A 144,179-nucleotide genomic window follows, 5' to 3' on the forward strand; every position below is an offset into this window, starting at 1 on the left:
CAAAAGCAAAGTGAGAAGTACTTTCTCCGTGCCTTATAGATACGCAAGCTTACCTATTTGAGGACAAGTGGGAAACTATGAGCAAACTTGAAATCAGAAAACACAGGAAACTACCCATAAAATTAGCAGATGTTTTCAGGTAATTCTCAGTGATAAGGAGGGAAATTAAAGAAACAGGATTGCCTCGTGGTGGCAGAACTGAAAATTGGCAGAACCTTTCAGGAGGGTGGTTTGGCAGGATGTCTTGGTACCCTTATAACTGCTCTTCCTCTGCAGTGAGTCATGTCTGTTTGAAGAAATAATCTAGATAAATAATCCTGGATGTAGGGAAAGGCTTTAGACACAATAGTGCTCATCTCAGCATTCTTTATCCTAAGGGGAATATTAGAAATGACTGAGCAGGTATGGTAGACAGACATCATCAAAATGGTGGAATGGGTATTTTCTAAAAATCTTCTCCACAAAGGATACCAATTAAAAAAAAACACACACACTTTTTATTTTGTATTGGGGTATAGCTGATTAACAATGCTGTGATAGTTTCAGGTGAACAGCAAAAGGACTAGCCATACATGTGTATGTATCCACTCTCCCCAAACTCCCCTCCCCTCCAGACTGCCACATAACATTGAGCAGAATTCCATGTGCTATACAGTAGGTCCTTGTTGGTTACCCATTTTAAATATAAAGTATTGAACACCAATTTTAATAATTACCCACCAGTGAGAGAACCTTTGTGGAAGTGCAGAAGGGTTCCAACATGTCACTGGCACAAACATTGAGCCTTGGGCACACTAGTAAGAGGAACAGTACCACTTTACCAAGTCACCTCTTCCCCGAGGGTCACAGTTCACGGCCAGGACTGAGGTCCACGATCTTTCTCAGGAGAAAAGCGAAAGGAGATGAGTGAATGCCTTTCTTCCAGGTCAGTGCACAGCACTGCCAGGGAGGCCCGTTTCATCCGCATCCCTTGCAGAACACCGCAGCGTGTGGCATGATGGGGGTGAGGAGCGGTTGGGAGGACAGCAGCCAGAGCTCTCAGAGAGCGACAGAGGGAAGCAGACCCTGCTCTTCACCTCATCATCTCCAACAGGAAGACTCCCATGAGCCACAAGGGACACCCTGCCTGCAACCTCCCCCCACCCCCGCTGGTCCACAAGCACCTCCACGTGCCACACCCTGTGCCTGGCTCCCTGGGCGTGCCTCCAGGGGAGGAAAGTGTGAGCTTCTGCAGATGGCTGGTGAGCACATGTAGAAAGCCAGTCAGACTCTGCAAGACTGGGAGAAACACACACACGCTTGAGCAGTTGGCACCACCAGAGGGGAAGCATGAAGTTCAGTTTTGCAGGATCTAAAGATACAGGTGTGCTAAATCGTTCAGTGATGTCCAACTCTTTGCAACTCCATGGACTATAGCCCACCAGGTTCCTCTGTCCATGGGATTTCCCAGGCAAGAATCCTGGATTGGGTCGCCATTTCCTTCTCCAAGGGATCTTCCCCACCCAGAGATTGAACCCAGGTCTCCTGCATTGGCAGGCAGCTTCTTTACCACTGTGTCACCTGGAAAGCCCAAAGAACACAATTCTAAGAATTCCCTCCAAAAGGAAACAAGAAGTGTGAAGCAAGGATATCCATAGAAAAGACTGAGAAGTCTCAGAATCCTGAGCAAAACCGATGGAAGGTGTTAGTCTTCTGAAGCCAGTGAGTAAAGACTGGAGGAGGTGACTCTTCAAATGCAAAGACAGCAACGCAAGACTTTAAGGAGCATGGAAAAACAAGGAAACATGACACCACCAAAGAAACGGAGATCTGTGATTTGCCAGATAAATAATTCAAAACAGTTGTTTTAAGAAAGCTCAGGGTGCTGCAAGAAAACACAAAAAGACAGTCCAAAATCAAGGAACTGATACACACACAAAATGAGAAACTTAACTGAAAGATAGAAATTATAAAAAAGAAGTAAACAAATTCTGGAGCTTGGAAACTACAGGGAATAAAGTGAAAAATGCCCTAGGGAGCAACAGCAGACTTGACCGAGTAGAAGAAAAAGACCTTGAGAAGTCAAAAACAGGTCACTGGAAGTTTGACCTGTTTTCAGGAGAAAACAAAGGAAATAAAAGAATGGACAGAGGGGGAGAAAGTATACATGAACCATGGGAGACAATTAAAGGAAACATCTACAGTAACTGAAGTCCCAGAAAGAGAAGAGAGGAAGCGCATTTAAAATATTAATTCTTGAGAACTTCCCAAAGCTGTGGAGAGATTTGGACATTCAAGTTCATGAAATTCATAGTTCCCAAAAAAGTCTATTCCAAGATAGCACTGGATTCCCAGATGACTCAGTCGTAAAAGAATCCACCTGCCAATGCAGGAGACTCAGGTTCAATCCCTGGGTTGGGAAGATCCCTTGGAGAAGGAAATGGTAATCCACTCTAGTATTCTTGTCTGGGAAATCCCATGGACAGAGGAGCCTTGTGGGCTGTAGTTCATGGAGTCACAAAGAGTCAGACACAACTGAGCATGCATGTCGGGGGGAAGAGAGCATTAATAAAAATCAAAGAAAGAATTTTAGAAGCAGCAAAAGAAAAATTCCTCATATGTAAGGAAAATGTGATAAGGCTCCAATTAGATTTCTCAGCTGAAACTCTGCAATCTGGAGACGGCAAAATAACATACTCAAAATGAAGAAAGGGAAGACAGTCCAACCAAGAATACTTTACCCAGAAGATGTGTACTTCAGAAAAAAAGGAGAAAGAAAGACTTTCCCAGACAAACAAAAGCTGAGGGAGTTCATCACCACTGGTCCTGCTTCACAAGAAGCGTTGAAAGAGTTCTTCAAGCTGAAGTGAACGGAGGCTAATTACTAACATGAAAATGCAAAGTAAAGGTAAAGGTGAGTATACAATTAAATTCTAAAACTGCAATACCGAGTATGAAAACACAGCTGGATTAAAGGTAAAGGAATAGGCAGTGACAACGGCTGGACTAAGCAGTTCACCTGCAGATGTAGAGATGGGCTGGCAAGGAGGGATATCATGTGAAGACTGAGAGACAAAAGGCATGACAAACAAACCAGAAACCCTGATGGTATTTCAGGCATGGGGTTTGTAAGGAAGGAGACAACTGTCGCTACTCACACGACCTCTCTGACAGTCCATATGGTATAGTGTGCAAGCATTTTCAGTGAGGGTACTGTATTTACAGAGACCACTCCAGATATGAACATAGCAAGCCACTGAAACAGGAAGAAGCAACTGCTACAGATCTAACTGCAAAGTCATCCCTTGCTGCTTCCTGGAGTCTCTCATCAGTTGGACCAACCGTTGAAATGAATACGGGCAAGGCTGAGTCAAGAAATTCAAATTTTGCAACTGTAGGAACTGGTTCAGAAGACTGAGTGAACACCATCGAGTTTGTTCCAGGGCAGCCCTACTGTGACCAGACTGCCCCTTCCTCCACTGAAGCCCCCCTGCAGGGCTCAGTGACCAAGGAAGACTTGGAGAAGGAGCAAAGTGCAGTGGAGACCAAGAAGCAGCTCTCGCCCTATGCCGCAGTGGGGGGGTGGCCACTATGGGGAGAACTCTGCGTATCTGCATGGAGACACGTGTGATATGTGTGAGCTGCAGGTCCTCCATCCTATGGATGCTGCCCAGAGGTCACAGCATATAAAATCCTGCATCGAGGCCAATGAGAAGGACATGGAGATTTTGTTCACGGTGCAGAGCAGCAAGGACATGGTGTGTGGCATCTGCATGGAGGTAGTCTACAAGAAAGCCAACCCCAGCGAGTGCCACTTCGGGATTCTCTCCAACTGCAACCACACCTACTGTCTCAAGTGTATTTGCAAGTGGGGGAGTGCTAAGCAATTTGAGAGCAAGATCGTAAAGTCCTGCCCAGAAAGCTGGATCACATCTAACTTTGTCATTTCAAGTGAGTACTGGGTGGAGGAGAAAGAAGAGAAGCAGAAACTCATTCAGAAATGCAAGGAGCAACAAGGCAATGAGCAACAAGGTGGGCAGGTATTTTGATGAAGGCCCTGGGAGCTGCCCATTTGGAGCAAACTGTTTTTACAAGCATGTGTACCCTGATGTGGAGAAGGAAATGGCAACCCACTCCAGTATTCTTGCCTGGAGAATCCCAGGGACAGAGGAGCCTGGTGGGCTGCCGTCTATGGGTTCGCACAGAGTCGGACACGACTGACGCGACTTAGCAGCAGCAGCAGTACCCTGATGGCCCTAGAGAGAAGTCACAGAGACAGAAAGTAGCAACAGCAAGCAGATACCGGGCCCAGTGAAGGAACCACTTCTGGGAGCTCATCCAGGAATGAGAGAACGGCAACCCTTTTAACAATGAAGAGGAGGTTGTCACCTTTGAGCTGGGCAAGATGCTGCTTATGCTTTTAGCTGCAGGTGGGGATGATAACCTGACAGACTCTGAAGATGAGTGGGACTTGTTTCACAATGAGCTGGAGGATTTTTATGACTTGGATCTATAGCAGCTCAGCGGGGTGCATGAACCGATCTGCCGAACCTCAGATGGTAGTGGGCCTCCAGGGTGGTGGTCGAGCCCAGGGCCGCTTTCCTAGGCAGGCCTCTCAACTCCAGGTGCTGTAGTAGTCATCTTTACCCAAGGCCTGTCTTCTCAACCCCTCACCTTTCCCCCAGGAGTATGTTGTTTTCTCTGTTTAAAAAAGTTACAAAAATAAATCTGCAAGTTAGTTTTTTTGTAACATGAATTTAACTGTCTAGACAGTTAGTGTAGGTTTGTCCCGTCATATTTTCCACCAGGGCTACACAGTTCGAGGGGAGCGTTTCTGGATTTCCAGGACTCGTTGTTGAGGACCCTGGGTTCAGAAGTAACAGCACTGGCTCCTGCTTTGGGGGTCCAGGAATCGGGTTGATGGGTAAAGGATCTGAACTGTAGCAAGGAACTGCCTTCTGCTCTAAACTTGGGAGGTGGGTACTTGGTTTCCGATGAAATCTGCACATCTGTGTTTTCTATCTGGTCCCTGTCCTGCCTTCCACCCCCTACCCGCTCCCCCACCCCCGCCCCCGTGCACTCACCCTGTGGTTTTGGTCTCTTGTTTCATTGCACACAAGTAATACTACTGGGTAACCAGAACCAGGTGTGAATGTATTTGAGATTTCTACCATGTCTAGGGTGAAAGGAAAATTGTAAAAGAACACGTATGAAAGACGGGAGTGGAAGAAAATAATGCAGAGTTGGAAACTGACTCCCAAGGCTGATGGACTTGGGATGTGAGAGTGTGACTACGTGACAAGCTTCACATTCGCATAGGTGCAGTGTTTGCAGCCTTAGCGAGAAATCTCAGTTTAGTGGTTTCAGCCTCACGGGGCAAATAGATCTTAAAAAACAAAGCAGTTTATTGTTAGCTGTTAATAGAGCAGAGCTAGCTCTGTCTGTATAAACAGAGGAACGGGCTTAGCCATAGAAGTGAACACTATCTGGTATCCCATGTATTAATACAATCTAGGGCTTGGGTCCGCAGTTGTGTTTAATGTTGTATGATCTCCAAGACTTCCCAGTCCAAGCACTTTTTGACAAGCCTTTGTCCTCATTTGAGGGTTTTTGTGTTCCTTTTTTTGCGGATATTTGCCTCATTGCATCCCCAACCTTTTCTGCTAGACAGTGTGATTCAAATCTATGTTCTAAGGTGTTTCCTGTAGTGGAGTCATTGGTTGGCAGTATAGTAAGTCAGGCTTGTCCACTAAAAGGGAAAACAGAGGGTGGTAATCCACAAGATAAGCTAATGTTAGATTGTTAGGAGAATCCCTTGATCAGAAATTTTAGCTTTGCATTTTGTTGCTCTCTTTCCCAAAAATAACTTGGAGGTGCCCTGGATGTGTCCATCTACTGCTCTGATGCCTCGGATATCACTCATTCTTTTCATGTTAAGACAAAAAAAAAAAACTGTAATTGTTGCAGAGGTCTTTGTATTTTGCAGCTACCCTTTTGTAAGGGGCACTTTTCCCAAATAAAACAATTTCTAACCCTCCCCCCGCCCCTGCCCCAAAAAGCAAAGGAACAGAGTAAAACATGCTACACTAAGTGAAAGAAAGAGGAGTGGGTAATTCAGTTTAGGACAGAGTGGACCTCAGAGCAAAGAAAGAAGATTATTAGCTTAGACAGAGGGATTACAATGGCAAAAGGGGTCAATTCTTCCAGAAAATATGACAGTATTTCAGTTCAGTTCAGTCGCTCAGTCGTGTCCGACTCTGTGACCCCAGGCTTCCCTGTCCACCACCAACACACAGAGCTTGCTCAAACTCATGTCCATCGAGTCGGTGATGCCATCCAACCATCTCATCCTCTATCGTATTCTCCTCTTCCTGCCTTTAATCTTTCTCAGCATCAGAGTCTTTTCCAATGAGTCAGTTCTTCGCATCAGGTGGCCAAAATATTGGAGTTTCAGCTTCAGCATCAGTCTTTTCAAAGAATATTCAGGACAGATTTCCTTTAGGATTGACTGGCTTGATCTCCTCCTTGCAGTCCAAGGGACTCTCAAGACTCTTCTCCAACACCACAGTTCAAAAGCAGCAATTCTTCAGCACTCAGCTTTCTTTATAGTCCAACTCTCACATCCATACATGTCTACTGGAAAAACCATGGCTTTGACTAGACGGACCTTCGTTGGCAAAGTAATGTCTCTGCTTTTTAACATGCTGTCTAGGTTGGTCATAGCTTTTCTTCCAAGGAGTAAGCATCTTTTAATTTCATGCCTGCAGTCACCATCTGCAGTGATTTTGGAGTCCAAGAAAATAAAATCTGTCTCTGTTTCCATTGTTTTCCCATCTATTTGCCATGAAGTGATGGGACCGATGCCACGATCTTTGTTTTTTGAATGTTGAGTTTTAAGCCAACTTTTTCACTCTCCTCTTTCACTTTCATCAAGAGACTCTTTAGTTCCTATTCACTTTCTGCCATAAGGGTGGTGTTATCTGCGTATCCAAGGTTACTGATATTTCTCCCAGCAATCTTGATTCCAGCTTGGGCTTCATCCAGTCCAGCATTTCACATGATGTACTCTACCCATAAGTTAAATAAGCAGGGTGACAATACACAGCCTTGACATACTCCTTTCCCAATTTGGAACCAGTCTTTTGTTCCACATCTGATTCTAACTTTTGCTTCTTGACCTGCATACAGATTTCTCAGGAGGCAGTTAAGGTGGTCTGGTATTCCCATCTCTTTCAGAATTTTCCAGTTTGTTGTGATCCACACAGTCAAAGGCTTTGGCATAGTCAATAAAGCAGAAGTAGATGTTTTTCTGGAATTCTCTTGCTTTTTCTATGATCCAAGGGATGTTGGCAATTTGATCTCTGGTTCCTCTGCCTTTTCTAAATCCAGCTCAAACATCTGGAATTTCATAGTTCACATACTGTTGAAGCCTGTCTTGGGGAATTTTGAGCATTACTTTACTAGTGTGTGAGATGAGTGCAATTGTGAGGTAGTTTGAACATTCTTAGGCATTGCTCTTCTTTAAGATTGGAATGAAAACTGACCTTTTCCAGTCCTGTGGCCACTGCTGAGTTTTCCAAATTTGCTGGCATATTGAGTGCAGCACTTTCACAGCATTATCTTTTAGGATTTGAAATAGCTCAGCTGGAATTCCATCACCTCCGCCAGCTTTGTTCAGAGTGATGCTTCCTAAGGCCCACTTGATTTCACATTCCAGGATGTCTGGCTCTGAGTGAGTGATCACACTACCATCGTTATCTGGGTCATGAAGATCTTTTTTGTACAGTTCTTCTGTGTATTCTTGCTACCTCTTTTTAATATCTTCTGCTTCTGTTAGGTCTACACCATTGCTGTCCTTTATTGAGCCCATCTTTGCATGAAATGTTCCCTTGGTATCTCTAATTTTCTTGAAGAGATCTCTAGTCTTTCCCATTCTATTGTTTTCCTCTATTTCTTTGCACTGATCACTGAGGAAGACTTTCTTATCTCTCCTTGCTATTCTTTGGAACTCTGCATTCAAATGGGTGTATCTTTCCTTTTTTCCTTTACATTTAGCTTCTCTTCTTTTCTCAGCTATTCGTAAGGCCTCCTCAGACAACCATTTTGCCATCCTGCATTTCTTTTAGGGGGGGGTGGTTTTGATCACTGCCTCCTGTACAGTGTATGAACATCCGTCCATAGTTCTTCAAGAACTCTGTCTATCAGATCTAATCCCTTGATCTATTTGTCACTTCCACTGTATAATCATAAGGGATTTGATTTAGGTCATACCTGAATGGTCTAGTGGTTTTCCCTACTTTCTTCAATTTAAGTCTGAATTTGGCAATAAGGAGTTCATGATCTGAGCCACAGTCAGCTCCCCGTCTTGTTTTTGCTGACTGTGTGGAGCTTCTCCATCTTTGGCTGCAAAGAATATAATCCATCTGATTATATTTAATCAATCTGGTGATGTCCATGTGTAGAATCTTCTCTTGTGCTGTTGGACGAGGGTGTTTGCTATCACCAGTGTATTCTCTTGGCAAAACTCTTAGCCTTTTCCCTGCTTCATTTTGTACTCCAAGGCCAAATTTGCCTGTTACTCCAGGTATCTCTTGACTTCCTACTTTTGCATTGCAGTCCCCTATAATGAAAAAGACATCTTTTGGGGGTGTTAGCTCTAGAAGGTCTTGTAGGTCTTCATAGAACTGTTCAGTTTCAGCTTCTTCAGCATTAGTGGTTGGGGCATAGACTTGGATTACTATGATATTGAATGGTTTGCCTTGGACACAAGCAGAGATCATTCTGTTATTTTTGAAATTGCACCCAAGTACTACATTTCAGACTCTTGTTGACTATGAGGGCTACTCCATTTCTTCTAAGGGATTCTCTTCACCATGACCCATCCATCTTTGCTGGTCCTACATGGCATGGCTCATAGTTTCATTGAGTTAGACAAGGCTGTGGTCCATGTGATCAGTTTGATTAGTCTTTTGTGACTGTGGTTTTCATTCTGCTCACCCAATGACAGACAAGGATAAGAGGCTTGTGGAAGCTTCCTGATGGGGAAGACTGACTGTGGGGGAAACTGGGTCTTGTTCTGATGGGTGGAGCCATGCTCAGTAAACCTTTAATACAATTTTCTGTTGACAGGCAGGGCTCTGTTCCCTCCCTGTTGTTTGACCTGAAGCCAAATTATGGTGGAGGTAATGAGAATAGTGGTGACCTCCTTCAAAGGTTCTGTGTGTACACTGTCACCCTTAATGCCCCTAACCCTGCAGCAGGCCACCACCAACCCACACCTCTGCCAAAGACTCCTGGACACTCACAGGCAAGTCTGAGTCAGTCTCTTGTGGGATTACTGCTCCGTTCTTCTGGGACCTGGTGCACACAGGGTTTTTTTGTGCCCTCCAAGAGTCTGTTTCCCCTGTCCTGTGTAAGTTCTATAAGTTCTGTAATCAAATTCCACCAGCCTCCAGAGTCAAATTCTCGGGAGTTTTCAGTCCCTTTGCCAGATCCCCAGGTTGGGAAATCTGTTGTGGCTCCTAGAACTTTCTTAACAGTGAGAGAATTTCTTTGGTATAATTGTTCTGCAGTTTGTGGGCCGTCTGCTCGGCGACTCTATGATGGGGTTAATAGCAACCTCATCCCAAGGGCTTATGCCACAGGCTGTGTGACCCAGGTAGCTGCACCCAGAGCCCCTGCCTCTATGGCAGGCCACTGCTGACCCATACCTCCACAGAAGACTCAAACACAGATCTGCCTCAGTCTCTGTGGGGTCTCTGGGTCCTGGGATGCACAAGGGTTTGTTTGAAGCCAAACACGGCACCTTTGTGTCTGACTCTTTGCCATCCCTTGGACTGTAGCCCATCAGGTTCCTCTGCCCATGGGATTTTCCAGGCAAGAATACTGGAGTAGGTTACCATTCCCTTCTCCAGGGGATATTCCTGACCCAGGGATCAAACCCAGGTCCCCTGTATTGCAGGCAGATTCTTTACCATCTGAGCCACTAGGGAAGCCCTTGACAATATTTAATATGTGTGTATCCAAAAGAAAGCACCCAAATCCATGAGGCTAGAACTGCAAGAAGAAACAGGTGAATCCACTGTTACAGGCCAGAGAATTTAACTCCCTGCTAGCAGGCAGAAAATCAGGAAGGATCTGCACAGCACCATATATAATCTGGACCAAACTGACATTTATAAAATACCTCATCCAACAGCAGCATCATGAACATTCTTCTCAAGTTCACATGGAACATTCACCAATGCATACCACGTTCTGGGCCATAAAACCGACCTTAACAGATCTAAAAGAATATATATCATACAAAGTGTGCTCTCGGACCATAATGGAACTAAAAGTCAATGACAGAATGAAAATCCCAAAATATTTGGAAATTAAACAACACACTCCTAAATAACAGAAGAATTTCAACAGAAATTCAAATACATTTTGAACTAAATGAGACTGAAACCACAGTCTATCAAAATTTGTGGGCTGTAATGACAGAAGTGCTTAGAGGAAAACTTATAACATTGAATGCGTACATCAGCAGAGAAGGAAAATCTAAACTCAGTAATTGAAGCTTTCACCTTAGGAAACTATTCAAATCAGAAGAGATTCGATGCAAATTTATGTGGAAGAAAATAAATTTTTAAAATCAGAGCAGAAATCAATGATATTGAAAAGAAGAAAATAATGAAGATATCAATAAAAACAGAAGGTGTCTCTTTGTAAAGGTGAATAAGCTGAATAGACCTCTAGCCAAGTTAACCAAGGAAAAAGAGAAGACATAAGTTACTGGTATCAAAAATGAAAGAGATGTCATTTCTACCAATTTGATGGACATTAAAATGATAATATTATACATAACTCTGTATCCACAAATTTGGTAACTTAAATGACATAGACTGAGTTCTTAAAAGATATAATCTACCAAACTCACACAGTAAAAATAGATAATCCAAACATTTAATAAATTTTCAGCATAGAAAGCTCCAGGTCCAGATGGGTTCACTGGTAAATTCTACCAAATATTTAAGAATTTATACAAACTACTATGCGGAAAATACTGCTGCTGCTGCTGCTGCTGCCGCTACTAAGTCGCTTCAGTCGCGTCCGACTCTGTGCAACCCCATAGACAGCAGCCCACCAGGCTCCCCCGTCCCTGGGATTCTCCAATCAAGAACACTGGAGTGGGGTGCCATTACCTTCTCCATGTGGGAAATAGTACCAGGATATATTCTACAACACAGGGAATAGGGGAATACAGCCAGCATTATAAGAACTATCAATAGAACATAAACTTTAAGAACTGTGAACCACTTACTGCACACCTGTGATTTAAATAATATTGAACATCAACCATGCATCAATTTTTTAATAAATGAAACTTAAAAATCATTCCAATGGGGCGGGGGCTGTATGATACTATAACGGTCGATACATGACATTATGCACTTGTCACAAATCTATAGAATGTACAACACAGAGAGTGAACCCTGATGTAAACTCTGGACTTACGTTAATAATGTGTCAGTGCTGGGCCATCCACTTTAACAAACACACCGCACCCGTGCCCGGTGTTAACTGGGGCTCCTGAGGGACTGTGCATGGCACCTATGGGAAATAGCTCTACTTTCTGCCCGATTGTCCATAAACTTAAAACCACTCTTAAAAATAGTCTATTAATTTTTCCTTTTAAAACTGGAAAGGTGACCAAGTCCCATCTGAACAGTAACCAGATGGCCAAATACAGTATTTATTCCATAGGGCAAGGCCCACCAGGTGACACCAGCTCTCTGCAGGGTAACCAGGTAGCTTGGGCTCCAAGTGGTTTCCAGCCCCTCCCCCCACCAGGTGACAGCCCAAGAACATCCCTGCCCCCTGAAGGAGCCCCAAGTCAGCAGCATCTGCAAGCCTGGCAGCTGATGGAATTTCAGGTTCGGCTTCCTTCTAGGTAGGGGCTGGGAGGCAGTCAGTGCCAAGCCCACAGGCGGCCATGCAGGGGTTGGGATCCGAGGGGAGACCTTCCTGTGGTCCTCAGTGCCCACCGGCCTACTGGCTTCCTCCCAGCAGCTTCTCCTCCCACCCGTCTCAGCGTACCTGGCTGCTCCACTTTCTCTAAAAGGAGGAGAATGACTCATCTTCTCCTGCTCCAGTGCCTTTCACGCTCAACAGTGATGCATCCATCCTTTCGTCTTACAGAGAAAATGGCACTCAGGCATGGCAGCATCATCCCCTGACTCCTCACAGAGGAACACAGCAGCACCTCACACACCCCGGCTTTGTCCCCTGAGCTGACAGTGAGGATACTGTCCATCTTCCTACCTGCGATCAGTGACCCCCCCGGCCATTCACCCCATCAGCCAGTCTCCAGGGCCTTGTCCTCTACAGGACGATCATGTGTGGGTATATGTAATAACTGTCTCTGCTGCAATTCACCCTCTTTAATCAGACACATCTATTGGCTTTAAATTAACCACCTCCTACTTTTCTGAGATCCTTTCTACTGCTTTTGAGTAAGTTTCTGCTTCTTGTATTTTAAAGCACACTGGGATGACTGGGTGGTGCTACTGGAAAAGAATCTGTCTCCATCAATGCAAGAGATGCAGGAGATAAGGATTCGATCCTTGGGTCAGGAAGATCCCCTGGAGGACGAAATGGCAACCCACTCCAGTATTCTTGCCTGGGAAATCCCATGGACAGAGGAACCTGGCGGGCTATAGTCCATGGGATTGCAAAGAGTCAGACATCACTGAGTATTTGAGCATAGCACAGGGATGACATTCACTTGACCTTAGCTGCTACCGTATGTCCTTTTGGACCCTCATAAGTCTCTTTAAAAGTTATTTAGAGGGTCTAGATGGAGTAATAAATTCATGTTCTTGTCCACTCCCTCTGCTACCAGCCATGATACTTGAAATAGAGAGGAAATCAAAGTGAAATGACTTGTCTCAAACAACAAAACCAAAAAGGATAAACCATAAAGGAAGACATTTATAAGTCTAAGGACATTGAAATTAAAAACATCTGTTCAAAGAAAGACACCAAAACAAACTGAAGGGTAAGGCACAGATTGAAAAAATATTTTTGTAATGCACATTCCTGAGAAAAGATTTGGGTACAGAAAACATAAGAAATTCCCAGATGTTAATAAGGAAAAATAGAAATCTCCAGAGAGTAATGGGCCAAAAGATGAGGTGACACAGAAGAGGAAGCCAAACTTCCCATAAATGAAATAAACACATTCACCTCCATTCAGGCTCACGACGTTACATCCCAGGATCCCACTTCTAACAGTCCTCTGACATATATACAAAGAGACAGATGATGGTGAGTTCAGGACAACAGTATAGCAGTAAAAACCTGAAACAGTTTAAATGTCCATTACACATGAGCATCACATATATACACACGTTCATGCATGCATGCATTATACACATATGTCACAAACACACGTGTTTATGTTACATGCATGCACACATGTGCACTCACGTTACATGCATATGGACAACACATACATGAATGCACGAACACATACATACACATTCCGTTACATGTGTGTGCACCTAGTGCACACATATACATACTGCATGCACACATGCACATGTGCACACGTATGCATGCACGCATGTGCCCAGAAGCCTGTACTCTGTTCCACTCCACAATGCCCCCCTCTCGCAGCTACCAATAACTCCCTTAAAGGCAGTGGCTCATGAGCTATATTAAATGACATCCTCCCGTGTTTTTAATTGACTCAAACACTAAAAGGTAAATTAAAAATCTAAAACAATCAATATGTAACAGTGGAATGACAAGTAAATGCTCTTGTTTTATGTGAGAGCATCATGTCCTTCCTCTTTCATCCTCAGTTTAAACCCCATCTGCTCCTAAACCTGGCCAAATTGCATGACAAGTCAGGAAATAAAGCAAGTATGTTGGAACCAAAAAAGCCTCCAGCCATTTCTGTGGACAAAGTGCCAGCTTATTAGCGTTCATTTTATTTCCTGAAGTTTAATTTACTAGACTTAAAAACCTTTAGTGATAGAAAAGAGGAAATTTCGGAGGTTCTTGAAGCTTTAAAGCATGCATGTGATATTCTAGGAGATATCTGTGAAGAGAAAATTAGAAAATTAGATTGCAAAATAGAAACATTTAACCCCATCTGAGTCACCTGAGCCTCAACTGAGCCATCCCTGGTGGCTCAGATGGTAAAGAATCTGGTGTGTCAGGTGTAACTGTTGAATATAATAACCTGTGAAGTGCTAGTGAAATAACTAATTTTGGGCCAGCCAAAATAAACATTGCCATCACAGGCATTAGTTTCTGGGGGGAAAAAAAAAGCCGGCATTTTAAATGCACCTAACCAATGACCCAGTAATTATCCTTCTTAAATTCTATTTCACAGAGAAATTCATCCCTTTATAGTCATTAATTTGATGGGTCTCCATAGGTCACAGTTTAATCGACATAAGAATATTTATTCCCTATTTGCATTTAGAGAATTTCTGGAAGGGGAAGGTCACACGCAGGGCAGAGGTGTAAATAAATATCAACCAGAGGGCTGAGGACAGAGGTCCTCTGGGATCCTTTGATCCGCTCCTGCGGTTCCTGCCAGGGCAGTGCAGATTACAAGGTGAGTGATGAGTGAGAAGGGAAGCAAATTCTCAGATCTCGGTGGTTGGATTTGGCTGTCTTACCTCGTGTGGACGCCAGATGGCAGCACAACCCGCCTCTTTCTCTGTTCGGGCCACGGAGCCTACGCAGCAGTTGTGCGGGTGCAAATGAGGGGTTCCGCGCCGTCCTCGTAGGCGTGTGTGCAGCCGGCCAGGGTGAGAGGGGGTCTCCTCATTGCACACAGCTGGCCCATTCCCTCAATACCTGCAAACTCAAGTCACAACGCACTTTCAAGGTCAGAGAGGGAGCTGCGGTCTCTTTGATTTGGGGGTTTGCACCAACCCAACGGGCATCCCTGGTGGCTCTATTTGTAAAGAATTCGCCTGCAATGACGGAGACTGGGTTCAATCCCTGGGTTGGGAAGTTCCCCTGGAGGAGGAAATGGCAACCCACTCCAGTATTCCTGCCTGGAGAGTCCCATGGTCCATGGGGTCACAGAGAGTTGGACATGACTGAGCGACTAACATTTTCACTTCAGTGGGCACCCCAACCTTTCATGAGGTGACCCCAAAGCTGCTCCACTGTGCCTGGCCCAGCTGGGTCCCAGGACTGCACAGCCTGTGTGGTGTTCACAGGCCCCTTGGGACCACCCGGGCTAAGGCCCATTAGGTCTCCTTCCAGCTGTTCTGTGCAGGAGGAACAGAGGACCAGAGGCCACACCTGCAGTGCTGGGCCCTCCGCTCTTTCTGTTCACCCAGAGGGACAGCCTAAAAAACACAATTATACACGAAAAGGGAAGGAAAGCAGTGATGAGAGAGAGGGCCAAGCAGGCCAGGAGTCAGGGAATGGAAACAGAAGAGATAAACAAGCAGCACAGCGTTATCCTGAGGCACGGATGCTGTGGTTCTGAAATGAGGTGGTGAGGGGACGTGCTCTCTCTGGGTCTCTCTGTCCTTGTCTGTCTCTGTCTTTGACACACACTTCATGTAAAATGTGGGAAAGGAGAGTTGGATAAGATGAGTGCACAGATGTGAGATGGGAGTGGGGCAGATTGACAGGCAGGAACGGCTGAAGAGAAGCCCTGCCAGCCTGTCTCACCAGCAAATATGTCACTCGAGTCTCTCATCTCGTTAGGGAAGTGGAACGAACAGAAGGCCCGGCTTCTGCTGGCGGGGAAGGCGGGTGAGGGGATTGTGAGCGAGTAGTTCCACTTGATAGAACAGGTGGGGCGGGGGGGTGGGTAGGGGGTGAAGAAGAGACGCTGCAGGAGTCCACAGCCCACAGCTGGCAGACACGTGGCAGACAGGACAGGGTGTCCCGAGCAGGTCGACCTGAAGGTGGCAACGGTGAAGCATCTGAAAAGGCCAGGGACCCAGACTGAGGTTGAAGCTGCAGTTGAAACTGGGTTTCCCTGGTGGTCCAGTGGTTAAGAATGCAGCCTGCATTGCAGTTCCATCCCCGTCCAGGAAGATCCCACATCCCTCAGTGCAAATAAGCCCCTGTGCCACAATTACTGAAGCTCACATGCTCGAGAGCCTCTGCTTCATAAGAGAAGCCACTGCAATGAGAAATCCACACACCACAGCTAGAGTGTAGCCCCCTTTCATGGCAACCAGAGAGAAGCTCAAGCAGCAAGCAAGACCAGCACAGACAAATAAATAAGCCAATTTTGTTAAAAGTTGCAGAACAGAGAACATTTGGGGGAAAAAAAGGATGCAAAACAAAAGAGAAAAAACCCAGCAGCTTTGTTGACATAAATCAGTGCAGAGATCTAAAGAGCCCTGGTGATGACAGCAACCTCCAGGCCACTCACCAAGGAAATTAGATGAAGATCCAAAACATTCCCTCCCTGGAGTGAAGTGTTGACAGAAGCAGGGAAGCATGAGTTTAGCAGCCAACTCGGGAGGGGTGAGCATTGGCCTTGAAAATCTCAGTTCTGTTCCATTCTTTCCTCCCTCCCCCATTGTGGCCCTGGAGCAGGGCAGTGAGTTTCTGCCAGCCTCGCTCCTCGGGCTTAAGTGACAACACCCATCGGGTCAGAATCCACAAGGTGAACAACAGAGAGAAGGGGCGGGAAGTCCCTGCGGTGATGGGAGAGCTGAAAGGACATCACCCTCAGATGAGCAGTGGCAGAGGGGTGGGGGGTCCTGGAAAAGCTGGTTATTTGGGGAAATCAGGAGCTAGGATTACGAATATTTACGTTTAAATATAACCTGTATGCTCAGCAGAGTGAGGATGAGATAACGCCATTTGCAGCAACATGGATGGGCCTAGAGATCATCGTACTGAGTGAAGTAAGTCAGACAGGGAGAGAGAAATATGTGATGTCGTTTATATGCAGAACCTTTGAAAAGATGACACAGATGAACTTATCTATAAAATAGAAACAGACTCACAGACTTAGAGAATGAAATTATGGTTGCCGGGGGGAAGGGAGGGAAGGACGGGGGGAAGGGATAGTTAGGGAGTCTGGGATGGACACGTACACACTGCTATATTTAAAATGGATAAACCACAAGGACCTACTGTAATGCACAGGGAACTCTGCTCAATGTTATATAACAACCTAATTGGGGAAAGAATTTTAAAAAGAATAGATACATGTATATGTGTAAATATACATATATTTACCGGATATGGATACTGGATAAGAATACTGGAGTGGGTTGCCATTCCCTTCTCCAGGGGATCTTCCTGACCCAGGGATTGAACCCGGGTCTCCTGCATTGCAGGCTCAGATGGTAGCCATCTGAGCCACCAGGGAAACTCCACACATATGTGTAAATATATATGTATATATATATATGCATGATATATAGTAAATTAAAAAATAAGCATATACATACCATACTGGTATATATAAAATATGTATATTATATACATGTATAAAACTTATATGGGATAAATTAAACTTGATATTACAGGTACCGTATTTTTAAGGGAAAAAATGAATATATGGCTGGACAAAAAAAAAAGTTTCTGATTTGTGAATTCTTATGTGAAAATCTATAAACATATCTGAAAATGAAGCCCATTTGAAGCAGTCCATAGAATGTGTGCTCAAGAGCAGGCCCCTCGATGGGGCCTGGTGCGCCCCCTGATGCGCTCCTACCAGCCCAGGGGGACAGCCTCCTTCCTCCTGAGGGGCCGGGGAACCAACATTTCAGCCTCAGTTCTCATCAGCATGGCTGAAGGCTAGTCCTGCTGGTGTCGTCTCCTAGGTGCTTCTGGAATGTTCTGAGCAAGCCGGGCCTGGCAAAGAAACCTCTCAGTGGAGAACCCCAGGTGCTTGCAATAGAAGCTTACAGAACAGCTGGGGAGGGCCACACCTGAGGGGCCTCTGGCACCATCAGCATCCTCTGCATGCAGGTGGGAGGCAGCCGGCAGACCGCGATACAGCCTGTAGACGTGGCCCCTGGGGCTGCTGCCCCGGAAGACACAGACCACTGCCCGGCCTCCCCTGGCTCCTAGGGAGCAGCTGTTCAGTCTCAGGAACAGCCAGTCAGGTCTGTTCACACAGTTCCTCCCTGCTCGTGGGGCAGCAGACATCCTCCAGGGCAGTTCTGACCCCGAGTCACCAAGTTCACCAGGCCCCGAGGTGAAGACGAGAAAGTGTCCTCTGGGAGCCACCCTGGCCAGCTGTGCCTGTCAGCGAGGGCTTTGACCCTGGGCACTGGGCAGGAGGTGACCCCTGGGATGTGAAGGGGTGCCTTCTTTATTTTGCTGGCTGCCTGGGAGTTTTCATACATCCAAGCTGACAGGAAACCCTGGACATGATGTGAAGAATGGAAAAAAAAAAAAGACCATCGACAACTTAGTTTGTGGTTTCTGCAGACATTTCACTTTCCTGATTTAGTCTGAATTCAGATCTGCCCCAATGTTCGTGTCCCCGTCGAGCTAACAATATTTAAACGTCTAAATTGGCCAATAGTGTAACTGGATGAATTTTTGTCGTGTGCTCCAACCTGAGTCAGTTTCTTACCCACCTTTGAAGGTACAAGACTCATTTCTCTGATTGTTTGCCTTCTGAAGTTTGAATAGAGCATCTCTAAACAGAGTTTATGACATAATCAGCTTGAGATTAAAATGAAATAAAAATATCCATCTCATTTTTTTTTTTTTTTGGTTTCACAGCCACTGCTGCTTCAAAACCCCATCGCTTTGCTGTGTTTATTGTCGTATCATTTATAATATGTCCATAAATCCAGAGCCAATTATTCCAGTTTCTCATTTGCTGCCAATAAAAAGTCCTCCACCATCTCAGCTTCTCCACTGATGGATCCTTTCCATAAGAAAATTAGAAAGCTTCCAACAATGCGTCTGATGTACAACTTCTGATTTTTTCTCCTTTCCAAATGACACAGGGGCTTCCCAGAAGGTGCTAGTGGTGAAGAACCTGCCCGCCAATGCAGGAGGTTGAGCAACTAAAAACAAACACACACCATGGACCCAGGGAAAGAGGGTTGAAGATGATGCCTGCACCCACCTGTGGGGCAGGGAAGAGCAGGGCAGGGGAGTGGTCAGAATGTACCAGTGAGGCGGAAAGCCTGTGCCCATCATCCAGCCTCACCCCTCCTCCGGAAGGGATCAATCCGAGTACCGCAGCTTGGCCGCTGTCTCTCCTGGATTCCCTGGACACAAATCCCTGGCTTCGCGAAGTGCTTTGTCCCTAAACATCTGCATGTACAGCTGCCAAGGAGGAGGTATTGTGGCCTCTGAAATGATGGTTTTTTTCCTCCTACTGTCCATTTCTTACAGCAATGTTGGGAGGTTTAACCATGATTCATCTTGGTTTCTTGTACTAGTATTATTATTGTCATTGTTGTTATCTTAGCAGAGAGTCTCCGCGCGTTTGGGCAGGAACAGGGAGCCAGTCTCTCCTGCTTCTGTGATTTGCAGAGACAGAGGGGCCAATGCTTTTCCCACTCTGCGTCCCTCCCCCGACTTCAGTCTGCCCTTCTTCCTCCTTTGTCACTATGACCCCTTCTCCCTCTAGAGAGAGTCTACTGGCAATTTTCCCTGTGGGAATCTCTGTTTGGGAGAAAGTTTCCTTTCTGGGTTTGGGGCCTTCCTGTGCCTGACCCCAACCTCTCAGCACCTCACACAGCCCTGCTGACACCCCAGGGCCCCCTCCAGCTCAGCCTGCCCCACCGGTGCCCGCCCTCCCCCCAGGGTTGTCCTGCCTTCTCTCTGCTCCCTCCGGAGGAGGACCAAGGCCCCCCCGGTCCTAGGCACAGGCGCTGGGGTGAGTAGGGATCCCTCGGCACCCAGTTCTCCTGGAGATGCTGGATGCAGGTCTCTGCCTGAGCTGTCCGGTGCCACAGGCTGCCCCACCACCCAGAGCTCTGTCTAGAACAGAATCTGCAGAAGAGAGGGGACATGCTGAGAGAATCTGGCAAGACCAGCACTGACATGAGCTCTTTCTTTGCAGCTAAGATGTGTTTATTGTTGAATATCTATGACCCGCCCCTCACATCTGTCTATGAACTTGTTGAGGAAAGCTATCCTGTTTATCCATCTTCCTACCCCCAGGGCCTGCAATGGTGTCCATTATGGAAGAGACACAATCAATCATGGTTGCACTGAATTAAAGTCATGTTTCTTGCTGGAAACTGGTTCCTACCAGGGCTAGACAACTGCTGGGAAGTAAGAGATGTGTGCAGTCCATACAGTTTTGAAGACCCAAACACATTTTCTTTTCTTGAAGGGACAGCAGGAGAATAAATAAACCAAGGAGACCTGAGGTCAAAGTGCTAAAATCTGAGCCCCTCGTTGATAAACTTCACAGATGGACACTCCCTTGTTTAGAAAAATAATTGGTGTAAAATTTTCAAAATTGCATTCTTAAAAAGTCAATGTGGGACATCCATGGTGGCACGGTGGATAAGAATCCACCTGCCAATGCAGAGGACACAGGTTCCATCCCTAGTCTGGAGGATCCCTCATGCTGTGGGGCAACTAAGTCCATGTGCCACAACTACTGGGCCTGTGCCCGGGAGCTGCAACGGCTGAGCCGACACACTGCAGCTACCAAAACCCCTGCCCCTAGAGCCCGTGCTCCACAGCAAGAGAAGCCACTTCAATGCGAAGCCCGAGCACCACAGCTGGAGAGTAGCCCCCGCTTGCCACAACCAGAAAAACACCCACACAGCAACTAACACCCAGTGCAGCCAAAATAAATGAATAAATAAAATTATTTTTTTAAAGGTCAATGTAAAAACGGTAGCAGTTGTAATCATGCATTTTGTTGATTTGCTGCCTTGTAAGATACATCCCCGTTCAGGCAATTTTCAGAGAAATTTTGCAAAGGAAATAACTTTTATTTCCCTCTTCAAATGTCAATAACACCTCCATATCCCCTGCTCACTACAAAATTGGAGTCTTATTAGCAGAGGAGGACAGGAAAGACTAGTGTGCAAAGGACAATATTTGCCATCTTTGTTATCAGAAAAAAAAAAGTGGGTGCAGTTTCCTCAAGGAGCAGCAGAGGGCAGCACTGGGCCCACATCTCACAACAGTAGGACCCTAAACAAACCTTGAGCATCTGCCTCTGACTTTGCTATTTGAGCATCACTGAATGGGCTGCCTAAGTAGACAGCAGTGACACATGTGTGATGTACCCAATAGCAACACTTCCAGAATTTAAATGTCTTGATGCCAAAATGATAAAAAAAAATCTTAGTACTACTCTCGCCTGGAAAATCCCATGGACGGAGGAGCCTGGTAGGCTGCAGTCCATGGGGTCGCTAAGAGTCGGACACGACTGAGCGACTTCACTCTCACTTTTCCTTTCATGTACTGGAGAAGGAAATTGCAACCCACTCCAGTGTTCTTGCCTAGAGTATCCCAGGGACGGAAGAGCCTGGTGGGCTGCCGTCTATGGGGTCGCACAGAGTCGGACACGACTGAAGCGACTTAGCAGCAGCAGCAGAGTATAATAACATAAAGTGTAAGGTATGTAAGAAATCAATAAGTCAAATTGTATTTAATATAAATGTTACATGATTCCAAATGAAAGTGTAAATGATGAAAGTTTAGCATTTTCTGAAAACCAAACATATCCACTGGGACTTAGAAAACAAAATCTTGGTTACCAAAAAGGAATGTGTTAGTCACTCAGTGGTGTTTGACTCTTCTGCGACCCCATGGACTGTAGCCCGCCAGGCTTTTCTGTCCATGGAATTCTTCAGGCAAGAATACTGGAGTGGGTTGCCATTCTCTTCTCCAGGGGATTGTCCAGATCCAGGGATCAAACCCAGGTCTCCTGCATTTCAGGCAGATTCTTTACCCTCTGAGCCACTGCTCATTTTATGATGGATAAGAGGTGGCCAAAATGACCTCACGGGATTTCAGAAATGAGGTCATGAAAAGCAATAGGGCTTCCTCCTACCTGCCCACCCTCCTCATCCTGAGAGCCTTAGGCCACAAGGAGAGGCCCCAAGGTCCGGCAGCAGCCCCAGCTGGGGTCTCAGCCCCCACACTGCCCAGCTGCTAACCGGAAAGGAGTCAGAACCCGCCACCCCACCCCAGTCCCTTCTCAAACTGCAGATTCATGAGCAAAATACATATTGTGTGTTGTTTGAATCCACTCAGCATTGGGGTGGGTTGTTTTACAGCAAAAACCTAAAACAGATATCAAAAGAGAAGAGCATTGTTATCTTGAAAAGAAAATGTTTGGTAAAGAGTTTTTTTCTACAACAGATGGGTCTATGGAGTTAAGCATGTTTATATTTAAATGTTAAAACATTTAGATACAACTAAAAGTGTGCTGTTCTAATTTTACAGGCATTCTCCTTAATAATTCAGATATCCATTTTACGGCAAATGGTCAGAAAGTCACAGAATTTAGAGCTGAAGTGACACTGATGGTCCCCAGCCTTTCTTACGCAGCACAGAAGCCAGGAGCCAGCGTTGTTCCTGTTTATTCTGCAGAAACTGAAACATAGAGATGGACTTTCCTGCTTGGCATGACTTCTCCATTGAGGATGAAGTATACTAAATTTGATAAGGAAATATTCTTTCTTTCCTGATACAAAAACAAAAACAACAACAACAAAAAACCACTTCTGTTTAAGAAGTTAAATTTGTCTCCAGTGTTATTAAAATTCCAATTTGTTCACCCTCCAGCAAAAGTCCTACAGGCCCCACAGATATAATTTAGGGTTCCCCAAAACCCAGATGGTAATTGCAGCCATGAAATTAAAAGACGCTTACTCCTTGGAAGGAAAGTTATGACCAACCTATACAGCACATTAAAAAGCAGAGACATTACTTTGCCAACAAAGGTCTGTCTAGTCAAGGCTATGGTTTTTCCAGTAGTCATGTATGGATGTGAGAGTTGGACTATAAAGAAAGCTGAGCGCCAAAGAATTGATGCTTTTGAACTGTGGTGTTGGAGAAGACTCTTGAGAGTCCCTTGGACTGCAAGGAGATCCAACCAGTCCGTCCTAAAGGAGATCAGTCCTTGGTGTTCATTGGAAGGACTGATGTTGAAGCTGAAACACCAGTACTTTGGCCACCTCATGCGAAGAGCTGACTCACTTGAAAAGACCCTGATGCTGGGAAAGATTGAGGGCAGGAGGAGAAGGGGATGACAGAGGATGAGATGGTTGGATGGCATCACTGACTTGATGGACATGGGTTTGGGTGGACTCCGGGAGTTGGTGATGGACAGGGAGGCCTGGCATGCTGCGGTTCATTGGGTCGCAAAGAATCAGACACAACTGAGCGACTGAACTGAACTGAAAACCCAGATGTCCCCCAAAGGCAAGAGGGCAAAGGTCCAGATGAACTGAACATTTACTTTCTGTTACCCCAAAGAAGTGTTGCCAGATGAAACACACATCACTCAGTTCAATAGAAATTTCAGGTAAACAGTTTTTTCTTTTCCGTTTTTAACTGTAGGTATGTTCCTTTTTTTTTTTTTTGCTACATTGAGAGGTTTGCAGGATCTTAATTCCCTGCTCAGAGATTGAAATAGGGCCTCTGGCAGCAAACACACCTAGTCCTAACCACTGGACCACCAGGGAACACATGTCTTGCATTTTATTGGCTGAATCTGGCAATAATACCCCACAGAGACTCTTTCAAATTCAATCAGTCCAAGGCACCCTGAATGGATATGTTTAAAATTCTTCTGGAAGAATGGGGTCAGAATATCATGCTCTGGAAGTTTTATTTTATTAGTATCATTTTTATTACTGAATAGAAATAGAGACCCCAGAATAAAAGGAGCTCAGTATTTAAGATGAAGCAACGTTTGCTACGTATCAGACTGTCACATTTTACCTAACTCTGGTGATCTGTGCACAGTGGACAGCATGCGTGAGGAAGGCTAAAGGCAAAACGTTCTCATTTTCATCAGAGACGGCTGTGGAGCTGCCATCTGACTGAGTCAGATGCAGAGATCTCAGTGTGTCCAAAAGCAGGGAGTAATCACAGCCCTACACGCACAGGACAAAACTTTAACTCACCTGCACGCGGAAAACGAAACACAGGTGTCCCGAATCCCACAGTGAGTTATCCTGTTAGGGGCTCACCTTTGGAGAAGTCAACTACTGACATTGTTATTTTCTGCTGCTTTCACCAGAGGGCTGTCCTAAGTAGCACACAGTGGTCTGAGAGGTGTGACTCACACCCCAAAGTGCGGTTGCTTCTCCTCTGTGGAACTCAAGTCCCCTGCAGAACCCTGGTGACCGGAGCATGAAAATGTGGCTCTCAGCCTCTTACTGTCTGCAGGAAACGAGCTACGAGGGAGCAAGGGTGGTTTGGCCATCTCCATTGTCTGCCTGTCAACAGACTTAAACGTCTAAAATGTACGTAGCAGAACTCTAGTGAGTAACACTGAGAGCCTGAATGAATGGAAATACACACCTATTTCCTTAGTGGAAATAATTAATAGTGCAAAGATGCCAGCTGTCCCTAAGTCACTGCCAATCAAATTTCAGAGCAAGATTTTTTGAGGTGAAATATTCTAGAAACTCTGAATTTCCTATAACCCAGTGACAGCTCCACTCCAGCAGTCAGAGCACACACCAGGTGAGGAGAGGGCGGTGGTGGAGCCAGGGGCGGGACCCAGCTCTCAGTCTGGTCTCAGGGAAATCTCAATCATTCCCAGACTGTCTCCCCCAGCATGGACTATATCTCTGTATCACATTTGCTCACAAGCTCTAGGGAAAGGCAGTTTGAGAAGCCCTACATTAAAGTCACCGTTTGACCCTTCTTGCTTTTCATCTGGCAACAACCACACCCTAACCTGCTAACCCCATCTTCAAAGTCTGCAAAGTGTCCTAAACTGCAGAGTCACCAAATCACCCCGATGGCGTCATAGGTTCAGATACAGGGAAAAGCACAATATTTTGTTCAGTCTTTTCAAAATAGCAGCACAGTCACTCCCCCATATAACTGCCTTTCATAATGCCTTAAAGGGACCACGGGGTTTAACGTGAGTTGCTACCCTCTGGGCAAACCCTGAAAACAGCACAACATGCGTAATGTGCAGGATTTCTTTTCCTCCCAGGTCCCCAGGTCTCACTCGATCCCACTCCAGGCATCCAGTGAGTGATGTCAGGTGGATGGAGAGTTCCTAGCAGTTAAGGGCTGGAGCGATGAGTGAGGCTGGAACAGTGCACAGCATTTGAGGTCTTCCAAGAAAATCAGCATAAAAGACCAGTTAGTGACTTGCTTGGCAACCAGAGAAGCTCACAGGACGCCTGGCAGCTCCTCCCGCTCAGAAGTCACTGGGCAGCTGGTGTGACTGGCGCTCAGCCCCTCGGGGACTCTCCTGGGCTCACTCTTCCCTCCCCACCCCATCCGGGGAGCTTTTCCCAAGTTCAGCGTGTACAGCAGTTTAGAACCAGCGCCAACAACTAGAGGGATATAAGAGACCCTGAAATCAGTAAAGGAAAGCAGCATTTCTCATAAATGGAGTGACTTACCTAAGCCCCACATCATCAAAGCGAGACTTCACTACTATTCCCCTCTCCCAGAAACAGAATCTGAACCTGGTTCATCAGGCATCCCCTGACCCGCACTGGTGAGGACACCCGCCTGGCAGACACCCCCTGTCCATCCCCCACAGGAAAGTGACCTTAATAACCAACCCGTTCTGTCCAGCGTAACCTCCTGCTCCCCACTCCCTTTCGCCCATAAAGTCCTCATTCTGTCCAGCTCCTGGGCCTCCTCTCTGTCTGCTGATGGGATGCTGCCTGATGCATGAATAGTTGAATAAAGCCAATAAGATCACTAACAGTTGAATTTTATTTTTTACCATTCAATATAGACAGATATCTAGACAGGTAAAGGATGGATGGATCGATCGATTGATGGATGTAGAGATGATAGATAAATAGATAGGTAGATAGACAAGCAGGATATACTTGTGAATCTTCAGATCACCACAGGCTGGGGAGGAGTAAGGAAGGGAGTGGAAGGCACTGGAGAAATGTGGGGAGGAGGTGGAAAACCACTGGGTGTGAGGCAGGTCCTGTGAACTGTTGAGCTGCCAGATTCAGCAAAAACACTGAGGTCAACTTCAATCATCAGAGGTTAAATTTTTCTTAACAACACAGCTTTCTTTAGTTAATATTAAATATCTCTCTTCTACACAATGTACAAACACAAAGGACCAATAGAATAAACCTGCAACTTGAGTTTATGAAATGAAACAGCACAAACACAGCTGGCTCTGGACCATCCATGCTGCCTTCGCCTCCTGCCCCGGCCCCTTGCAGCTCCCACTCTTGCTGCCTGGGATCTGGTGTTTATAACAGAATGTTCTCACTCTGCGGCACTTTCCTATGAGTCCGTGGACAATGTAGATTATCTTTCTGCATGTTTTCAGTCTTTGACATGAATGATGTACTTCATGTCTTCTTCTGCAACTTTTCTTCTTACTTCAACACATAACTGGGACTTATTGATGCTTCTTCTGTCTGTTGTTTGTTATTTTCAGTGATATGTAGCATCACAAATATGAATGAACCATAGTTATTTATTCTCCTGCTGACGGCCACTTAGGTCATTTCTGCGTGTTAAGCTCTTGTAAACAGTGTCGAAATAAACATTCTTCCATACACTTCTGTTAGCACATGTGTGAACATTTCTCCAGGGTATAAAAGCAGGATTGGAATTTCTAGATCTAATAACAACATAATTTTTCAATTATCTTCTTATGACAGTTCTCTTGATTGATCTCTATATCAATGAAAAGAAGATTTTTATGGAACAGAGATAAAAAAATGTCTGATTCGACATTTCATTCATTCATTACAGTGACTGTCCATCCTTGTTTTCAAGAATGAGATTGAAAATCTTGTGACTTATATAAAGTCTTCTCAGACTTGAACTATATTGAGTTTCTTAGATACAGAGTAAAACACGAAATCCTGCTACCCCTTCTTATTGTCTGACACACCCAAGCTAATCATTGTATTTCCAGCCAAGCTGTCATTCAAATATCAAGTTTACAAGGCACACTCAGAATTTATGCACCATCCTTGGTGCCCTGAGGCTGGAACTCAGACCTTGTAGTTCACTACTGGGTGACCGTGAGCTCAACTTACATTAACTTTCAAGTCACTCTGTCTATAAAAGTAAGAAATACTTAATTTAGTGATGAAAGGTCAGAGATTTGACATGCAATAGGTTTCCTGACAGAAAAGAAAAAAGAAATATGAGAATTGCATCCGATGATGAGAATAAGTAACTTTCCGTCTGGAAGGAAACTTCACCCCTCAACACACACACACTGCCTGTGGTCACAAACAGTCTCTGTTGATGGATTAGTAACTGGTCCATGCCCCTTTCTTGACCACGTGATAAATACCCAGTTTCTTTTTTTTTAATTTTACTGAAGTTTAGTTGATTTACAATGTTGTGTTAATTTCTATTGTACAGCAAAGTGATTCAGTTATACATATATATTCTTTTTCATATTCTTTTCTATTATGGCTTATCACAGGATAACATAGCTCCCTGAGTTATGCAGTGGGACTGTTCTATTAATAGATATAATAGATTGGATCTGCTAATCCCAAACTCCCGATCTACCTCCCCACACCCCTCTCCCTTGGCAACCACAGATCTGTTCTCTGTGTCTGTGAATCTGTTTCTGTTCTGAAGATAAGTTCATTTGTATCATTTTTTTTTAGATTCCACATCTAAGTGACATTATATATTTGCCTTTCTCTGTCTTAGTATGATAATATAAATATACATACATTTTCTTAGTATGATAATCTCTAGGTCCATCTGTGTTCCAGCAAATGGAATTATTTTATTCCCTTTATGGCTGAGTAATATCCCACTGGATATATGTGCTGCATCTTCTTTATCCACTCATCTGTCAGTGGATACAGGTTGCTTCCATGTCTTGGCTGTTGTAAGTAGTGTGCTGCTGTGAACATAGGGGTGCATGTGTCTTTTAAAATAATAGTTTCGTCTGAATACCCCCAGTTTCTTGAGGAAGACAGTGACTTGCAGTGGTCTCCCTTGACTTTCTTGGCTCACATAACTCGTAAAGCAGCTAGCTGAGGCACCTGTGAGACCCTCTGCCCCGCAAAAGCCATCTAGACCAGCACCTGACCTCGACTGACCTCCAGCCGGGCTCCTGCCAGTTGGCAGTTACTCTGCTGCTGCCGTCCTGACCAAAGCCCCAGTGTCCTTTTGAGGCATCTGCAAGTATGTGTCTTTTCCACACAGAAGTCATTTTTATTCAAGGAGACTTCCCCCAGCACAATCACTGGACTGCAAACAATCAAATGCCTTCCTAGCTCTAACACTCCTCCATGTGATCAGCAGCACTTCTCTATTCTATCTCTGTGTACTTCCCTTGTCTTTTTTGGGTTTAATGTATGTTTTGAATCTTACAGCCTGTTTTGATTTCTTCTATACAAAAGAAAGTATTTCATAAATTCCTAATAACTAATACATTGTCAAATAAGATTAGATGTTAAATGATTTCTGAGGCAAACTGTACCATTCTAGGTTTATATCTGCCTTTTGTATTCTGACGCCTTTTTACAACCAGTGACATCTGTGCTAAGACAAAACAAACCCTGAACAAACCCTGAACCCTGTGTTACCGATGAAACGAATGCTGAACACTGAGCAAAGTGTATCAAGCTGAAAATTTGCCTGGCATTTACTGGAGGCTCATGCCTTGCCTTTTAAAAATTTATTTGCCTGTCTTTTCTGTTGGAGCCTCACAAAGAGGGGCCCAGACAAAGCATCAGGCTGGTAATATGAGCTACGTGACAAGCGTTCCATATGGACCTATATGAGCTGCTAATAAGCTCTGAAAAAGATGAGGTCAGTACAGAGCACTTGGGTCAGTCCATCCCTCTGGTTTATGGCTGTGCTGACCCTCATGCAGATAATGGTACAGCTTCTGCCTCTAGGCTTCCTCCAAGGAGCCCAAAGTGCTTTGCAAATGTCTTCTTATTGATTTTCACGTCTCTGATGCAGAGTTTTAAAGGCAGCAGACAGAAGAGGTGAGTAGGCAAGCCAACCTGTTCAAAGTCAATAAGAGACACAGCTCTGCATCCCACAGCCCAGCCTTGGTGGGCTCCTCCCTGGTGGTGGGTCTGCCCCTCTTCACATCTTCCTCTAAACAAGCGAGGAGCTTGCACGGGCGGGGTTGGGGGGGGGGGTGTTTCTCTGTGCCTGCAGTTTGCTCATTTAGATAGCTATTACTTCCTTTGGAGGCTTATCCCAGTGAAGTGTTTCTCTACTGGAAAAAAGACTTCCCACTGTCCCAACCTGTTTTCTTTTATCTATAACACAATGGACAATGGCAGACACTAAGAAATTTGTTTAAAAAGAAAAAGAAGGAAAAAAGGACAGGAAATTTCTTAAAACTCCCAAAGGAAATACTTCCTTGACTTTAAATCAGCTTAAATATATATTTATATATAACATTTACATCTATTTATTATTTAAAATTTAATATACAAATTAATTTTACATATTTTAATAAAATTATACATGTATACATACATATTTGACCTTTCAGAACTAATTAAAAGCAAACAACCCTAAAGCATTTAACTTTCTGACCTGGTTTCCTGGAGACTGGAACACAGCCCAGTAAGGATGTCCAGGTGGGGCCGCGTGGAGGAGCAAAGCAGATGCCAGTGGGAACTGCCGTTTCCACACACCAGCTGCTGTGCTGTATTCACCTGGCTTCTGGGAGGCTGGGCAGTGTGGGCCTGAGAGGCCCGTGCAGCCTCCAGGAAAGCAAAAAGCACTGCATCCAACTCAGTTCCCAGCATCAGGACCAGAAATTCTCTGTTGTGTTGGGATGGGAGGGGGGTATGCTGGGCTCTGTAGAGGACTCAGTGGCATCTCTGGTGTCTGCTCACAGATGCCAGCTGACCCCTCCTGACTCTGCCAGGGAAAGATGTCTCCAGAACCAGTGTCCTTGATCAGGCACCCTGAAGGGTCAAAAACTAAACGCCCCCGAAGCTGGCTGTTGTCAAATGTCACCAAGAACACTGTCATTCCATGGAGGCTGACCCAGCAGCACCTCAGCACATGTGTGCTAAGTCACTTCAGTCATGTCTGACTTCTTGGGACCCCATGGACTGTAGCATGCCAGGCTCCGCTGTTCATGGCATTCTCCAGGCAAGAAGACTGGAGCAGGTTGCCATGCCCTCCTCCAGGGAATCTTCCCCCATCCAGGTATCAAACCCACATTTCCTGCAGCTCTTGCATTACAGGCATATTCTTTACCATCTGAGCCACCAGGGAAACCGAAAGATGAAACACATGGTCCCCTAATCACAGGCAGAGGGAAGAAAAACTTTGCCCTCTTCCCTTCTTGGTTCATTGGCTGGTCTAATAATGAAATTGACAGAAGACAGACTAACAGAACAAAAAACAAATTTAATTTTGTCCATACGTGCATGCTGAGTTGCTCAGCCATGTCTGACTCTTATGTGACCCCCATGGACTATAGTCCCTTAGGCTCTTCCGTCCCTGGAATTCTCCAGGCAAGAATAGTGGAATGGGTTGCCATTTCTTACTCCAGGGGATCTCATAAAATAGGGGATTCAAAGAAGTGACCAAAGCAGGCAGCTTTGATACTTTTCAGACAAAGAAACTGCACATTTTTGAAGAACTGACCCGACAAAAGGGGTTTGGGCTGGGTTAGTGAATTAGAGAGGAAGTAACAAGGTCTGTTTGTACAACCTTCTCGGCCCTTAAAGTCTGGTCTCCGGGAGTAAGGAGGCTTCTTCCTCCTGTCCAAGGAGGGCACCTTCACCCGAGAGATTTATCTTCTGTGTTCAGGGGGACAGAGGGAGATCAGAATGTATCAGCTGTTTCTTAAGTAACTTTAATTCAAAATAATCAATATGCCAAAATGGCATATTTGGGGTGGCATAGTCTGTTCCCTTTCACAGGTGTTAAGAATTCACTGAGGGCTTCTCTGGTGGCTCAGTGGTAAAGAATCATCTGCCAATCCAGGAGACAGGGGTTTGATCCCTGGTCTGGGAAGATCCCACGTGCTGCCAAGCAACTAAGCCTGGGCACTGCAACCACAGAAGCCTGCCCACACTAGAACCATGCTTTTCAACAAGAGAAGCCACCACAATGAGAAGCCTGCACACCAACCACATAGTCCCCTCTCACCTCAACTAGAGAAAAGCCCACGCAGCAGTAAAGACCTAGCACAGCCAAAAATAAACTTAAAAATGAAAAAAAAAAAGAATTCACTGAAAGATTACAGTTAGCAATCAACTTTAAGATGAACTGCTTTGCCCTTAAAAATGCATTCTGATTGTAGGAAAACTTAGTAATTAGCCAAGCAAATTGACACACGTTATAATCATGCTATCACACTGAATTTTTACCTGTTGATGACTAAATTATAGATTTCCACAAGAGTAAACAAATTCCCTTGCATTATAATATCTTTGACTGTTGGGAGTTTTTAGAAAGATAAGTAATCAATCATTAAGAGTTTTTTCAAAGGGACTTATTTACTGGTTTACAAGCAGTACTATTACCACTAATTTGACTGTTAACAAGTATTAATTAAGTTATCTACCATTTCCTTTTCTTTGAAATGTTCAGCTTGGACAAAGTGCAACCCCAATGAATTGAGTCCAGTGGCTGCAGACAGATCTCATTTATAGCAAAAACAACAAAGGCAGTATTTTCCAAGGGAAGCCCCCCAGCAGGACCCTGCTGGTACAAGCATTTCGATGCTGCATCAGTAAGAATACGCCACCATGCACAGTGGATCAAACATAGCCAAGCAGGAAACAATGGGACTGCAGGAAACATTTTTTAAATGGGATCAAAGAAAAGCTAGATGAGGCCAGGAGCTGAAGCCCAGAGCCTTAAAAGGAAGCCCACAGCGAGTGAAGTAGCAGTTATATGGCATCAGCAGGGAGAAATCAGGAATTAACCAACAGAGAGGGCTGCGGTGTGTGCTTCTAATGAACTACAAGGAGAGACTCAGAGACCAGACAGGACGGCTTTATGCTACCTGACAATTATGGATTGGGTTGTAGCATTTGTTCTGAGAGTTGCCGCCCTGTAGCAAAAACAGGGTAGTAAGGTAGACATGCCAGAGCCCTCACTTGCCTTTTAACTAATAAATGCTACAGCGGCTACTTTCCAAAAAGAGACAGAGCATGCTCGGGGGCTGGAAGCATCAGTACCGTTCGAATGAAAATTCTTCCCAAATTGATCTAGAGACTCAGTATCATCCCAACCCATCTCCCGGCAGGCTTTTCCTGGATGTATTAGACGTGTATGTGTATGGTGTGTTTATGTGTGTTTACCTGTGTATATATATGTAGATGTATGTATATTGTGTTTATGTGTGTGTTTAAGTGTATATGTATATTTGTATATACCGAAGACTCTTGAGAGTCCCTTGGACTGCAAGGAAATCCAACCAGTCCATTCTGAAGGAGATCAGCCCTGGGATTTCTTTGGAAGGAATGATGCTAAAGCTGAAACTCCAGTCCTTTGGCCGCCTCATGCGAAGAGTTGACTCATTGGAAAAGACTCTGATGCTGGGAGGGATTGGGGGCAGGAGGAGAAGGGGACGACAGAGAATGAGATGGCTGGATGGCATCACTGACTCGATGGATGTGAGTCTGAGTGAACTCCAGGAGTTGGTGACGGACAGGGAGGCCTGGCGTGCTGCGATTCATGGGGTCGCAAAGAGTCGGACACGACTGAGCTACTGAACTGAAGTGATAGACCTGTATGTATATTGTGTGTTTATGTGTGTATGTATATTTGTGTAGATCTGTGTGTATGTACTTTGTATGTGTGTGTACATACATGTGTAGGTGTATGTGTATAGTGTTTGTGTGTGAATATGAGTGTTTATGTGTGTGTGTGTTTACATGTGTACGCACATATGTGCTTGTGTGTGTGTGTGTGTGTGTGTGTGTGTGTGTGTAGAGGTGGATTTGGGAAGAGAAATGTCAGAGGACCTGACCTGTCCGGGTCTGATGAGGAAACAGTCTCCACTCTCTACATTCTGTGTTCACAGCATTAGCGGGGCTTCCTGACTCTGGGAAGAGCAGGAGAAGAGCATGTCAGGAGGCTGCCAGTGAAGGTCAGAGAAGCTGAAGGTGGAAACATCAGTGAAAGTGTCAGGGGCAGGTGTCAGGGGGAGAACCAGAATTCTACTGCCTCCATCAGGCGGGAGCTTCTGCAGGGCTGTGTGCCCACCACGTCAGCACCCAGGGAGAGACCCACAAACAGTCCCGTCCTACCAGCAGCCCTCCTCGAGTGGGGTCTTCCCCTCCCACACCTCACACATACCCTCATTCTCTGACTGTGACCCAGAGTCACACAGGTAGGGCAGCATCCCAACCTCAGGTGGGTGGATGACAGTGCCAGTGGCCGCCCACAGCCCCACCAGGCACCTGTCCGGATTCACCCAGTACCTTCATAAGGTCAGAATCTGAACGTGTGGCCCCTACTTACAAATGCTGTCACCACCTGGATCACTCCTGGGGTTCATCCAATCCCCCACACGGCACATCCACTGGGGAAGACATTGCCTTTAACACAACCACTGAGAATATGACCACAGTTCCTGTTAATTAGCCTCTCTTTATTTTCATTTGAACAGAAATAGATTCTAGCAAAGTGATGGGCATCTATTCAAATGAGTCATTAAAAGCCCACTGACAGCTGCTCACAGGCGATGATAAGTGCCTCTTGTAGAGATTTATGATGGAGAAAAGCAATGCACTTCATTTGCCATTTTCTCTCCAAGAAAGATGCACAGGGGCTCACCTTCAGGTTACCATATGTCTCACTCTTCTATCTCTTGCTTCTGAATCCAGAACATGGAGGCAGGCAGATTTACTGCCTGTAATGCCACTTCCCGGTCCTAGGATAGCAGAGACCAGTTTGTTCTTGTTGTTGTTGTTTACATTATTTGTTTATTGGCCACAAGAGCAGCATGTGGGGCCTCAGTCCCCCAACCAGGGATTGAACATTGGAAGTCAGGAACTTTAACCAGTGGACCACCAGGGAAGTCTCATAGCAGAGCCCAGCTTTGCTCTAAGACTTGGGTGAATTTGACTGAGCTAAGGTATTCTCTCTTCAGGAATCATTCCAGGCGGCCCAAGGAACCTTGAGGGACTTGAAGGAGGTTGTGGGTTCCTCTCAAAAAGGTTTCCCTCAGTCATCCAAGGAGCCAGGCAGGACAGCATCTCACCTCTCAGCAGATCTCGTCCTACCTGGATGTGGCACCCAGACAGCCATCTTCATGGTGAAGCAGTGTGGGAAGAAGCCAGGCTGAGGGCATCGCAGGGGGGACAAGGCTCCTGGTGCCTAAAGTTAGAATGGAGTGCCGCGCTTGCCCTTCTCTGCAGGACAGTGGACATTTGATGTCTGCTGCTTTCCATTAATGGACCTGGGATTACTGGCATCCCAAACTGTCTTACTTGATAGCAGCTGCTCTTATTAGAATCCTTAATTATGACCCTGGGCATCCTCGCATGCTCAGTTGCTTCAGTCGTGTCCAACTCTTTGCGACCCCATGAATGTAGGCTGCCAGGCTCCTCTGTCCATGGGATTCTTCAGGCAAGAATACTGGAGTGCATTGCCATTCCCTCCTCCAGGGGATCTTCCCCACCCAAGGACTGAATCCGAGCCACTTGCATCTCCTGCATTGCAGGTGGACTCTTTATTGCTGATCACCAGGGAAGCCCCTTCCTCTCCTCAGAAGTGAAATTTAATGGGAGCATGAGGTCACATTAAAATCTAGACTTGCCGCCTTCTTAAGCTCATCTCTGTTCCTCAGTTAAATCATCATGATAACCGATATTTCCATTCTGTCATATTAGGACTAGTCGCTAACTTTAATCCATCCTCAATGGATTTGAAAAGAAGCCGGTAATGAAATCAGGAAATCAGCCACGTTGGGTCCATAAGGAATTTCATGACTGGCGGGGCACATTTTCAAGGCTTGGGTCACTAGGATCTTCCCAGAGCAAGCTGGAAAAGCGGCTACTCTTTGAACAGATGGACATATTTTATTAGTTTTTATTGATCTTATTGATTTTTTTTTTTTTTTGCTTTTATGCTTCCACAATTATAGGCTGCTTCAGCAATAAATATGTGAGAGTTTTGTTTGAAAAGGTTAGACCAATTTATTAACAGCCATGCTTTCTTTTATATTTTGGGCAGTGAATCTGATGGAATTTGTCACAAAATGTTTCAAGCTGAAATAGATGTTACCAATCACATTACTGTTTTCTTTCACTCTTTATACTGTTAATAGGGGCCTTACCTGATGGCTCAGCAGTAAAGAATCTGACTGCAATGTGGGAGACACTGGTTCAGTCCCTGGGTTGGAAAGATCCTCTGGAGAAGGAAATGGCAACCCACTCCTGTATTCTTGCCTGAAAAATTGCATGGACAGAAGGGTCTGGGGGGCCACAGTCCATGGAGTCACAAAAGAGTTGGACATGACTGAGCAACTAAGCATGAGCACTGTTAACACTGCTGGTTGATTGGTTGTTGGTTAATTCTAAGAAATCTTCAAAAGTGGATGAAAACTCTGCAAAGCATTCTATCAACACATTTAATCACACAATACTTTTCCTTGAGCAGAGAGAAATAACTTAGATTTATGATGATATAAAGAGATTCATGTTAATATGGTAAGCATAATAATAACGGGGCTTCCCTGGCGGTTCTAGTGATAAAGAACTCATCTGTCAATGCAGGAGACAAAAGAAATGCGGGTTCAATCCCTGGATTGGGAGGATCTCTTGGAGGAGGGCATGGCACCCCACTCTAGTATTCTTGCCTGGAGAATCCCATAGACAGAGCAGCCTGGTGGGCTACAGTCCATGGGATCACAAAGTCAGATATGACTGAACTGACTTAGCATGCATGCAATAATAATATTGTAGTGATTTAAGACCTTTATATTTGAAGATAATTTCTGAAATATTTATAAGTGAAATGCTAGTGTCTGAAATTTGTTCAAAAATTCAGGGTGGAAACAGTGGGTGGAATAAAAATGAAATCAGATCAGCTGTGACTTGATAATTAATGAAGCTGATAGCAATGAACTTTTGCATATGTTTGAAATTTTCAATAACAAAAAGTACTTTTGAAAACTTTCAGGACAATCCAAAAATAAAATTTTACAATACACTTTCATCTGCAATAACATCAAAAAGAATAACAGAAAGAAAACATAGGAGTAAATTTTTTAAAAGAAGTACAATCTTAAACCTCAAAACTATGAAACAAATAATTTCATCTACATAACTGGGGAAGGATCACATGATCATGGATCTAAAGATTTACTGCTATGATGGCAATATTCCCCAGACTGATTTACAGATTAAATCAATTCCTATTGGTTGGATGGCATCACTGACTCAATGGACATGAGGCTGCTACTGCTGCTAAGTCACTTCAGTCGTGTCCGACTCTGTGCGACCCCATAGACGGCAGCCCACTAGGCTCCCCCATCCCTGGGATTCTCCAGGCAAGAACACTGGAGTGGGTTGCCATTTCCTTCTCCAATGCATGAAATGGAAAAGTGAAAGTGAAGTTGCTCAGTCGTGTCCGACTCTTAGGGACCCCATGGACTGCAGCCTACCAGGCTCCTCCGTCCATGGGATTTTCCAGGCAAGAGTACTGAGTGGGTCAATGGACATCAGTTAGAGCTAACCCCAGGAGAAAGTGAAGGACAGGGAAGGCTGGCATGCTGCAGTCCATGGGGTCACAAAGAGTCAGAGATGACTGAGCAACAGAACAACAACAATCAGAATCTTGGCCAACTTCTTTGTAGAAATTGATAAACTGATTCTAAAATTCTTATGAAATTGCAATTGATCCAGAATAGTCAAAATAATCTTTTAAAAGAAGAGCAAAGTAGGAGGACTTACATTTCTCAGTACAAAGCAAGTATTACCGACGTGGGTTCTTGGACCCTTTAATCCATAAGAATTGAGGCCAGATGGAAATTCATGCTTTATTGGGACTTGTGCTGGAGCAGGAGGAGGGAGCAAAAACAAGTAACAAGTTAACAACTAACCCTAACCCTACCTACTCCCTTAAATGGAGTATGGGTGCAGTGGTGTGCTGATCCCTTAAGTGAAGGGAGGGTGGGGGAAGATCAGTGGTGCTCAGACACAGAACAACTAGACAGCAAAATGAGAAACCCTCAGAAAACATTTACAACAAAACTAGGAGACAAGGTACCTCTGCGTGCCCCAAGATACAAACATCCGCACAGGAGAACTGAGAAAGAAGCTGACAGAACAAGTAAAGGGGTCCTCCTGGAAGTTGATGGATGACTCCTGAGCAGAATTGTTTCAAAGGATTTGGTTTAAAGGTCTAACATTATCTGCAAATTTTCTTTAACAGAGGTCCTAGGCAAACAAAAGCCAGCCTGCATTCCAGCTCTGTGTAGCTTTGTATTGGGCTAGTGGTATAGAACCCTCTTGTCAATGCTGGAGATGAAAGAGGCATGGGTTCGATCCCTGGGTCAGGAAGATCCTCTGAAGGAGGGCAACCCACTCCAGTATTCTTGCCTGGAGAATCCCATGGACAGAGGAGCCTGGGGGGCTACATGGGGTCGCAAAGAGACACAACTGAAGCGACTTAATGTGCGTGCATACATAGCATGCATTGTATCCCTAAAGTCCCCATGGAACTTCCTAGTGGTCCAGTGGTTAGGACTCCACGCTTTCACCGCTGAGTGTCCAGGTTCAAACGCTGGTTGGGGAACTGGGATCCTGAAAGCAGCACCGCTCAGCCAAAATAACTAACCAACCAAACAAAAAGACTCTGATGCTGGGAGGGATTGGGGGCAGAAGGAGAAGAGGACGACAGAGGATGAGATGGCTGGATGGCATCACTGACTCGATGGACAAGAGTTTGAGTGAACTCCGGGAGTTGGTGATGGACAGGGAGGCCTGGTGTGCTGCAATTCATGGGGTCGCAAAGAGTTGGACACGACTGAGTGACTGAACTGAACTGAACTGAACTGAACCAAACAAAAAAGTTAAAGTGGCTCTTCTTTCCTCCCCTTGTTCTTTCAGTCAGACTGTGTCCTGTAATTTTTTTAAAAATTCCAACTCAAAATTCATCTCCTAAAGAAACCTTATAGGATTGGTCCTTCCAGGTTAATCCCTACTTGAGGATGACCCCCTCCAGTTCTCAGATGCCTAGTTTACAGGATACATTTCCTTGTGTTGAGGTTTTGTGCTTTTTCCAGGTGGGCCTGCCCAGTGAGTGCAGGTTTTCCTGGATAGGAGGCTGCTTTCCCTGCATCACCCCAGGGTGACCAAGATGGGTTAAGTAGGACACAACAGGAAAGCCATTCTGATGCCAGTTCCTGCACAATCATGGGCAAGTGGGGACCATTCATATTCCACTTTAAGCAGTCTGCTTACGGATGTGTGATCTCTGATGGCTCATCAAAGTGCTCTGTCTTGTTTTAAAATGCTGAGAGGATCATTAAAGAAAACCACAGTGTCCTTTTTACCTACTCCTGAGGGAAGTATTGAAAGTATTGCACTAGTAAACTTCCCAACTGCATTTCTGTTTGAAAACTTGTTTATAATTTAGAGAGCAAACTTACGTCTAGGTGAGCCAAAGTGACGTCCTGTGGTACATTTTCAGCAGCCCACTCAGAACATCATTGGTATTCCGCCAAAGGAATGAAGAGAGTTGGATATTACGCAAACCCACTTGACCAAGCATATTTTACAAGGCTGTCCTCCCCCGTAAAGGGTGATATAGGATACTAATTTGCGATTTAGATACTAATTAAGCAGTTGGGAATGGATCATCTTTTCCAAACAGTTAGGAGATCTCCTTTCCATTTCAAACAGGTTTCACCTCTTCTGGGAAAGAAAAAAACAAAGATGGGTTTTTAAACCCCACCCTTTTTTTGCAAGGCTTTTGAATTTTCACTCAAAATCATCTGGTATCACTATATAACCATGTAGTTAGAGTGCTTAAAAATTAATTGGACTTCTAATAGTGAACAGATTCACAGTAGATAAGGTGCCTGTTGAAAAGGCAAGGTATCTGCCTCTCAACGGCACATAATTATCGTCAAAAGCGGACTTTGTGAATTGTGATGTATGTTTGATGACTGCTTTTTATCTTCGCTGATGGGAAGTTAATTACTTAACACACCCCAGAGAAATCATCTTCTTTAATAGCCAATGCAAACTTCAGAAAATAACAAGTAAAAAATGTAATTTGCCTGTATCTGGCACTTCCCCCAAGTCCATTGGTTGGTAAGTATTCACTGGGCATTCACACTACAGCTGGCACGCACATTAACAACCAGAATTTATTACTTGCTCATCAGAAACCTGGCTCTAGTGGAGAGACGATATTACCAGTCAGATATACAAATCACAGTTTATGTTTCCCAAAGGACGCAGAGGGAGAACCTTAAGGAGACCCCAAAGGCAGTGTCTTTCTTCCCTCCCCTCAGCAACAAGAGCTCAGTAGTTCCTTCAGCAGATCCTTCACGTTCTACAGAAGTTTACAATTAAGCACTTTAAAAATGACTAGTCCCAGCAGCATTATCTACTTCTCAACCTGATCTTGGCTGATTGTCGGCAAAACCCTCTGCTCAGATGCTCTGGGGCACATAAGCCAGATGGAGAAGGGAGGTGCAGAGGGGAAAAGCTGTCACATTGTAACAGGAAGAACACATCTGACTCCCTTTCAGATCTGTTTCTTTTACCTTAACCTTTGTATCCTTTTACCTTAACCTTTGTATCTGTTTGCAACAACCAATCTTTTGGATATAAAAAGAAAAAAAAAGTGTTACTCGCTCAGTTGTGTCTGACTCTGTGACCCCATGGACTGTAGCCTACCAGGCTCCTTTGTCCATGGAATTTCCCAGGTAAGTGGAAAACCGACTGGAGTGGGTTTCCATTTCCTACTCTAGGGGATCTTCCCAACCCAGGGATGGAACCCACATCTCCTGCATTGGCAGGCGGGTTCTTCACCACTCATTGAGCCATCAGGGAAGCATTGGCTTAATAAGAAAAGTAGCAGGAAGAAAAAGCAGGTGAAGTGCACAAGGGTTGGAGGCCTGGCTTCTGCACTCTCAGATACATTGCTAGAGGCTTTCTTATCCAACATTATCTGCACCTTTTTTTCCTGTTCCTCCGGCCAAACAGGTTCCACTATGTCCTATAGAGTCCTTTCCCTCCCCAACGCCCCTGCCTGATGTGTGTGAGCAAAAACCTTACATGTGATTTCAAATTCAGCCCATGTAGCCCTGGCTCTGCACAGCCTCCCTCTTGCTGTTCTCACCTGGAAGGGGAGGTGCGCTGGTCAAAAAACAGGAAAAGCCCTGATCTGTAGCAATTGCTCATTCACATGGGAATGAGCACACCACAGAAGAGTTGTGAACACTCAGCTTTTGGAGCCGGGAAGCTGTTCAGCCAATTAACTGGGCAAACCACACTCCCAGGGAGTGATGTCTCTTTCTTGTGAATGCCTTGGCCATTCATCTGCATTGTCCTGGTCCTCACCACTTTCTACCATGAAGTATGATGGATTCTGCATGCCTTCGCTCTCCTCCCCAAAAGCATCCCCCTGCCCCCCTCCCACCCCAGCTGTGTGGACACTGACAACTTTCAGAGCCTGTTTTCTGTCTATTAAGCACAGTCCCATCAGCAACCCTGTGTCTTGGGGCTGTTACAGAACTCGGGTGAGGTGACACGTGTGAGCATCTCACATCACAGTCCCTGCCTGGCTCCTGGTGGACACAGAATAGACGGAGGTTTTCTACTCTTCTTGAAAAGTGTTGGTTGCTCAGTCATGTCCGACTTTGCGATCCCATGAGCTATAGCCTGCCAGGTTCCTCTGTCCATGGATTTCCCAGGCAAGAATACTAGAGTGGGTAGCCATTCCCTTCTCCACGGTTTCTTCCCGACTCAGGGATCAAACCTGGGTCTCCTGCATTACAGGCAGATTCTTTACCATCTGAGCCAGCAGGGAAGCCCTACTCTTCTTAGTGTTTTTTTTTTTTTTTTTTTTTTGCTGCACTGAATCTTCCTTGCTTTGTACAGGCTTTCTCTGGTTGCAGTGAGCAAGGGTTACTCTCTAGTTCCAGTGTGCAGGCTTCTCATTTTGAGCATCACCAGCTCTAGGTACATAGGCTCAGGAGTTGTGGTGCATGGGCTGAGTTGCTCTGAGGCATGTTTAATCTTCCTGCAAAAGGAATCAAATGCATGCCCCTCACCTTTACCACTGAGCCACCAGGGAAGTCCCCTCTTCTTAGGCCCTTAACACTCTAGGACAGGAGTCCTATTATGATTCATTTTTTAATCATCCCAAGCGTTAAGAACACTGCCTTGTAACTAAGTAGTCACCGTCAAAATATTCTTGTTGATGTATCCACTGAAAAAAAGGAGTAGCTGATAGCAAGGTTGAGGCAGGAAGGGGACCTGAGCACAGAACTCACTGGGGCAGAGGGCGTGGGCAGCCAGAAGAGGGAAGAGAAGCTCAGGGAAGTGACCTGCCCAAGCCCACAGTTTCCCTGAAGAGTCCGAGGTGGCACCTCCTTCCCTGGAGCCTTCTCATATCTGCTGGGCAAGCACTTACTGCTGCTTACTCCCAAATTCTGGCTTTGGTTGAGCTGAAAATCAGGGTCAGGGCCACCCACAACCTCCTGAGGGGTCATAAGGACAGCGGTGGCTCATCTACATGTAGTTGTTGATGGTGTTCCCATACACTTCATCCCTTGGGGCAGGAGACCTTGGCAGCAGTGTCTGGTGGTAGAAAGGAGGCTTAGGTAAGAAAGCTGGATTTAGGGACTTTTGTGCATAGGTAGCATGTGTTTCACAATTTCTGGCCTGCTTGAACAGATAAATATATATCAGTGAAATACCACCTACACCCAAAAAGCTTGGAATCCACCTACAGCTTCTATCTAATCTTGCCTTAGGGCAAATGTTAATCTTTTCTCATATATCTGCTGCTCATCTTTTATCTAAAAATCATGGAATTCCTACTGCTTAGGACAGGGAACTCTACTCAATATTCTTAATAATCTAAATGGGAAAAGAATCTGAAAAAGAATGGATATATGTCTGGTGGTGGTTTAGTTACTTAGTTGTGTCTGACTCTTTACGACCTCATGGACTGTACCCTGCCAGGCTTCTCTGTCTATGGGCTTTTCCAGACAAGAATACTGGAGTGGGTTGCCATTTCCTCCTCCAGGAGATCCTCCTGACTCAGGGATTGAACCCATGTCTCCTGCATTGCAAGTGGATTCTTCACCACTGAGCCACCAGGAAGCCCTAGATACATGTCTATGTATAGCTAAATCTTGGCTGTACACCTGAAACTAAAACAGCATTGTAAGTCAACTATACTCCAATATAAAATAAAAAATTAGAAGAATAAAGTGATCATGGTAAATAAAAAAAGTAAAATAAAAATCATGAAATCATAGGATCAGAGGAGCTCAGGGCACTACATGTTCTAGATACATCTTTTCAAAAATTAGAGGTTTAACCCAAACTTAAAATGTTGACGATGAGGAAATAAAGTTGCTACTGTTGTTGTTTAGGCACTAAGTTGCATTGTACTCTTTTGACCCCATGGACTGGAGCCTGCCAGGCTCCTCAGTCCATGGGATTTCCCAGGCAAGAACACTGGAGTGGGTTGCCATTTCCTTCTCCAGGGGATCTTCCCCACTCAGGGACGGAATTGGGGTTTTCTACTTGGCAGGTGGATTCATTATTATGGAGTCAACAAGGAAAAAAGACTCCCAGACAAAGAGAAATTTGTCCTTGGCTGGTGTGCTTACCTGGAAGCCCACCCAGGGGGGGTCTCTGTCTGGCTCCAAAGAAAGTGTCACCTGGCAGCCTTCTTGGATACTGGAATGGGTTGCGAGCGTGTTGAGGAGTGGGCGTCCTGACAGGAGGCCGCTTCAGATGTGAGAATCCTCCTCTGGGAAAGGGCTTAACGATTTTCCTCTTGTTCCACATTTCTCAAGGTTAATGGGGAGGCCTGGAACGGGGAAGGTTGTCTTACAATCACAGAGTCATGGCATTTGTGCTGAGTAGCTAGAAAGATGTAACCAATTACTGCTTTGATTTATTGCTAATTGTGATGGTTATTTTTCTCGGAGGTTTATAACAAAGTCGAAGAAGGGCATTCGACTGTTTAGCAAAACAGCCCGGCGTTCACAGAGGTTAGAAGCGCTGCGGGCCGCTCTGAAAGGTCTATAAGGTCAGCCTGCAGCCCCCGCACTTTGGGTCTCCCTCCGGGTCGCTCCAGTCCAGGTTTGGCTAAGGTCCGAGCGCACCTGTCTTCCCCCGCCAGGGGCCCAGCTCCCCGCGGGTCCAGGACTCCTTCGGCATCTGTGCTTCCTTGGGCACAGCTCCTCGCCGGGAGCAGACATGCAATACCCGCTTATGGAAGAATTGAGCCGGGACAGCGCGTGCAACCGTGTGCTCTCGGCGCATAGCTATGGCTAGTGCACTCACTCTCCTGTAATGAGGCATCCGTTTTTCTGCAGGCAGACAGCGCGGTCCACCCTTTCCTTCCTAGTCTGTCCTCACTGTACAACACTAGCACTACTTTTTAAAATAATAATAAACGCCTTATTTTTAAAAAAAAGACGTCCTAGCTGATCAGAGGGTAAAACGCACGGAGTCTGGACATCAGTGATATGTAGGGCACTAATCGTTGCCGCTGTTTCAGCTAAACAAGCCGGGAAAACAGGTAACTTTCAGAGTGAGCTGGTAAAGAACTCCAAACACCTGCCCAAATATAGCACAAATCAGCCCGGCAACCTCCTGGCGCTCTGGTACCCAGGTCTGAGGCGCACCGCCCACCGCGGCGTCCACGCTTTCGCTTGCGCATGCGCACGCGCCGCCAGCTGGGGCCACCTCACTGCGCCTGCGGAGTGGGGCGGGGCGAACGCTGAGCATGCGCGCGGACCCCGCCGGCAGGAAGCGCGCGTGGGGCGGGGCGGGGCCTCCGGGCCGCCCCCGCCGCCGCGCTCGGAGTCGGGCGGCCGCAGCGCGCGGCCCGGGATGCTGAGCCAGCCGCTGCTTCGTCTAGTGTCCGCCGTCAGCCGCAGGAGGATGAAGCTGCTGCTGGGCATCGCGCTGCTCGCCTACGTGGCCTGTGAGTGCTTCGGCCATTCATTCCCGCCCGCGGCCTTCTCCCTCCCGCTCCGCGCGCGGCCGCCAGCCGAACAGCGGACCCTCGGCCCTCGGCCCCGCCGCACACCGGGCTGCGGTCCACGGCTCCCGAGCGTGCGGCGCCGCCGGGCGGGACGCGGGGCTGTGAGGACTGTCTGCTGGCAGAGCCCCCATCGCGGCTGTCTGCTCCCAGGAAAATTACTGAGCGTTTGGCTTCTGGGAGCCCAGTGTGTCGCCCGACCCCGCCGGCCCGCGGCCGAGCCCAGGGGTCCTGGAGCCCACGGGTCTGATGCCCCGGGGTCCTGGCGCCCAAGTGTCTGTACGCCCGGGGGGGTCTCTTGGCGGGGGGGGTGTCCTGGCGCCAAGGGGGGGGTCCCCGCGCCGAGTTGTCCGCTCCAGGGCTACTGGCGTCAAGTGGGGGGGTCCCGGAGCCCAGGTCTCCGCACGCCCCAGGGGTTCCCCGCGCCTGTGTTTTGAGGGTGCGGGTCGACCCAGTGCCGAGGCGCACCGCGGGGGGTGGGGGTGTCTCGGCGCCGCTCCATTTTGTGTGGTTCCCCTGTCATCATTCCCGGAGGCTGCGGGACAGAGGGCAGGAGGGGACACTTTGTTGGCAGGTGGTACACCCTGTGTCTTAGAGGCAGAAGCCGTCCCTTTAAAAAAAAAAAAAAAAACCTATTGGATGGGAATGTGTTTTCCTTGATGCTATTAATATTTCCCCAAGTACCAAAATTGGACCAAGTGTGAGCTCGTTTGAATCCTAGCCACGAGGCCGATCCACGCTGAGACGAAACACCTGCTCACCGGTTAAGTTACTGAGGTCTGACTTCCTAGTTGAGGGGGACCTCCAGACATGGCTTCAGTTGAGCTCTAGGCAGATGCGCAGTCACTGAGACCTGGCCTGTCTGCAGCCCAGCTGGGGGCTGTTAGATGCAAGTATGCGGAGGAGGAAGATGGCTTCTGAAGTGTATGCCAGTCTTGAGTTAGGAAGCGGAGACCCCCAGGGGGAAGACTGCTTCAAGTTGTGTAATTCCTGTTAGGACTATAGTAACAATGTTCAAACTTGTTTCCAGTTTCCCCATGTGTGGTGAGTCTGTTTCCTTGTCTCATTTAAGTATCTCAGCAGTCCTAGGAAATAGTTCCCATCATTATTCCCATTCTAGAGGTGAGTCTGTTAAGACCAAGAGAAATTAGGCAAATGATGAACACACAGGTGAGAAGCTACAAAGACCAAAATTTTGAGCCCAGAAGGGCTGGGGACCTGGGACTGGAACCCAGGTCTGCCCGCAGGCTCCATGTGGATTTTGAGGCTTCTGCAGGTCAGAGGTCGTGGAATGTCATTCACCATTCTGCAGATAAGGAAATCCTCCTGCGTCCTTACTTTTGTCTGCCAAGCCCTTGTCTTTGTCCCTGTGCTAGGTCCCAGGGATCCCCAAGGCTTGCAGAACACCTGGGCAGTGGTTCTCAACCTGCTGTGTGCATCGGAATCACCTGGAGGGCTTTCCAAACACAGGCTGCTGCCTCCCATCTCAAGCTTCTGATTCAGTAGGTCTGGGCTGTGGCCCAACTAATAGTTTCACCTCACATACTGTTGGTGTGTTCTGGGGACCCCCCACTTGAGAACCACTGGCTTAGATTGTGAGTTGGCCACAAATTAGGTTCTCACCTAAATGAGGGTGAAACTACAAACTGGTAGGAAGGAAGGGAAGGAATGCATGAGGGCTCCTGACAGGGGCAACCAGCATGTTTTCTCGAGGAAGTGAGGCTTGAGCTGAGAAGTGAGGCATGTGTGGGAGTTAATGGGCTTCCGAGGTCGCGCTAGTGGTAAAGAACCCACCTGCCAGTGCTGGAGACTTGGCTTCCATCCCTGGGTCAGGAAGATTCCCTGGAGGAGGCCATGGCAACCCACACCAGTATTCTTGCCTGGAGAATCCCATGGACAGAGGAGCCTGGCGGGCTACAGTCCATGGGGTCGCAAAGAGTGGGACGCCCTGTGGCATCCCGAGCAGGGCGTGTTCTAGGAATGCAGAGAATGGTGGTGGGGGGGGGGTGGCGCGGGGGTTGGAGCGTAAACATGAAGCGGTGATCTGGCTGACGGGCTGCAGCAGGCGGGCCTTGTGCCAGCTCACTCTTTGGGTGAATTTAGCTGTGAGGTTTAAGATAGGTGTGCAGGCAGTGTCACTAATGGGCATGGATGGTAACTCCAAGACGCTTTACAGGAAAAGCAAGATGGCGACTCCTGACTGTCCGAGAGCGGTGATTTCTAGCCTTGGCTCTCCTTGTTAATGTAATAATCTTGTCTCCTTGTTTGAGAAAACTGTCCTGGCTGCCAAATGACACACAGCCCCTTTTGGAAAGTCTCTCCCTGGTCCTCTCAGGCGCTCTCCCATCTTCCTCTGTTTCTTGAGCTCATGAGGGCCTATCCTCCTCCCTCCTGGAGTGTAACTCTTCGGTCCAGGGCCCAGGGCCTGAGCACGGCCAGCTTGTGCTGCCCTGGGTTCTTTGCCTACACATGTTTTCTCCTATGGGGTTCCAGTCCTTGTAGCCCTCAGGTCAGTGCTGGTCACTGGTCGGAGGAGCTCAGAGGCCTGATTGTCTGAGAGTCACACCAACCTGCTCCTAGGAATCCCTAGGCAGAGACTCAGCTGGAATTACCTGTAGTGTTTTTGACATGAGTACAGTTTAGAAAGTCAGATTGCCTTTGCCTGGTTTCTTGGTGTCCCCAGGCATCTCTTCCCTGCCCAGGGGCAGGCGCTTCTCTTCTCTGAACTGATGATCTTGGTGTTTGTGCCATAGCATCCTATGCTTCCTAGTTTTTCGTTTGTAGATACTGTTGTATACCTCGTGACTTTCCCCTTTAGAAGGTGACTATTCTCTTTACTTTCCCCCCACCCGTGCTCACCCCCACATAGACTTAGTGTGGTTTTGAGGAGGTCAGCATTTCATGTTTATACATATGACTAAATGTTGGAGGAGGAAATGACAGTACTCTTGCCTGGAGAATCCTGTGGACGGAGGAGCCTGGCAGGCTACATCCATGGGTTCACAAAGAGTCGGGCACGACTGAGGGACTGAGTACAGCATGATGTTCACAGTACGACTAAATGTAATCAACATGAGCCAGGTTGTATGTCCATCACCTTTTATTCTTCCTGGAGCTGATGACTCTGCTCTGTTAACTCATTGGACTCCAGCGCTTGTCACCTGTGTCATCTCCCCCAAGATTTCCCCAAGGAGAGGCCCCTGGCCTCAGCTGCCCGGCTCTGTTGGCCTGGAGATCACCTGTTCCCTGACTTACCTCACCTGATGTCAGGGAGGAGGATTGGCAGGTGTTGGCCGTGCCTTCTCCGTCTTCACATTTAAGTGATGGGCGAGTGGTGCAGAATTCTAGAAAAGGCCCCTCAAAGCCTCTCAGGCAAGTCTCCGTCCCTCCTGGGTCCAGGCTCCAGCCGGCACCCCTCTCTCTATGCGACTTGATTTCTCCTGGGAGATCCTAGGTGCTGCTTCTGCCCTGGTGCCATCCTCCCACCACACACCTCAGCTTGGGCTTGGTCCCTCCTCACTCCGGTGGCCTCTCTTGGCCCGTGTGCCCAGAGTGTGTCCTTGTGGACGGTATCCCTGTGGTGGATCACTGGCCTCCTTCAGGACCGCGGTGCTCACATGCAGAGCTCCTCCCAGAGTGAGGCCTCAGTGCTGGGGCCGGGGTGGGGGGTGGCAGGGAACCAGGGGCACCTGCCAGTCCACGGATGCTGGTGACATGTGCCAGGCACCTCCAAGCCCTGGCCACCAAGGTCCTTGCTTTGCAGTTCTGAAAACTTGTGAACTGCCCTTTGGCGACCCCCCTCCCTGGAACATTCTCCCACAGGTGTGGGGTTGCCAGGTGTCATCCATTTTGTTTCTTCACGTCTATCATTTTAGACTTTTGCTCAACTTTTTGGGAACTTTGTCATCTTTATAACCGAACTCTTTCAGTGATGTAAAACATTTGTTTTTGCTGTTATTTTTTGCTCATGAGACTTTTTTTTTTTTCTCTTAATTTAAAAAACTAAAGCATGTGGTCTTTCTTTCAGAGTCTTCTGCCTGGTGGTCCTTTGCTCCCTTTTCTTCCCATGGAGGGTCTCTTCCCTTTGGGGCGTTCTTTTTTCCTGGGAGGGACCCTGGGCCATCTGCTCCATTTAAGCGGATCCTAGATGAGTGGAGGGCCGCCCACTGCCCCAGACCCTCAGCTGCCTCCCTTGTTGGTGGATCACTCAGCATACCCTAGGGGCAGTGCCAGCTTGCCTGGACATCTCAGGGGCCCCAAGGGAGAGCTGTGGGGCTGAGTGGTACCCTAGTCATCTCCCCAGCTGACAGGGGCTCACCTGCTGCAGATCCTCCATCCTACCCTCTGCAGAGATGGGACTGGGCAGGGCTGCAGCTGGCAGGTGCCCCATCTCCAGGTGTACCAGGCAGGATCCTTCCGCACCCTCCACAGGCTGCAGGTGCTCCACTCTTCTGTGCTGGTCCCAGGGCTCCTCCCCTTCTCCCTGTCTTGTCTCCCCTGTCCCTTATAAGGACACTGATCAGGGGATGGAGGGCCCAACAGGATAATTTAGGGTTATCTTTTGGTCTCAAGATGCTTAATTACGCCTGCTGCTGCCGCTAAGTCACTTCAGTCGTGTCTGACTCTGTGAGACCCCATAGATGGCAGCCCACTAGGCTCTCCCGTCCCTAGGATTCTCCAGGCAAGAACACTGGAGTGGGTTGCCATTTCCTTCTCCAATGCATGAAAGTGAAAAGTGAAAGTGAAGTCGGTCAGTCATGTCCAACCCTCAGCGACCCCATGGACTGCAGCCTTCCAGGCTCCTCCATAGGATTTTCCAGGCAAGAGTACTGGAGTGGGGTGCATTGCCTTCTCTGTAATTACACCTGCTAAGACCCTTTTTCCAAATCAAATCCCCAGGTTCTAGGAATTAGGTTGTGGACATGTTTTGAGGACATCATCAATTTACACCCGTCTTTTTTTTTTTTTTAATCACGGAGGACTCAGAGGTTCTCCCAGTCTTTGAGCACTCCCTTGATCTGCAGATGCTCTGTGCTCCTCCTGTGTTTTCCGTGCCCAGACCTGCAATCAGCCACTCCTCCAAGGTGCCCTGCTTCCTTCCAGTGGAGAGTGTGGACTCAAACTCAGAGTCTCAGCGCTGACTGAAGTGCCCTTAGTGGATGGAGCAGCCACTCTTCCAAGGCATTCTGCTTCCTTCCAGTGGAGAGTGTGGAGCAGAACTTGGGGTCTCAGCACTGGCTGAGGTGCCCTTAGTGGACGGAGCCAGGTACAGATTTTTTCCCACCATGAGTTTATGCTGCTACCCCCAATTTAAGTCATGACGAGGTTATTCCTCCTCATCCTCATCTTGCTAGTTCCTTCTTCCCACAGTAAAAATTGTTTCTGACATCAGTCCAAACTCATTTGATGCGTACCACCAGGCAAAACAGTTTCAGAATTACTGCATCATTACCAGTACCAAGAAAATTCAGAATTCCTCTGTCATTCCTTTTGTCCTTAGACTCTGTCTTGCTCGGGGTGTGCTGTTACTGTGTCGAAAAAGCTCCGTGAAATGTGTTTTTCTGTGCCTGATACAAGTCATGTTCCTTTTTTTGGTTTGTGTTCCGTTCGGTTTATTTTAGGATTTGCTTTTTTCTTTCCAATTGTTAAAATGTATAAGCCATTTACATGGTTCAAAAGTCAAACTGAATGAAAAGTTATGTGCAGATGTGTCTTGCTGCAATTGCTGGCCCCACCCTCTTTCCCATTGTTACTAGTCCGTTTCATGCATCTTAGGTTTCTCTTTGCAAATGCAGGCATTCATCTGCGTGTGTAGAAGCACATGCTATTCATCATTCCCGGAAGGTATCAACCCACCTGGACCATTTTGTTCTCTTTTTTTCCTGCATTGTGTTTCCTGGAAAGCTCTGGCATCAGTAAATGGAACGCACCCTTGCTCTGTCTGTCACTCGCACGTACGTGCCCTGAACTGTCCACGACCACCTCCTGTGCAGGACACTTTGCTTATTTCAGATGCCCTGCTCTTAGAAATAACCACCGCAGTGAGCAAGCTTGTGCCTGCTGTCCCCTAGCCATGTCCCAGAGCAGCTGTGCCCACCCCCCCACACACATACCATCAGAGCTTGTGGATGGCATACCAGGCAGAAATGGTCCCTCCTAAAAAAAAAAAAGAAATGGTCCCTCCTGCTTCAAGGGGCCTCTTTCTTCAGGAGTGATGTTGAGCATCTTTGCAAGCGTTAAAGGACTGTTAACAACCTCTTCTTCTGAAAACTGTTCCGTTTTTACCCACTTTTCTGTTGAACTTTGGGTCGCCTTTCGCCTCGTTTTTAAGAACTCTTCATCTAGTGGGGATGTCAGCTGGCCTCTGTGAAGTGAATCGCAACTGTTTTCTCACGCCTTGGGTGGAACAGAGGAAAAATGTCTGTGGTCTCGGTCCCTTTGTGGCACAGATCTCCCAGAACCTCAGGGTTTCCCAAACCATAGGGTTATCTTCTATTGTTCCTAAGAAGCCCCCTTTGATCACTCTGAATTTTTGCCCAGGGGGTGACTCAGGGTGGGCCCTAGGTTGGCCTGGGATGGAGGCAGGTCACTGTTAGCCTTACCCACCCACCTCCAGGAAGGGGTTGGAGCTGGAGGTGGAGCTTTGTGGAAAATAAAAGAAACTCCTCAACATTGACATCTGATGGCTTCCCAGTAGGTGAGGCTTGGGTTCGCCCCCCGAGACCTTCTGTTCCTGAGCTGTAGCCTTCACGATGAACTGGTCGTTGTAAGGAAGCTGTTTCTCTGAGTCATCTAGCAAATGATCAAACCCAAGAAGGTGGTAGTGGGTGCCCTGACTTAGAGCTGACCGGTAAGTCAGAAGCACAGGTGACCCTGGGCCTGGAGGCAGGCATCTGAAGTGAGGTGTCCTGTGGGCCTGGGCCCCTCACCTGTGGGGTCTGCACTCAGGGCAGGTCGTTAGTGTCCAAAGGGCTGGAGGGCTGGTCGGTAGTGTGGAAAACCCACACTCTGGGAGTCAGCTGTATCCTGGGAGTGGAAACAGACCTTAGCACAGTTTTCCGGTTTTCCCTCATGGTTCTTAAGAAACGTCCAGGTGTCCAGCGGGATTCCTCAAATAACCGTTGGGTTTGGGGTTTGCTAACTGGCCAGTTGGGGGATTTCATTGGTCACCCTGTACTTTGCAAGTGAGGCACTCCCCTACTTGGGTGGACAGAACCCCTCAGCTCCTCAGCAGACCTCAAGGGACCATCCTTTGAGCTCTCTCACTGCAAGCTATGGGAATTGCAGTAATGCCAGAGCCCAGAAAGTTCTTCCTTGTGTTCCCCAGCTCCTCTGAGCAGCTATACCCACTTGGCATTTTAAACATGTGTCTCATGTGACAGCAGAGATGGCTTCTAGGAGATTTCCCTTCTGGGTTTCCCATCTCACTTGGTGACATTTTACACGTGAAGACTTTTTAGAGGAACAGATGTCATCTACAAAGCCCACGGTTTCTTGCATTCTTAACCATTTTGTTTAAAAGAGGGGAACATCTTCGGGCAAAAAAAATTTTCCCAAGGGAATGTTAGTGTGATTTTCTTAGGAAAATCTGTGAGTCACTCAAAGGTGTTTTATCACCAGAGCTCGGACCTGCCAGTGGGGACTGCTGGGGCTACAGAGCAGAGAACTGCGGAGCCTGTTCTGGGGCTCATCCTGGAGGCCAGCCTGGGGGCGGGGATAGTGCGGGGTTCTCTCAGGGCCCCACAAACAGCGCCCCACATGCGGCCTGTGAAGGATGTCAGCTGGTAGGTAGCCTGCTGGGCTCCCCAGGTCACCTTCTCACCTGGGCAGCTTCCTCCTGTGTAACCACACGGGTGAACGCAGGCCTGGCCAGCTAGGCACAGGTGTGTGGTTTGGGGCCAGCTCTCTCCAGGTCGGGGAGCAGAAAGGCTCCCCGCTCTTCTGTGTGTGATGCTGTCTGAGCCTGAGCACCTGATTCTTTCAGGGGAGCTGAGGGGGAGGTTCCCTCCTCTGATAACCTCATTTTGTAGTTGGAGAATTTTAGAAGAGTATCTTCAACTTGAACCTTCTGATCTGTTTAAACAGCTCTTCTGATGCTTCTCTTGTGACACTAACGATGCTTTGTGCCACTGTGGAGTTTATTCAGGGCGGGCAGGTGTCTGCTTCTCTGGGGCCGGGGTTGTCGGGGTTCATGGGGTGAGCAGGGCACCACTGTCCTGGGCATGTTTAATGCTTTGATCACAAGGCAGGCAGCCTGTGTGGTTGGGGTGCAGGGTCCCCCAGAACTTCAGTCTGGAGCCAGGTGTTCTGCCCAGATGGGCACCTGGGGCCTGCGACGTGAGTGCTGGGCACTGGGAGGAGTGTAGCCCAGATCCAGGGTTGACAGGGAATTAAAGGCCAGGTTCCTGTCCGTGCTCTGGTTCTGGTGGTTGTGCTGCGTAAGTGACCACCTCAGGACCTGGTGGGATGGAGCGGCAGTGGTTCACCATGCTCACAGCTCTGTGGGGGTGGGAGTTTGAAGAGTCTGTTCTCTTTTTGGTGTTATCTGGGATGATGGCTGGGACTCAGACAACAGGACTGGAAGGTCCACTTCCAGAGGTTCTGCGAGCAGGTCTGCCCTGACCTTCTTTTCCCATACAGGTCGCTACAAAGTATTGAGTAGACTTCCGTGTGCTGTGCACTGAGTCCTTAGTAGTTTTCTGTTGGGTATACAGTAGTGTGTGGGTAAGTTCCTAGGATTTATTTTAACTGCATTAACCTATTTCACCCACTTCACCCACCTCCACCTCTGGCAACCGGTAGTCTGTTCTCTGTATCTGTGAGCTTGGGTTTTTGTTGTTTGTCTTTAGATTCTACATGTAAGTGAGACCCCCTGGAGGAGGGCATGGCAACCCTCTGCAGTATGATTGCCTGGAGAATCCCAGGAACAGAGGAGCCTGGCAGGCCGCAGTCCATGGGGCTCCAAAGACTTGCACACGACTGTGCGACTTAGTATGCACACACCTAAGTGAGATCGTGCATTTGTCTTTCCCTGACTTACTTCACTTAGCGCAGTGTCCTGAAGATCCATCCATGTTACTGCAGTTGTCAGGATTTCCTTCTTGTGACAGCTGAAACCTATTCCATTGCATATATTCACCACATCTTCTTTATCCACCCTTATTTCTTGAACATTTGGGTTGCTTCCATGTCCTGGCTATTGTATAGTGCTGCTAAGAGCACAGAGGTGCATGTATCCTTTTGAATTAGTGTTTTCATTGCCTTTGGATAAATGCCCAGAATTGGATTTCCTGGGTTGTATGGTAGTCCTATATTTAATTTTTTGAGGAACCTCCATACTGTTTTCCATAGTACACCACTTTGTATTCCCATTCATGGTGAGTGAACTAGGGTTCCCTTTTCTCTACATCCTGGCCAACACTTGTTATCTCTTATCTTTTTGATAATAGTTATAGTCATACTTGATGACTTTATGATTTCATTAAATGAATGGCTATATCATATTCTCAGCTATTTGTAAGGTCTCCTCAGACAACCATTTTGCCTTTTTGCGTTTCTTTTTCTTGGCGATGGTCGTAATCACTGCCTCCTGTACAATGTCATGAACCTCTGTCCATAGTTGTTCAGGCACTCTGTCTATCAGATCTAATCCCTTGAATCTATTAGTCATTTCCACTTTATAATCATAAGGGATTTGATTTAGGTCATAGCTAAATGGTCTAGTGATTTTCCCTACTTTCTTTGATTTCAGTCTGCATTTTGCAGTAAGGAGTTCATGATCTGAGCCACAGTCAGCTCCTGGTCTTGTTTTTGCAGACAGTATAGACCTTCTCCCGGAGAAGGCAATGGCACCCCACTCCAGTGCTCTTGCCTGGAAAATCCCATGGACGGAGGAGCCTGGTAGGCTGCAGTCCATGGGGTCGATAGAGTCAGACATGACTGAGCGACTTCACTTTCACTTTTCACTTTCATGCATTGGAGAAGGAAATGGCAAGCCACTCCAGTGTTCTTCCTGGAGAATCCCAGGGACGGGAAGCCTGGTGGGCTGCCGTCAATGGGGTCACACAGAGTCGGACACGACTGAAGCGATGTAGCAGCAGCATAGAGCTTCTCCATCTGATTTTGGTATTGACCATCTGGTCATGTCCATGTGTAGAGTCTTGTCTTGTGTTGTTGGAAGAGGGTGTTTACTATGACCAGTGTGTTCTCTTGGCAAAACTCTGTTAGCCTTTGCCCTGCTTCATTCTGTACTCTTCATTTCATTCTGAAATACCAAGGGAACATTTCCTGCAAAGATGGGCACAATAAAGGACAGAAATGGTATGGACCTAACAGAAGCAGAAGATATTAAGAAGAGGTGGCAAAAATACACAGAAGAACTATACAAAAAAGATCTTTATGACCCAGATAACCACAACGGTGTGATCACTCACCTAGAGCCAGACATCCTGGAGTGCAAAGTCAAGTGGGCCTTAGGAAGCATCACTCTGAACAAAGCTAGTGGAGGTGATGGAATTCCAGTTGAGCTCTTTCAAATCCTAAAAGATGATGCTGTGAAAATGCTGCACTCAATATGCCAGCAACTTTGGAAAACTTAGCAGTGGCCACAGGACTGGAAAAGGTCAGTTTTCATTCCAGTCCCAAAGAAAGGCAATGCCAAAGGATGTTCAAACTACTGCACAATTGCACTCATCTCACAAGCTAGTAAAGTAATGCTCAAAATCCTCCAAGCCAGGCTTCGACAGTATGTGAACCGTGAACTTCCAGATGTTCAAGCTGGATTTAGAAAAGGCAGAGGAACCAGAGATCAAATTGCCAACATCCCTTGGATCATCAAAAAAGCAAGAGAGTTCCAGAAAAACATCTACTTATGCTTTATTGACTATGCCAAAGCCTTTGACTGTGTGGATCACAACACACTTGGAAAATTCTGAACGAGATGGAAATACCAGACCACCTGACCTGCCTCCTGAGAAATCTGTGTAAAGGTCAAAAATCAACAGTTAGAACTGGATGTGGAATAGCAGACTACTTCCAAATTGGGAAAGGAGTACGTCAAGGCTGTATATTGTCACCCTGCTTATTTAACTCATGTGCAGAGTACATCATGAGAAATGCTGGGCTGGATGAAGCACAAGCTGGAATCAAGATTGCTGGGAGAAATATCAATAACCTCAGATACGCAGATCCCACCCTTATGGCAGAAAGCGAAGAAGAACTAAAGAGCCTCTTGATGAAAGTGAAAGAGGAGAGTGAAAAAGTTGGCTTAAAGCTCAACATTCAGAAAATGAAGATCATGGCATCTGGTCCCATCACTTCATGGAAAATAGATGGGGGAACAATGAAAACAGTGACAGACTTTATTTTTCTAGGCTCCAAAATCACTGCAGATGGTGACTGCAGCCATGAAATTAAAAAACGCTCCTTGGAAGAAAAGCTATGACCAACCTAGACAGCATATTAAAAAGCAGAGACATTACTGTGCCAGCAAAGGTCTGTCTAGTCAAAAGTGTGGTTTTTCCAGTAGTCATGTATGAATGTGAGAGTTGGACTATAAAGAAAGCTGTGTGCCTAAGAATTGATGCTTTTGAACTCTGGTGCTGGAGAAGACTCTTGAGAGTCCTTTGGACTGCAGGGAGATCCAACCAGTCTGTCATAAAGGATATCAGTCCTGAATATTCATTGGAAGGACTGATGTTGAAGCTGAAGCTCCAATCCTTTGGCCACCTGCTGTGAAGAACTGACTTATTTGAAAAGATCCTGATGCTGGGAAAGATTGAAGGCAGGAGGAAAAGGGGACTACAGAGGATGAGATGGTTGGATGGCATGAGTCAATGGACATGAGTTTGACTAAACTCCGGGAGTTGGTGGTAGACAGGGAAGCCTGGCGTGCTGCAGTCATGAGGTCACAAAGAGTCGTACATGACTGAGTGACTGAACTGAGATGAACTGATATCGTACTTTATATGATAGTTCTCTAATTGTAAGATACTTTGATTTATGCCATTTTTTACATTATAAATAAAGCCGTCATTTGTGAAGGTAGTTTTCTTATATGTATACTTATTTCCTGAGGATAATACTCAAAAGTAAGGTCACATGGTCCAAAAGTATAAAAAAATATATATATACTTTTTTTTTTAGTGAATAGTGAAAAATATATGCTGCGTGCTCAGTCGCTCAGTCGTGTCTGACTCTTTGCAACACCGTAGGCTGTAGGCTTCTCTGTCCATTGAATATTCCAGGGAAGAATATACTGGAGTGGGTTGCCGTGCCCTCCTCCAGGGGATCTTCCTGACTCAGGGCTCAAACCCAGGTCTCCCGCACTGCAGGTGGATTCTTTACCAGATCTGCGCCACCAGGGAAGCCCAAATAGTGAATATAGTTCAGTTCTATTTTAAAATCCTCCCATTTCATGCTTACTTGCCACTTTTTAGTTATTTATTGCTGATCTTATACTATCATAGTTTCTTCTGTTTGAACAAGGGCTGTGCTTTTATACTTTCAACACCCCTTTGTTAACAGTGGGAATTTCTTGTGGGGGGATGTTATTTTGGACCCTGAGAGCTATCCATTGAACATGTTATCCCTGCTGTGTACCTGAGGATGCAGCGAGAACATGCCTGGGGTCGCCCCTCACCTCACCCCCCGCCCAGACTCACAGAATCGCTAGTCCTGGACTCCAGGGTGTGTGTGTTTGCTCTGTCCCTCTCCCAGCACCTGGCACCTGGCAGCACCTAGGGGCACCTGGTCCCTGAAGGTGAGCAGCATTGGAACGGCCATATGGGGCCCGCATCGGGATGTGGACAGAGTGGGAGCCACACCCTTCTCTGTGAAGGTTTCTCTGTGAAGTAACCCTCTGATTGGGAGCTTCAGTGGGTGTCACGGTCTCCTGTGTCGGTGGTCACCCCTGGTGAGATATTTATAACTGGTTCACAGTATTCAGGTGTCTGTTGTCCAGGAGGTAGCCCTGCAGGGGAAACTGATGTAGGGGAGATGAGTGAGGGCCAGCCACAGAGTCAGGCCACCTGTAGCTTCTCTGGGTCTCATTGACGTTTGATGGATGCGGTGGGACTGAGCCCTGGCATCTCTTTTATTCACATGGTTCTTTAATTTCTGTGACTGGCTCATCCCCAAAGGCTGGACATACTGTGTATCACAATGCCTGCCCCGGGACTTCCCTGGTGGTCCAGTGGTTGGGACTTCACCTTCCAATGCAGGGGGTGTGGGTTTGAACCCTGGTCAGGGAGCTAGGATCCCAGATGTCTTGTGGCCAAAAAAACAAAACAAAACCAATATTATAACATTCAAATTTCAATAAAGACTTTAAAAATGGTCCAGATACCCCTTCTCCCCAAAAAAAGAACCTTAAAAAAAAAACACACGTGCACCATTGCACTCCAGATCCCAAAATGTTATTCTAAATTAGGAGATATATAGGATCATCTTCCCACTTAAGTTTAGTAGGGCTTATTATTTTAAAAGTGTGCATTTTACTGTCTTCGTAAGCTATAGTTTTCTTAGTGTACTTTAAGATATAGGTTAAAAATTAATGTTGTATTAGTTGGAGTCCTTGAATGTTGCAAACTTAAATATTGACTTTTCCTTTTTCTTTCTCTTACAGCTGTTTGGGGCAACTTGATTAACATGAGGTAATTGATTTTTAATAGTTTGGGCTGAAATGACACACCACTGTTACACACATACCTCGGCAGCACAGGCCGATTTGAGGACAGTGTAAAAGTGAACTGAGCTCCTTGCTGCTCACACACCCATGTGCATCTCTCTCCTGGATGCTCCGGAGGACGCAGCTAGTGTTCAGGCTGCCCCAGGTCAGCCCAGATGAGAAGAGGGATCTCTGGGCAGCAGTGGTGGCTCCTTGGTGTTGTCCGCACCCGTCTTCCTGGCTCATGAGATGTAAATGGCATTTCTGGGTGGTTAGAGTGAGTGCTGGGGTGCCTTTCCTAAGCCCATTAGGGAAACCGAGACTGCCCACCGCCCCAGGAGCAGACCAGTGGATGCTGAGACCACCTTCCATCACAGGGGAGGGAAGGCCCGAGGACCTTCCACTCTGGGTGGGCATCGTTTGTGCTGCTCAACAGAGAACGGGGGGCCCTTGTAAAAATCAAATCCTGTGTCAACTGTTGTTTTAAAATTAAAAAAAAAAAAAAGATCAGTCAAAGTAATAGGCATTCACTGTAAAACCAGATTTGGTGCCATGAGTACTATTTCATATTTAAAGAACAGCCCTCTCCACTTCGTATTTCTTGTGTGACAGTCAAAGAACAGCAGTCACATTGTGGTGACAGCGGGGGCTGCAGGGCTGTGGGGAGGGTAGCTCTGCCCCACCCGCTCGGCATGCCCAGTGGGGTTTGCAGGGCGGGTGGGGCCGTGGGGACCGACTCCTCCCCCTTGGCGGATGTGTGTCTGCCAACAGAGGCCTCTGTGTGTGGCTGGAGGGCTGCTCAGGTCCCATTAAAGGAGCTCAGTCTTTTCAGTTGGAAAAATTCCACTTTGCCTTAAATCCCAGGACAGCCCAGCAGGAACTTGTGCTGCTGTAGGCACACTTCCTGCCTCTGATTTAAAATCGCACGTTGGGCATCACAGGACAGTGAGGCGATCTTAGTTTAGCAGAAACACCCTGGAGGTGTTTGCGATCCCTGGAGACCCACCCCCAGCAGTTGTCTGGTCCCCTGGCCTCCCCTCGGGGTGGGGCTGGGCTGATTGCTTGGGAGGAGGTGATGGTCTGCACTGGTGTGCTGCACGTTGCGGTGGTTTGTTCAGAAGTAGACCTCGCGGTCACAGAGCCTTTCAGTCTATCTCAGTCTTGCAGTGTTCTACTCAACAGGTCCATCCAGGAGAGCAGGGAGCTCAGAATTGAGAGCAGGATTGAAGAGGTGAGTCTCCTCTCTGTGTTTTGCTCCCACCGTCTGCTTCTCTCCACTTAGTTCCTTTGTCTGTGCTGGTACCTTTATTGTGGCCACATCATGCCAGCCGTGATCCACGTGCTGTCTGAGGCTGTGGATGCACCTCTGTGTCAGCTTTGCCCATTTATAACGGTGCGACATGCTAAATTCTGTCCCACCGGCAAGATAGGTTCACGCTTTTATGTGACTTTTCAGGGGAGCCTTTCCAGGGTTCTGAAGAGAGAGGGCAGTGAGGATCTTTACCTGGATGGAGACAGGGGTCCGCCTCTGCTCACCTGAGCCAGTGTAGATGGAAACACAGCTGGACTCAGATGCCAGGACCCTGGAGCTCACAGGGCAGTGGGGACACATGGGTCGGGGACGGGCCTCGACGAGAGCCGGGAAGTCTGGCCTGCTCCACAACTTCTGTTTAGAACAATTGCTTGTGTTTGAGTCCAGTGTCTGTGTAGACAGACTGTTGTAACACGGACTTGGTGAGGGGGTCGCTCACTGGGATTTGGAGCCACATGCTGGTCGTTCATGCAGTCCCAGCCCTGACATGTGGGTGCGGTGGACCGTGTGCTGCGCTGACAGCAGGTGACACGCAGGCGGCTCCTGGCGGTTCTCGGTCTCACGTGAAGAGAGGCAGGGGTGGAGATTCACCTGCTTTTGTGGGCCTGCACCACCTCAAACGGTGCCCGTGTGGTCTGGAAGGAAGAAGGTGAATTTCCTCAGAGTTCAGGCATCTCTGGAGTCAGAGATTCTAGCACGCAGTTCAGCATCTTGGTTCTGGAATTGTGACTTAGGGGCTCTGACTTAATTTCAAGCTGGAGGTAGATTGCAGAAGTAATTGGAAATCTGTTTTGTGTCACGTCCCATCCTCCTGGAACATCAGAGTGGGTGGAAGTACTGGAGGACTGTGTTTCTGCTTCAAAACTGATTCTGGTTAATTTTGTTTCAGATCATTGAACCACTAAGGGAGAAAATCAGAGATTTGGAAAAGAGGTATGTGTACCTGTTACTTGTGGTTTAATCTTTCTTGCCACCATTTGGTGCTGAAGTTATACTGCCTATAACATTTCAGTGGGTGGGATCCAGAAATTCTGCCTTTGACAGGACTGCCGTAGTTTGAGCAATTTTAATTGAAGCTTTAAAATAAATAGTTTAAGAAGAAACCCACCACAAGTTTTAGGTTGGCGGAAAGAGAACAAAATCTGCCCACCAGCGATCATTTTCGCATTAACTTTTTTGAAAAAAAAGTGAATCATTTGGATAACTTTTCTAAGACAGTGGCTTTGCACACAGAATCTCCTGAAATATGAGAATCGCATGACTCCTTTCGGTACCACACGTATGACCGTCATCCTAAAGAATTTTCTGGTAACTCGTTCCTATCAAACAGGAGAGTCACCTGTAACTTGGGGCTGCTTCCCTGGTGACTCATCCTGAAGGGTTCTGTCCCTCAGGTAGTTGAGCCAGGCAGGTGGCATCTCACTGACCAGGTTACTGTTGGAGTCAGAAAGTCAGATGTGGATGAGACCTTGTGTTGGAAACTGATGGAGCTCTGTCTAGTTTCACGTTTCCTGACTTTGTGTTAGGAATGTTCACACAGCCATCCTGACCCTGGCAGCATAAGAACGTCCCTGAGGGGAACATGAACTCATTACGTAGGGGCACTGGGCCCACAAGAAGAAAGGATACACTTGAGAGGTCAGGGCCAGTTTACACAGGGAGACTCAGGGATCAGTGCTATCTCAGAAGCCTGGGTTGTGGACTCTATGGACCTTTTTTTCTTTCAAGAAAAGAGTACTGACCCCCTGGGCCCTACTCCCTGAAATTATGATGTAACTGAGCATGCAGACTGGGCTTTAGGGGTTTGCAAATTTCCCCAAGTCATTCTCATATGCAGGCAAGTTTTATTTCTTTTTTAAATTTTACTGAAGTATAGTTGATCCACAGTGTTGTGACTCTGCAGTCTTTCTGTCTTCTTGATCACACGCCCTAATAACTTGATTATGTGCTTGATTCCATCTCCCCATCTTTTAATATTCTTTGAATAGATAGCAGGTAATAAAGCTAATTAGGGCTTTTCTGGTAGCTCAAACGATAAAGAATCCATCTACAGTGCAGAAGACCTGGGTTCAATCCCTGGTCCATAAGATACCCTGGAAAAGGAAATGGCAACCCACTCCAGTATTCTTGCCTGAGAAATCGCATGGACAGAGGCGCCTGGTGGGCTACAGTCTGTGGGGTTGTAAAGAGTCAAACAAAGGCTGAGCAACTAACACTTTCACTTTCAATGCTAATTAAAATTCTAGGGACTTGCCTGGTGGTCCAGTGGTTAAGACTCAGAGCTTCCGCTGCAGGAGGCATGGGTTTGATCCCTGGTTGAAGAACGGAGATCCTACATGCTGTGCAGCACAGGCAAAAAAATAAAACCTTTGATTTAAAAAAAAAATTCTAAGTACTGAGGCTGTGCTAATAAACAGGAAGGTTCGAGTCTGAAATGGGGTAAGTAATGACTGCAGGATTGATTTGGGGGTGCGGAAGGTCCATTTTTACTGAATTCACAACTCCTGTCTTCTCGCTGCTTCTCACTCAGAAACGTAGGCTCTGGTGGGCGGGCTCCCACGTCTGCCCTGTGGCCACTGTGTCCCCAGGACAGAGCGTGGCCTAGAATAGGTACTCAGGAGAAGGTGCTTGAATACACAGATACGTGGCTGAGCCAACACCTGAGCAGAGTTGTAAAGGGTCTCCAGGCTTAGAAGAAGCCCAAACCTTGCCCTTGCCCTGCCCTGCCAGCATGGGGCCCCGGGCCTAGCCATCTTGGTCACCCAGCTCTGTCACTGTGGCCTGGGCGGGCCATTGCTTAGCTCCTGGAGCTCTGTGCCCTGGGTCCTGAAAGCAAGAAATGAGGGCTGTGAGATCATTTTTTCAAAGTTGAGTAACACAATCACACATGTGGAGTCTGAAACTCAGTCGCTACACATGGAAGAGAAGCAAGGCACGAAACCCAGCTAGTGTCGTGTTTTGTAAACCAGAGGCGTAGCACACACTCTTTGAAGCAGTTTTCAAGTATATTTCCTGCAAAAAAATGTTTGCTGTTTCTGCCTGGGTTAAATTATTGTTGCTCAGTCGTGTCCAACTCTTTGTAACCCCCATGGACTGTAGCCCACCAGGCTTATCTGTCCATGGGATTCTCCGGGCAAGAATACTGGAGTGGGTTGCTGTTTCCTCCTCTAGGGGATCTTCCAAGCCCAGGGATTGAACCCACATCTTCTGTGTCTCCTGCATTGGCAGGATTTGAAATTTGTTTACCACTGAGCCACCAAAGAAGCCGCATGTATAGATAGCATATCTAATTTCATGTTAAGTTTTTACTCAGGTACTGTTCTAAGCTCTTCACTTGGATGAACGTCGATTTCAGTGTCCCCGTTTGGGCCGACCCCCACCCCTGCCTTACCCTCTGTTCCTCCTGCCCCTTCTGCCCCAAGTGCAGCCCTGGTCTGCTCCCGGTGACACTGTCTATAAACCCTGCAGGGGATGAACCTCAATGGGTGAGGGAAGGGAGGCGCCAGGAGGATCTGGAGAAGGCGCCGACAGGCAGGCCTGGGAAGTGGGCGGAGTCGGGTCAGCTGTGCCTGAAGCTGCTGGGAGCTCAGACTGGGACTTGAGCAAGGGGTGTGGGGTCCTCGGAGAAGGGGGCCGGACAGGTGTGAGGGTGCCCTGGCCAGTGCTGGGCTTGGCTTTGCTGTCCTCCCCACCTCCACTGCATCAAGCACTTACATGGCAGCCAGAGCTCAGGTGGCCAGTGGATTGCCCTTGGCTCCACGGAGCAGGAAGCCCCTGTGTGCCTGGAGCACCTGGGGGGTCTTTCTCCAGGAGGGGGAGTGGGGGTCACAGAACTAACAGTGTGGAATTCTCATCCACCCCCTGGGCATCTCCCACTGGCCTGCCTTTGTTTGGTGTTTGCAAAGGGAACTGACGTCTTGAGAGTCTGGAAGTGCTTATGGGAGAATCACGTGCCCTGTCAGAAGCCTCCCGCCCCCGCCATGCCCAACTCCCAGCCCCAGGGTCTGTCCGAGGACCTGTCCTGCTGTGTCCAATTCCACCAGCACAGGGAAGATGTGTTCCATATCTTGGGTGTGCTGGGGAGGTGGAGGGGATGGAGACTGGGCCCCCGCCCAGCGTCTCTCCAATTAAAATAATGACTCCAGAGCTGGTCTGTCCACGTTTCTTTAAAGTGCTTTTGTTTCTGACCGAGTCACTTTAAGGGGATATTTCCAATCTGCATGTATTGACTCTCATTTGATACTTTCTGTGCTCTTTGTGCTGTACAGGTCCTGGGACATCCGTATGGGTTGGGGGATCAGTGGTGCCTTCACGGGGGTGGGAGGCATTCAAACATAAGACGAGACTCAAGACCGGATCATATGGACCCCAGGGGGTAGGAAGGACTGATTCCCAGTCACTTTGTCCCGGGGCCTCTGGGCAGGGGAGGCTGGAATCGTGAAGCTGCCCAGTCAGGGGATAGGCAGACAGAGTTGTGGTCAGCACCTTCCTCTCTTCCTCTCAGAGGCACAGTCGGCCGGGCTGCGTCTGTGACCCCACACAGCCAGCATCTCCCTCCCTGTCCTGGGCCCAGCATCTCAATGCCATGATCTCCGGTTTGTGTTTAGCTCTGGCTGCCAGTGGCTGGTTCATCCTTCAATTTTCCCCGCCCAGGGATAACATCTCTTGTTACACCTATTTGATCCTAGACAGGGAGCAGGTTCATCTTGAACTCAAATTAGTCAGTGAGAGCTTAGTTCCTACAGCACTCATTTGGAAAGGAGAGGGGAGCAAACAGTAGCAGTTCTCACGTCCGCGTTTGTTTTGGGGCCAGGTGAAGAAAAGACTCAAATAGATGTTTGACTTTTTCTTTTATAATCTCTTTATGCTCTACAGCTTCACTCAGAAATACCCACCAGTAAAATTTTTATCAGAAAAGGACCGTAAAAGAATTTTGGTAAGTTTACACATCTAATTTATGTTTGTGATATCAAGGAATTTGCTTTTTAAATGGAAGTGTAATTTGCAACCCATGAAAGTCACTGGTACAGTGTATACAGTTCAGTGGTTTATGGTTTGTTTGCATCCTGATTTCAGAGAAACCCCACACCCATCAGCAGTCATCTCCTAACCCACCCCCCTGTCCCCAAAGCTCCTAGCAAGCACGGGAATGACTTTCTGTCTCTTTGGATTTGCCTGTTTTGTGTATTTCAAATGTTGCAATATGTGGTCTTTTTCTTAAGCTGAATAATGTTTCCGGAGTTCATCCATACTGTAGACAGTCCAGGCTCCATTCCTCTTTCTGGCTGAATAGTATTCCATCGTGAGGCTGGGCCACGTTTTGGTTATCCAGTCATCATTTGATGGGCATTTAGGATTGTTTCTGCTTTAAGGTTACTGTGAACATAAGATACAAGGCTCTGTGGACATAGCTTTCTTGTTCCTCTAGGCATATATACACCTGGGAAAGGATTTACCGGGTTGTGTGGTGACCCTGTGTTTAACTTTTTGAAGAAATGTGAAACGGCTCCCAGAACAGTGGTCTTAAAAAACCTTTTCTGGTTCACAGACCACCTTGCTGAATATGTCGGGGGCTTTCCCAGCTAGTGGTTGCCTTGTTAAACATGAACACGAATTCACCAGTGAAAGAACCCCATGTGGGTGTTGTGTAGGAAAGTGTGTTCCCAGAGACTGGCACCTTTGCCTTTTGAGCCAGTGCCAGCCGTGTTGAGATGTGATATGCCCTGAGGTGTATATTTCAGTAGTTCAAGCATGTCCACAGTTGTGCAGCCATCACCGGCTTCAGAACATCTTGTCCCCAAAGACAGGACACCCCAAGCCCATGAGCAGTCACTCCCCGTTCCCCCAGCCCTGCCACCCCAAGGCAACCACTGGGTTACTTTCTGTCTGTGGACATTTGTCAACTCTGGGTGCTTATACAGGTGGAATAATGCACAATTTGGCCTTTTGTGACTGATTTCTTTCACTTAGTGTGTTTTTAAGATTTATTCATGTTGCAGTGGGCTTCCGAGGTGGCTCAGTTTTAAAGATTCCGCCTGCCAATGCAGGAGACACAGGTTCAATCCCTGGGTTGATTGAAAAGATCCCTTGGAGAAGGAAACGCCAACCCACTCCAGTGTTCTTGTCTTGGAAATCCCATGGACAGAGGAGCGTGGTGGGCTACCGTCCATGGGGCTGCAAAGAGTCAGACACGACTGAGCACATGCAGACATTGCAGTATTTATCTGTACTTCATATCTTTTTATTACAAGTAATATTTCATTGTATGGATAGACCACACTTTATCCATTTATCCTACGAGTCACATGGCAGCTCTGTTTAACCTTTGGAGGAACTGCCAGACCTCTTTGTGAAGTGACTGCACCGTTTCACATCCTATTACAGACTTCAGTGTGTGCGGAGTCCGATCTTTCCTTGTCCCTGCCAGCATTTGTCATTATACGTCTCTGTTGGTAGCCCTCCTCGTCATGTCACGTGGTGTCTAATTGTGTGTCTGTTTCACATAATGTCTCTTCATTTATTTATATTGGCTCTCTGTGCAGTGCGCGAGATCTTAGTTCCCCACCCAGGAATCAAACCGGGGCCCCTTGCATTGGGAGCGCAGTCTTCACCACCACACCACCAGGGACATCCCTCTCATTGTGGTTTTGATTTGAGTTTCTTGGTGGCTTATGATGTTGAGCATCTTTTAATGGGCCTGTTGGCCATTTCTTTTATTTCCATGGAGAAATGTCTTTTCAGACCCTTAGCCCATTTTAAAATTGGGTTCTCTTTCTTTCATTTTTGTGTTATAAGAGTTCTTTATCTAGATACAAGTTTCTTATCAGATACACGATATACAGTTATCTTTTTTTACCATTCTGTTTGTTGTCTTTTGTTGATGGTATTCTTCGAAGCTCTAAAGATTTAAATATTGATGAAGTTTATTTTTTCTTGTGTTCCTTGTGCTTTGATGTCACATTGAAGCAGACATAGTCTAATCCAAGGTCACTGATTTGCCTGTTTTTTCCTAAGAGTTTTATAGGTTTAGTTCTTACATTTAGGTATTTTGTGTTCATTTCTATATGTGGATTTAGATAAGGGTCTCCCATCCTTTTGCATCTGGACTGCCCAGTGGTCCAGTGCCCGTCAAATTGTCTTGCCACCCTTATAAAAAATGAACTGTCCATAAACCCAAATGTTTATTTCTGAACTCTCAGTTCTGTCCATTCTGATGTCTGTCTTTGTGCCAGGACCACACTGTTTTGATTACTGTTGCTTTGTAGTAAGTTTTAAAATTGGGAGTTGTGAGTTCTTCAACTTTGTTCTTCTTTTTCAAGATAGTTTTGACTGTTCTCGACCCCTTTCAGTTCCTTGTGAATTCTAAGATCAGCCTGTCATTTTCCACAAAGAAGCTGGCTGAGATTCTGATAGAGGTGAATTGAATCTGTAGGTCAGTTTGGGGCATATAGCCATATTAATGGTATTCCAGTTCTTGAACATGGGGTGTCTTTATATTTATTCAGGTCTTCATTACTTTCTTTTAATTTTTTCTTTTGTAGTTTTTCAGAATATAAGTTTTGTACTTCCTTCATTGAATTTATTCTAAAGTGTCTTATCCTTTTTGATGCTAGTATAAATTGAATTGTCAGTTTCATTTTTATATTGTGTATTCTCTTGTTGCTTTCCTGGTGGCTCAGTGGTGAAAAATCCACCTGTCATGCAGGGGACGTGGATTCCATTCCTGGGTTGGAAAGATCCCATGGAAAAGGAAATGGCAATTCACTCCAGTATTTTTGCATGGAAAAGCCCATGGACAGAGGAGCCTGGTGGGCTACACTCCATTGGTTTACAAAGAGTTGGACACAACTTAATGAGTAAAGAAACCAAAAAAGAAATTCTCTTGGTGAATAGAAACACAATTACTTTTTGTATTTTCTTAATGTCTTGCAGCCATGCTGAATTCACTGATGAGTCTAATAGTTTTAAGTGGATTCCTTAGTATTTTCATGCAGGTCATGTTACCTGTAAATACGGGTGGCTTAGCTTCCGCCTTTTCAATATAGATGCATTGTATTTCACTTTCTTGCCTAATTGTCCTTGCTGGAATCTCTAACACTTGATGCTGAATAGAAGTGAGAGGAGCAAACCTCCTTGTCTTGTTCCTGATCTCAGGGGAGAGGTTTCAGCCTTTCACCATTGAATATGGTGTTACCTGTGGGTTTTCAGAGGTGCCTTTATCAGACTAAGAAATTTCCCTTCTCTTCCTAGTTTATTTGTTTTGCAACCCATCTTGCATACCCAGGATAATTACCATGTATAATCTTTTTTCATATCTTGCTGGATTTGATTTGCTAGTATTTTGAGAATTCTTATGTCTATGTTTATAAGAGCTATTGGTCTGTAACTTTCTTGTGATGTCTCTTCCTAGTTTTTGTCTCAGAGGTGTAATGGCCTTGTATGATAAGTGGGGTAGTGTTTCTTCCTCTTCTACTTTTTGGGAAGACTTTGTGTAGATTTGATGTTAAATTGACCTTTGAACAACATGGGTTTGAGCCGCACTGGTGGATTTTTTTTTTCAGTAGATACACACTACAGTACTTGACTTACTAGATGGCTCAGGGATAAAGAATCCGCCAGGATTGCAGGAGATGTGGGTTTGATTCCTGAGTGAGGAAGATCCCTTGGAGAAGGAAATGGGCAACCCACTTCAGTATTCTTGCCTGGGAAACCCCATGGACAGAAGAGCCTGGTGGGCTACAGTCCATGGGGTTGCAAAAGAGTTGGACACAACTTAGTGACTAAACAACAAATACAAGACTGTAGCCCACCAGACTCCTCTGTCCTTGGGATTTTCCAAGCAAGAATACTGGAGTGGGTTGCCATGTCCTTCTACAGGCTGCAGTCTACAGGCTACTGTCTATGGGGTCACAGAGTTGGACTTGACTTAGTGACTGAACAATAACAGTACTTACTACACGGTCCGTGGTTAACTGAATCTGCAGATGTGGAACCACAGATGTGGACGGCCCACTGTAAAGTTACCTTGGATTTTCCAGTATGTCGTAGTTTGGCACCCCTGAATGTTGAGTTGTTTGAGGGTCAACTGTGATTCTTCTTTAAATGTTTGGTGAAGTTCACCAGAGAAGCCATCTGCACTTGGGCGTAATTCAATCTCTTGTTATAAATCTGTGCAGTTTTCTGTTTCTTCTTGAGTTAGTTTTGGTAGTTTCTATCTTTCTAGGAATTCTCTACTTTGGCTGCATACCCTAAGTTTTGGCCGTGCTGTTTCTTCTTTGTCATTCATGTCAAAGTATTTTCTAATTTACCTTATAATTTACTGTTTGATCCATTAACCTAAACACTTGGGGATTTCTCAGATTTGTTACTGAAGTCTAATTTCATTCCCTTATACTCAGAGAACATGCTTTGTATGATTTGAATCCCTTTAAATTTATTGAGGCTTGTTTAGTGGCCTAGAATATGGTCTGTCCTGGAGAATATTTCCTATTCTCTTAACAACTTATTGACCAGAGATGTATTAATATGTCTTTTGTTACCCAAATGGTATTGATCTGAGATATATCAATATTCACTTATATAACAAATTACTGGATACTGGATGCTTGGGGCTGGTGCACTGGGACGACCCAGAGGGAGGGTATGGGGAGGGAGGGAGGAGGGTTCAGGATGGGGAACACAGGTATACTTGTGGCAGATTCATTTCGATATTTGGCAAAACTAATACAATATTGTAAAGTTTAAAAATAAAATAAGCAGGGTGACAATAAAAAAATAAAAAAAAACAAATTACTGACACAGGTGTTGGTTTCTACAAAGATCCCCTGGTCAGTAATATGTTAGAAGAACTGTGTATTATACTGCGGTTGAATGGAGTGTTGCAGAGGCATCTGGCAGGTCCAGTGGGCTTGTGCTTTTTGAGTGTTTATTTCCTTTATTTCTGCTGCATAGTTCTGTGCAGTGTTGAGAATGAGTTATTGATGTTTCTGGTTATTGTAGAAGTCTCTGTTTCTCTCTTCAGTTGTTTCAGCTCTGCTTTACATATTTTGTATCTCTGCCGTTAGGTGTGTAAATGTTTATACCTGTTGTATTCACTTGATAGATTGACTCTCTTGTCCTTACACAATGCCCCCTCTTTGTCTGTGAACATTTTTTGTTTTATCTCTATTTGTCTGGTAGCATTACAGCCACTCCCTCTTTCTTATTGCTATTTCTGTGATACTGCATTTTACGTTCAGTGTCTTATAGCTTTGAGTCTACAGTGACCCCTTTAGACCATGTGCGCCGCTGCCGCTGCTGCTCAGTTGCTAGTTGTATCCGACTCTTTGTGACCCCGTGGACCGTAGTCTGCCAGGCTCCTCTGTCCATGGCATTTCCCAGGCAAGAGTACTGGCATGGGTTGCCATTTCTTTATAGAATGTTAATCTTTTTATCACCAAGTCCACTTTGCCTTTTTTTGTTCCTATGGATTTGAATTAACCTTGGTGTCATTTCTTTACTGCAAACAACTTTGCTCTCACCTACCTTCTTTGTTTTATTGTTGTCAAATATGTTTCTATATTTTATAAGGATAAGTAGCACAGTTTTTTAAGGATAATACATTTTTATAGGGATACATAATACAATTATATACATACTGTTTTCAACTGGCTTTTTCTTTTTTGTTGTAGTGCTAAAACATAACATAACATTTTTATTTTAACCAGTAGGTGTTTAGTTCTTTGGCTTTAAGTGTGTCCACAATGCTGTGCTAAGTAGTTTGGTCTTTAAATTGAAAGGATTTCAGAAGAGAAGAAAAAAGTACGATTATATTGCCTTTTATAGTTAGTTACTTAATTACTTTGTTCTCCCCCTGCCTTCTAGAATCATTTGCCTTCAGCCTGAAGAATTTAGTGTTTCTTGTATGGCCGGTCTGCTAGCAATGAATGTTTCTTATCTTATTTTTGTTTTTTATCTCGAGAAGTTATCTTTGGTGTTTGTAATTCTTGGCTGCAGTTCTCTCTACTGCTTCCTCTGTCATTTGTTATGAGATGTCAGCAGTGAGTCACGGGGTTCCCTGTGCTTCAGGCGTCATTTTCTTTTCCTCCTGTTCGGTTTCCTGTGGCTGCAGTAACAATTCCACCGACACTGTAACTTACACCAGCAGATGCTCCCAGTTCTGGAAGCTGGATGTCTACACCCGCGTTGTTGGCAGGGCTGTCCTCTCTGATGGTTCTGGGGGGGATCGTTCCAGGCCTTTCTCTCCACTGTACTTTGGCCAGGAGTCCCTGAGCCCCCTGCTCTATGGGGCTTCACCCCAGTCTCTGCCTCCACTGTCACATGTTGCTCTCCCTGTGTCTCATGCTGGACTTGTGGTCCACCCTACTCCATAGTGACCTCACTGTAACTGATCACATCCGCAGTGACCCTGTTTCCAAATGACGTCACGTTCTGAGGCTCACAGGACATACACTTTGCTGGACAGTATTCAGCCCCACGCAGCTGCTTTCAGAGTTCACCTTTGTCTCTGGTCGTCATCATTTTTAACGTGACATGTCTGCCTGTGACGTGTCTACCCATGTTTACATTTTCCTGCTTGGAGCTCATAGAGCTTCTTGAATGTGTGGATTACCATGTTGCATCAGTTTCGGGGAGTTTCAGCTGTTCTTTCCTTGGTATTTTCCCATTACCTGCATGTTGGGGTGGTCATCAGCACCTCATGTTTGTTAGAAGCTCTGCTCATGTTCCCTTACAAGTTCTCTCTGTTCTGCATGTTGCCTAAACCCCCTCTGGTCTGGCTTCACATTTGCACGTTCGTTCTTCTGCTGGATCCACATTGTTGACTCTGGTGCCTTCTCCTCTTTGGTTACTGCACTTGATGACAGAATCTCCATCTGTTTCTGTCTTACAGCTTTCTTCTCTTTAGTCTCTCTCCACTTCTTCAGCTGGCTTCCTCCAGTGCTTTGCGTATACTTATGGTGGCTACTTCGGCGACCACTGAATCTGACGTTTGGGTCCCACGGGCGGGTGTGTCGCCTGGTTGCTGTCCTATGCTGATTCCCACACAGCTGTTTCTTTGTGCATCTTGACTTTTTTGGTAGAAAACTGGCCACTTTGGGTGAGCCCTGCGGCAGCTGTGGATCCTGTTCACCCCTCCCCACCAGGCCTGTTGTATTTTGGTTTGTTGGTGTGTTTGTGTCTATTCAGTGGCCTGGCTGGTCTATGTTGCTGACATGTTTCCCCTGGAGTGTGAGAGTGGTGGCTGCAGCTTCAGGCGTGGACACGGTCACGCTGGAAGGTGGTCCCAGCACAGTCTTTGCACTGTTTCTTTCCCTGATGGCCCTGTTGAACCATTCCCCTTGTGTGGGGTCACAGCAACTGTTAGGCTCCTATAACTGGCCTGTGCTGTGGTCTGTCCTTTCATCAGGACCTAATAAATTGTCCCTTGGTCCTACCCAGTTAAATTCTCGCCCCTTTGCAGAGGGCGCTTTGAGCCAAGCTGTGGAGGTTTGTCCTGACCCTGGGGGCTCCAGGGTCTCTCCCGGGTCTGCCTGCTGAACCAGCTGTCCTCGTGGGGCACCAGCCCCTCTTCGCTGCTCTCCATCCCAGTCCCCCTTACTCTCGAACTTTTCCCCCTTTATTCCAAATAAAGTCAGCTCCTTAAAGGAGAGCTTTGTTCTCTTTTTGAATTGACTCCTTCTGTCCCCAGGGAGCAGTCTCTGAGCCACCTGACAGGAAACCTCTGGAGCTGGAGGAGGGGGTGGGGCAGGAGGAGTAGCCCCTGATCTTCTTGCCTCGCCCCTAGGCCACATGGGGGCTGAGCAGGGTTGACCAGGGTCCCACAGTCACACCCTTTCATGGGGGTGGGGAGGAGCTTCTGCTCTAAGGCGCAGGTGGGAGCTGGGTGGGGAAAGGGGGCACTTGACCACCAGGCTCAGGGGTCAGGAGTCCAGACCAAAGGGGACCAGAAATGAGAAATGCTGGGGGCAGGGTTTGCCCTCCCCAGTGAGATGCCAAATCCTGTCACTGGGAGCCCCTGTTTTTGGCCATTCCTGAGAATCTCACCTTCTCACCTGCTTTGAACTGGTGGAGGTAGGGATTGAGGGTGGGGGTGGACAGTAAGGCAGTGAGCGGGCTGGGGCTCCTATGTCCAGACTGAACTTCCATGGATTTTCCTGGATAAGGGTTTCTTCATCTCCCATTACCTTAGGACAAAATCCAAAGACTTGAATATTGGGTTCTATGTGGAGCATCTGATTGACCTGTGACCTTGATGTATGAAAGGTTAGGATGCCGGGGGGTCTATTCATAGCCAACATCTCTGTTGAGGAACCATGCGTCCTGGACACCAGAGTTGACACTTGTGACTCGGAGTTAAACTGCTTCCCCCACACAACCTCCCTTTTCTTTTAGAAGTTACAGAAGGTCCCTGCCTGTTCGAGTGGCTCCTTAAATCTCACCGCGAGCAGACTCTGAAGCCTGTGTACACTTGTGTTCTGGGTATTTTCTGTCAAAAACGTGCAAGCCTTTAGGTACAGATCAGGAGAGACATCAGTGAAGAGGGCTTCCCAGGTAGTGTTAGTGGTAAAGAATCCACCTGCCAATTCAAGTTAGACATAAGAGACATTCGATCTAAGACAGTAAGAGGGTCCAGTCCCTGGGTGAGGGCCTGGCAACCCACTCCAGTATTCGTGCCTGGAGAATCCCATGAACAGAGGAGCCTGGCAGGTTACAGTCCATGGGGTCTCAAAGAGTCAGACATAACAGAAGTGACTTAGCCATACACATCAGTGAAAAGCTGATTTTCCTAATCTTCCTGTTACCACCCGTCAGAGGGATCAGAAAATCTGACACTCTGTGCTGATATATGAGCCCTGCATAGCCTCTCGAGGGTTCTTGTCACTGCCAGGGGGGGTGGTTTTCCTGTCAACGCTGAGCCCTGTGGAATTAATTTCACTTTCTGTACAATTACAGTCAATAGGCTTAGTGTTTTTCACTCTTTACCACCTCATTGGTTAAGCCACATTTCAGAGTCATTTGGTGCCTAAGGCTGGCATATGGCTGCTAAAACTTAAAGCCTTCTCAGTAATTGTTGAAGCCTCAGCACAAAGAAGAGATTTGCTCCAACAGACTTTTTTTTTTCTTTTTGCTGATGAACTGTGAGGCATAAGTTTGGGTGCTGACCTGAGCTGGACCCTGCTGGCTCCCACAGGAGCATGTGGGACTGAGATCACGGACCACAGGGGCAAGCGGAGCTGTGCAGGGCCTGATCCGTTCCATGGGCGAGGCCTGAGAAAGCTGTCTTGAGTGCCAAGCTTCTGCCCATTCTGTTTCCATTTAAAATGCTTGCCTGAGGGGATGAAGCTGAGTAGAAGAAACATTTTATAAACACCCAGTTATGTTACATGGTGGCACTAGTGGTAAAGAATCTGCCTGCCAGTTCAGGAGATGTAAGAGACGTGGGTTTAGTCCCTGAGTTGGGAAGATCCCCTGGAGAACGAAATGGCAACCCACTCCAGTATTCTTGCCTGGAGAATCCCATGGACAGAGGAGCATGGCAGGCTACAGTCCATGAGATCACAAAGTGTCAGACATGACTGAAGCAACCTAGCATGCACACATGTAGCTGTGTTACGTAAACCTAAATACTTTAGATAGAAAGGAACTATTCCAGAAAAAATCTTTAATCTATTTTAAGACAGGCTAAGGTACTTCCTTCCCCAGGGGATCTTCCTGATCCAGGAACTGAACCCACATCTCCTGCTTTGGCAGGTGTTTTTTTTTGTTTGTTTTTTGGTTTTTTTTTACCACTCCTGAAGCCATGAAATTAAAATCACTTGCTGCTTGGAAGAAAAACTATGACCAACCTAGACAGCATATTAAAAAGCATAGATATTACCAACAAAGGTCCGTCTAGTCAAAGCTATCATTTTTCCATCTATCATGAATGTTTGTTGGACCATAAAGAAAGCCGAGCACTGAAGAATTGATTGTTTTGACCTGTGGTGTTGGAGAAGACTCTTGAGAGTCCCTTGGACAGTAAGGAGGTCAAACTAGTCAGTCCTAAAGGAAATCAGTCCTGAATATTCATTGGAAGGACTGAAGCTGAAGCTCCAATACTTTGGCTACCTAATGTGAAGAACTGACTCACTGGAAAAGATGCTGGGAAAGATTGAAGGCAGGAGGAGGAGGGGACAACAAAGTATGAGATGGTTGGATGGCATCACCGACTCGATGGACGTGAGTTTGAGCAGGCCCCGAGAGTTGGTGATGGGCAGGGTTGCTGGCCTGCTGCAGTCCATGGGGTCGCAAAGAGTCAGACCGGACTGAGCAACTGAACTGTAACCGTATTCTTGCCTGGGAAATCCCATGCACAAAGGAGTCCGGTGGGCTACAGTCCATGTGGTTGCAAAGAGTCGGACATGACTTAGCAACTACAGAGTAACAGGTGCTTCACGCAGTTTTTCGTCGCCACTGAGGCTAGTGAAATGTTGGCGGCTGTCCTGTATGACTTAATACCCTGCTTTTCTGCTGGCTCCCGGGTCTCACCCGGTTATTTAGGTGCAGAGATAAAGTTGGCATGCTATGGGACATTTTATTTTTGGAAGTGTTTGCATATCAATATAGAGTTACATTAAGAGGGGTTAAATTTCTTCTGAAAAGATGTAATTTTACTGATGTAGAAACTGTGGGAAAATGCGATTAAACAAAGGTAAGACACAGTGAAATCTCACCTGAGGCAAGCACTAGGGGTGAGCCAGATTGGAGGTTAGTTATTTTTCCAAAAAACTATTCTTTCAAATCACTGTCCAGGTGTATAGATGAAAATGTAGGAGCACGGAAGATAAAACGCACCCCAGACAAGTGGACAGGTGGTAGACAGACTATGGAATCAGGAGGACAGGCTGATGTGTCTTTCTCAGGGATCCAGGGATCCTGGCCCAAAACTCCAGCCCCCAGATGTCGGTTCTCATCCCTGAAGCAAAGGGGAGTAGAATAACAGGGTTCCCGACAGAGAACAGATGCAGCTGATGGGAGACTGAGGGGCATCAGGGCTTCTTGGTTGTGCGTGTTCTAAACCTTCGTGTTTGTATTTTCATCTGAGCACACCCTCCGATGGTGGACAGGTGTGTTGTCCCCCGCGCCCCCGCCCCTGCCGCAGTCAGCCTTCTCCCCTGCTCCCCAGGCAACTTTGCTCACACCTGGGTTAAACACTGGAAAGACGCATCAGGCTTTCTATGAACAGAGGGCTTCATGCAGAGTAAATGTTTTACAACCATAGACCTAGAGGTCATGGTGCTTTCTCCTTAGGTGAAAAGAGTGCATGTTTTCTTTACTGTTAATTCTTTCACTTTGGAACAGGAGGGTGACAGGAATGTGAGTTTTGAAGGAGAAGGTGAGATGGGTCGCCAGGATGAGTAGAGAATGTATTTTCCATCGGTTTATTATTTTTGCTCCTACCCTCCAAAAACAAGATGCACTTTATCTAGCCCCCTCTGCATAGATTATCTGGATCAAGTCTTTTTATTAGTTAAAATTGTTTCAGTCATAATTGCCTTTTCACATTTGCTGGGTGTCTGTTTTAGAAGCACATTCCTGGTGATCTCTGGCCTCTGGTGGTCGTTCAAAGCTGCCCCACTTCTGCTCGGCCGGGTCTCTGACCGTGCACAGCTGAACAGTGCCGTTACTCATGCAGGGCCTTGATCTGCACACAGTGTCTGCTGCTGCTTATTTTGTTCTTATGAACAGCTTGAAAGGTCATAGCTTTTTATGAGGTTTCTGAGTCCAGTTTAAACATGACATCCTTCTTTTCGGTAGTTCACCAAATAGACGCATGTTCTGGTACTTTTTACAAAAGTGATTCTAAAAGATTTAGAATCCCATCAGTGATGCTCAGCGTCCCACCCATATAGAACAAGGATCTTTTAGTAATGTAAGGTTCGCCGTCGAAGAGTGCCCTATGAACTCATAACTGCTACTTTTCATATCACTTCCTGGTGGCAGTTTGGATTTCCAGGCTGCCTAGACGTATACAGGTCCAACTCCCTGCTCTAGAGTCAGAGGACCGCACATACCTGCCTGCACATACCCTCCCCTGCCCACACATACACCCCCTTGCTCTCACACACCCTCCCCTGCCTGCACACACCCTCCCCACCTGCACATACACCTCCTTGCTCTCACACACCTTCCCTTGCCTGCACACACACCCCCTTGCCCTCACACACCCTCCCCTGCCCGCATACACAACCCCTTCCCCATACACACCTTCCCCTACCCACACACAACCTTCCCTGCCCCTACACACCTCCCCTGCCCGCACACACCCCGCTGCCTGCCCACACATGGCCCTGCCTGCACAGACCACCACCAACCCCCCACCACCCCCCGCCCACACACAGCCTTCCCTGCCCGCACATACACCCCTGCCTGCACACACACACCCCCGCCCACACACAACCTTCCCTGCCCGCGCACACCCTCCCCTGCCCTCACACAGCCTCCCCTGCCCTCACACAGCCTCTCCTGCCCGCATACACAACCCCTTCCCCACACACACCTTCCCCTACCCACACATACCCCCCTGCCCGCACACACATACACCCCTGCCTGCACACACACACCCCCGCCCACACACAACCTTCCCTGCCCCTACACACCTCCCCTGCCCGCACACACCCCGCTGCCCGCCCACACATGGCCCTGCCTGCACAGACCACCCCCCCTCCACCCCCGCCCACACACAACCTTCCCTGCCCGCACACACCTCCCCTGTTCAGTAGGGGCTGCACTGGTACACATCCCTGGTACAGAGTGATTACCGTGCTCTCCCCTGCTGTCCCCACACAGGTAACCGGGGGCGCAGGCTTTGTGGGTTCCCATCTCACAGACAAACTCATGATGGACGGTCACGAAGTGACTGTGGTGGACAACTTCTTCACCGGCAGGAAGAGGAACGTGGAGCACTGGATCGGCCACGAGAACTTTGAGCTGATCAACCACGACGTGGTGGAGCCACTGTACATCGAAGGTGAGCGAGGGCTGCTGTGCTGGTTGGTGTCTGGTGGGTGTGTGGGCTCGATGGGGCCCCCGGATGGGTGGCTGACTCGGTCATGTTGAGTCCCTGTCTGGTTTTGGAAACAGTCTCACCACATCTCGGGCACTACCCTGGCGTCTGTGGTGGAGACTGGATTGGGGAACGGTCTAGATTCACTGTTACGTGGCTGTCGATCTGATATTTACAGCAGGGCAGGAATGTTCTCCTGTTTTAACAAGCATTTTGTGGGACTGTGTTGGTCTGTTTGTCTCCCGGGCTGGCATGCTGTGTGGGTTTTAACAGGGTCCCAATGGTACCACTTGATCTTCATCTCCCCAGCAGAGCTCTACCAGCTTCTTCTCGGCACACATCGTATATTTTCAAAGTGTGACCACTGTGGTTTATTCTGATTTCCTATTTCCAGTGGGAAAGTAGCTGTTGTCTGGACTCAGGAGTGGGTGGTCCGTGTGGTGGAGGAGCTTATAACTGGGTTGGCTCCGGGTCTGGGCGGGCACAGTGGCCTCAGGGCCCCCTTGTGGTGATGAATTATGAAATGGTCAGACAGGAAGCCTTATTGTCACAGGGGTTGTGACAGAGGCCTCTGCATTGTCGGGGTTAGAGGATTGGGAAAGAAAGTTGTTGCTTTGGAATGAATTGTAATCACGGAAATAACTTAATAAGATTGTCTATGGCTTTAAAAGAATTCTGGATTTTACCCACCACAGTGGTTAAGTTTCTGATGTTGAATCTACCCTGCAGACTAGCTCTGGAAGCAGTAAAGTGAATTATTCTCCCCCTACCCCACCCCACAACCCATTCAGGACATGGGAAGTTTCTAAGAAGCCAGGGCCAGTAGAGGGTGTGTGTGGTTTGTGGGATGGATGCCAGGCCATCGGGATGGTGGTCGCTGAGCTGTGGCCTGGAACGGCACTTTGGACACAGGCAGGTGTCTGTCCCAGGAGAGGGCCCTAGGGACAGGACAGCAGGCGGTGACCAAGCTCTCAGAGCTGATCAGATGCTCCTGAAGGGAGGGGGAGCCCCTTGGAAGATGAGCTGGAAGAGGAAGGAGCTATCTTCATGGGTGGGTGGACTTCAGGTTTCTGATCTGACCAATTGGGAGCCTGGAGTAGCCCCTCCTGTCCTCACAGCTGGGTGATGAGCAGACTGATGGCCGGCAGCCATCTCTGCTCCTGCAGGGGACAGAAGGCCCAGGGCACACTGCCCCCTGGGATCCTGAGATGGTGCTGGGCATACCTGGTGTGCCTGACTGGGCGGAAGTGAGTGGGAGCTGCCCAGGGGCTGGGACAGTGTGGATGGGTTGTAAGTCCCAGCCTCAGCTCTGGGGGTCGGGGGCCCTTGTGTTAAGTTTCCCCTCCAGGAGCCCCATGAGGGGTTCTCAGTGACAGGTTTCCAGCAAGGGGCAAGAGGGTGGGGGGAACGAACCCTCCTAAAAATCACACAGAGCACCCAGTTCTCCCCTGAAGGCTCCTCAGGGGCGACCTCCCCCCACAGCCTGACCAGCATGGAGGGATGCCCCCAGCCTAGGCTCACAACAAGGAGACCCCATCCTGGGACCCCCTCTCCCCTCACTTCACTCCCCCCTCCCCTCAAGGAGACTCCGAGGACAACAGGTGCACCAGAGGAATCCCAGGGCCCCGGGTAAGGAAGAGTCTCTAGGGAAACCCAGGGACAACCAGGGAGACCACACCGAGGTCCCAGGGGGTCAGCTCTGACCTCGAGGGCTACAGGGCAGCGAGCGCAGCTTGTGTCCAGCCTGTTCATCCCCACTGTGCCTGGTGCATGGTGCGCGTCCACAGTAAGGACTCGGTCTGAAGAGGCAAAGCCAACATCAGACCTGGAGCAGACGTAGCAGGGACATGGAGTTACCAGAATGACTGTTTAAATACCTCTGATCCATGTGCAGAGGACACGGGTGGGTAAAGTGGAGTCTGCAGAGATGGGAGGGTCACGGGGGCTGAGAGATAGAATGTGGTGGTCAAGGGTTAAGAGTCTGGCGTTCTATGCAGCGGACACAGGTTTGAGCCCTGATCTGGGGAGCTCCCACATGCTGCAGAGCAACTAAGTCCGAGCAGCCACAAAGACCAGAAATAATTAACTAACTAAAAGGCCAGAAATAATAAAAAATAAACAAAATTTTAAAAGTTACGTAGAAGAGAATCTTAATTATTTCTCTCCTTTCAAAAGATGATTCTTTCCTAGTGATAAAACTAATACACAGATGCTACAGAAAATTTGGAAAAGTATAAAAAAGAAAATAGAAAATTAATCCTCATATCCAAAAATGCTCTCTCTGTTCTTGTTAATATCTAATAATTTCTTTAAATGTGATCTTTTTAGATTAAATGTATGGTTAATAGGCAATATAAATTATATGGTTCAACTTTTTTTTTTTTTAATTAAAAAGAAATGCCTTAAAAAGTCTTCCTCTTGCCTCTGTCTGCCACCTCACTCTAGGAGACTGCTCTTAACATTCACTCATCTGCAGTTCCCTTCTGTGACCCAGTTAACACAAGCAGGTATTCATGATTCTTCCCCACGGTAGAGAAAGTAGCATTTTTTTGTGTTGCTCTGAATTTTTTCCCCCTTGCTTTTTGTATCCTGATGATCGTTCTGTATCATTCATGCAGTGCTACTTCATTATTATTTTATCATTATTTTCTTTTTTGGCACTTAGTCGTGTTCTTTTGTGCACCTGCACCAGGTCTTTTTACAGAGACACATCTCCCCCACTCTGTGCTGTTAGCATCTCCCCATGGCGTGAACATAGCGCAGCTTCGTTACCCCATGCTGCTGGGGGCGGGACTTGTGTGCTGCACCTGGCCATCCAGGAAGTGGACGTGGCTTGGGAAGTGCCCAGATGGATGTGAGGTCACTGCTGTCGTCACCGTGGGTTGTGTCGGAGCTCCTGATGTGTGTAGCCTGTGACTCCCCAGAGCTTCCCTGAGAGCTTGTCCCCCCGCTTCATGGGCAGCGTGTCTGCAGAGAAGGAAACAGGCAGAGAGGCCCTCGTGTTTGGGGAGCTGGGTCCTGGCCCTGACGGTGCCCTGGGAGGACATCCAGGAGCCCGGAGCCACGGGCAGCCTGACCACTGCCAGTAGCGACCCCGAGGTGCACTGCCATGTCCCGGGCACTGTTGTCACCTCTCTGTGGTGGACACGGTTAGTTCTCTGAACACGTGTCGGGTGAGCTGTTAGCCCTGGGTGCTGGGCCCTTTCTGTTAGTGCCTTGTACCAGGCAGAGGAATCCAAGGGGAGACCTGGGTGGGGGGAGTTGTCAACACCTCACCCTACCCCCCCACCCCGCAACCCTGCCAGGTGCTGGTAAGAGGTGGGACTGAAAATGGCATTTGCTGAGAGCTTGGGGCCCGTGTTTCTGTGGGCATTTGAAGAGTGCCCCTCAGATTGGAATGTTTCTGTAGAATTATATTCAGTAATTTAAAAATTTTCCCACTTACAGTGATGGTGCAAGTGTAAGCATCGAACGCAGAGGCTGTGGGGCTGAGACCCTCCATGTAACGTGGAATTCCTCCAGGGAAGCCAGCATGTTGGCTTGTTATCGTGGGGGTCGGGCAGGCATGCCAGCTGGTGGCTGATCCGGTGCTGGGCCAGACCTGAAGCAGGCAGCCTCCCCTTGGCATTAAGTCAGTATTATTTGATATGAAGTCAAGGCACAATCCCAATCTTAATTTTCCGTGCCAAGAGAAATTTGGTCTTTACACTTTGAAAAGTTCTGTATCTTTAAGCCCTGTTTTCCATCATAGATGCTGGTGTCGGGGAGCAGTGGTCAGGCTGTGTGTGCCGTGTGGCCACGAGTGGCCGTGACACAGCAGAGGTTTGACACAGGTCACGCGGGGAACTTGGTTAAAAAAACACGGTATAAAGAAAAATACTGCAGGAAGATGTAAATATTCCGCCTGTTTCTCTGTGGATTTCCCCTTTGGTAGGAGATAGCACTTGATTTTTTCTTTTTTGTATGGATTCTGAGCAGTAATTTTGAATTATCTCACGAGCTGTTAGTTTTGAGCACTTTTTCTTTCTGTATCTATGTCTCACGTGTGCAGAATTCATTCATTTGGGGTTAGACTGCCTGGGTTTTCAGAATTCACAGGAGGGCCAGTGCACTGTGGCCACCCCACCCTGGGCCCGTCTTCCTCCCAGCATAAAAATAACATGCCCACAGCCTGCCAAGAACACTACTTTGAACCTATTTAAGGAAATTATGTGAGAAAGGAGAACTCGAGAACTTACTGTTTTAATCACTCTTTAACTTGAGCTCTTTCGGGCTCATTTCTCAAGGCTCTTGTTTTCCCAGTTGCGGTTCCGGCATGCAGCCTTGTTCTCGGGACGGGGTGGCAGGAGAGTCGCTTGGTGGCCGGCAGCCAGCATGGACAGATCGCCACGCTGGTCGCCCTCCCCCAGCTCAGCGGTTTGAACATCATGCTTGTTTTGGGTGCAGTGTGTCATGCAGTGGGCAGGCTCTGAGCACTTTTTCCTGGGTAGTGAGAGTTCACCTTGGTTATTAATGCCTTGTGGTATCTGCCTAGCACCTCTCATGACTGATTTTTTATGCTTGTTCTGAAGTTTCCCCCGCTGTCCTGCCCGTAATTCTTCCGGGAGACTGTCAGTGACTGGGAGGCCACTGGGGCCTTACTGTTACAGCCAGGACGTGTCCCTGTAGGAAGGAGACACTGCTTAAGGCAACACAAGGTCTCGTGTAACAGGGCGTGCCTTAGCCCTCCCAGGAGGGGCGAGGGGGCAGTCATTTGCTCATTGGGTCATCTGTCCAGGGACACTGCGTGACTCTCACCTCTTGGCCACTGTAATTAACGCTGCTGTGCGTGTGGGAGCGCGAGCACCTCTTTGAGACTCTGCTTTTTCACTCCCTTGGCTGTAACCCCAGGAGTGAAATGTCTTACCCTGTGTCGATTCCATTTCTAGTATTCTGAGGGAATGCCCCGCTGTTCCCATGGCGGCTGCTGTGTTTGCATTCCCACCAGCAGTGCACAGGGGCCCCAGTTTCTCCACATCCTTGAAGACAGCGTTTGTTACTTTTTGGGGGGGTTTTTGGTAGTAGACATCCTGATCCATGTGAGGCAATACCTCAGTGTGGTCTTGATTTGCGTGTTTCTGATAAGTGACATTGAGCATTTTTGCATACACTTATTAGCCATTTGTGTATCATCTTTGGATGATATATTCAATATATTCAGTGTTTGCCATCTTTTAAGTTGGTTGATTTTGTGGTGTTGTTCATTTTAGGAGTTCTTTATATATTCTGAATATTAGCTTATCACATATAATTAGCAAGTATTTTTTCCCATTCTGTGGGCTGTTTTTTCACTCTGTTGATGGTGTCCTTTGATCCTGGCAAAATGTTTGATGTAGTTTCATTTGTCTATTTTTGCTCTGTTTCCTTTACTTTTGGTGTCAGATTCAAGAAATCTTTTCTAAATTCAGTGTCATGCAGTTTTTCCCATGTTTCCTTCTGGGCGTTTTCTTCCTTTAAGTCTTGTGTTTAGGCTCTTGGTCTGCTTCGAGTTGGGTTTGTGTGCTGTAAGATCAGGGTCCAGGCTTGTTCTTTTGCATGTGGATGTGCAGTTTTCCCAACACCACTTGGCAAAGAGACTGTCCTTTCCCCACCGCATGGCTCAGCACCCTTGTCAGAGATCGTGTGATCATACACAGAGGGTTCATTTGTGAGCTGTCCTCTCTGATCCTTTGGTCTCTATGTCTTGATGCCAGTAACACACCCTTCTGTTACCATAGCTTTGTATTGTGTTTTGAAATCAGAAATGTGAGTCCTTCAACTTTGCACTTTTTCAAAGTTATCATGGCTGTTTGGACACCCTTGAGTTTCCATATGAATGTTGTTTTAGATTTGTATTTATTCATTCCTTTTTGAGGTCGAGGGCACTGATATTAAAGCGTTACCTCTACCAGGGGAGTCATGTGGGATCCAGACATTTTGCTGTTCATGGCTCTAAACCCACCTCCAGATCTGGTGTTTATATGCAGGATAAGTAGAAACGGAACAAAAGCTCTCATCTCCCACACTTCCCTACCCTTTGTGTCAGATTTGTTTTTATAAACTTAAAATGTCGTTCATCTTGATATTCATACTTCTCTCTGTGTCTGAGAACTCAGTCTGCCTTCCAGTCTGAGCACTTTATCCGGATAGATCTTCTCAGAGAGCAATCCACTCGGCTATCAGACTGATTCCAGGTAGAGGGGAACAGGCCTCTTGAGGGGCCCCGGCACACTCTTGTTCCAGATGATCAGACTTTGTTTCTGTTCAAAGTTCTTCCAGTCGCATAAGTAAGCTAGTTTCTAAGAAGAATGAAAGGTGATGAGTAGAATTTCGCTGAAAACTACATGAGCGCCGTTTTCACATGGTCCAATTCTGGGAGGTCAGCGTTTTCCAGTGTAGTCCCTGGAAGTAACAGGTGTGTTTTGCCTCCTGCCACCCCCCACAGTGGACCAGATCTACCACCTGGCCTCTCCTGCCTCTCCTCCCAACTACATGTACAACCCCATCAAGACACTGAAGACCAATACCATCGGGACCCTGAACATGCTGGGTGAGTCGGCCCCTCGTCCTGCAGACAGTCAGGGTGTTGGGACTAGGAGTTGGATCCTGACAGTTCTGTTCTTCAGCCCCCCTTCCCCATGCATGCTTTCGGGGTGACTGGGTTTGCCGTCACAACTCAGCATGGGGCTCCATCACTGTGGGAATCGGTCTACGTTGCCTCAGTGACATCCCCTGCCTTCCAAGTGGCCGCCTGCCCCTCCTGCACTTCACCTACTTGTGGCATGTGTGCCTCGGGGCTAGAAGATTCTGATGAGAGGTGGGGCATGGTCTGGTCCCACAGAGTTGAGGGTGGGAGAGCCTCCTCGTGGGGTTGAAGAAATGAGCTCCAGACTGACTGCAGGCCTCACCCTGAAAGTGGAAGGTGAGCGTGAACACCGCCCCGGGTGGCTGCGTGTGAGCCCACAGACAAATCCAGAGAGTAGGCCACACGCATGTGGGTTGTTGAGGTCAGAGGCGCTTTTGTTTCCATGGGTTTAAAAACCAAGGGTTTTGATTAGGTGCAAAGTGAAGATGGGAACCACTTCTTTAAATGTCAAGTGAAAAGTGGATTTAATTATGGAATATTTAAAGCAGATTCTGTAATTGGGTTTGGGAAATAGCCCTGCATTTCAATTTGAGAAAAGGGCAGCAGGGAGGGGAGCACAGTCTGTTAGACAAAACCTTCGGGGCAGTGGGCTCTGCGGAAGGTGAAGGATGCTTTCTCTAACTCAGGGCACTGTGTCCTGACTGTCAGGTCACCTGGTGGAGACACCCCTGTTCTTACCACTGCACACATCTGCCCCCAACTCTCTCCAGCCCCCCACCCCGCCTCCACGTGGAGCTGGAGGCAGTGCAGAAACAGCTACCATGCTCACAGTGTTTAGAAAGATGACCTTCCTCCCACCTGTTACAGGATGCTCCCTCCTATCCGCTGACAGGGGATAGGTCAGATGAGGGTTACAGTTGGGGACTTGGCAACCACGGAGATGGAGGGAGAGGTTCCCAAAGCTGATGCCTTGAAATGCCCTTAGAGCAGGGGCTCCAGGTACTGGTCCATGACCTGTTAGGAACCGGGCCGCACAGCAGGCGGTGAGCCTCGAGTGAAGCTTCATCTGTATTTACAGCCGCTCCCCATCACTCACATTTCTGCTTGAGCTCTGCCTCCTGTCAGGTCAGGGGCAGCATTAGATTCTCGTAGGATCATGAACCCCAGTGTGAAGCGCACATGCAAGGAGCCTAGGTTGAGAGCCCTTTATGAGACTCCACTGCCTGTTGATCTCAGGTGGAGCTGAGGCAGTGACGCTAGTGCCAGGGAGTGGCTGCAGTTACAGAGTATCACGAGCAGAGAGGTATGACTGCAGAGACCTGAATAAATGAGCTGCAGACTCGTGTCAGAACCCTGCCAGTGAGTGGCAAGTGACAGCTAAGCTGCACCTGGCGAAGTGTGTCCTTATTTTACTGTATATCACAGTGTAATAATAATAGAAATAAAGTGCACAGTAAATGTAATCTGCTTGAATTGTCCCCAAACCATCCCCCAGCCCCCGCCGCGTCTTTGGAATAATTGTCTTCCATTAAGCTGGCCCCTGGTGCCGGAAGGGTTGGGGACAGCTGTCTTAGAGCTTGGCCTGAGCACTGCAGGTGACAGTAGTCCGTTCTTGCTGGGAGGGGTGAAGGCGAGAAGGGGTCAGAGCTGACACGGACACAGCCAGTTGCTTTGCAGAAGCTCCTGCGGAAGCTGGACCTCAAAGGAAAGAGGGAGTGGGGCAGAGGTGCCTGAACAGGAGACGCGCTTGGGCACAGTTGGAGGTGCCCAGGGCACGTGGGGAGCAGAGGATAGAAGGCTGACCATCAGGGAGAGAGTGGCAGCCAGAATTTGAAGGACCTTGCCCTCTGCCTACGGGGGTGGGGGTAGTTACCTGATGGAGTGCTGGTTGCTACGTTCAGGTGAAGGAATCGTTATAAAATTCCCCAAGTCATACCTTATAATAAAGCCCACAGACCGTGCATTTGGCCCTGTTCACAGTTACACATGTCCAGCTAACTGCTGTGTTTCTGGGAGTTCGTTTGTGCTTTTCTTACAGTTTGAATTTAGATTCCAAAGTAGATGCAGCAAGAGTGGATAACGTACAATGCATGGATGACCAGATACCATTTGTACTAAAACATTCCTTCAGTTGACTGTGCGCTTGTGTTTTCCGTGTCCCTTGAAGCTGACAGTGTCCTGTCATGTTTCCACAGGGCTGGCAAAGCGAGTTGGGGCCCGTCTACTCCTGGCCTCCACCTCAGAGGTGTACGGAGGTGAGTGGGTATCACTCCGTCCCCCTGGACAGCTGGCTCCTGTCACAGCAGGAGGGAAAAGGGACCAGTGAGTCTAGACTTGTTTCCAAAAGGCCCTCCCGGCTGTTCCTCTCCAGAGGGCAGCGACCAAGGTGTTCCCTCCTCCGGGTGGGATGAGCCTTTTTCTTCTGCTGCAGGACCTCCCCCACCAGGACTCGGTTATGTCACCTTGCCAACAAGCAGCAGCCACTTAAAAATCCACAGAAGTGTCTTTGCTCCAGAGGCACCTCAGGAGTCAGATCACGGAGGCTTTGCTGGTTTAGCCAGAGGATTTGCTCTTTAGTGAGAGAGCCCCCCCCTACCCCCTCCACTCTCCAAACCCCGAAAGCTCAGGGGTTAGGAGACAGATGGTGGGGGGACAAACGTGTGCTGGTCGCCTCCACTGTTTTAGGGTAGGTTCTAAGAGAGCCTTAAGTAGGTGGAGCTAGAAAACCCTGGTGCCTGCTTTGCCCTCCCCGCCCCAAACCTTGAAGATGTGAGCGTTCAGAGGGGGCTGAGGGCCCTGTCCACTCAGGGGCTCCTGCCCGCAGGCACAGGGTTCTGGAGAACCAGTTAGTGGATGCAGCAGAAGCCAGTTGCTAATGCAGTGTGATTTTCTCCAGGCGTTGCTGTCACGGCCGGGAAGTGAGAGGGCAATGTGGGAAGAGATGCCTCTTAAAAAAATAAATAAGGGAACCAAGTGAAAAAAATCATAGAAGCTGCAGTTCTGATCACGCAGCTCTGCTCTTTGCCTCCACTGGCAAGGCAGAACACCCCCACAACTCTGACGTCCAGGCAGTGCCCTCCTCCCACCAGCTCCAGGAAGGGGCATTGAGAGGTGGGGACCTTGTGTCCCTGTGCTTCCCACCTCTGGACTCTGCAGAGCTTGGCAGGTCCCCACGCGGTACCAGGAGGCCCATTGTGTCACGTGTCCTAGAAGCAGCGAGGCCAGGTCCTTGTTCCTGTCTCAGTGCCCTGATGGTCCCTGTCCTGTCCCGGACGTCTTTTCCATGACCCCCTACTACCCTCACTTAGCATCTCGCCTCTGACGTCAGCTTGTGAGTGATGTTAGGGTGACTCTCAGAGGTCCCCAGGTCTGCTCCAACAGTGGTGCCTGCAGGCAACCCCATCTGGTCTGCCGGCCCCCCATGCTGAAGGGGGAACGGGTTTGAGATGATGTGTCCCCTGCACCCTCGCTGTTGGAGTAGCAAAGCGGCTTTGTGAGGGGGTGAAGCTGGCACCCCCTCTGAACCTCTGGCATTTCCGCCCCAACGGTGCAAGCCGAGGAGCAGGTGTCTGTGTCCACCCTTTTCTGTTGGTCCTCTGCGGCATTCAGGGCCTCTCTGTGGGTGTCCAGCCTGCCCTGCCCTTAGCAGAAATCCCGAATCCCCTCTGATAGTTGTCTTTCCAGATGAGATGCTTATCCTGGTCTTTCCCAAACTCCGTTTTGCATCATTGTTATCCATTGTCTGTCAAACATGTGAACTTGAACAAAGGGAGGTTCTGAAAGTGCTTCCTCTTCCACCACCACCCCCCGCCCTCCCGCAGACCCTGAAGTCCACCCACAAACTGAGGATTACTGGGGCCACGTGAATCCCATAGGACCCCGAGCCTGCTATGACGAAGGGAAGCGAGTCGCTGAGACCATGTGCTATGCCTACATGAAGCAGGTATCGCGGGCTGGTGGTGTAGACAGGTCACTGTGCTGGATCGAGTACAGTTGACCATGGTTGACCCTGTCCAGGGTCGGGTTCCCCGGTTCCCCACTGTCGTAAATTAACGGTGCTGTCAGCAGCCTTTCCCCTGTCTCTTTTTTAAACAATGATTTCTGGGAATGAAGCCTTGGGTTTTGAAGACCCCAGCGTGGCTGGATCAGCTTTATGACTAACTGCCCACCAGCAGTTAATAATAAGTACTTCAGTTTTCCCAAGGCCTCCGGGTCGGTAGACGGTTTTTTTTTTTTAACTTTTTACTTCTCTTTCTGTTATCTAGTGGGTATACTTCATTTTTGCTTTCACATGGGCATCTTCAGGGATTGTTATTCACCCTCTGAGTCCCTGCCTCCTTAGTCACCCTGTGCTGTGGCCTGCCCATGGATCTTCTCACTCCCAGCTGAGGGGTGGGGTCTGGGTTCCCACCTGGCTTCCCGCTGTCTGCCCTGGGCCGGGAGCTGTTGCTCACAGGCCCTGTGCCGCCCACCTGAAGGCTGTGCAGACACCAGTGAGATGTGCAGGCCATCCGTTGTGCTTGATCAGTTCTGGGGTCCTCACTGACATACTCTTTACTGGAGGGACATGTAGGTAAATGACTGTGGCCAGGTGTTTTCAGGGCAGGCCTCTGTGATAGGGAGACCTGTTTCTCTCGGACTGAGAGACGAGACCTCTGAGACTGAAAGCTCTGAGGACTGAAAGACTAGCAGGCATCCATCCTGGGAGCAGCCTTGGATTGAGGTTCATCATCATGGCCCAGTCGGAGCTCAGTTGTCCATGGGCTTTGTGCAAGGTGGGGTGGGCGCTGCCTGGGTACCCAGCGCCAAGAACTCAGGGCTGGACTGGGAGGCCCTGAACACTTTGTTTCTTTTTAAGCGGGGGGTGCAATTACCAGAGACTTTTTTTCCTTATATTTTTAACTTTCACAAGTGTTGAAGACCCACTGAACAACCTTGTGCTGATGTAGGTATTTACATTTTTCTGCATATTTCATATTTCTTGGCCGAACTAATCGCTTTCAAAGTTTCTCTGGGGCAAATGACTTGTATTATTCATTTATTTTAATCAGTTTTAGAAAAGACACACCTATATCATCTTTTTTTAAATTGGAGCGTAATTGCCCTACAATCTTGTGTTAGTTTCTGCTGTACAGTGACGTGACTCAGCCCTGTGTATACACATATCCCCTCCCTCTTGAGGCTCTCTCACCTCACCACCCCACCCCCCACCCCTCCAGGTCAGCACAGAGCACCAGGCCGAGCTCCCTGTGCTGCAGAGCAGCTCCCCACGGGCCGTCTGTTTCACACGTGGTAGTGTAGTTATGTCAGTGCTACCTGCAGCATTTTTGAGCCCAGGATATTTTGACACCAAATGTTAAACCGGTCTCCCAGGAACAGCCTCTGTGTATGTTGGTGCCTAAGAACACTAACTTGAGCACGTGAGGGTACATAATTACACTTTATCGTGTGATAGATTTGTAGACTGTAGGCTGTTTTCTTTTGTGTTCAGACTGTGGGAGTATTTCTTGGCTTTTACGGAGCTAAATAAAGGTGGTGCACAAATAGGACATTATTGTTGAACTTTCAGTTTTTGTTAAAAAATTAGTAGCGTAACTTAATGTTGTAAGTGTACATATGAGGTATGAGCTCATAATAACTAAGGGTACTTAGTAGCAGCATAGCCAGCATTTATTGAGCACTGACTGTATGCCAGGACCTGTGGCCCATGCACAGGTCTTGAGAGAGTCACACTGTCTCAAAAATCTGTACAGTAATGTACCTAGTGGGAGTCCTTTGGGTGGTGGCCCTCAGAAGGTGTCACTCACTGCCCAACGCGTCTGCTGCAGGTGCCGCCTGCAGGGGCTGCCCACCAAGAACCCGAGCAGATGATGTTGCCTGTGTGCAGAAGTCACGTGGTGGTCAGGGTGACAGTGGGCATCCCCCTGGGGACAGTGTACAGACTGATCCCTGTCATGGTGTCCAGTCTAGGAGTTGCCCGTGGACACAGGCTCAGCAGTTTTTGTGACAATGGGATCTGGGCCAACAGTGCCAAGTAACTTGTGGGTTCTGGTCAGCACGCCTGCCCCAAGACTCATGTCTGCCGCGCCCCCACAAGGCCTGCCCTGTGGGCTTGGGGGCATGTGTGGGTCCCCACTCTCCACAGCCCTCACCTGCTCCTGGTTGGGGGAGCCCTTCGGTCCAGGAGATACATGTCTGTTGTCTGGTGGATTGCTCTAAGAGTTCACTGATTCAGAGTAGGTAATAGAAACAGTTACCACTGACAAAGCAGCCTGTGAAATTAATAGTTTGCAGAAGGTTTGGGGGGGTTAAAAAATACATTCTTTCCTGATTACGTGTTTGAAAGTGTGTTTTCCGCAGTTACAGAAGTAATAGATGTTTATTGTAGTGAAAACAGGAAAGTTGGAAATAACGTGCAGAAGAGAGTGAAGGTCCGCAGTCTCACCACGTGGGACTTCCATTGCTGTAATCAGTGTTAAGTGTGTATCTTCCCAGGCATTGAGCTAATCGACTGTATCAGGTGCTAGGTGGTCTGGTTTTTCACTAAACAGGTGAGTTTTTCAGCAGAACAGAAGGGGATGTAGGTACAATGTGGTCATTCCCCAGGACAAAGTGTTGTCTTACTTTTCTTCAAATCAGCTATTAAACATTCACTGACATTTAAATCTCTGTTGAGTGATTAGTTTACACAAAACGATGTGAAAGAGATTGGGAAAGAGATGCATAACATGATGCTTGTTGAGAAAATAGATACTTATTTACTGGGGCAAAAAATGTACACCCATCATTTCCTCTTGCCCCGATTAACGGCCTCGGGTTTCTGCACTGTGTTCACGCCAGGGCCTCCTGGCAGTGGGATCCAGGGCTCCTGTGAGTTTGGGCTGACTCTGCAGACTCCAGGCTTGATTACAGAGCACATACATCCCGTGTGTGCAGGGCAAAGCCCCTGCATCTGGAAGGAGCAGCCACGAAGCACGGTGATGGTGAATCCTTCATCTGTGGGGCACAGGGCTCACATTCTCTCTGTTGCAGGAGGGCGTGGAAGTGCGCGTGGCCAGGATCTTCAACACCTTCGGGCCCCGAATGCACATGAATGATGGCCGGGTGGTCAGCAACTTCATCCTGCAGGCGCTGCAGGGGGAGCCGCTCACAGTGCGTGGCCAGCGGGCAGGCGTGGGGATGTTGTCTGTGGGGCTCGGAGTAAGGGCGTCCCATCCGGGGAAGCTGGCCCTGAGTCCCATGTCCCCGCTGCCCTCAGAGGGAGGGAGGGAGGAAGCTTATGGGAGCTGTGACTGAGGACGGGCTCAGGTCACTCTGTCCCCAGGCACAGACACCCTGTTGCCTTGGGCACAGGGTCTGCCTGTGAAGACCCCTCTCTACATGCTTTTGGCCCTGGGGCATCTCCCTGTTCAGGGCCCCTTCCCCTGGGAGGGGTGTCTCTGTACTCAGGGCCCCTCAAGGTGCCTCTGGGGGAGGTTCCAGGTCTGGTGGAGGCCCTCCCACAGTGGAACCCTGGGGTGTCATCCATGGGGGCTGGACCCTCTCCCGCGTGACCTGGCAGGGCCTGGAGCCACAGCCTCTGGATCCCGAGGGCATCAGGGTTGAGGTCCCCGTCTGTGGTTTCAGGACCCTCACTGTCATCTCCCTGCAGGTGTACGGATCTGGATCTCAGACGAGGGCCTTCCAGTATGTCAGGTAAGACCCCGGGCTGGCCGCAGCTCCCATCTGAGTTGCTCAGCCTTGGGCGGGACAGACTGCTCTGCTCCTGCATGGGTACCTGGGAGCTCTGTGAGCGGAGGTCAGGCATGCTGGTCCCTTGCTGCCACCTAGTGTCTGGTCGGCAGACCCACCGGCCCTGCCGGTCACCCGGGGGCTCCAGATCAGGCCGGTGAGGTGCTGGCCTCTGCATCCAACAGACTCGCAGATGCTGGAATCAGACCCTGTGGACACGGCCTCCTGGGTGGACGAGATCGTCCTCATTGAGGGAAAGATAAGGCCAAGTGTCGTGTTGTCAAGGAATGTGGTGTCAAAACTACATGCAGTTAAAAGCATTTTTAATAACTGTTGAATTATCTCGCAGGTAATATTTACATTTTCTCGGTCATCCTCCTAAATCTAGGTTTTTGTCAGCCAGTTTGGTTGGTGGCAAGTTTTACAGTGCAATCTAGGTTCTAAGAGTTAGTGTGTGAGCAGTTACATCTACCAGACCGTTCTCCCATGTGCCAGGAGATGGTGGATCCTGCATCGTTTTGTGGTGTCCTGAGTCACTGGGCACACGCTAGTTGGGTGTTTGATACGTTGTGCACTAGAATACGCCATTCCTGGAGCTCTGTGGCCACCCCAGGGGTGCTGTCGGGGGAAGTGGTGGCAGGTAGCCCCCAGCCCCACCCCGGCCCAGGGAGTCACCCTAACTTTTACCTGGCTTAAAAGAGAGAAAAAATTAAACATGTAATCACTGTAGTTTGTTTTTTTTTTTCCTGCAAGTGTTTGTGAATTTTCACATTTAGTCCAGAGGAAAGTTGTGAGTAAATGTATATAATGAGCAGTGTTTTTCTCACACCTGTTAGTATGTTGGCCAGGAGGGCAGTGCCTGAGACCATCTTGTCACTGGCCCACTTTGTTGCCCAAATATTCTGAGAAGGAATTTGAGCACAACCTAGCCGCCTGTTTCCAGGTCAGGGCAGTTGACCCCAGAGCCGTGCGTGCTGAGGGAGTGGGCGAGGTCTGTGTCAGTGTGGGGACTGTGCTGGGGGAGGGGCTTGTCTCTCAGGTACCGCCTGCTTTACTGACACATCTCCATCCCACCCCTCCTCCCCGTCTGCGTACTTCTCGGGGATCTTGGTATCTTAGTCACATTGAATCTCCTCCAACAGCCTCATCAAGGACCCCAGACTCCTCCAGCCATACCACCTCATGGAATATTCCAGAGTCTGTGCAGTAAACAAGACATCAATCAAAACACATTCTTATTTCAAAGGCATCAATCAGATATGAAATCACTTAAAGTAACCTCTCAGATGCTTTTTTTTTGCTGATTGTTAAAGTCTTTTAAGCATCACGTGATACATGGGTTGCGTTCTGTCCCAAGCGGGACAGGACGCACCTTGCTGCCTGCCCTGCACAGTCCATGTGCCCCTCACCAGACACCAACATGCAGCCTGAGGGACCTTGATGTGGTCACTGGAGTGTTGCTGGGGACCCTCTGGGCAGAATGTCTCTTCATGGGGCTGTGCTATCTGCTGGTCTTGCTTCCATGGTCACTGGGCCCTGATACATGAGGCTCCCCCAAACTTGGGGAACGAGCTTTCCTGGCCTCCACTCTACCTTGTTCAAGGCTCAGCCAAGATGGTCAGCTCACCAGGGCTAGGCTGTTTTAAATAAGCTGGTTTATAGACACTGAGACTCTTCTACTTCACAGTTACTAATCAAAATGCACAATGTGGGGGCCTTGCATTGCGGAACTAAGTTACCCATTTCCAAAATCCATGGTTGGCCAGGAGCAGCATGGCACAGTCTCTGGGTGACTGTTGGGGTCTCAGGGTGGCCTGTGCACCGATGTCCTGTCCTGTCTGTGCCTGGTCCTCTCGTAGGCAGATTGCATCCTCACCCCATCACAGACACAATGCAGTGTTGTCTTAAAAAGTAGCTTTGTCAGAATGACACTTTAAAAGAACTTCAGGTTAAATGGGTATAATCTATGCAACTCTGACCTTAGAAGTGGAAGGTCTGTTGCACAAAAGATGCATGCCCCATTTCCACCTCCTCCGAATGATTACATGATGCTATCACCTTCCAGCTTAGTATGGGGACCCCCCCCCCACCATTCAGTGTTAAAAACTCATGGATGCTACTGAACAGGAGCTTTCAGTGTCATTCAAAACAGGCAGAGACGTGTGTCATCAGAGGGGGAGTTGGGATGTGGTCATTACCGCCATAGTGATGGAGGGGCCTGTGTTCGTTTCTAGGAGAGAGGAAACATCCTGGGTCACCGAGTGTTTATCTGCATCTGTGCTTGATCTGCAAGAGCAGAGTGGACTTCAGGCATGTTCCCAAAACACCCATTGGTTATAAACAAGATCCTAGAAAACAGTGTTTGCTAAATAGCAACCCCCCCCACCCCGATTTTTTTTTTTCCCCCCTCAATGAAAAGGAGAGGAAACACTAAGATCCTTTTTCAGAGGTGAGCACAGCAACGTGCTCCTTGCTGGTTGTGATGGAGGAGGAAAGAGTTTCCCAGCGGCCACGTGTGCAGAACCCCGGCAACCTCGACAGAAACAGCTGGGGGAATGCCTTAGCCCGTGCTTACGTAGCACTGAGGTGTCATTTTTACAAGTTTACTTTTTTTTTCTTGACAGAACCACCCTTTAATGGTTCTATAAATAAGAACCAAACCTTGGTTAGGGCAAGTTTGCCTCCTCACAGTCCCCATCATGGCCCTGTTGCTCACAGTCCATTGGCAGCATCTAGACACCCCGACAGTTCCCTCTGGGAGCCGCAGGCTCTGGGGGGAGGTAAGGCCCGGAGGGCCAGGGAACTCATTTTAATGCTTGGGGTTATCTGCTTTATCTGACTTGTTAGTATAGGACTCACATACTGGAGTTCTTTTTTTTTTTTTTTTTTTGCAGGGGAGCTTATTTTTTTAAAAACCATCTGCTTTTCCGCATGGGCCAACTACCTGGGTTCATGTTAAACATCGTCTTTCCTCAGAAACTTGCATAAACACCATCTCTTCTGAATGTGTGTCTACTTTTACTTTTTAATTGTTAAACAGTTTCAGAAATACACAGCGTAGGCAACTCAGCCCCATCTCTCAGCTCCCATCCTGTCCAGTCGTCTGTCTACACCTGCCCACAGAAGGCAGCTCCCCAACACCACCTTGTCTCCTAGAATACTTGAGCATCCTCCACGCCCTCTAGCGTGCAGGATTTTATTCTGATGTCCCATCTCTCCTCCCGGGAGGTGGCTGATGTCTGATGCACCACACCTGTGGGCATCAGCGGGCACCTGAGCGGCCTCCCCTCTTTTCCAGTGACCTGGTGAATGGCCTTGTGGCACTCATGAACAGCAACGTCAGCAGCCCCGTCAACCTGGTGAGTCCATCCCCACCACCCACTGCCTGCTTAGCAGTCCGGTTCCTTTTGTGGTTCACTTGCTGTCAGCAAGCTTAGCCCATGAACCTGTTTGCCACTTAACCAGCACTAGAGGAAAAATCACAGAACAGATTGAAACAGGAGTCCGCCAAGATGTAAGGTGTCTGCAAAGGATGGATGAACCGCATAGTAAACACTAACCTGACTCCATCCACCTGGAGGCTAGGTCTCAGAGCTCGCAAAGTCTGCTGGTAGTGGGGGTGTTTGTATGTCTTTTCTCCATCGTATATCGTGCAGTTTTGTTGTCCAGTCGTTCAGTCGTGTCTGACTCTGTGACCCCATGGCTGTGCATGCCAGGCTTCCCTGTCGTTCACTGTCTCTCAGAGTTTGCTCAAACTCATGTCCGTTGAGTCAGTGATGTCATCCAACCATGTCCTCCTCTGTCATCCCCTTCTTCTCCTGCAGCTAGTCATTATAAAGCTCGCTTTCCAGGGACATAGAAAGTAAAGGATTAGGACTGTTTCCCTCCCTTGCCAGGGCTGCGGGTGGCCCAGACCCACCTTGGGCAGCTCTGTGTCTGGCTTCCTGTAGCCCCTGGCACTCCTGGCAGGGTTGGGAGGTGGTTTATCCTGCTGTCTCCTCCAGCCTTTCGCCCCTTATGCTGGAGGACACACTTCTCTGCAGAGCAGCTTGTTGTTTTTGGTTCTTGCTGGCAGAAAACTCTCCATATATTTATGGTACAACCTTGGGCTTCCCCAGTGGCTCAGTGGTAAAGAACCTGCCTGCTAATGCAGGAGATGCTGGTTCAATCCCTGATTCGGAAATGTCCCCTAGAGAAGGAAATGACAACCCACTCCAGCATTCTTGCCTGCAGAATCCCGTGGACAAAGGAGCCTGGAGGGCTGCAGTCCAGGATTCGCAGAGTCGGACATGAGTTAGCAGTTAAACAAAAACAACCCTGCCTGCCTCTGTCATCATCTTGCTTCAGAGGAAATTAGGAGATTGAGAACAAAGAGTACTTAGGACATTCAGTTGCCAGACTTCATGGTGGTCTCTCATGATGGGATGAGCAGGACTGGAAAGGGAAGGGGCTGAGGCTGCTAGAAGGTGTAGGGGAGGAAGAGAAGGAGAAAATGGTTTTCCTCAAACCCCCTAGAAGTCAGCTGTCCTTCAACCACGTCCTGTCTCTCCTGTTGGCTGCCCGCAGCCCACATCTCTGAATACATTTCGTTTCTGTCGGGCTTTGTGTCTGAGCTCAGGGGTCTTCACTACCCATTGGGGTATCGAGTGTCCCGGGGGAGCCTGCTGGCAGAACCAGGCTTTCCTGCCCAGCAACACTGCGGTTACAGAACCTTTGCTCCTGGACATCATCCTGTACCTGGACCAGGGGATGTGTCCCCATTAGCTGCCCCCGACCAAGGCCAAGGCGGGGACAGGCATAGTGCAGCCCCCAGCCGTGCTGTGCCTCCTGCGGAACCCTCATGGAGGTGGGCGTCCAGTGACTTCGTGAGCCTGCAAGCACTCCGGGGGATGTGGGTGGTGGCGTCCTGTTGCATCGACACTGCTAACCAGAGACCTTCTCCTCCTCAGGGGAACCCGGAAGAACACACCATCCTAGAATTTGCTCAGCTCATCAAAAACCTCGTTGGTGAGTAGAACAGGGGCAGGGGCCTCGCTGAGCGAAGCTGGCCTGTCGGTTAGTAACACTTTGTCTGGACAGTGCATGGTTAACACTCGCTGACTGAATTGGATGGGAAGCAGAACTGGGTCAGGAGCGCCCCACTGTTTTGAGATGCTTTAAGTAATGGAAAGATGAAGGGGAAGGGGCTGGCTTGGGTCCCTGTGGTGACATCAGGTCTTTGCACAGCGGGAACGTCCAGTTGTCCCTGGTGCCTGAGATGTGACGTGGTTAGCAGTTCTCCACCGGTGACCACTGTCTGGTGCCACATGCTGGCCATGACGAGCACAGGACTTCAGGAAGCAAGAGGGCAATGCTGACCTGTGTGCTTCTGACAGAGTCTGGTGGCCAGCTTTAGGTTCCGTATGCAGTCCTGGCCATCCTGGCCGCCCTGGCCGAGGGGGCAGGTGGTGTGGACACTGGGAGTGGCTCCAGAGAGGGTGTGCTCTTAAGCCACAAGCAGTTTGTGTATTTCCAGCTGTTCGTGAGCTGCTGGCGTCCACGGGCTGTGCCCTTTGTCACAGGTGTCCTGGGGCTCCCAGGATCCTGTCTCAGGAATGTCTGCTTCCCACGGTCGATCAGGAAATCAGAGTTTCAGACACAACCAGATTGGAATGGGTTTGGCTAAATTGCGTGAGCAAGATGTGGGCCTGTCCAGACCCCCACTTTAGCCAGCTACAGTGCCTGGGGTGGTCTGTCCTGGCACCGAGCTGTCAGCTACCAGCCTGGACAGTCGGACAGGACAGGGGATAGTCTTCCTCAGACAGAAATCTCAGCAGCCTCTGTTTACATTCTTCCCCGGCGTCTCCACTGGGGGTCTGTCCACCTTTCCCCAGTGGGGAAGCTCACCTTGGACCCTGGGCCTTGGCACCCCGAGTGAGGCCTTTCGACCAGCAGCTTCATCACCATCTTGTGAGAAATGCAGACCCACAGACCTGCCCGCATGTCCCAGAGTGGAGTCTGCATGTGACCAGATCCTCAGGGTCGTGCTCACGCTGAAGTGGAGAAGTTTGTGTAAATCCCAGGAGGACGGCTGTGTGACACACAGCCCCAAACACCAGTGGCTTCAGACAGCAGCTATTTTATTCACTCCAGATCCTGGAGTGGGGCCTCCCTCTGCAGGCCTGGCCAGAGGTCACTGGGATGTCTTCATTCCGCTGACTGGCAGGGTGTGGGCCCAGCAAGGAAGCTGGACCGGCCAGGCTTCCATCCTTCTGCATGTGGTCTGTCCAGGGTGGCTGGACATCGCTGTGTAGGCTCAGGGTGGCTCTTGTAGGGTGTCGGTGGCCAGGCCTATGTAAGGTGTTGACCAGGGCTGGCCCACATTCACTCCCCTGCATGCTGCTCGTTAGGTGGCCTGACTGCAGGCGAGGGGCTCTGGTAGGGTGTTCATGCCTGGAGGATGGCTCACTGGGGCATCTGCGGTGTGGGCAATGGGCGCAAGGCCATGTTGGCTGAGGGTGGTGGTCAGCGTGGGGCCTGCCCACTCACCCACCTCAGAGTGGCTCAGGCCTGTGGAGCCAGAGCGAGGGGACTAGGACATATCACACCGTCTGCATCTGTGTTCCTGTGCAGGTGGGACTTGACGCTCATGTATAAAAATCACACCTCAGTGGTTCCTGATTCTGTTTTTTTTTTTTCTTAAATTCAGGCAGTGGGAGTGAAATTCAGTTTCTTTCTGAAGCCCAGGATGACCCCCAGAAAAGGAAACCAGACATCAAGAAAGCAAAGCTGATGCTGGGGTGGGAGCCAGTGGTAAGAGGGGGTCAGGACTATCGCCGCCCCTGGAGAAGGCCTTTCCCCATGTTTATCCTTCACGGGTACTGCCGAGTGGGGCAGCCCTGGCAGGGTCCTCTCCAGGCCTGTGTCCTTCCTCCTCCATTACGGGTTGTGACCTGGACTCTTGGGGCATCTGCCATCGAGGGTCTCACTTCGCTGGCTTCACTTGGAAAGCCGCACTGAGGGGGCGACGGTGCAGGCTTAGAACTGAGTAACCCTGCAGGGTCTGGCCGTCCATTCAGCCAGGGTGTCATGGGTGAGGAGAGCCAACCTTGGTGTCCATTACCTGTCTGACCTCATCCCAACTGGCCCCCACGCAGGCCAAGCAGGGTGGGTGAGTGAGAAGCCGAAGCCTGCAAACTGCAGACCTCCCAGCTTTTCCCGTCCTCTTAAAGGCCTTCAGCCTCCCAGTGTGGCTTCCCAAGCCAGGAATGCTGTCCCCTGGACCTGGTGTCCCCAGGTTCCAGAGGCTGACTCCCGCCCCCCAGGGCATGGGGCCCCCTCAACCATCCCCCCTGAGATGAGGGTCCCCCAGGCTGACTGCCTACCTCCTGAGGCATGGGTCCCCTATCCCCCTGGCTGACTGGCCCAACCGGACTGACTGTATACCCTGTGGGCTAAATGCCCCTTTCTGTGATGAAGGTCCCACAGTCCCCAGGCTGACAGCCTACCACCCTGCAGCCTGGGTCCTCTCCGGGCTGACTGCCCCTTCCTGGGATAAGAATCCCCTGTCCCCCCACCCTGGGAATGACTGCCCCCCTTCTGGGACCTGGGTCCCCCACCCCTCTTGGGGATGACTGCTCCCTTCCTTGGGCAAAAGTCTCCTTCCCACCCCAGGGCAAAGCTCTCCTTGTCTCCTCCTGGTAGACTGCCCCTCTCCCTGGGACATGGGTTGTCCCCCCGGGACTCAGTGCCCCATCTCCGAGGTGTGCGTACCCCCAGGCTGACTGCCTCCCTCCTCGGACGAAGGTCCCCGTGTCCTCCCACGCTGACTGCCCCTCTCTTGGGGCATGGTCCCTCATCTCTCCTGGTTCACTGAGTCTACCTGGGGTGTGGGTCCCTTCTCCCCCTAAGCTGACTGGCCCCCTTAGGGCTGTGGTCCCTCTATCCCCCAGGCTGACTGTCCTACCAGGACTCACTGCTCTCCTTTCTGGGCCTGGGTCCCCCTCCCCATCCCCTTTCCCCCCAGTTGACTGCCCCCCTCCTTGTTGTGAGTCCTCTCTGGGCTGACTGGTCCTCTCCTTGGGACCTGGGTTCTCCCCAGACTCACTGCCCCGACCTGGAGCGTGGGTTCATCTGTCCCTGCCGGGTTGGTTGCCCCCCTCCCTGGGGGTGGGTCCCTTGCCCCTTGAACTGCCCTCCTCCTGGGGCAAGGGTCCCCCGTTCCCCGGGCTGACTGTCCTCCAGGTGGGCTGCCCTTGGGCTGCTGCTTTCCTGTCCTTTGTGGTGTCTGCACGACGTGGGCACCTGCTGTGATTCCTGCTCCGTGCTTGCTCTGGCGGCCTCCACATTATGAGGCTGCCCAGTTGTCCCGGGTCCCTGTGCGGAGGGTGAAGACTCCCCGGGGTTGAAGGTGCAATGGTTTTGATTCCCTGGGAGTGACAGAGCAGAGGGTGTCAGGTCCCGGGGCGGGGGGTTGGGGGGGCTGTGACAGAGCAGAGGGTGTCAGGTCCCTCGAGGGGTGGGTGATGATGCAGAGGCTTTTGGGTCCCACGGGGGTGGTGACAGAGCAGAGGGTGTCAGGTCCCCAGGGGTGAAGGTCCAAAGGGTGGGTGTCCCCAGGAGAGTCAGGTGTGTGGCTCTTACCTGGCTGCCTTCCTGAGCACCTTCCTCCGTGGAGACTTCTGAGAAGAAGGGAGCACCGTGCTGGTCTAGTGCACCATGCAGGCGGGGGCTGCCCCTCATCCTCACCCTCTCTTTAAACAGGTCCCACTGGAGGAAGGGTTAAACAAAGCCATCCACTACTTCCGGAAAGAACTCGAGTACCAGGCAAATAATCAGTACATCCCCAAACCAAAGCCGGCAAGGATAAAAAAAGGACGGACACGCCATAACTGAAAACCTCGCCTTTCAGGACCATAGATGCCCTTTTTCAGACTTGACAGGATGTATTTTTTTTTTTTTTTTAAAGAAAGACTAACTAAAACAGGTGTCATGAAGAAAAAAACTGGAATTCATACTGAAGCTTGCTTTAAGAAATGGATGTGCCTAAAAACTCCCCTAAAAAACTGCAGATTTTGCCTTGCACTTTTTAAAATCTTTTTATGTAAAATAGCGTCGATGCATCTCTGCATATTTTCAAGTTTTTTATCTTGCTGTGAGAGCCTATGTCGTGACTGTCGTCGACAGTTTTATTTACTGGTTTCTTTGTGAAGCTGAAAAGGAACATTAAATGAGGTGAAAATGCCGATTTATTTATGAAGTGGGTACTTATAAATGAGACGTTATTCTATGCATAGAGGAGAAAAAGCAGACCGGCAGTAATGTCGGGGGTGGCATACTGCATTAATTCTCAGGCAGAGAAAAGAATTCTGCTCGAGAGCTTTGTGATGTTTCTTCTAATGCAGAATTTTTCCAAGGTCTAGTTTTTAGTTGCAAACTTGACTTTGAAATGTTTCTGTTGGTTATCACGATCAAGGATATTTGAAATCACTACTGTGTCGTGCTGCATATGGGGTTGGGGTGGGTGGGACAAAATTAATATTCTTGGTTAACAAGTGGTTAAATATGCTATTTTAATAAAATATTGAAACTCATACTCTGGTTTATCTTCAGACTATATAAATCTTCTGCCTTTTACTAATTTTTCTAAGAGGAACAATTCTGAGTGTGTACCCAATTTTTTGAGGCCTTGCTCTTCCAAGGCTAAAAAAAAAAAAAAAAAAAAAAGAAATTTAAGCTCACTTTAACAGTTTCTACTTTGCATGGTGCATCTTTGAACGTTAAGAAAAATATTAGAGAATTTAATTTTAAAGATCGAATGGCTACAAAAATGGTGAATTTGATTTTAAAGAAAGTTCTGTAAACATCCAGGTTGGTATAATATGTAACTTGTTGCATGGACGTGAGCTGAAACTGCACACAGTGTTGTCTGCTGTGTGTACCCAAGGTTAGCATCATTGTGTCGCCTTCTCTGGGAGCACAGACCAGATGGAGAAAAGGAAGTGCCATTACCGACCTGTGCTGTAGAAACTGAGAACTTCCGCTTTCACTAAGAATTCTTTCAAAGTTTAGTGTTAGGTTTTTCTAAGTTCCTCTTACAACAAATGGAAGAACATGTAGGGAGTTAAAGCGACACATTTTTGAGTCAGTTGGCACTGCATGGTGGTGACATACCCCGCACGGACACCAAAGGGATCAGAGCATGACGCAGGGGGCACTGTGCTTGTTTCCATACTTACCAGGGTGACCTAGGCTTGTCTGTCCTTCAGAATCTCCTGGGGTGTACTTTTTAATCAGACCTGTTTTTCCAGTCAGAATCTCTGGGCTCACACCAGGGAAGCTGTGGTTTTGTTGTATTTGTCGTGCAGAGTAGGAGTGTTTTGGTGTGAGAGGGAGAGGGCTGAGGATAGCTTCTTATATTCAGTTGTCATTATTTTGGCCTGAACTGAGTGACACACCACTTTGGGGGAACTACTGGTAGTGCCCAGGGTCACCAGGGAAAGCACACAGACATGGAGTCCATGGCGTTTGGCTGTGTAGTGCGTTTGGGAGAACCCCAAAGCCCCAGGCTCCAGAATTCTCACCTTCCTTATTGCTAATATCTAGAATTCTCGGAGGTTAATTCCTTCAACTTTCTTCCCCATGATTTTCATGGAATATGTTCAAAGAACAAGGGACAGAAAAGGGGAGCTGAAAAAAATGTTCCAAGAAAAAGGGCTGACAGTTTCCTGACTTTGGCAAAGCCATGTAAAGGCTCAGATTCAAAATGCTGATGAGCATAAGATACAACCAAAGGAGTCCACACCAAGACCTCACAGTAAGACTCAAAACTAGAGCTGCAGGAAAAGAACCTAAAAATGGGCCAGAGAGAAGACTCGTTTCCTCCCGGTGGTGATGTCTTAACACAGAATGGCAGCAAGTTCCTCAGAAACCAGGGGGTCTGGAAGTGAATGGCACATTTCTCGTGGACTGAAAGAACTGTCATTCCAGAATTCTAATGAAAATATCCTTCAGAAAGGGAGGGGAAATTGAGACATTCTCAGAAGTAAAACTGAGAAGTTTTCACCAGCAGACCTACCCTAGAAGTATGACTAAAGAAAAGCTCTCTAAACAGGAAGGAAATAATAATGGAACCTCGAGACATCAGAAAGGAAGAGCATGGAAAGTAAAAACATGGGTAAATGGAATAGGTTTTCTTTCTCTTCTCAAGTTTTCTGAGACCTTTGATGGTTGAAGCAAAAATTGTAGCAGTTTTGTGGTTTTCAATGTATGGAGACACAAAAGACCCCAAATAGCCAGAGCAGTCTTGAGAAAGAAAAATGAAGTTGGAGGAACCAGGCGCTCTGACTTCACACTATGTATACTACAAAGCTACAAAGGAATCAGAACAGTATGGTACTGGCACAACAGCAGAAATATAAATCAATGGAACAGGAGAAAAAGCCCAGAAATAAACCCATGCACCTATGGTCAGTTAATCTATGACAAATGAGGCAAGAATGGACAGTGAGGAGTCTCTTCAATAAACGGTGCTGGAAAAACAGGACAGCTATATGTAAAAAAAATAAAATATAATACTCTTTAACACAAACTCAAAATGGATTAAAGATCTAAATGTGACATGGGGTATTGATAAAACTCTTAGAGGAAAACATAGGCAGAACACTCTGACATAAATTGCAACAGTATCTTTTTTGATCCCTCTCCTAGAGTAATGGAAATAACAAAACTAAATAAATGGAACCTAATTAAATTCAAAAGCTCTGCACAGCAAAGGAAACCATAAACAAGAGGAAAAGACATCCAACAGAATGCCAGAAACTATTTGCAAATGATGTAATTGACAAAAGATTAATCTCCAAATTTTACAAACAGCTCATGTGGCTCAAAAAAATAAACAAAAATTTAGGCAAAAGACTTGAAAGTTGCTCAGTCATGTCAACTCTTTGCACCCCCATGGACTGTAGCCACCAGCCTCCTCTGTCCATGGAATTCTCCAGGTCAGAATACTGGAGTGGGTTGCCATTTCCTTCTCCAGGGGATCTTCCCAACCCAGGGATTGAACCTAGGTCTCCCACACTGTAGGTGAATTACTGTCTGAGCCACCAGAGAAGCCCTATCCAAAAAGAGGCAGAAGACCTGAGGAGACATTTTTCCAAGAAGATGTACTTAGGGCCAACGGGCACATGAAAAGATGCCCAACACTGCTAATTGTTAGAGAAATGTGAATAAAAACTACAATGTATCACCTCACATCAATCAGAATGGCTGTCATGAAAAAGTCTGCAAATAATATGAACGCCACACACAAAAATAAGCTCAGAATTATTAAAGACCTAAATGTGAGACCAAACACTATAAAACTTCTAGAGGAAAATATAGGCAGAACACTCTGACATTAATCACAGCAACATCTTTTTTGATCCATCTCATAGAAAAATAAACAAATGGGACCTACTTAAATGCTTTTGCCCAGCAAAGGAAATAATAAAACGTCTACAGATTAGGAGGAAATATTTGCAAATGATATGACTGAAAAAGGATTAGTCTCCAGAATTTACAAACAGCTCATGATGCTTAACATCATCAAAACGACCCACTCAAAAATGGGCAGAAAACCTAAAGAGACATTTCTCCAAAGAGGACATACGGAGGGCCATGAGGCTCATGAAAAGGTGTTCGACATCACTAATTACTGGAGAAATGCAACTATAAGTGCAATAAGATAGCACCTCACACCAGCCAGAATGGCTGTCATCAAAAAATCCACAAACAAATGCTGGAGAAGACGGGAACCCTCCTACACTGTTGATGAGAACGCAAATTGGTGCAGCCACTATGGAGAATAGTATGGCGGTTCTGTAGAAAACTAAAAATAGAGCTAACATACCCTGCAATTCCACTCCTGGGATATGTCCAGAGAAAAACATGATCTGAAAGGATACACATACCCCAGTGTTCATTACAGCACTGTTTACATTAGCCAAGACATGGAAGCAGCCTAAATGTCCATCAACAGAGGAATGGATAAAGATGTGGTACATACATACAATGGAATATTACTCAGCCATTAAAAGAATGAAATAATGCTATTTGCAGCAACATGGATGGACCTAGAGAGAGTCATACCGAGTGAAGTAAGTACAGAAGGAGGAATATTGTATGACATCTCATATTTAGAACCTAAAAAGAGGTGATACAAATGAACTTATTTATAAAACAGACTCACAGACTTGTAACTTAATGGTTGCTGCAGGGGAAGGGTGGGGGAAGAGATAGGGAGTTTGAGATGGACATGTGCACATTGCTGTATTTAAAATGGATAACCAACAAGGATCTACTGTACAGCACAGGGAACTCAGCTCAGTGTTATGTGGCAGCCTGGATTGGGGGGGAGTTTGCAGGAGAATCGATACATGTATATGTACGGCTGAGTCCCTTCACTGTTTACCTGAAGCTATCACAACACTATAGAAAAAGTCTACAAATAATAAATGCTGGAGAGGATGTGCAGAAAAGGGAACCCTCCTACACTGTTGTTAGTAATGTAAATAGGTTCAACCACTATGGAGAACAGTAAGGAGATTCCTTAAGAAACTAAAAATAGAGCTACCGTGCTGCTAAGTCGCTTCAGTCGTGTCTGACTTTGTGCGACCCCATAGATGGCAGCCCACCAGGCCCCGCCGTCCCTGGGATTCTCTAGGCAAGAAGAGCTACCATATCACCCAGCAAATCCCACTCCTGGACAAATACCCAGAGAAAAACATGATTCAAAAGGACATATGCAACCCTATGTTCATTGCAGCACTGTTTACAATAGTCAAGACATGGAAGCACCCTAAATATTCATCAACAGAGGAATGGATAAAGAAGATGTGGTACAAAATATACATGGGAATACTACTCAGCCATTAAAAGAATGAAATAATGCCATATACAGCAACATGGATGGACCTAGATTGTCATACTAAGTGAAGCAAGTTAAAGACAAATATCATGTACTATTGCTTATATGGGGAATCAAAAAAAAAGGATACAAATGAAATTATTTACAAAACAGAAACTTAGAGTTACCAAGAGGAAATGGTGGGCAGGAGGGATAGATCGGCATGTACACACTGCTATATTTAAAATAGATGACAAGGACCTACTGCATAGCATAGGGAACTTTGCTCAATAATCTGCAAAAATCTAAATGGCAAAAGTATTTGAAAAAGAATAGAAACATGTATATGTACAATAGAATCACCTTGCTGTACACCTGAAACTAACAATATTGTTAATCAACTACAATATAAAATAAAATTTTTTTAAATGAGAAAGTGAGCTCAGATGGTAGGAGACTCAGGTTCGATCCCTGGGTTGGGAAGATTCCCTGGAGAATTCCATGGACAGAGGAGCCTGGTGGGCTACAGTCCATGGGGTCAAAAAGAGTTGGACATGACTGAACAACTCAGATTTTCACTTCACTTTCACAACTATGCTATCTACAGGGCTTTGAAAATATGAAATTCAGACTTCTTACAAAATGACAGAAGCCATTAATAATCAAGATTATGAATGAAACAAGGAATACACAAACATCAAAAGGATTCTACATAGATTTGACAACATATATGAAATAGACCAACTCAGTGAAGTCGCTCAGTCGTGTCTGACTCTTTGCAACCCTGTGGACTGTAACCTACCAGGCTCCTCCATCCATGGGATTCTCCAGGCAAGAACACTGGAGTGGGTTGCCATTTCCTTCTCCAGGGGATCTTCCTGACCCAGGGATTGAACCCAGGTCTCCCGCCTTGCAGGCAGACGCTTTAACCTCTGAGCCACCAGGGAAGCCCAAAGTACAAACTCACAGCTTGTGCTCATTCAGTCATGTCTGACTCTTTGCAAATCCATGGGCTATAGCCTGCCAGGCACCTCTGTCCGTGGAATTTCCCAGGCAAGAACACTGGAGTGTGTTGCCATTTCCTCCTTCAGGGATCTTCCCAACCCAGGGACCAAACCCACATCTCCTGTGTCTTCTGCATTGGCAGGTGGATTCTTTACCACTAGCGCCACCTGGGAAGCCAGATGAGGTTGCAGTGACGTGACATTCAGATGTAAGGAGGAAATGGTGAGGGTAGTATTTCTTTATTCCCAGAACAGAACCGGGTCTGAGTCACCTGGCTGACGAGTACGAGGGTCACTGAGGGGCAATTCATCACATTCTTTATCCCTAGCTCCCTTGATCCAATGGCAGAAAGTGGAGTCTGTCTGCTGTCAGTGCGGTAGTACAGCTCAGTGGTGTTCCCGGCAGCATCTGGGCTTTACTAATGGACACTCCACGTGTTCCCTTCCACAGTTCCTGGCTTGGTTTCACAAAATTTGCTTCTCAGCAAAAAGGGAAAGGAACTAGAAATCTGAAAATAGGATGAAAGAGTTTCATTAAAAGCAATAAAAATCCAGCCCTGACTTGGCATCAGATGCTCACCACACAATGTGAGTAGCAGAGTGCATTTCCATGCCTTTTTAGACTATGTATATGTGTAATATATATACATGTATATTATGTATAGATGATGATGATGATGTTAGTCACTCTTTGTGACCCCATGGACTGTAGGCTCCTCTGTCCATGGGATTTCCAGGCAAGAATACTGGAGTGCATTGCCATTCACTTCTCTTCTCCAGAGGATCTTCCCGAACCTGGGATTGAACTGGGTTTCCTGCATTGCAGGCAGATTCTTTACCATCTGAGCTGCCAAGGAAGTCCATGTTTATATATAATACATTATACATTATTTAATTATATATTATATTAATAATATATATAAATATGTTAAATATATTAAACATATAATGTATATGTTAAACATTACTATATAATGTGTATCAATCAATTCAGTTCAGTTCAGTCACTCAGTCGTGTCTGACTCTGCGACCCCATGAATCGCAGCACGCCAGGCCTCCCTGTCCATCACCAACTCCCAGAGTTCACTCAGACTCATGTCCATCGAGTCGGTGATGCCATCCAGCCATCTCATCCTCTGTCGTCTCCCTCTCCTCCTGCCCCCAATCCCTCCCAGTATCAGAGTCTTTTCCAATGAGTCAACTCTTCGCATGAGGTGGCCAAAGTACTGGAGTTTCAGCTTTAGCATCATTCCCTCCAAAGAAATCCCAGGGCTGATCTCCTTCAGAATGGACTGGTTGGATCTCCTTGCAGTCCAAAGGACTCTCAAGAGTCTTCTCCAACACCACAGTTCAAAAGCATCTACATATAACATCCTCTTCAACAAACCCTAAAAAGGAATAAAAGTAAGCATACTCATTATCCATAAAAATATTAGGTCAAGATGTAAACTCTGGGATGGAAAGAAATGGGCTACATTTTCTCTTTTAAGAATATGGTCTCTATATGAAAATTCTTACGAACTCTAAGAACTAAAGGAGGATTTAGTGATAAGAGTTCTTAATAAGGCCATGAAGCACGCACACACCACCTGTCATCTCCCTCAAATAATATAACAAAATACCTAAAATTATTTGTAAGTGCTGTGTGAGAGGAAACAAGTCATAACAAGGTCACATACCAGAGAGTGTGCTTGGATAAATCACAGCATAGCTTAAATAAAGCACCGTAATTTGTGAATGCCATGAACCAAATCTATCCCACTCCTTTCCCCGTGATACTAGCACAACCAAATTAAATAAAACATTTACTGAAACATTCAAAGTATAGGAGATATAAATTTGAATAATATTTGGTGCTATAGAGAAAATGCTGCAAAGGAACGATGAAAGAAAAAAGTAACAAAAAGCACAGATTATCCTTTGTACCTTCAGCATAATGATTCAACTAGCAAAACTTTAACGAAGAGAAGTTAAATTATCTGAAACCAGATGAGTTACAGTTTATCAGAACAAACTCATCTATGTGGCAGAATAGAAGTTTGTAGGTAGAGGTGACAAGCCTAACGAGCCTGCTGATAGCTGATTGTTCAGGAAATGAATTTTAATTCAACTTTTAAAAAGCCCCAAAACCCCATAAATCATAATGTATTTTTAGGAATTAATCTTAAAAGACACAGCCTTTTACAAACAGATACAATCTTCACTAGAGAGTAAAAAATAAATACCACCACTGCTAAGTCACTTCAGTCGTGTCCGACTCTGTGCGACCCCATAGACGGCAGCCCGCCAGGCTCCCCCGTCCCTGGGATTCTCCAGGCAAGAACACTGGAGTGGGTTGCCATTTCCTTCTCCAATGCGTGAAAGTGAAGTCGCCCAGTCGTGTCTGACTCTTAGCGACCCCATGGACTGCAGCCTTCCAGGCTCCTCCATCCATGGGATTTTCCAGGCAAGAGTACTGGAGTGGGGTGCCATTGCCTTCTCCGAAACACCACCACAGTTGGCCTAAAAGCAACTCAATTAAGAAAGCAGTAAAGCTCAACAACGTTTCCTTAATACCAATAGTAAATAAGTCTACCTATTGCTCAATTACTGGACTAATCTTTTAAATAATATAAGCAATAATGTTAATGAGTAACAAGAAGTATTTCTCCTTGCCTAAGTTTATATCATCAACTGTTATTATTTAACAATAAATAAATGTAACTTAGCATTACATTGGGAGAAGACAATGGCACCCCACTCCAGTACTGTTGCCCGGAAAATCCCATGGATGGAGGAGCCTGGTAGGCTGCAGTCCATGGGGTCGCTAAGAGTCAGACACGACTGGGCGACTTCACTTTCACGCACTGGAGAAGGAAATGACAACCCACTCCAGTGTTCTTGCCTGGAGAATCCCATGGACGGAGAAGCCTGGTAGGCTGCAGTCCATGGGGTCGCACAGAGTCGGACACGACTGAAGTGACTTAACAGCAGCAGCATTACATTGGGCTTCCGTGGTATCTCAGATGGTTAAGAATCCACCTTGCCAATGCAGGAGACCCAGGTTTGATCCCTGGGTCGGGAAGCTCCCCTGGAGAAAGGAATGGCAACCCACTCCAGTATTCTTGCCTGGACACTTCCATGGACAGAGGAGCTTCAGGACTATAGTCCACAGGGTCCCAAAGTGTCAGACGTGACTGAGCAACTTAACACTTTCACTACTTCAGCATGAAATTATTTATGAACGATACTGTTAACCCAACACAGGTATGCACCCAGGAAAGGTTAAAAAGAGTAAAAGGAGCTCTGCAATGACAAACCCCACCTATTTGTCAAAAACATGACCTCTATTAATAGCATTAGTAGTATTAGAGACACTGCCTGCCCAGTGACAATCGTTCAACGGCCATAGTATCCTAACTGTACAAAGGTAACAAAACAATTTGTTCTTTAAATACGGACTCTAAAAACTGTGGCCATTTATATAATGGCCACACAAAGGTTTTACTGTCTCCTACTTTTAATCTGTGAAATTGATCTTTTCGTGAACTGTGGGAATAAACAAATAAGATGAGAAGACCCCATGGAACTATAATTCATTAACCCCAAAATACAAGATTAAGCCATCAAGGGATACTAAAACTATGTGCTCTGTGCTAAGTCGCTTCAGTCATGTTCAGACTCTTTGCAACCTCGTGGACTGCAGCCCACCAGGTTCCTCTGTCCATGGAATTCTCCAGGCAAGAATACTGAAGTGGGTTGCCATGCCCTCCTCCAGGGCATCTTCCCGATCCAGGGATCGAACCCACATCTCTTATGTCTCCTGCATTGGCAGTCAGGGTCTTTACCACTAGTGCCAGCTGGGAAGCCCTGCTGCTGCTGCTAAATCGCTTCAGTCATGTCTGACTCTCTGCAACCCCGTAGACGGCAGCCCACCAGGCTCCCCCATCCCTGGTATTCTCCAGGCAAGAACACTGGAGTGGGTTGCCATTTCCTTCTCCAATGCATGAAAGTGAAAGTGAAGTTTCTCAGTAGTGTCTGACTCTTAGCGACCCCATGGACTGCAGCCCACCAGGCTGCTCCGTCCATGGGATTTTCCAGGCAAGAGTGAAGCCCTACTCCAAAATAAAATGACAATGAAGAGTGGAAAAGGTAAAAAAAGAGAAAAAAAAAGTGGGGCATGAAGAAATGCTGCTGCCTTGTGGCCATGTTTTGTAACTACAACTATAAAAGCTGTGTTGACAGGGTAGTTCACAAGGTCCTGCTAAGTCGCTTCAGTCATGTCCGACTCTGTGCGACCCCATAGACGGCAGCCCATGAGGCTCCCCCGTCCCTGGGATTCTCCAGGCAAGAACACTGGAGTGGGTTGCCATTTCCTTCTCCAATGCATGAAAGTGAAAAGTGACAGTGAAGTCGCTCAGTCATGTCTGACTCTTAGCAAGCCCATGGACTGCAGCCCACCAGGCTCCTCCATCCATGGGATCCAGGGGGTTCTAAATAAACAACTGATCTCCTGGACTTTCCTAGGGGTGGTCATTAAAAAAGAATTCATAACTGGGTGAAAGTGAAAGTGAAGCAGCTCAGTCATCTCCAACTCTTTGCGACCCCATGGACTGTAGCCTACAGGCTCCTCCATCCATGGGATTTTCCAGGCAAGAATACTGGAGTGGGTTGCCATTTCCTTCTCCAGGAGATCTTCCTGACCCAGGGATTGAACCCGGGTCTCCCACATTGTAGGCAGACGCTTTACCATCTGAGCCACCAGGGAAGTCACCTGGGTAGACCATCACAAAACCAATTTTAATTGGTATCTTTAACTCACACATTTTTAAAAAAATCACATGAAAAGATGTCAACAATGCTAATATTAAGGAAGTGCATTCAATCCTGCAATGAGGTATCACCTCACACCAATCAGATCAGATGAAATAACACCAGTCAGATCAGAATAAAACTATACGGGTTAATAATTTTGGTTGGGGTGACCTTGGAGAACAAAAAAATCCTCCGAGTGATTTTAAAGCCTAGACCTACCAGTCAAATCACATTATCACTTATTGATCCAAAAATGGATCAGCAGAACAAGTTACCCTAGGTATAACAACACAGTCCTATTCTAGAGTCCATACTGGCAATAGGCTTTATGACCTCTGTGATGGATCAGGGCACCCCAATGGTGTGACCACTATTAAAGTTTCATTTGATGATTAAAGTTCTATGTGATCTGAATTCAGACCAGTATAATCCAGGTTGGTTTCTATCTATTATATATTTCTCCCAGTAGGAAAGGACAAGAGAAATAAGGCCAACTTCAAACAAGCACCTTAGAAATAATCAATGATCTCATCTTAATTAATAAGCATAAAATTTTACCCAAGAACAGGGTTTAATTAAGGTGAGAGAGACTGGTAACTGTGTAAAACTTAAACCTTTATAACCAGAGATTCAAATCCTCTCCTTGACAAAATGCTCATAATTAATATTTTAATACTTACAGTCCCTGTCCTTTTAGCCATAGCATTCTTAACACTAGTCGAACGGAAAGTTTTAGGTTATATTCAATTTTTAAAAGCCCCAAATGTCATAGGACCACATGACTGTAACCCATTGCCAATGCAGTCAAGCAGTTCATTAAAGAACCATTAACACCAGGCATGCCCTCAGTATCTATATTCATTTCAGCACCAATTCTAACCTTAAGTTAGCCCAGACCTCTGAATCCCCTACCTACTTATACCTGACTCTCTCACTGACATAAACTCTATTTATACCAGCCACCATCAAGTTTAGGCATGTATTCTACTGTATGATCTGGATAGGCCTCCAATTCAGATATGCACCAACTGGAGCCTTATGAGCAGTAACACAGTCTCACATAAAGTAACACTAGCAATCATTCTCCTGTCAGTCTTTCTAATAAATGGGTTCTTGACCCTTTACACCCTCATCATCACACAAGAACAACTGTGACTAATTTTTCCATCATGGCCCCTAGTCATAATATGACCCATCTCCACTTCAGCAGAAATCAGCTGAGCCCCATTTGATCTAATAGAAGGGGAATCCGAACTCGTCCCAGGCTTTACTGTAGAATACACAACAGGCCTATTTGCCTTATTATTTACAGCAGGATATGTAGATACTATTATAATAGGTATTTTCACAACAGTCATTCTTATGAGCATTCCACAACCCACATATGCTAGCATTGTATACAATTTATTTTGTTGTTAGTGAAAGTGAAGTAGCTCAGTCGTGTCCGACTCTTTGCGACCCCGTGGACTGTAGCCTATCAGGCTCCTCCCTCCATGGGATTCTCCAGGCAAGAGTACTGGAGTGGGTTGCCATTTCCTTCTCCAGGGGATCTTCCCGACCCAGGGATCCAACCCGGGTCTCCCGCATTGCAGGCAGACGCTTTAACCTCTGAGCTACCAGGGAAAGCCACTATTATTAACAATTTTCCTTCCTATAAATTTGAGCATCGTACCCCCGACTCTGGTATGATCAAGTAATACATTTACTCTGAAAAAAATTTCTAGCCCTATGCATATGACATGTTTCATTACCCATTATATTATCAAGTATTCCCTCACAAACATAAGAAATATATCTGATAAAGGAGTTACTTTGATAGAGTAAATAATAGCAGTTTAAATCCTCTTATTTCTAGAGTTACAGGAAATGAACCTACCCCAAAGAATCCAGAATTCTTGGTGCTACTACATTACACTATGTTTTATAAGTAAGGTCAGCTAATTAAGCTATCGGGCCCATACCCTGTCGAAAATGTTGGTTTATACTCTTCCTGTACTAATAAACCCCATCATTTCTATTCTCATTTTATCAACCATTATTTCAGAAACTATAATAATTATTAGTTTCCACTGACTACTAATCTGAATTGACTTTGAAATAAATATATTGGCCATTATTCCTATTGTGATAAAAAAATTTTAACATACAAGTCATAGAAGCTAAATATTTTTAACACAATCTGCTAAATCACTATTACTTATTATGGATGCTATCATTAACTTATTATTCTCCAGTCAATGAACTATTACACAAATGTTTAATCCAATAGCATGAATAATAACAACAATGGGCCTTATTGGGGCTTCCCAGGTGGCACTATTGGTAAAGAACCTGCCTGCCAGTGCAGGAGACTTAAGAGACACAGGTTTGATCTCTGAGTCAGGAAGATCCCCTGGAGAAGGAAATGGCAACCCACTCCAGTATTCTTGCCTGGAGAATCCCATGGACAGAGGAGCCTGGCAGGCTACAGTTCAGGAGATCACATAGAGTCAGACACACACGACTGAAGCAACTTAGCACAGCACAGTTAGCATCGGGCCGAATTTTATCAACATGACAAAAACTTGCACCCATATCCATACTGTATCAAATCTCACCATCATTAATTTAAGCCTAATACTAACTGTATCCAAACGATCTATCCTAACTGGGGGCTGAGGAGGACTAAACCAAACACAGCTATGAAAAATCATAGCCTATTCATCAGTTGCCCAGGATGAATAACAGCTATCTTATCACATAATCCCACTGTAACACTACTAAACTTAGTCATTTATATTTTAACTTTGACTGTATTCATGATGAAGAAGGGTAAGTGTTGGTGGTTCAGTCATATCCGACTATTTGCAACCCGATGGGCTATAGCCTGCCAGGCTCCTCTGTCCAAGGAATTCTCCAGGCAAGAATACTGGAGTGTGTTGCCATTCCCTTCTCCAGGGGATCTTCTTGACCCAGGGATCGAACCTGAGTCTCTTACATTGCAGGCAGATTCTTTACCATCTGAGCCACCAGAGAATCCCTATATTCACAATACTTACATGCAACTCAACCACTACCACATTATCATTATCACACATATGAAACAAAATGTCCATCATTACAACTCACATCCTCGTTACTTTGCTATCAATAAAAGGTCTCCCTGCACCATCAGGATTCATACCTAAGTGAATAATCATTCAAGAAATAATAAAGAATAATAACATTATACTACCTACACTTATTTACAGCACTAATTAACCTGTATTTCTATATGTAACTTACATACTCCACAGCACTAACCAAGTTTCCTTCCGCAAACAGCATAAAAATAAAATGATGATTTGATCTCACAAAACAAATAATTCTTCTACCAACCATTGTAGTATCTACAATAATCCTACCCCTAACACCAGTTCTCTCAGTACTGGAATAGGAATTTAGGTTAAATAGACCAAGAGCCTTCAAAGCCCTAAGCAAGAATAATTTACTTAATTTCTGCTTAATAAGGATTGCAAGATTATATCTTACATCAATTGAATGCAAATCAAACACTTTAATTAAGCTAAATCCTCTCTAGATTTGTGGGCTAATTTTCCCACAAATTTTTAGTTAGCAGCTAAATAGTCAACTGGATTCAATTTACTCCAGCCACAGGAAATTCAAATTCAAAGCTCCTTCTTTCAGTTTGCAATTCAACATGTAAAATTCACCATAGGACTTGGTATAAAGGGGAACAGATCACTGTCTTTAGATTTACAGTCTAATGGTTACTCATTCTACTTATGTTCATTAACCACTGATTATTCTCAACTAATCACGAAGATGTAGGTACTTTCTATTTACTATTTGGAGCTTGAGCTGGAATAGTAGACACAGCCCTAAGTTTATTAATCTGTGCTGAGTTAAGCGAACCTGGAACCACGCTTGAAGATGGCCAGATCTATAATGTGATTGTAAAAGTACATGCATTTGTAATAATTTTCTTTATAGTAATGCTTATTATAACTGGGTTTTTAGGAAACTAGCTAGTTCTTCCGATAATTGGAGCTTCTGATATAGCCTTTCCCCGTGTAAATAACATTTAAGCTTCTGATTTCTTCCACCCTCTTTCTTATTTCTGCTTACGTCATCAATAGTTGAAGCAGGTACTGGTACAGGGTGAACGATCTACCCACCCTTGGCTGGAAACTTAGTAGTTTCCACTGGAGCTTCAGTAGACCTTATCACTTTTTATGTATATCTAGCAGGCATTTCTTAAATTTGAGGTGCTATCAATTTTATTACTACAATCATTAATATGAAACCCCTGCCGTATCCCAGTATCAAACACCATTATTTGTATGAAAGTGAAAGTGAAGTCGCTCAGTTGTGTCCAACTCTTTGCGACCCCATGGACTGTAGCCTACAGGCTCCTCCATCCATGGGATTTTCCAGGCAAGAGTGCTGGAGTGGATTGCTATTTCCTTCTCCAGGGGATCTTTCCGACCCAGGGATCAAATCCAAGTCTCCCACATTGCAGGCAGACACTTTACCATCTGAGCCACCAGGGAAGCCCATTATTTGTATGAACAGTCCTAATTACTGCCATATTACTATTATCATTACCTATATGAGTGGCTGGTATGCCTGGTGTGCTGCAGTCCACGGGGTCACAAAGAGTCGGACAAGACTGAGTGACCAAACTGAACTGACCTGACTGATTACTAATAACTAACAGACCAAAACCTAAATACAACTTTTTTTTTTGATCCTGCAGGAGGAGGTAACCCAATCCCGTACCAACATTTATTTTTATTTTTCAGGGGTTTGGAATAATTTCACATATTGTAACCTATCATTCAGGGAACAGAGAGCCTTTGGGGTATACAGGAATGGTATGAGCTATGGTATCAATTGGATTCTTAGGATTTATCTTATGGCCCCACCATATAGTCACATTGGGAATAGATGCTGACACACGAGCATATTTTACATCAGCCACTATGATTGCTGCCATTCTTACACAAGTAAGTGTCCAGTTGACTAGCCGTGTTTCATGGGGATAATATTAAACGTTCTCTGGCCATGACATGAGCCCTGGGTTTAATTTTTCTTTTTACAGTAGGAGGACTAAGAGGAACTGTCCTGGCTGACTCACCTTTAGATATTGTACTCATGATGTGCATTATGTAGTTGCCCATTTCCACTATGTACTCTCAATTGGAGCTGTATTTGCCATTATCAGAGGCTTCATACACTTATTTCCTCTCTTCTCAGGATATGCTCTTAACTCCACATGAGCAAAAATTCACTTCATGATAATAAGTATCCATGATTATAAAGGACAGACTAGAGCATTAATACTATTACTCAATTTATTTATTGGATCAACAAACTTACTAGGATTATTACTTCACTCATTCACACCAGCTACATAACTATCAATAAACTTGGGAATAGCAATTCCCTTATGAGTAGGGACTGTCATTACTGGTTTTTGCAATAAAACAAAAGCATGCTTAGCTCATTTTTTACCACAAGGAACATCAGCTCCTCTGATTCCTATATTAATTATCATCGAAACTATTAGCTTATTTATTCAACCAATGGCTTTAGCCAGATGACTAACAGCCAATATCACAGCAAGTCACTTACTAATTCATTGATTGGGGGAGCCATTCTGGCACTAATGAGCATAAGCACCCTCATGACCCTCATTACATTTATTATTCTTATTTTACTTACTATTCTTGAGTTTGCTGTTGCCATAATTCAACCCTAGGTGTTTATTAGTAAGACTTCACTTACATCACAATGCATGCTGCTGCTACTGCTGCTAAGTCGCTTCAGTCGTGTCCAACTCTGTGCAATCCCATAGACAGCAACCCACCAGGCTCCTCCGTCCCTGGAATTCTCCAGGCAAGAACACTGGAGTGGATTGCCATTTCCTTCACTAAACCCACACCTATCATATACATATTAAACCCCAGCTCCTGACCCCTCACAGGAGTCCTTTCAGCTCTTTTAATAACATCTGGCCTAGTTATATGATTTCATTTTAATTCAACAGTATTATTACTACTCAGTCTACTAACTAATGTCCTCACGATATATCAATGATAACAAGACATCATTTGAGAGAGTACTTCTCAAGGTCACCACACACCAACCGAACAAAAAGGACTTTAGTATGGAATAGTTCTATTCATCATTTCAGAAGTCCTCTTTTTTTTTTTTTTAACCAGCTCCTTTGGGTGGTAAAAATGACTCCCAATGACTCATTGGAAAAGACCCTGACATTGGGAAAGATTGAGGGCAAGAGGAGAAGGGGGCAACAGAGGATGAAATGGCTGGATGGCATCACCAATACAATGGAAATGAACTTGGGCAAACCTCGGGAGATGGTGAGGGACAGGGAGGCCTGGTGTGCTGCAATCCATGGGACTGCAGAGTCAGACACTGACTGAGTGACTGAGCAACAGTGGCTCAGTGGTAGAGAATCTTCCTGCAGTGCAGGAGACACAGGTTCTATCCCTGGGTTGGGAAAATCCCCTGGAGGAGGAAACGACAAGCCACTCCAGTATTCTTGCCTGAAAAGTCCCATGGACAGAGGAGTCTGAAGGGCTACAGTCCATGGGGTCACAAGGAGTTGGACACAACTGAGTACTGGGCTTTTTACCACTCTCAAGTCTTGCCCAAGCTGGGTGGATGCTGACCACCCACAGGCATCTTCCTTCTTAATCCCTCAGAAGTCCTACTCTTAAATTCTTGTGTATTATTAGCCTCCAGGGTATCTATCACCTGAGCTCATCATAGCTGTATGGAAAGAAACTGGAAACATATACTCGAAGCCCCCTTTCGTTACAATTGCCTCGTGCCTCTGCTTCTCCTACAAGCCTCAGAATATTATGAAACGTCATTTACCATTTCACATGGATTGTCTGTCTCAACCTTCTTTGTGGCCACAGGATTTTGTGGGCTTCATGTAATTCTTGGATATACCTCTCTTATTGTCTGATTTTTACATCAATTAAAATACCATTTTACATCCAACCACCCCTTTGGCTTCGAAGCTGCTGCCTCAGCTTTGACCCTAGGATCAGCTCATCTTCCTTTCTCTATAAAATTATTTTTAGTAGCCATTACATCTCTTTTCTTTGGTTTAGAAATTGCGCTCCTCTTAGCACTCCCTTGAGCATCATGAACATAATTTAAACACTATACTCAATATAGCCCTTTTCCTAAGAATTTTATTCTTAGCAATTAAGCCTAGCCTACAAATGAACTCAAAAAGGACTGCTACTGCTGCTGCTAAGTCACTTCAGTCGTGTCCGACTCTGTGCGACCCCATAGACAGCAGCCCACCAGGCTCCCCCGTCCCTGCGATTCTCCAGGCAAGAACACTGGAGTGAGTTGCCATTTCCTTCTCCAGTGCATGAAAGTGAAAATTCAAAGTGAAGTCGCTCAGTCGTGTCCGACTCTTAGCGACCCCATGGACTGCAGCCTTCCAGGCTCCTCCGTCCATGGGATTTTCCAGGCAAGAGTACTGGAGTGGGGTGCCATTGCCTTCTCCCAAAAAGGACTAGAATGAGCCAAATATGGTATCTAGTTTAAAATAAACTATTTCAACTCATTAGATTATGGTTAAATTGATAATTACCAAGTGTCTTTACTATATATAAATACTATTGTAGTACAGTATCCCTTATAAGACTATTAATATATCTATTTAGTTTAATATTATTGTTATGCTTAAAAGGCATGATATTATCCTTATTTCATTATAGGAACCCTAATAATCCTAAATACAATACTTGGGTTATCCATACTAGTAATAGTACCAAATACTATGTACAAAAATCTCAATTTACTCCAATGCTAAAAACTGTTATTCCCACAGGAACATAAATTATATTAATACCTCTAATTTAGTTATTAAACAATAGTATAATCTGGATTAATACTACTACTCAGAAGATGGTGGAGGAGTAGGACGGGGAGAACACTTTCTCCCCGACATATTCATCAAAAGAACATTTAAACGCCGAGTAAATTCCACAAAACAACTTCTGAATGCCGGCAGAGGACATCAGGCACCCAGAAAAGCAACCCAAGTCTTCGAAAGGAGGTAGGAAAAAATGTAAAAGACAAAAAAAAGAGACAAAAGAGGGAGAGACGGAGTTCCGTCCCGGGAAGGGAGTCTTAAAAAGAGAGAAGTTTCCAAACACCAGGAAACCTTCTCACTGCCGAATCGGTGCCAAGCCTTGGAAGCACAGAGGGCAACATAACAGGGAGGAAAAATAAATAAACAATTAAAACCTGCAGATTGCGAGCCCTATGGTAACTCCCCCAGCGGAGAAGCAGCGCAGACGCCTGCACATGCCACTAGCAAGCGGGGGCTGGGCAGGGAGGCACGGGGCGGGCTGCATCGCTTAGAGTAAGGATCTGGCCTGAATACCCCAAACGCTATCTGAGCGAAATAATTTGGGTTAGCAAACCAGACTGTGGGATATCTACCACGCAAAAAGCCAGCCCTAACCTAAGACACCACCAGGCCCGCGCATGGAACAAAGGACTGAACAGAGATAGCCGGCTGCAGACCATCCCCCTCCAGAGACAGGCAGCCAGAACCGGAAGGGGGCAATCGCAGCCCCAGAGAGACATTATCTATAAAACTGTAAGCAGGCTTTCTTGCTAACTAAGACTTCTTGGGGCTCTGGACGGTCAACATCCACCTGAGAAGGTGCTCCGGTTGTACACCCAGATAACTGAGCGGCGGGGAGGCAATAAGTCGCAGCAATTGTGCTCGCCAAACACCTCATCACCAGAGCTGCTCGGACCTTGGAAGGGCACAAAACACAGGCCCAACCGAGTCTGCACCTCTGAGGACTACCCTAGTGCCAGAACCTGAGCGGCTTGGACCCGGGAGGTGCAAGCCGCCCAGGGTCGGCCACGGATGGTTCCTGGCAGAGCAACCTAGAGCCTGAGCAGTGTGGGCAGGGAGGCTACACGTGCCGTGAGCGGGGCAGGCCCAATGTGGCTGAGGTACTGCGAGCACACGCTAGTGTTATTTGTTTGCAGCGTCCCTCCCTCCCCACAGCACAACTGAACAAGTGAGCCTAATAAAAAAAAAAAAAGTGTCCACCAACATCCCCTTTGTGTCAGGGCAGAAACCAGACACTGAAGAGACCAGCAAACAGAAGAAGCTGTAACAGAGGGAACCGCCTTGGAAGCTACAGGCAATAGATTAAAACCCTGTGGTTAGTACCAACTGCATAGAAAGGGGCCTATAGATCTTGAGAAATATAAGTCGGACCAAGGAACTAGCCGAAAATGAACTGACCCCACAATACTCACAACAAAACCAGAGAAAGTCCTAGATATATTTTTACTATTTTTACGATCATTCTTTCTTTTTTTTTTTTAGTTTTTTAAAAAATTTTAAGTCCTCTATTATTCCTTTAATTTTCACTTTTATAACCTACTATTACTTTGCAAAAAAAAAAAAAAGACCCTATTTTTTTAAAAGCAAACTACATATATATATTTTTTATCATTTTGTGACCTTGTTTTTTTTCTTTTTTCTTCTTTTCTTGAACATTGTATTTTTTAAATTCCAATCTCTACTCTAGATTTTTAATTTTAGCTTTTTGGTATTTGTTATCAATTTTGTACCTATATTTTTTTTTATAATTTTTGTGACTTTTTTTTCCCCCTCTCTTTCTTTCTCTTCTTCTTTCATATAACGTTGTATACCTAAATTCCAAACCCTACTCTAGATTTTTAATTTATGCTTTTTGGTATTTGTTATTAATTTTGTACCTATATTTTCTTTATAATTTTTGTGACTTTGTTTTTGTTTTTTCTTCTCTCTTTCCTTTTCTTATTCTTTTTTTTTAACATTGTATTTTTGTAATTCCAAACTCTACTCCAGATTTTTAACTTTTGCTTTTTGGTATTTGTTATCAATTTTGTACCTATATTTTCTTTATAATTTTTGTGACTTTGTTTGTTTTTGTTTTTCTTTTCTCTTTCTTTTCCTTCTTCTTTTCTTTAACATTTTATTTTTGAAATTCCAAACTCTACTCTAGATTTTTAATTTTTGCTTTTATGTATTTGTTACCAAAGGTTCTTACCTTTAAGAACCCAATCTTCAGTACCCATTTTTCACTAGGGAACGAGATTACTGGCTTGACTGCTCTCTCTCCCTTTGAACTCTCCTTTTTCCCCACTGGGTCGCCTGCGTCTCCTCCCTAACCCCTCTCTACTCTACCCAACTCTGTGAATTTCTGTGTGTTCCAGACAGTGGAGAACACTTAAGGAACTGATTACTGGCTGGATCTGTCTCCCTCCTTTTCATTTCCCCCTTTTATCTGGCCACCTCTGTCTCCTTCCTCCTTCTTCTCTTCTCCTATAACTCCGTGAACATCTCTGAGTGGTCCAGTTGTGGAGTGCACATAAGGCAGTGATTACTGGCTAACCCACTCTCTCCTCTATTGATTCCACCTCATCTCATTTGGGTCACCTCTAACTCCCTCCTCCCTCTTCTCTTCTCCATGTAATGCTGTGAACCTCTCTGGGTGACCCTCACGGTGGAGAAACTTTTCATCTTTAACGTCGATATTTTATCAATGGTGCTGTATAGAAGGAGAAGTTTTGAAACTACTGTAAAAATAAGACCGATAACTGGAAGAAGGAGGCTTAAGTCCAAACCCTGACTCCAGGGAACTTCTGACTCCAGGGATCATTAATTGACAGGAGCTCATCAAACGCCTCCATACCTACACTGAAACCAAGCACCACACAAGGGCCAACAAGTTCCAGGGCAAGACATAGCAAGCAAATTCTCCAGCAACACAGGAATACAGCCCTGAGCTCCAAGATACAGGCTGCCCAAAGTCACCCCAAAACCATAGACATCTAATAACTCATTACTGGACACTTCATTGCACTCCAGAGAGAAGAAATACAGCTCCACCCACCAGAACACCGACACAAGCTTCCCTAACCAAGAAACCTTGACAAGCCACCTGCACAAACCCACAAACAGCGAGGAAATGCCACAATAAAGAGAACTCCACAAACTGCCAGAATACAGAAAGGACACCCCAAACTCAGCAATTTAAACAAGATGAAGAGACAGAGGAATACCCAGCAGATAAAGGAACAGGATAAATGCCCACCAAACCAAACAAAAGAGGAAGAGATAGGGAATCTACCTGATAAAGAATTCCGAATAATGATAGTGAAATTGATCCAAAATCTTGAAATCAAAGTGGAATCACAGATAAATAGCCTGGAGACAAGGATTGAGAAGATGCAAGAAAGGTTTAACAAGGACCTAGAAGAAATAAAAAAGAGTCAATATATAATGAATAATGCAATAAATGAAATCAAAAATACTCTGGAGGCAACAAATAGTAGAATAACAGAGGCAGAAGATAGGATTAGTGAATTAGAAGATAGAATGGTAGAAATAAATGAATCAGAGAGGATAAAAGAAAAACGAATTAAAAGAAATGAGGACAATCTCAGAGACCTCCAGGACAATATTAAACGCTACAACATTCAAATCATAGGGGTCCCAGAAGAAGAAGACAAAAAGAAAGACCATGAGAAAATACTTGAGGAGATAATAGTGGAAAACTTCCCTAAAATGGGGAAGGAAATAATCACTCAAGTCCAAGAAACCCAGAGAGTCCCAAACAGGATAAACCCAAGGCAAAACACCCCAAGACACATATTAATCAAATTAACAAAGATCAAACAGAACAAATATTAAAAGCAGCAAGGGAAAAACAACAAATAACACACAAGGGAATTCCCATAAGGATAATAGCTGATCTTTCAATAGAAACTCTTCAAGCCAGGAGGGAATGGCAAGACATACTTAAAGTGATGAAAGAAAATAAGCTACAGCCCAGATTATTGTACCCAGCAAGGATCTCATTCAAATATGAAGGAGAAACCAAAAGCTTTACAGACAAGCAAAAGCTGAGAGAATTCAGCACCACCAAACCAGCTCTCCAACAAATACTAAAGGATATTCTCTAGACAGGAAACACAAAAACAGTGTATAAATTCGAACCCAAAACAATAAAGTAAATGGCAACAGGATCATACTTATCAATAATTACCTTAAATGTAAATGGGTTGATGCCCCAACCAAAAGACAAAGACTGGCTGAATGGATACAAAAACAAGACCCCTACATATGCTGTCTACAAGAGACCCACCTCAAAACAGGGGACACATACAGACTGAAAGTGAAGGACTGGAAAAAGATTTTCCATGCAAATAGGGACCAAAAGAAAGCAAGAATAGCAATACTCATATCAGATAAAATAGACTTTGAAACAAAGGCTGTGAAAAGAGACAAAGACGGTCACTACATAATGATCAAAGGATCAATCCAAGAAGAAGATATAACAATTATAAATATATATGCACCCAACACAGGAGCACCACAATATGTAAGACAAATGCTAACAAGTATGAAAGGAGAAATTAACAATAACACAATAATAGTGGGAGACTTTAATACCCCACTCACACCTATGGATAGATCAACTAAACAGAAAATTAACAAGGAAACACAAACTTTAAACAATACAATAGACCAGTTAGACCTAACTGATATCTACAGGACATTTCATCCCAAAACAATGAATTTCACCTTTTTCTCAAGCACACATGGAACCTTCTCCAGGATAGATCACATCCTGGGCCATAAATCTAGCCTTGGTAAATTCAAAAACATTGAAATCATTCCAAGCATCTTTTCTGACCACAATGCAGTAATATTAGATCTCAATTACAGGAGAAAAACTATTAAAAATTCCAACATATGGAGGCTGAACAACACGCTGCTGAATAACCAACAAATCACAGAAGAAATCAAAAAAGAAATCAAAATTTGCATAGAAACAAATGAAAATGAAAACACAACAACCCAAAACCTGTGGGACACTGTAAAAGCAGTCCTAAGGGGAAAGTTCATAGCAATACAGGCATACCTCAAGAAACAAGAAAAAAGTCAAATAAATAACCTAACTCTACACCTAAAGCAACTAGAAAAGGAAGAAATGAAGAACCCCAGGGTTAGTAGAAGGAAAGAAAATTAGGGCAGAAATAAATGCAAAAGAAACAAAAGAGACCATAGCAAAAATCAACAAAGCCAAAAGCTGGTTCTTTGAAAGGATAAATAAAATTGACAAACCATTAGCCAGACTCATCAAGAAACAAAGGGAGAAAAATCAAATCAATAAAATTAGAAATGAAAATGGAGAGATCACAACAGACAACACAGAAATACAAAGGATCATAAGAGACTACTATCAACAATTATATGCCAATAAAATGGACAACGTGGAAGAAATGGACAAATTCTTAGAAAAGTACAACTTTCCAAAACTGGACCAGGAAGAAATAGAAAATCTTAACAGACCCATCACAAGCACGGAAATTGAAACTGTAATCAAAAATCTTCCAGCAAACAAAAGCCCAGGTCCAGATGGCTTCACAGCTGAATTCTACCAAAAATTTAGAGAAGAGCTAACACCTATCCTGCTCAAACTCTTCCAGAAAATTGCAGAGGAAGGTAAACTTCCAAACTCATTCTATGAGGCCACCATCACCCTAATACCAAAACCTGACAAAGATCCCACAAAAAAAGAAAACTACAGGCCAATATCACTGACGAACATAGATGCAAAAATCCTTAACAAAATTCTAGCAATCAGAATCCAACAACACATTAAAAAGATCATACACCATGACCAAGTGGGCTTTATCCCAGGGATGCAAGGATTCTTCAATATCCGCAAATCAATCAATGTAATACACCACATTAACAAATTGAAAAACAAAAACCATATGATTATCTCAATAGATGCAGAGAAAGCCTTTGACAAAATTCAACACCCATTTATGATAAAAACTCTCCAGAAAGCAGGAATAGAAGGAACATACCTCAACATAATAAAAGCTATATATGACAAACCCACAGCAAACATTATCCTCAATGGTGAAAAATTGAAAGCATTTCCTCTAAAGTCAGGAACAAGACAAGGGTGCCCACTTTCACCATTACTATTCAACATAGTTTTGGAAGTTTTGGCCACAGCAATCAGAGCAGAAAAAGAAATAAAAGGAATCCAAATTGGAAAAGAAGAAGTAAAACTCTCACTGTTTGCAGATGACATGATCCTCTACATAGAAAACCCTAAAGACTCTACCAGAAAATTACTAGAACTAATCAATGACTATAGTAAAGTTGCAGGATATAAAATCAACACACAGAAATCCCTTGCATTCCTATACAATAATAATGAGAAAACAGAAAGAGAAATTAAGGAAACAATTCCATTCACCATTGCAATGGAAAGAACAAAATACTTAGGAATATATCTACCTACAGAAACTAAAGACCTATATATAGAAAACTATAAAACACTGGTGAAAGAAATCAAAGAGGACACTAATAGATGGAGAAATATACCATGTTCATGGATTGGAAGAATCTATATAGTGAAAATGAGTATATTACCCAAAGCAATTTATAGATTCAATGCAATCCCTATCAAGCTGCCAACGGTATTCTTCACAGAGCTAGAACAAATAATTCACAATTTGTATGGAAATACAAAAAACCTTGAATAGCCAAAGCAATCTTGAGAAAGAAGAATGGAACTGGAGGAATCAACCTACCTGACCTCAGGCTGTACTACAAAGCCACAGTCATCAAGACAGTATGGTACTGGCACAAAGACAGAAATATGGAACAATGGAACAAAATAGAAAGCCCAGAGATAAATCCACGCACATATGGACACCTTATCTTTGACAAAGGAGGCAAGAATATACAATGGATTAAAGACAATCTCTTTAACAAGTGGTGCTGGGAAAACTGGTCAACCACTTGTAAAAGAATGAAACTAGAACACTTTCTAACACCATACACAAAAATAAACTCAAAATGGATTAAAGATCTCAACGTAAGACCAGAAACTATAAAACTCCTAGAGGAGAACATAGGCAAAACACTCTCCAACATACATCACAGCAGGATCCTCTATGACCCACCTCCCAAAATACTGGAAATAAAAGCAAAAATAAACAAATGGGACCTAATTAAACTTAAAAGCTTCTGCACAACAAAGGAAACTATAAGCAAGGTGAAAGGACAGCCTTCAGAATGGGAGAAAATAATAGCAAATGAAGCAACTGACAAACAACTAATCTCAAAAATATACAAGCAACTCCTACAGCTCAATTCCAGAAAAATAAATGACCCAAACAAAAAATGGGCTAAAGAACTAAATAGACATTTTTCCAAAGAAGACATACAGATGGCTAACAAACACATGAAAAGATGCTCAACATCACTCATTATCAGAGAAATGCAAATCAAAACCACTATGAGGTACCATTTCACACCAGTCAGAATGGCTGTGATCCAAAAGTCTACAAGCAATAAATCCTGGAGAGGGTGTGGAGAAAAGGAACCCTCTTACACTGTTGGTGGGAATGCAAACTAGTACAGCCACTATGGAGAACAGTGTGGAGATTCCTTAAAAAACTGGAAATATAACTGCCTTATGATCCAGCAATCCCACTGCTGGGCATACACACTGAGGAAACCAGAATTGAAAGAGACACATGTACCCCAATGTTCATCACGGCACTGTTTATAATAGCCAGGACATGGAAGCAACGTAGATGTCCATCAGCAAATGAATGGATAAGAAAGCTGTGGTACATATACACAATGGAGTATTACTCAGCCATTAAAAAGAATACATTTGAATCAGTTCTAATGAGGTGGATGAAACTGGAACCTATTATACAGAGTGAAGTAAGCCAGAAAGAAAAACACCGATACAGTATACTAATGCATATATATGGAATTTAGAAAGATGATAACAATAACCCTGTATACGAGACAACAAAAGAGACATTGATGTATAGAACAGTCTTTTGGACTCTGTGGGAGAGGGAGAGGGTGGGATGATTTGGGAGAATGGCATTGAAATACGTATAATATCATATATGGAACCAGCCACCAGTCCAGGTTCAATGCACGATACTGGATGCTTGGGGCTGGTGCACTGGGACGACCCAGAGGGATGGTATGGGGAGGGAGGAGGGAGGAGAGTTCAGGATGGGGAACACATGTATACCTGTGGCGGATTCATTTCGATGTTTGGCAAAACCAATACAATATTGTAAAGTTTAAAAATAAAAATTAAATTAAAAAAAATACTACTACTCACAACTTATTAATTAGTCTTACAACCCTACTTCTTAAGCAATTCAATAATACTCTTAATATTTCATTAGTTTTTTCCTCTGACTCCTTATCTATACCACTACTAATTTTAACAACATAATTATTGCCTCTGATAATAATAGCTAGCCAATATCACCTATTAAAAGAAGCATTAACCCCCCAAATTATATATTACATTAATTCTAGTTAATACCATATTAGTTATACCTACAATTATTTCTAATCATAACTATGCACAAAATTTATTGCTACAGAATTAATTCTCTTCTACATCTTATTTGAAGCAACACTAGTCCCAGCACTTTTTATTATTGCTCGATGAGATAAATAGAACATCTTAACTCAGGCTTCTATTTCTTATTTTATACACTAGTAGGATCCCTCCCCCTTGTAGTAACACTGGTCCCTATCCAAAATACCACAGGGTTCCTGAATTTCTTAATACTTCAATACTGAACCCAAACAATATCCAACTCTTGATCCAACGTTTTTGTATGATTAGCATGCATCATAGCCTTTATGGTAAAAATACCACTACACTGTTTTCATCTTTGATCACCTAAGCACGTGTAGAAGCCCCATTGCAGGTTCCACTGTTCTTGCAGCAGTGCTACTAAAACTTGGAGGCTACAGCATATTATGAACTACAATAATACTAAATTCACTAACAGACTTCATAGGATATCCTTTTATTATATTATCTTCTTGAGGTATAATCGTTACTAGTTCAATTTGCTTACGTCAAACAGACCTAAAATCACCCATTGCATATTCTTCTAACAACCATATAGCACTAGTAATTGTAGCTAGCCTTATCTAAATACCTTGCAGCTATATACGGGGTGAAAATGAAATCATTAATCACAGTTGTGTCCAACTCTTTGCTACCCCATGGACTGTAGCCTCCCAGGCTCATCTATCCATGGGATTTCCACTTAAGAATACTGGAGTGGGTTGCCATTTCCTTCTCCAGAGGATCTTCCCAACCAAGGAATCAAACCAGGGTTTCTTGCATTGCAGGCAGATTCTTTACCATCAGAGCCACAGGGAAGCCCTTATATAGGGGTTACCACTCTAATAACTGCCCACGGCCTTGCATTGTCTATACTATTCTGTTTGGCAAATTCAAATTATGAACAAATTTACAGCCAAACAATAATTCTAGCCCAGGACCTAGAAATATTTCTCTCATTAATAGCAACCTGGTGATTATTATCAAACCTGGCAACCTACCCCTCTACCATTAATTTAACTGGATAATTAATTATAGTAGTATCTTTCTCATGATCAAACATTACAATTATTCTAATATGAGTCAATATAGTAATTACTGCCTTATACTCCCTATACATATTAATCATAACACGGCAAGTTAAATATACACACCGTACCAACAATATCTCATCATCCTTTACATGAGAAAATGACCTCATATCACGCCACGTCTTACCCTTCCTACTCCTATCACTAGATCCCAAAATTGTTTTAGGTCCCTATACTGTAAACATAGTTTTTAAAAAATGCTAGATTGTGAATCTAGTAACACAAGATTATCCCCCTTCGAAAAAGTCTGCAAGAACTGCTAACTCATGCCTCCTTGTCTAATAACACGGCTTTTTCAAACTTTTAAAGGACAGTAGTTATCCATTGGTCTTAGGAACCAAAAAATTGGTGCAACTCCAAATAAAAGTGATAAACTTACTCTCCTCTTTCACACTAGTCACTCTATTCACATTAATTATACCAATCATAATGACAAGTAGCAATATCTATAAAACTAACATATACCAATCAAATGTAAAAACCACTATTTCATATGCCTTAATTATTAGCATAATCTTAACAATAATATTTATTCATACAGGCCAAGAAATAATTATTTCAAACTGACACTGAATTACTATCCATCCAAACTCTTAAATTATCACTCAGCTTCAAAAAAGATTATTTCTCAATAATATTAATACCAGTTGCACTGTCACATGATCAATCATAGAATTCTTAATACAATATATGCACTCAGACTCCAATATCAATCAATTCTTTAAGTATCTTCTCCTTATTACAATATTAATTCCTGTTACTGCTAATAACCTCTTCCAGCTCTTCATGGGATGAGAAGGAGTAGGAATTTTATCTTTCCTACTTATCAGATGATGAAAAAGACAAGCAGATGCAAACACAGCAGCCCTACAAGCAATCTTATGTAACTCTATTGGAGATATTGAATTTATCAGAGCAATAGCATGATGCCTATTCAGCAAAAATTCATGGGATTTATAAGTTTTTGTGCTTGATTTAAATAACTCCAGTTTACCTCTGCTAGCTGCAACTGGAAAATCCATTCAATTCGGCCTCTACCCATTACCTTCAGCAGTAGAAGGCACCACCTCAGTCTCAGCCCTACCCCACTCCAGTACCCTAGTGGTAGCTGCTGCTGCTGCTGCTGCTAAGTCACTACAGTCGTGTCTGACTCTGTGCGACCCCATAGACGGCAGCCCATCAGGCCCCGCCATCCCTGGGATTCTCCAGGCAAGAACACTGGAGTGGGTTGCCGTTTCCTCCTCCAATGCATGAAAGTGAAAAGTGAAAGTGAAGTCGCTCAGTCACGTCCGACTCTCAGCGACCCCATGGACTGCAGCCTACCAGGCTCCTCCGTCCATGGGATTTTCCAGGCAAGAGTACTGGAGTGGGGTGCCATTGCCTTAGCAGGTCATCTTTTTTACTCATTCACTTTTATCCTTTGACAGAAAATAACAACTTTACTCAAACAATTATATTATGTTTAGGAGCCATTACCACACTATTTACAGCAATATGTACTCTTACCAAAATGATATCCAAAAATCATTGCCTTCTTTACCTCTAGTCATTCAGGCCTTATAATAGTAACAACTGGCATTAACTAACTTTACCTAGCATTTCTTCACATTTGTACTCATACTTTTCTTAAAATTATATTACTCATAAGCTCTGAATCTATCATCCACAGCCTGAATAATGAATAACACATCAGAAAAATAGGACATCTATTTAAGGCAATACCATTTACCATGATGCAGGAGATCTGGGTTCAATTCCCTGGGTCGGGAAGATCCCCTGCAGGAGGGCACTGTAACCCACTCTAGTGTACTTGCCTAGGAAATCCCATGGACAGAGGAAACAGGAGCCTGGTGGGCTACAGTCCATGAGATTTCAAAGAGTCGGACATGACTGAGCGACTAACACTTTTACCACAATAGCCCTCACTATTGGCAGCCTAGCACCAACAGGAGTACCTTTCCTCACTGGATTTTATTCCAAAGACCTAATCATTAAAACCCCCAGCATGTTTTATATTAATGCCTGACCCCTTTTAATAACTCTAATCACTACCTCCCTCACGGCCATCTACAATACCCGCATTATCCTCTTTGAACCTCTAGGGCAACCTTGATTCTCTGCCTTAGCTATCATTAATGAAAACTACCCCCTCCTAATTAATTATATTAGATGCCTACTGATTGGAAGTGTTTTCACTGGTTTTATTATTCTCAACAACATTCCTCCAACAATTCCCCAAATAACTATACCTTCAGTTCAGTTCAATCGCTCAGTTGTGTCCGACTCTTTGCAACCCCATGAACCGCAGCACGCCAGGCCTCCCTGTCCATCACCAACTCCCAGAGTTCACTCAAACCCACGTCCATCGAGTTGGTGATGCTCCAGCCATCTCATCCTCTGTCATCCCCTTCTCCTCCTGCCCCCAATTCCTCCCAGCATCAGAGTTTTTTCCAATGAGTCAACTCTTCACATGAGGTGGCCAAAGTACTGGAGTTTTAGCTTTAGCATCAGTCCTTCCAAAGAAATCCCAGGACTGATCTCCTTTAGGATGGACTGGTTGGATCTTCTTGCAATCCAAGGGACTCTCAAGAATCTTCTCCAACACTACAGTTCAAAAGCATCAATTCTTTGGTGTTCAGCTTTCTTCATAGTCCAACTCTCACATCCATACATGACCACTGGAAAAACCATAGCCTTGACTAGACGGACCTTTGTTGGCAAAGTAATGTCTCTGCTTTTGAATATGCTATCTAGGTTGGTCATAACTTGCCTTCCAAGGAGCAAGTGTCTTTTAATTTCATGGCTGCAGTCACCATCTGCAGTGATTTTGGAGCCCAAACAAATAAAGTCTGACGTTGTTTCCACTGTTTCCACATCTATTTCCCATGAAGTGATGGGACCAGATGCCATGATCTTCATTTTCTGGATGTTGAGCTTTAAGCCAACTTTTTCACTCTCCACTTTCACTTTCATCAAGAGGCTTTTTAGTTCCTCTTCATTTTCTGCCATAAGGGTGGTGTCATCTGCATATCTGAGGTTATTGATATTTCTCCCGGCAATCTTGATTCCAGTTTGTGCTTCCTCCAGCCCAGCATTCCTCATGAGTACTCTGCATATAAGTTAAATAAGTAGGGTGACAATATACAGCCTTGACGTACTCCTTTTCTTATTTGGAACCAGTCTGTTGTTCCATGTCCAGTTCTAACTGTTGCTTCCTGACCTGCATATAGGTTTCTCAAGAGGCAGGTCAGGTGGTCTGGTATTCCCATCTCTTTCAGAATTTTCCACAGTTTACTATGATCCACACAGTCAAAGGCTTTGGCATAGTCAATAAAGCAGAAATAGATGTTTCTCTGGAACTCTCTTGCTTTTTCGATGATCCAGTGGATGTTGGCAATTTGATCTCTGGTTCCTCTGCCTTTTCTAAAACCAGCTTGAATATCTGGAAGTTCACGGTTCATGTATTGCTAAAGCCTGGCTTGGAGAATTTTGAGCATTACTTTACTAGCGTGTGAGATGAGTACAATTGTGTGATAGTTTGAGCATTCTTTGGCATTGCCTTTTTTGGGATTGGAACTGTACAAAAAAGATCTTCACGACCAAGATAATCATGATGGTGTGATCACTCACCTACAGCCAGACATCTTGGAATGTGAAGTCATTAGAAAGCATCACTACAAACAAAGCTAGTGGAAGTGATGGCATTCCAGTTGAGCTATTTCAAATCCTGAAAGATGATGCTGTAAAAGTGCTGCACTCAATATGCCAGCAAATTTGGAAAACTGGTCAGGAAGCAACAGTTAGAACTGGACATGGAACAACAGACTGGTTCCAAATAGGAAAAGGAGTACATCAAGGCTGTATATTGTCACCCTGATTATTTAACTTATATGCAGAGTACATCATGAGAAATGCTGGGCTGGATGAAGCACAAACTGGAATCAAGATTGCCGGGACAAATATCAGTAACCTCAGATATGCAGATGACACCACCCTTGTGGCAGAAAATGAAGGAGAACTAAAGAGCCTCTTGATGAAAGTAAAAGAGAAGAGTGAAAAAGTTGGTTTAAAGCTCAACATTCAGAAAACTAAGATCATGGCATCCGGTCCTATCACTCTATGGCAGATAGATGGAGAAACAGTGGAAGCAGTGGCAGACTTCATTTTGGGGGGCTCCAAAATCACTGCAGATGGTGACTGCAGCCATGAAATTAAAAGACGCTTACTCCTTGGAAGGCAAGTTATGACCAACCTAGACAGCATATCCAAAGGCAGAGACATTACTTTGCCAACAAAGGTCCGTCTAGTCAAGGCTATGGTTTTTCCAGTGGTCATGTATGGATGTGAGAGTTGGACTGTGAAGAAAGCTGAACACCGAAGAATTGATGCTTTTGAACTGTGGTGTTGGAGAAGACTCTTGAGAGTCCCATGGACTGCAAGGAGATCCAACCAGTCAATTCTGAAGGAGATGAGATTTGGAATTTCTTTGGAAGGACTGATGCTAAAGCTGAAACCCCAGTACTTTGGCCACCTCATGCAAAGAGTTGACTCATTGGAAAAAACTCTGATGCTGGGAGGGATTGGGGGTGGGAGGAGAAGAGGACGACAGAGGATGAGATGGCTGGATGGCATCACCAACTGGATGGACGTGGGTTTGAGTGAACTCTGGGAGTTGGTGATGGACAGGGAGGCCTGCCGTGCTTCAGTTCATGGGGTCACAAAGAGTCAGACACGACTGAGCGACTGAACTGAACTGAACTGACTGATATCTTACTACCTACAATTAATTGCCATTGCTGTAACCATTCTAGGTTTCACTCCAGCACTTGAAATTAATAGCATCACACAAAACCTAAAATCAGTTATCCATCAAATACATTCGAGTTCTTCAATTTCTTAGGATATATCCGCATCATTATTCACTGCCTTGCACCCTATCTAAATCTATCAACAACCAAAAATCAGCATTCACCTTTCTAGATTTAATCTGATTAGAAAATATTTTACCAAAAGCCACCTTCCTTATTCTAATAAAAATCTCCATGTTAGTATTAGATCAGAAAGGCTTTAATTTAAATTATATTTCCTTGCATTCTTCATCACCCTTCTCCTTAGCACGATTCTAATTTATTTCCATGAGTAATTTTCATAATCACAACACCAATTAACAATGACTAACCAGTGGCAATCACCAATCATTCCTATAGCTTCTTCACTAAAAAATCCAGAATCTCCTATATCATAAATTACTCAGTCCTCTAAATCATTAAATTTATACACAGTCTCCACCTCCTCATTCTTTAAGGCATAGAAAACTATTGAAAATTCCATAGTTAAACCAGGAAGAAATGCCCCCAGTACAGTCTTATAGGAGACCCAAACCTCACCACTAACATCCCCACCAAATAAATTTAAAGTGCTATTAAATGTAAAAATGACCCGCCAAAATTTAATACAATACTACAACCAATACTACCACATACAACCAAAGCAAGCCCACCATAAATAGGTAGTTTTTAAGAGAAACCCACAAAACCAATCACAAAAATAGTACCTAAAATAAATAAATGTATGTTATCATTATTCTTATTAATCTAACTATGACCAATAACATGAAAAATCATCATTATTATTCAACTGCAAGAATACTGATGACCAACATCCAAAGATCACACTCACCAGAAGATAAGGGCTTCCCTGGTTGCTCACTTGGTAAAGAATCTGCTTCCCAATGCAGGAGATTCAGGTTCAATCCCTGAGTCAGGAAGATTCCCCAGAAGGGAATGGCTACCCACTCCGATATTCTTGCCTGGAGTATCCTATGGTCAGAGGAGCCTGCTGAGCTACAGTCCACGGGGTCACAAAGAGTTGGACATGACTGAGCAACTAACACTACTTACTTGCAGAAGACAATGGCATAATAATAGCGAAATAATTAAGGAAAATGATTGTTGACCCAAATTCTAAGCTCAGGTAAACAATAATCCAATTGAGAGAGCATACTTAGACAATATAAAGGAGAAAGAATTTGCCACTAACTAAACCTCACTCAGAGAAGGCAATGGCACCCCACTCCAGTACTCTTGCCTGGAAAATCCCATGGATGGAGGAGCCTGGTGGGCTGCAGTCCATGGGGTCGCTAAGAGTCGGACACAACTGAGCGACTTCACTTTCACTTTTCACTTTCATGCATTGGAGAAGGAAATGGCAACCCACTCCAGTGTTCTTGCCTGGAGAATCCCAGGGACGGGGGAGCCTGGTGGGCTACCATCTATGGGGTCGCACAGAGTCGGACATGACTGAAGTGACTTAGCAGCAGCAGCAAACCGCAGTAGAAAAATTACTAAAGGATAAACTCCAGAAAGAAGAAATTTCAACTCAGAAGGAACAAATGAGACCAAAAAAAAGAAAAGAGTTGACCAAATAAATCAGCAAATATGTGAACTAATCTAACTATAATCAGTTGTATAAAATTATAATGTCTTGAACAGTTTGAAAACAAATTGGAAATAAAATACCATAAAAAAAAGAAAATCACACCCACTACTAAAAATTATTAATAATACATTTATTGACCTCCCAGCTCCATCAAACATCTCTCATCATGATGGAATTTTTATTCTCTGCTAGATATCTGTTTAATTTTATAAATCTTAATAGGCTTGTACCTAGAAATACGCTACACATCAGATAAAATAATCACCTCATCAATCACACACATTTGCCAAAACGTAAATTACAGATGAATTATCTGATATATACATGCAAACAGGGCTCCCCTTTTCTTTATCTGCCTGTTCATCCAGGTAAGACGGCCTATACTATGCCTTCTTAGAAACGTGAAACATTGGGGCTATTCTATTAATACTGGTCACATAGTCACAGCATTTATAGGCTATGTACCACCTTGAGTACAAATTTCATTCTGAAGAGCAATAGTAATTGCTAATCTCCTTTCAGCAATCCCATGTATTGGCACAGTTCTTGTTGAGGGACTCTGAGATGAGTTTTCAGTAGATAAAGCAACTCTTGCACAATTCTTCCTTTGCCTTTCACTTTATTCTTCCCTTTGTTATTGCAGCACTAGCTGCCATCCACTTAACTATTCCTCCATGAAACAGGATCCAATAATTCAAAAGGAATTTCGTCTGACATAGACAAGAAACCATTTCACCCATATTATACAGTTAAAGCTATTTTAGGTGCCTTGTTACTAGTTCTGATATTAATAATATTAGCCCTATTTTCACCTGACTTATTAGGAGACCCTGATAACTATACCCCAGCAAACACCCTCAATACACTACACCATATTAAACATGAATAGTATTTCTTATTCACATATTCAGTCCTTCGATCGATCCTTAAAAAACTAGGAAGGGTTTTAGCCCTTATCTTTTCTATCCTGATCAGTACTAATATCATTGCTTTGTACATCTAAACAATGAAGCATAACATTCTGACCCCTTGTGCATAGTCGCTCAGTCACGTCTGACTCTTTGTGACCCCATTGACTGTAGCCTGCTAGACTCTTCTGTCCATGGGATTCTCCGGGCAAGAATGTTGGAGTGGGTTGCCATGCCCTCCTCCAGAGGATCTTCCCCACCCAGGAATTGAACCCACGTCTCCTTTGTTTTCTGCATTGCAGGTGGATTCTTTACCTGACCCCTTATCCCATGTCTATTCTGAATTCTAATAGCAGACCTATTAACACTAACAGGAATTGGAGGACAAGCAGCAGAACAGGGTCATCATTATGATCAGACAGTGAGCATCAACCCTGTATTTTTCCCTATTCTAGTACTAACACCAGTAACTAGTATCATGGAAAAAAAGTCTCCTAAAATGAAGAGTCTGCATAGTTTATTTATTACCTCAGTCTTGTAAATCAAAAAAGGGGAAAAATAAATCTCCCTAAGACTCAAGGAAGAAGCTAAAGCTCCATCATCAGCACCAAAGCTGAAATTCTGCTTAAACTATCCCCTGAAATTTTTTTGTAATACATTGTCAAGATTTTTAAGTACTATGTCAGTGTTGAAATAACCTAATTCCTCCAAACCCCTCATGTACTTCATGCATACTTATATTTCCTTCTTCTATTATATATATGTAAAACATATAATTATATATTGTATTATATATAAAATATAGAGAATATAATTATATATAAATACATATATAATTATATTAACTATATATAATTTTATATACTTGTTTTAGCATGCCAGGCTTCCCTGTCTTTTATCATCTCCTGGAGCTTACTCAAACTCATGTCCATTGAGTCAGTGATGCCATCCAAGCATCTCATCCTCTGTCATCCCCTTTTTTCTCCTGCCTTCAATCTTTATTGGCATTGGGGTCTTTTCTAATATATATTAAATATACCTAATTATATTAGCTATATATAAATACATTAACTGTAACATCTGCCTCATACATGGGCTGCTTCTTGGTTTCATTTTTAATTTAATGTTATTTATTTATTTTTGGCTCTGTTGGGTCTTTGTTGCTATGTGGACTTTTCCCTAGTTGTAGAGAGCAAGGGTTTCTCACTGCAGTGGCTTCTCTTGCTGTGGCTCCCAGGCTCTGGAGCACAGGCTCAATAGTTGTGGCACAAGGGCCTAGATGCTCCACGGTATGTGGAATCTTCCTGGATCAGGGATTGAACCCGTGTCTCCTGTACTGGCATGCAGGTTCTTTATCACTGAGCCACCAGGGAAGCAAGCCCCTGGTGGTGGCAGCAGTGGTATCTCTGCTCTCTCCCCAGACCAGCTTATATTAGGTGTGATAGGTGCTTGTTTAATGAGAAAAAGAAATGTACATTCCATGAAAAGACAGTTCTTTATAAATCTCAGTTCCCTGGGTTTATGCACCTGTTCCTCCCCACCAACAAATGCTTCAGCCTGATTTGAGAAGCAGATAAATCACCAAACTATTGGGTTGGCCCCAAGGTTCATTCGAGTTTTTCCGTAAGATCTTGTGAAAAAACCCAAACGAACTTTTGGGTCAACCCAAAAGTTAGAAACATTAGAAAATTTTAGAAAAGCACTGGCCTGTTGTAAACAAGACTCTTCAACCTTAACTCATTGCTTTGCAGCCTGAATGAGGTGAATTCCTTTGGCCCTAACATTTCCTCCAATATCTAGTCTTGCCTGTGCTCCTTTTGTATGAACACTGTTACAATTTTATCCCAGAGAAACTTTTCATCAGTTTCAGAGGGATCAGGTGCCAGGTCCCTTCACAAAGGCTCTGTAGGGGTGGAGGACAGTGTGTTGCCCATGAAGAATGCCAATGGGTGTCCATCCCGTGACCTCAAACTGTAAGAGATCTTCATTTGCAAGTGCAGAATTTTCAATAAACAATCTTGACAAAGGTTCACGTACTCTTTTGGGGACACTTTCACTCTGTGAAGCAGCCTGTTCCAATTTTGGAATTCTGAGCTAACCTCAGCTTCACTGAGCATCCAGGCATGGGTTCTGGTTGTGCCCTCGGGCTCTCCAAGAACAAGACTCCTTCTCCATACAGCCTTCAGTTGTTTGTAAATGAGTGACCAGGTCACTCTGGGTGTGACATCCCAAGCAGGGGTCCCCTGGATGACCTTGTCATCCTCTCTCATGTGTCATATTCTCAGAGACTTAGCTTTAAAAATATAAGAAGAGTCAACACCTATTCTGAAACTATTCCCAAAACATGCTGAAGAAGGAACACTTCCAAACTCATTCTATGAGGCCATCATCACCCTGGTATCAAAACCAGACAAAGGTAACACACAAAAAAAGAAAATTATAGGCCAGCATCACTGATGAGCATAGATATAAAAATATTCAAAAAAAATACTAGCAACTCAAATCCAACAATACGTTAAAAGGATCATACACCATGATCAAGTAGGATTTATCACAGGAATGCAAGAATTTTTCAATATCCACAAATTAGTGTGAAACACCATATCAACAAATTGAATAAAAACCATATGATCATCTCGATACTTTTGATAAAAACAGTCAACATCTGTTTATGATATCAGCTCTCTAGATAGCAGGTATGGAGGGAACCTACCTCGATGTGATACAGGCCATGTGTAACAAACACTCAGTTAAAATCATACTCTAAACAATGAAAAGCTAAAAGCATTTTCTCTAAGATCAAAAACAAGACAAGGATGTCCACTCTCACCACATCTATTTAACATAGTTTAGAAAGTGCTATCTACAGAAATCAAAGAAAAAGAAATAAAACGAATCCAAATTGGAAAAGAAGTAAAACTGCCACTGTTTGCAAATGACATGATACTATACACAGAAAATCCTACAGATGCCAACTAGAGCTCAGGAATGAATTCAATAAATTTGCAGAATACAAAGTTAATACACAGAAATCTGGTGCATTTCTATACACTAATGACAAAAGATCAGAAAGAGAAATGAAAGAGATAATCCCATTTGTCATTCCATCAAAAAGAATAAACTACCTAGGAATAAACTTACCCAAGGAGGCAAAAGATCTGTACTCTGAAACCTGTAAGATGCTGATGAAAGAACTCAGAGAAGACTCAGATGGAAAGACATACTGTGTTTCTGGATGGGAAGAATCGGTACTGTCAATACTGTCAGAATGACAATACTACCCAAGACAATGCACAGATTCAATACAATCTCTACCAAATAAACAATGGCTTTTTTTTTTTTTTTACAGAACTAGAACAAAATTCTTTTAATTTGTGTGGAAACACAAAAGACTTTGACTAGCCAAAGCAATCTTGAGAGAGAAAAACAGCGCTGGAGGAATCAGGCTCCCTGATTTCAGACTATACTCTGTATGTATGCTAGTTACACAGTTGTGTTCGACTCTTTGCGACCCCGTGGACTGTAACCCACTAGGCTCCTCTGTCCATGGAATTCTCCAGGCAAGGATACTGGAGTGGGTAGCCATTCCCTTCAGGGATCAGACTATACTACATAGCTACAAAGTAATCAAAACAGTATGGTACTGTCACAGAACCAGAAATATAGATCAATGGAACAGGACAGAAAACCCAGAAATAAACTCACACAATCTACGATTGACAAAGGAGGCAAGAATATACAACGGAGAAAAAATCTCTTCAATAAGTGGCACTGGGAAAACTGGACATGCAAAAGAACGAAATTAGAACACTTCCTGACACCATACACAAAAATAAACTCAGAATGGATTAAAGACCTAAATGTAAGACTGGGTAGTTTAGAGAAGACAAAAATCAATATCTTTTTGGATCCATTTCCTAGAGAAATGAAAATAAAAGTGAAAAACAAATGGGACCTGATTAAACATAAAAGCTTTTGCACAGCAAAGGAAACTGTAAACAAATGAAAAGACAACTACAGAATGTGAGAAAATATTTGCAAAATCATCATTTGCAAATGATGCAACCAACAAGGGATTAATTTCCAAAATATATAAACAGCTCAATTGCAGAAAAAAATAAACAACCCAATCAAAAAGTGGACAGATGATCTAAAGAGACTTTTATCCAAAGAAGACAAATGAATGGCCAATAGACACATGAAAATAAGCTCAAGATTGCTAATAATTAGAGAAATACAAGTCAAAACTACCATGAGGTATCACCTTACTCCAATCAGAATGGCCACCATTAAAAAATCTATGAACAACAAATGCTGGAGAGAGCGTGGAGATAAGGGAACCCTCCTGCACTATTGATGGGAATGTAAATTAGTGCAGCCTCTATGGAAAACAGTACAGAGTTCCTTAAGAAACTAAAAGTAGAGTTGCCACATGATGCAGCAATCTCACTCCTGGGCCTATATCAGAGAAAACTTAAATTTGAAAAGACATATGAACCTCAGTGTTCTTCTATTTACAACTGCCAGGACATGGAAGCAATCTATATGTCCATATACAAACAAATGGATAAAGAAGATATGGTACATATATAGAAGTGAAATATTACTCAGCCATAAAAAGGAATGAAATATGCCATTTGCAGCAACATTGATGGACCCAGAGATGCTCCTACTAAGTGAAGTAAGTCAGATAAAGACAAATACCATATCACTTACATGTGGAATCTAAAATATGACAAAAAATGAACTTATTTACAAAACAGACTCACAGACATAGAGAACAAACTATGATTACCAAAGGGGAAGGGGCTAGAGGGATAAATTAGGAGTTGGAGATTGACACTCACATACTATTATACATAGTATTGATGAGGCTTCCCAGGTGCTGCTCATGGTAAAGAACCTGCCTGCCAATGCAGGAGATGCCTGAGACAAGCGTTCCATCCCTAGGTCAGGGAAAGTACTGCATTATTTGCTTTTCTGTGTATATGCTCAGTTGCTAAGTTGTGTCTGATTCTTTGTGATCCCATGGACTGTAGCCTGCCAGGCTCCTCTGTCAACAGGATTTCCCAGCAAGAATACTGGAGTGGGTTGCCATTTCCTCCTCCAGGGAATATTCCTGACCCAGGGATCGAACCTGCGTCTCCTACATTGCAGGCGGTTTCTTTACCCCTGAGCCACCAGGGGAGCCCATTATTTGTTTTTACTAACCCTCAACTCAAATTTAGCTTTTTGTTCATTATAATAGTAGACAACAAACTGCAATAGCATTGGTTCCTACCTGGGAGTTTGTCACCTAGTATACCTGTGGGAATACCAGACCACCTGACCTGCCTCTTGAGAAATCTGTATGCAGGTCAGGAAGCAACAGTTAGAACTGGACATGGAACAACAGACTGGTTCCAAATAAGAAAAGGAATACGTCAAGGCTGTATATTGTCACCCTGCTTATTTAACTTATATGCAGAGTACATCATGAGGAACGCTGGGCTGGGAGAAACACAAGCTGAAATCAAGATTGCCGGGAGAAATATCAATAACCTCAGATATGCAGATGACACCACCCTTATGGCAGAAAGTGAAGAGGAACTAAAAAGCCTCTTGATGAAAGTGAAAGTGGAGAGTGAAAAAGTTGGCTTAAAGCTCAACATTCAGAAAACTAAGATCATGGCATCTGGTCCCATCACTTCATGGGAAATAGATGGGGAAACAGTGGAAACAGTGTCAGACTTTATTTTTCTGGGCTCCAAAATCACTGCAGATGGTGACTGCAGCCATGAAATTAAAAGACGCTTACTCCTTGGAAGGAAAGTTATGACCAAAACCTAGATAGCATATTCAAAAGCAGAGACATTACTTTGCCAACAAAGGTCCATCTAGTCAAGGCTATGGTTTTTCCAGTGGTCATGTATGGATGTGAGAGTTGGACTGTGAAGAAGGCTGAGCGCCGAAGAATTGATGCTTTTGAAGTGTGGTGTTGGAAAAGACTCTTGAGAGTCCCTTGGACTGCAAGGAGATCCAACCAGTCCACTCTGAAGGAGATCAGCCCTGGGATTTCTTTGGAGGGAATGACACTAAAGCTGAAACTCCAGTACTTTGGCCACCTCATGCAAAGAGTTGACTCATTGGAAAAGACTCTGAGGCTGGGAGGGATTGGGGGCAGGAGGAGAAGGGGACGACAGAGGATGAGATGGCTGGATGGCATCACTGACTTGATGGACATGAGTCTGAGTGAACTCCGGGAGTTCGTGATGGACAGGGAGGCCTGGCGTGCTGCGATTCATGGGGTCGCAAAGAGTCGGACACGACTGAGCGTCTGAACTGAACTGAACTGAATACCTGTCACCTGGGTTTGATCCCTGGGTTGGGAAGATTCCCTGGAGGAGGGCATGGCAACCCACTCCAGTATTCTTGCCTGGAGAATCCCCATGGACAGAGGAGCCTGGCAGGCTACAGTCCATGGGGTCACAAAGAGTTGGACACAACTAAGCGACTAAGCACATACCTGTCAGCAGACCTTGTTATTTGTATCATTCAGAAGCACACTTGTTACTATATCACTAATTCATGTTTTAAAGTGTTAATCACTCTTTCAATATAACTGTTTTCATCTGTAATCTTGTACATTTTAGTTTAGGCATTAAAAAGCATTATTTTTAGAAGAGATTTCCCAGACACACAAAAATGGTGAAGACCATAGGATTTTAAGTAAATGGTCAGGGGACATCCCTAGTGGTCCAGTGGTTGAGAATCTGCCTTCCAATGCATAGGACACGGGTTCAATCCCTGGTACTGAAAGATCCCACATGGCTTGGAGCAGCTTGGCTAGTACACCACAACTACTGAGATGGAACTCTGGAGCCCACACACTGCAACTACTGAAGCCCATACGCCTGGAGCCCATGCTCCACAGCAAGAGAAGCCACCACGATGAGAAGCCCATGCACCACCACTAGAGAGTACCCCCACTTGCTGAAACTAGAGAAAACCCATGCAGCAATGAAGACCCAGTGCAACCAAAATAAATAAATATTATTTATTAAGACCTCACCTTCCAATGCAGGAGTGCTCGTTTGATCCCTAGTTAGGGAGCTAAGATCCCACATGCCTGAAAAACATAAAACAGAAGCAACATTGTAACAAATTCAATAAGGACTTTACAAGTAGTCAACATCAAAAAAAATTTTTTTTAAATAAGTAGATAATCAACTGGGAGTCTCTAGTAGTAGGGCAGATTAGATAACCTGGGCTATCAATGCTTCAATGGGAGCAAATAAATGCCACATATGATTTTTTAAAAATCTTTTTAGGGATTGAATCCATCATACTGAAACGTGCAGTGAGGATGCTCTGAGAGGCGGTGGATGCATGGGTGGGGAGAGGGCATCAGGAGAACAGGAACCACAAGGGGGGGGTCTGCATATACACACGTGGAGTTAATCTACACTGAGGGGTCCCAGTTAGCAGATGCCCACATTCTAGCCCTGGCACCTGCACTCTGGGCCTCAAGCAACAAGAAATCCAAGTGCTGACTGGAAAAGGCCAACTTAATTCAGGCTTCAGTTATTCATGAACAAAAAAGTTCCAAAAATAATGAGCACATTATGGGTAGAAATCACAGGACATCCAACCAAGTCCAGGAAGCACAGAGAATTCTAACCAGGATAAACCCAAGGAGGAACACACCAAGACACATAGTAATCAAACCAACAAAGATTAAAGTCAGAGATAAAATATTAAAAGCAGCAAGGAAAAACAACAAATAACATACAAGGGAACTCCCATTAGGCTATCTATCAGCTGATTTCTCAACAGAAACTCTACAAGCCAGAAGGGAATGGCATGATATATTTAAAGTGATGAAAGGAAAGAACCTACAACCAAGAATACTCTACCCAGCAAGACTCTCCTTCAGATTTGATGGAGAAATCAGAAGCCTTTCAGGCAAGCAAAAGTTAAGTGAATTCAGCAC

At 45.7% G+C, this 144,179-nt stretch overlaps 1 protein-coding gene, 1 non-coding gene and 1 pseudogene across 3 annotated transcripts; all 3 read left to right on the forward strand.

The window, feature by feature from the left end:
• LOC113900824 overlaps nucleotides 1-4,051 on the forward strand; it is a 16,206-nt pseudogene extending 12,155 nt beyond the window's left edge.
• Nucleotides 4,052-44,041: 39,990 nt separating this feature from the next.
• Nucleotides 44,042-100,599, forward strand: UXS1 (UDP-glucuronate decarboxylase 1). Of its 2 annotated transcripts, none has more exons than XM_027555445.1 (15): nucleotides 44,042-44,208; nucleotides 57,890-57,917; nucleotides 59,114-59,162; nucleotides 60,133-60,176; nucleotides 64,119-64,179; nucleotides 77,073-77,253; nucleotides 83,753-83,857; nucleotides 86,089-86,148; nucleotides 87,715-87,836; nucleotides 90,926-91,045; nucleotides 91,545-91,588; nucleotides 94,923-94,983; nucleotides 96,574-96,631; nucleotides 98,313-98,416; nucleotides 100,367-100,581. In XM_027555445.1, exons 1-15 carry the CDS (start codon nucleotides 44,115-44,117, stop codon nucleotides 100,496-100,498), a joined length of 1,263 nt encoding a protein of 420 aa, XP_027411246.1. In that variant the 5' UTR covers nucleotides 44,042-44,114; the 3' UTR covers nucleotides 100,499-100,581. The 2 variants fall into 2 exon arrangements, with proteins under 2 accessions (XP_027411246.1, XP_027411245.1); XM_027555444.1 differs by having other exon boundaries at nucleotides 44,059-44,208; nucleotides 59,099-59,162; nucleotides 100,367-100,599.
• A 596-nt stretch (nucleotides 100,600-101,195) lies between these two features.
• LOC113901993 lies at nucleotides 101,196-101,307 on the forward strand. Its single transcript, XR_003513641.1, has one exon. It is a non-coding gene; the product is annotated as a U5 spliceosomal RNA (small nuclear RNA).
• Nucleotides 101,308-144,179: the final 42,872 nt, after the last annotated feature.

Source organism: Bos indicus x Bos taurus, chromosome 11, assembly GCF_003369695.1.
Source record: "Bos indicus x Bos taurus breed Angus x Brahman F1 hybrid chromosome 11, Bos_hybrid_MaternalHap_v2.0, whole genome shotgun sequence".
NCBI classification, from domain to species: domain Eukaryota; kingdom Metazoa; phylum Chordata; class Mammalia; order Artiodactyla; family Bovidae; genus Bos; species Bos indicus x Bos taurus.

Bases quoted from the DNA above. Each gene is read 5' to 3' on its own strand.
- UXS1 (XM_027555444.1), top strand. From the start codon at position 44,115: ATGCTGAGCCAGCCGCTGCTTCGTCTAGTGTCCGCCGTCAGCCGCAGG. The intron at 77,254-83,752 runs GTGAGCGAGGGC...CACCCCCCACAG, and splicing joins GGAGCCACTGTACATCGAAG to TGGACCAGATCTACCACCTG. The intron at 98,417-100,366 runs GTAAGAGGGGGT...CTCTTTAAACAG, and splicing joins TGCTGGGGTGGGAGCCAGTG to GTCCCACTGGAGGAAGGGTT.